This window comes from Salarias fasciatus, chromosome 2 (genome assembly GCF_902148845.1).
Source record: "Salarias fasciatus chromosome 2, fSalaFa1.1, whole genome shotgun sequence".
Lineage (NCBI taxonomy): Eukaryota > Metazoa > Chordata > Actinopteri > Blenniiformes > Blenniidae > Salarias > Salarias fasciatus.
Genome location: NC_043746.1, coordinates 16,332,000 through 16,474,973, shown reverse-complemented (window position 1 = coordinate 16,474,973; position 142,974 = coordinate 16,332,000). Strand labels below are relative to the sequence as shown.

Sequence of the window (142,974 nt, the reverse complement as noted above, 5' to 3'; positions counted from 1 at the left end):
TGCACGACTGGAGTAAATAATCGACATCAGGATTCATGCGAGCAGCTCCAGTCAGGAGAATATTTCACTTTGCACACCAGTACGGATGTATGCGAGTTCCTCCGGGGCCATTTTTCGTCTGTTAAATCTTTGAGAGCAGAAATCTCCACCGAGGTTTGTGCGTCTCTTCTTAGTGGTCTGTGAAATCTCCTGAAGTGTGAAGCTGTCTCTGACTTCCCTGTTAAGTTTCAGGTGAGACAAGGTTACGTTCTCCTCCTCTCCTCGCCATCGATTGGATCGGGTCCCAAAACCACAGCGCATAAACTTTGTCTTTCACTCTTTTTAGCAGTTGAAAAAAATAAAAAAATAAATTCAAATAGACTGGCAGCCTTGACGCAGTGGTTTGGTGAACAGTCGCCAATCTGGACACCTCCAAAACTCAAGTGTTTCTAACCACAACAATCCCTTTTGAATATGAAGCTTAAACCTGCACAAGTGGCTTTATCAGTGTGGACAGCAGGAAAGTAACTAAATCCCAAATCCCTGTGTTGAGATTGACTTCTCCGAGGAAGCCGATAGAAGCAGGGATGATGGGTTAGCAGAGATGAATTTATCAGGTTCAGAAATGATGGTGGAAGCTCAGTGTGAGGTTTTTTTTTTTTCCTGAAGAAATGAATCAGACTAAATAAGTGCACAGACTCTAGGTTTGTGTTCAGGACTGTTTCCTGAGTCAGAATAACGACGCTCCTGTGAGCTGATGTGGGTTTACATAGAAATAGTTCAGTGTGTAGAAAGCATTTGGCGTTGCAGGCGCTGTGACCAGCAGGGAGGCCTGACCTCAGCTGCATTTCACTTCTTTTCGAGCGTGCTCCACATCAGCGATGCTCCTGGAACAGAAGGAGAGAAACTCTGCAGGCCGACCGATCGGTCCTGCAGAACAAAACACAGATATAGATGTGCATATACTTTCATTCGTTCATTGTTTGCTTAATAAATTGTATCAATTCAAATTCAAAAATCGCAAAATTGTAAGAACTCAATAAGACTCCCCAGGAGGGATTGAGTATGTTTTCAGCATAGTGAATCCACTCATATTGTTGACACTCTCTGCCTCTGTCAGTCGCACACTCTTTTCGGAGACGCATCCAATTTGTCCCGTCAACGCCACTCCTCGTGCACATGCTCCACGACGCGCCATCCAGCACTCCGTCTCTCCTCCAAACATAAATCCCTCACACATCCTAACATGCTCCGCTGGCTTCCCATCTCCCCGCAGAGCTCTCTCCGCCGCTCTCCTCCTTCCCTTCCACTCGCTCTGTGTTTCAGGGTAATGTGAGGCAGCAGCCGTAACAACACGGTGGGGAGGAGGAGGAGGAGGGGGGTTGGGTGGGGGGGGTGGTGGGGGTTGTTGTTGATGTATGGAGGAACTAAAGCAACCCTGCCGATCGATAATGTAAACAGGAGCGAAGAGAGGCGGTAAATAAGGCCGACTCCTGACAGAACTGTCTACCTCAGGTGACAGAGAGAGAGCAAAGGAGGGAGACGGAAAGGGAGGAGTGGGCCGAGGGGGGTGAGGAGAATATTTAGCAGAGGGGAGGGACAGGGATGTGGAGGTAAAGAGGATAATGGAGGGATGAGCAGGACAGGGGAGGAAAGGATGGAACAAATGGGGCAGAAAAGAGGAAGCTGAGTGAGGAAAGGAGGAGAGGATGGATGGAGGTGATGGAGGCGTGTGCGGGAGGAAAGGTGGGGGGGGGGACAGGATGAGGTAATGTTGAGGGAGGGGGTGACGGCAAAGGACGCGGCGAGTGAGGAGGAAGGATGGATGGACGGAAGGAACCGGAGAAAAACAGAATGAGAGACAGTGGAGAGGATGAATGAAGCGGGCGAGGAGGAGGAATCACCATGGCGATTAGAGATTACAATTCAGTTTTAGTAGCAGCGGTACTCGTGCTGTGTGTGTATTCTGTGTGTGTGTGTGTGTGTGTGTGTGTGTGGACTTTTAGAGTGTGTAATGGTGGCATTTCGCAGATGACATGCAGGATGAATGACCACCATGTGACCCACTGTTGAACCAAACACTGCTGCGCATACAGTAGTGCGAACACACATACACACACACACACACACACACACACACACAAACAGGTGCACACGGCGTACTTGTGAAGCTCGTCACTGCCGAGTGCCGCGTCGATGCATTGGCATGACTGAACGATTTCTTTGAGAGCGGACTCACTCGGGGCGGCCCGACCGCTTCAGGCTGAGTGGCGAGAAAAGCCATAAACAGCCGTGCGGCGTGCGCACACGCGCGGGCCACACTGTTTCGTAACATTCACTTTGTTCAAGTGTGTGTTTTCTCCTGCTCCCATCACGGCACGGCGGCGTGTTTATAACCACAGGAGTGGAAATCATACGTCGGTCAGTGAACGTCCCGATCAGGCTCTCCGCCGCCTGTTTGAAGAATCCGCAGCTGCGTTCTCATGCGCTATAAATTGCCCGGAAAGTGGTGAATCACAATAGTGATTCATCATGAACCCTCGGACGCTCTTACATTTGCAGTTTTAAGCTGCTGTGCTTTTTTTCCCTCTGTTGAAGCAGCGTTTCTGACGCACCGGTTGCTTTATTAGATTTCAACGTTGTGCTGTCATAATAGCAGTTCGACAGTTTCAAAGTAAAACAAGAAAGTGATTAAAAAACAAAAGCACCAATTCCAGTTATATCAGAGACGGGTCCAGAGTGTGAGCTCGCTGTCACTTTTAGTTTTTCAGCTGAGCTTCTGAAATCGACGAGGCCTCCAGGAGCTTTAAAAGTGATCAATAAGTAATCTCCAAATCGATTCTGAAACATATTGAGAGCCGGTGAAAGGAGGCTAACACAGGCACATTGTTGAGAATTCAGGCAAATATTTTTGTCCCATGTTTTTCAGTATTTTGAAAACACGAAACAAAGGGCCTGAAATGAAGTGATGAATATGAAATAGAACTAAAGAACACTGAACATTTTACACCATTATGCCGTCATGTTTTGATCTTATTTTCTTATTCTTCTACAAATATCTCCTTGTTTGAAGAGCTGAAATAATTACCTGGGTGCTTTTTCAGAATTACCTTGTCAACAACAGCAACTGTAAAAGTGGATTTATCCTTATATTTAAAGCCACCGGCCTCTGCGAGCGGAATTTGTTGGTTTTATTTCCTTTTTGTTATAGTAATGTGAATATATTTGGATTGTCTGTTAGATGAATTAAAAAAAAAAAAACAGATCAAAGATGCTACCATGATCTTTGGGTAATTTTATTGAGCGAATGAATAATGAAAGTGAGCCGTGGGTTTCATTTGCTTAAGAAGACTTGTCAGGGCTTTTGTTGTTCATCTGTTGGATTTTTATTTTGGTGTGAATTTCCTTGCATGAGCCGCTGTGAAAATATCTTATTAATAGCCGAATGAATACTTAAAGTGCTCCATCTCATCTCTCAGCGTGATTAAACGCCTCTCTTTTTTTATCCTTCCTTTCTTTAACTCCGTCAAATAAACTGTAGAGCAGCTAAATGAAGCTGTTGGCTGAAGCTTTCGCCCGGCTGGCTCACAGACCAGCGAAGTCGTAATGCAGAGGGACTAAAGTAGTGTCAGAGTCGACGGAGCACATTGTCACTGCCGGCTGATATTGTGGCACTTAACGGCTAATAGGCCTGCAGCCGGAGCTCGTTGAGAGGACCGCAAACAGAATCTGGTGGAGGATTAGCGCCGGGGAAGGAGCTCCGGCACACACTCGCGGAGCGGAGAATTGGACTCGGCGCAGAGCGATGTGGGCGGGAGTGTTGGAGTCGTCCGGGTTATCAAGTGTGATCCTCCCATTACAGATTATAGATATTAGTCTGAATTAGCCCCACGGCACCTCCAGGAGGATCATTACTGCCGAGAAGCTGCAGTAATGATTTGTCACTCACACAGACAAACAAAACATTAACACTCACACCCCTGTTCATAAACAGGAGCCTCCTGTTGCATTGATAGAGGTTTTTCTTTTTTTTTTGCATCATGGCACAGCTGAGGTTTGGATGGTGCTGCTGGAGTGTCAGGAAGTCTTTATTAAGCCTCTCCGCCCTCAGAGGAAAACCACCCCAGATTCCGTGCTGCTGGAAGGAAGTGGCGCGGCATAAATCTTTGATAATATATGCAATAAGAGAATATTAGTGTCTAATAGCAGTGTCAATATATAAACAGGCTTTGATTGAAGCACTTAGTATTCTTTCTGTGTGGGTTTGTGCACTCAAGCTAAGTGATTTCTCAGGGACCACACTCCCCTTCATCAGCGAGCAGCCCGACGGAGGACTGTCACGTTATTCAGACGAGCTCCTTTCAATCTACATCTGTGGACTCCACTGAAGACAGGACTTTCTAATAGCGGTGTGTGGCGCACGCTTTCATCCGCACGCTTGCGGAGTCTGTGCGGGGAGGATGCAGAGGCATCACAGGAGATAGGTTTTTTTTTTTTTTTTTCATAAGTTGCGGCAGCAGTAAAGCTCCGTGTCTCCTGTTTAATGATCGCAGGAGGAGTGAAGTGTGCTGAAACAGCTGCTTGATTCAGAGGAGACTGACAAAGACACCCAACCCACGTTTGAAACGCGAGAGACCAGTCATGAACAAAAAAGAAAAACTTCACAGGGGCGCGCAGCACATTTTTTTGTTCTGCCTGCCAAACACAATGAAGCAGAATCAAACAGCAGCCTTTGAAGCCGCTGTTACCAGTAATTGTATATGTGCAAAACACTGGATGAGATTAAATTCATGTAATATAAAAGAGGGACTACAGCGTCACGATATCAGTCCGGTCGCTGGCGACGGTCTGTTTCATGACGTCACTTCAGCGTTTCTGGAGGAGTCAAAGTCGCATCGGCCCTGATTAATGGACACAGCTACACATTTTGGAGAATGACTTTGCATCTGACAGTTTTAGACTACTGTTTTATGTTGACACGTTGACTGTATCAGCACTTTCGAGGCACTGCTGTGTTTACAAGTTACACTAAATTCACAAGAATCTTTAATAATCAAATAAATTAAGTGCAACTTTTCAAAAGTCAGCTTGCATTTTATCGCATAATGATTTTGCAGAAGGAATTTTACTTAACTCGACTTGATCTTGGTTGTTTCAATGACTTATTTCTATTGTGAATCTGCAGAAAACCGATGAGTTAAGTGTAAAACATTTAAGCACACTAATAGTTTATGATGTTGGCTGTGAGAGCCCCGTCAACTTTGAGTCTCTGCTGTGGTTTTTTTTATTTTTTTATTAATAAAATGCATTAAACAATCCCTAGAAAAACATCTGTTGATGACAGTAATCTAATTGTAGTTTGGTTGCGCCAAACACCATTTATTTATTTATATATTTATTGAGATCCATTCATGTTATTGTTGTGCCTTCTTCTATTATTACTATCTACTACATACTATCTATGAACATAAAATTGTCAACACTGAGATGGCAGCGTGTGATTTTAAGAAAAAGAGGGTATTGTGGTAAATCATACAGCACCAGCATGTTGAGTCCGAGCTCAGTTTAGTGTTGAGTCTGACCTCATGAAAAAACAGGTTAAAATGACTGAATACTGCTGACTCTCTGAATCTATAGTGGTCGAGATTGATCTCATCATCTGTATTGATGAAGGCTGCTGCTTTGAATCAAACACTGAGCCAAATCTAATCAGAGGCTGAAGTAATGTGTTAAACCTGTCTGGGTTCAGATGTGCCGCTGAGATTTTGACTGAGGCGGATCAGGTTTTTGTCACCTTGCGTTCCTTCCTTCAGATTTATATTTCAAACACCTGATTGAAGAGAAACCTGTGCAGTAGGTTTTAGCATACTGAGCTCCGTTCCGCCTCGTGAGCCTAATGAGCAGATCCTGCCTCGCCGACCAAATATCCTCCATCGATTGCGGTTATCTGGCAGAATTCGCCCGTCGATGAACACAAGAGCAACAGCTTTTAATGACAGAAAACCCTGTAGAAGAAATCAGGAAAATGGATGGATGAGCCCATTTCTTGTTTCTCTTCTGAATTTGGGAAACCGAAAAAGGATTAGCAGATCATATTTCAAGAAGTCCCGAACACTGAGCTAAATCTTTCAGCCTAATGGCCTCCGATCCTTGGAGGGTTGGATTAAAAGACTTCTTCTGGGCTTCCTCTGGGCTCTGCAGTCTGAGGCTTGTTAGTGTGTGTGTGTGTGTGTGTGTGTGTGTGTGTGTGACTGACAGACACACACTGCTGCATTAGTGCCCATGTTAATATGATTGTTTATTGGACGGGTATTGCTTTGAATTTTGAGATAAGAGATTTGCAGAAATCTATTTTCCAGTGAAGGGAAATGCTGATCAGTATTATTATATATGCATAAAAATCTTTGAGCAATTACTTGGAAGTGTTCAAATGAAGCAACATGTGGATTAAGTGTGTCTGCGGACGACGAACGATGTGGATGACCTGAAGGGACGCCACTTATATTAGTGTCCTAACTTTCTCTGCCTCCCACCACCACCGCGAGAGACTAGTAAAAGAGGAATTTGTTGTGAAGAAAACAGTTTTGACGTCGATGAATCAGGGCCCAGCTTTAATGGCCGAGGGTGGAGGGCAGGGCTGCTTTCGCTTCTTTTAATAGATTATGTGCAGAAAAAGTCTGTCTAGGGTGCGGTTTAAATGGACTGTACGTATCCTCCTCGATCGCTCGTCGATTTGTTTTAAACATATCTTCACATTAAAACCAATTGAAATTTAGTCTCCAGTTTCCTTTTCAGGTTTGGATGGAATTTCACTTTGTGGTCACCTACGTTTGTTAAATTTGTGGACAGTTATAGTAATTCCAATTAGTAATACTGAAATTGACGCAATTCCACATTTGTGTACAAAGCAGCAGTGAAAGTGACAGTTGGAAATGCAGACTCGCATGACTGATGAAGTGCGACGGAGTGGCAGCTCACTGCTTTGAAATGAAATCGAATGTTGACAGCAGAGTCGGCTGGTAACCTGAGTATTTCATTTTCACTGCTTGCATTTGAGCTCAAATATCAATATTTTTTACTCTTTACAATCTTAAAACTAAAACAGTCATTTCTTCTTTCAACATCTACAAAGAATCATTAATTCACTGTTTGATTGATCCTTATTTATTCAAATCGACCTGTTTAAACAGGGTTTTTTTTTTTCCCAATTCTGAAAAACTGTTGTTTCAGATGGAAAATGATAATAATAAACCATGATAAAGATGAGTCATGATCCGTGCGTGCGTTAAATAGTTTGAGCGAAAACAATAACAGATGCTGAAAAAAAAACAGAAAACCTATCAATATATAATGTGTTTTTTCCAGCATCAGAACAATCCAGTGATGTTTTTTAAACATTGTGAACATTAATTCATCACCAAAAACCCCAGTTGTGCAAAAATGAACTCGGTAGAAGCAAAACTCAGCAGCACTGCTCGGTGGACGGCCCGATAAGAGACAGCTGTGTGAAGGTGATTTTGTTGGTTGGTATCGCTGTGAAGTCTTGCAGAAACTGTTGCTTCCTCTCAGCTCCGGCGAAGCAGTTTAATGAAACACTGCCCCACAGATCTGACAGATGAGGGTTTTCATGCAAGGTTCTGCTTTTCCTCATGAACTTTGAGGAGTTAAAGTCAACGGATGGCCAGACTGCAAATAGGACGTGTTTGACTGAGATGATGATGATGATGATGATGATGATGATGATGATGATGATGATGATGATGGTACATCGTTCTGATCAACAGGGCAGTAAGATTTTTGCCATTTTTGTTTGTTTTCACCTGTTTTTCAGTTTAGGAATATGTGAAATTTATTTTGGCAACATGGTTCTATCACTTTGCATTTCTAATAATTATGTAATCATGTATAATAGTCATGTTACAAGTTACTGATTTATTGCTCAGATATAGTTACCGACGTGCTGTATTCTTATTATAGCACAATTTATTCTATAATAATTTATGCTCTTCTCTTCAACTTTTCCTAATAGATATAATTGCCGTAAAGATGTAGGCGACTTTGTGTTCGACACTTAAAAATCTGAAGCAATCTAAGCTGTCAGAATGACGGATCGCCTCTCCCTTTTCTTTAACTGTTAAGACATATGGATCTATAGTGGAAAATATTCAATTAACTCTCCTTCTGGAAGTAGAAACATCCTCTAAATGTCGGGGAAAAATCCGTCCCTGCCAGACTGGCCTGGCAGGAGGCTCTGGCTGTGCTGTTGGTTTGGACTCAACCCTTTCAGTCCAGCAGTTGCACGGACCTCGTGCTGAATGGAAATGTGACAATGGATTTCTACTAAAGTCAAATTGAAATTATTTTACCCGCGAGCAATTTGTGATTTTGCAAAATGTGACCGAGGCTCAGTACAAGATCACACGTGTTGTTATGGTGTGAAATTGATTTTTTTTTAAAGTGTGTGTGTGCGTGCGCGTGTGCAGAGATGTTGGTCCAGCTTGGATTCACGCTGAGCCTCATCGCACACTGTGCCGTTGGAGGCTTGTGAAGGCCGGCTGACGCTCAGCTCCTCTCCGCTCAGCCACAGCCTGTGATGTTTGTTTTTCATCCACCCTTCCTTCTTCTGCCTCCAGTTCAATACACTTCAATTAATTTGCTCTTTATTCAATCAATTAATCCAAATGAAACATTTTTCATAGGCATAATCGGGGTGAGAAAGAACGCCATCCAATTAGTCAGGCTACATTAACATGACAGGAAAACACAAAAAGTATATTGTACAAAACAATTAAGGAGAGTGAAAGGCAGCGCTGCTCTACATTTCTCAGTGACTGAGGAAGCAGTTCGCTGAAAACTCAGTATGTCGACTGCATATTCTCAAAGTCTGCACACAACTCGGATGACTTTTAGTGACAGCGAATGACGGTGTGGGGGCGTGACAGCGGTGCAGCGTTTGTGTTTTACATATGAGATGAAAAAAAGATGGTCCGCTTCCATCAGATGTGCTGATGACTCCAGATTCCTGCGGCGAGTGTGTTGTTCCTCTCCACTGGTGTTTTCTGTTTGAACTCAACAGTCAATGCAAACAAGAGTTTGGTTACTCGGCAGGAAGTGACAGATCCCCCCCCCCGGCTCCGGTCTGCAGCTTTCCGTCTCACTGCAGTTCAGCTGAAGCTGTTTGGAGTCAGGAAGTAGCAGCTAATTGGTATCGGCTGATTGCATTAATCAGGCAAACAGTGTTACAGGTATGCGTGTTCACGCCAACCGAACAGGCGCTCAGCTATTTGTAGCTGCACGATTCACCTGTGAGGCTGCTGGTGAGAGTTGAAATGAGCTTTTAATCCTCACATTCAGATCAGGTTTTTTTTTTTATTGTTGTCAAATTCTGATATTAATCTTTTAAAATCGACTGATTTGAAATGACTGTGCCATAAAACGTGCAGGTCAGAAGTTCAGTCTAGAGACCAGTAACTCGCAGCATTTGACAATACCTTCTGCACAACGATGGAAGTGTGATAATATGCATCTTCAACAGACTGAGGAAATAAACTGTCCACAGTCTTCAGATCTCACGCTGACAGTTCACTCCTTCAGCAGCCAGTAAGTCTGCAGAACGCAGCATTCATCTCCGACATTATCTGCCACTTTTCCCTCTTTTACTCACCTAATGTGACACTCTGTCCACTAATGCTCTCCTGGCTTGCTGCTTCATTTCATAGCTTCGTCCCTCATGCATAAATCCGTCACGTCTCGTTGATAGGAAGATTCCTTTGATTGCAGCCTTCATAGCCGTGTCACTCCTCAACTGTAGGTAAGAGTTAAAATCAGCAGTGAAATGCTGCAGTGTTGATGAAATGTGTGGTAAGCTTGAAATAGGGGAATTGACTGTTAAGTTCTGTGTTTTGAATTATTTGTTTGATATAACAAGTGTAGAACTTTTCTCATTAGTTTTGCCAATCATTACTTTTGCTGAAAAAAAAACGAGTAAATCATTACAGAACATTAAACAATGGAGCATAAATTGTCAATTTTTCGCATATAAGCACAGATCTCTCTCCTAATCAGGATGACTCAGCCAATCTTTAATTATACTTTTTAAAATTAAACAAAAGTTTACTGTGAAGCTGTGAAAGGCATCTTGAAGAGCAGAGAAAACGGCACAGCAGCAGTGAGGTACAGTTCACTCTTGTGGTTTTAGTAGATATTAACAAAGGAAATGTCTGCATGGCTCCACATCTGCAGCAGCTGCGGACCAGTCTGCCCTCCTCCTCCTCCTCCTCCTCCTCCTCCTCCTCCTCCTCCTCCTCCTGCATCAACTCCTGCCAGAGTGGTGTGTTGAGGGGTCAAGTGTGTGTTGCCCAGACAACAACGTGCTTCATGTGAGCGCAGCGTGAAGGACAAGTCTGAGCTGCTTATTGACAAATTATCTTTTTTTTTAAACTACAATGTGATAGTTACATTTGCAGCCTTAATGTGCCACACACACACACACACACACACACACACACACACACACACACACACACACACACACACACACACACACACACACACACACACACACACTTTACAGCAACTGACCCTCAGCCCTGCCTGTAACTGCTCTGCCTCCATGAAAGCTACTTTTACACTTCAGACAGGAACTCAACAATGATGCACCAGATCTGTCTTTTGTCAGTACAGGACTTCAAAATAAAATTACATGCGAGCAAATATTTTCAGCATCACTTTGATCATGTCATTGATTTCAGCTCACTGCAGCGACTTCAATCCGTTATGATCCCTGAAATGTTCCTGTTCGCAAAGCGCTGATTTGTCCTCCACCCGGTGCAGGCTCTTAGTTTCTCATTGGGGCCGTCAGTTTATTTTGATGGTAAATGTTCCTCTCCACCAGCTGGAGTCTGAGCTTGAAGAACTTTCCACGTGGAGTTTGCATTTTCTCCCCATGTGTGCGTTAGATTTTTTTTTTCTTTGTATCTAGTTTCTTCTCACAGTGCAAAAACACACATTTGAGGTGTGTTATTGTGTCTCTAAGCTGTCCCAGTGTGACAGACGGACGGACGGATGGATGGATGGACTTTATTTTATCCATTGCCAATACTGTACATCATGAATTTGAATTACTAATGATTTTTACCACCAGGCTCTGCCATGAAGGAAACCTGTGACCTCCAGTTGACCTTCAGGATGACTTCCACATTATTTCCTCTATGGGAATCGTACTACAATAGATCTTTTAGTCTTGCTACGGGGGAATTTTTATTCCATTTTTTTTTTCCCACATTCAAAAGAGACGCCATTAAAGTAAATGTTCAGTTTCACGACAGTGTTTACTCGTAGTTTAATGCTGTTTATGTTGGATGAATGCTCATTCCTGTCTCCCTGCAGATGTGATCCACACTGTGGGGCCGATCGCATATGAAGGCGTCGGCGAGACGGAGAGGACGGCGCTCAGATCGTGCTACAGGAACAGCCTGGAGACGGCCGCCAAACACTCTGCGCGCTCAGTGGTGAGAGCCGATGGAGGGATGAGATGGAAATATGAAGACCGGGACGAATGTGGAGGGAGAAAGGGAGGAGGAGCAGGTTAAAAGGGGGAGACCTACTACTAAATCACCCGCGCAAAGGGAGGAGAGCTCCATAGATACACAGAAAAGAGGCGAGGGTAGAAGGAAAGGAGGAGAGAGGCAGAGCATTCGTGACTGCAAGACGAGATTCTATAGCTACAAAAGGGACCTGAGCTAAAGAGAGAAGATTGATCACATGTGGAGTTTTTTCAAAGGGAACTACATTCAAGCTGAGATAGATGGAGGAAGAGGGCAAAAGAGGTAGGAGTGCAGAGTTGTAAAAGGGTTTTATGAAACACACCAGGCAGGAGGTTTCACAGAGAACGACGTGTTAAAGGCAAAGAAAAGAACCGAAATCTGTAAGAAAATAAAGTCAGCAGCGCAGCTGAAGAAAATACAGTTCATGTGAGAAAGTGTTCATATAGACCGTTTCACCAAACGGAAACCGGAATCTGAGATGTAAAACTACCTCAGCTGCATCAATTAGCGTGTTTTGCATTTCTGCAAGCAGCTGCAGTTTTTCATCATCCCGCCGTGTGTTGCTGGCATTTTAAACATCTGCAGTCTGCAGGAATTTTGTGGTTCACATCTGCCTTCACACCTAGTTTTAAGATCTTCAGTCAGGATGAACTGACAGATCTGCAGACAGAGGGAGCGCCGGGGCGGCTGCTCGCAGATCAGTTGTTGACTGCTCGACTCAAACGGCGCTGTTTGTTTTTTTTAATTTTCTTTCTGAAATTCTCAACCTTTCAGATAGTTTTCATTGGCGTTGACTGCGTGAGATCAGCTGAGCATGCAGGATCATGTTCTTCACTATTATGATAGATAATGTACTGTAACTAGGTGTTTTTAATCCTTTTTTTTTCATCACACATGAGTCTGACATGTTTGTTTTTGGTCTTTTTCTTTTCTGGATTGTGGTCCTGATTTCTGTCCTGTAACCAAGGCATGAAACAGGCCAGTCAGTCCATTACACAACTTTCAAATTCATTGTTTATAATAGCACTTTTCATTTGTATTTAGAGCCGTATCATTTGCGTGAATGCACAGTGCATGGAGGTATGATTCATCACCGTTCAGTCACTCATCTGTCAATTACACAGGTTGATGTGAAGATCCTGATAAATCAGTGATATATTTTCCAGCCCTAGCCGACGGTCTGCTCTTGCTGAGCAGGTTTTTTTTTTTTTTTTAAGACGCACACAGTAATCCCTCACGAGAAATTCATAGGTAACTTAACACGCACCACCTAATTGTTACTGTATGTAAATTATCGCGCTACATAGAATCTGCTGCTTTACTGCTGGCTCTCCTTCATCCATATGAGAGGCGTCTGATTTTACTGCCAGTGCAGAAATAAAGCGTCTCCCTGCTGCTGCTGCTGCTGCTGCTGCTTTCGTCTGAGGCAGAGATTCTCCCTCTGTGCAAGGTCTCTCCCTTAAATCAGCTGTGGTGTGAATGATGAGGAACAAAAAAACCAAGTTCATACCATGTAAAGATGATTTACAAAGCTCCTAATATGCTGAGTTTGAGGAATCGCAGTTACTTTCTTTTATTACCAGACGAGCCCCTTTCTGTTCCGTCACTCTGCTCCTGTGATGAGACGCGTCTGAAGGACAGCAGCAGGATGAGAAGATTGGATGTTAGAGCGGCTGCAGATTCCTGCGTTTGATTGTGATGATTTTGGCAGCTGAAACGTCACATGAGCTGCAGGTGGATATCATAAAACTGTTTTAACAGCTGATCTATGTGCAGCCATTATGAACGGGAATGAATCACTTAGGTTGCCAACATATGGGCAGATGAAAACTATAAATACCTTCTCTGCAGGAGGGGCAGAGAGCTGACAAGTGGGAGAGAAGTAAAAGGATGATTCAGATTGGGGACATTGTGGTTAATGGTGCACATCTTAACCCCTAAGAGAACAGTTTTAAGACATACTTGGAGAGGGGGGAAAAAAAAACTCTGTCTTTTAAAAGCATCCAGCTGCCACAACACAAGTTACTTTTATTGTTGAATAGCCGCCGCGAGCAGCGAGATGAGGAGCTGCAGGCGACAGGCTCTCACCGCTGTTCTCCAGATTCAGCAATCCTCCAACATGTTGTCATCTTAAACAACTCTCTTCATCCCTCTGCTTTTACCTGTGTGTCCTGTGGCCGGGGGAGCGCGTCACTGTCGCTCAGAGCGTCATGAAAAAAAGAAAAAAAAAAAAACGTCAAATTATTTACTGTTATCTTCATGAAATCAGCACGATCCCGTTAATCTTCTCAGCTCAGTTTGTCTGTAAACACTCCTGTAGGTTTTTTATGCTTATGCATCATATTTAACACTGTTTTTGTTTTTTTTAACTCTTTCCTTGAATGTCGACCGTCTCCAGCGTCACCTCTGCTTTGATGAAGCTCGTTTGGAGCCACGAGCTCGGCCGAAAGCTGACAATGGAAGCATTTCTGCTCACGGCCTCGTCGGCAAAGGATGATCAACAATTTGGTCTTTAAATAGATGTGAAAGTCAGAGAGCGAAGAAAGGCTGCCATGAAAAACAATCAGGAGAAAGACTTCAATCGAGATCCAGCAGAGAGCGTGATTTCTGTTCAGCGGCGTGTGTTTGAGAGCTCTGGAATCACTATCTCTGTGAGGACCAGAAGGACTGTAAAGCCTTCAGGAAGAGGAAGTCGGCGAGTCCAAGTCTGTTCTAAGCCTCAGTAAACACGGCCAACTACCAGTGTTACTTTCAGTTATTGAGGAGTTTTTTGCTTCTTCCTTTCAAATTGTGATGTGAAGGGCTTTGGACATCAGTGTAACTACTCTTTTGTCTTGTTTTCACCCTGCAGGCCTTCCCGTGCATCTCCACTGGTGTTTACGGTCAGTATCTGTTTGCCTGTGTGAGTTTTTAATTCCTCAAACTGTCTGATTCATTTGAATGTTGATAAATTCATCGTTAACTTGGAATCCGATCTGCACTGGCGTCTGGAAGCCGTGGAGGGACGAGCAGCCTGGACCTCGGTGCATCTCCTCTGCACCGCTAACTCTCACATTCACTACTCATTTATGAGTTGAATGCCAGATTTTCTGATCTTTTTCACAGCGCTGAGATCCATCGGCACTAAAAAGCTCAGCTCTTCTGCTTGTTAAGGGATTTAAGTGTTAAATCTGGTCTTTTTATAGCCTGGCTTATTGCGTCTTTTTAATTAATCTGTATTGCACTTAAAACAAGTTCAGTAATGGTGATGTGTATTTTACCAAAAAATAATTAATAAATGAAGATCACTAAAAATGAAACATAAGCCTGAACCCCGAGGAAGGCTTTAACAACCACTGGCTGAAAATGATCCCTCACAAAAAGGTGCAATATTCAATTTCCTTATTTTACACACCCCATAAACATTCACAGTGCTGCGAGAAAAAAAGTAAACACCTCATATTAATGATCCAAATAAGACCTAATTAAAAGCGTGTTCCCACTGTCCTTCATCCCAGGAGGACTTTTTAAAGAGAGTAGAAGCTGAATGGTTGAAGGAATTCCCAGAAAAACAAGGCAAACTGTGTGCTACTGAAGTGGAGTGAAAAAAAAAACTGTTATAATTGTTAGTTTTTGGTAAAAGGTGCATCCCTACAAAATTCATAGTATTTAAAAAAATGAAGGGCTTTATCAGCGTTAGGAGTGCAGAAAAAATGACAAAAACATATATTTCTTGGTAACACTTTATTTGAAGCCCCCCTGTATAACACATTATAAGTACATTTATAAAGCATTATAATGCCATTATAGCACGTGTAGCTGTAGTTATAAACATTCATAAATGATCACAATGCCAGGATCTAACCCTAACCCTAACCCTAACCCTATGCTGTATAGTGAGTTATAAAGCATTGTGATCATGTATGAGTGTTCATAACTACTTATAATGTGTTATACCGGGTGCTTATAGTAAAGTGATACTTATATTTTTAATTATGCGATATAAAAATAGAGATGCTCTTGTGCATCATCCTCTTGGTTGAAGCACGGCGGAGGCAGCATTGTGGTCAGGGGCTGCTGTCATGTCTCAGTGCATGGAAGAGACTCTTCCAGGTTCGGTAAAGTATCGTTACAGGAAGAGAAAATCTCTCTGTTCAAACAGCTCTGGTGTTTTTTCCTCTTTATTTATGACAGATGCAGATCAGATCGCGTTCACTGATCAGTCGTGCGTAAACTGGAGATTGAATTATTCTTTTCCTGTTGTATTTCATTTATTTGATCTCACAACAACAATGTGCTTTTTAATGTGGCGGCGTTCTTCATCACGTTCTCGCTTCCGCCATCGTGATGAAGAGTGTCGAGCGCGTCGGCGCCACTTTATCTCTGCCCAGAGGTGGTTCTCAGATTAACGCCTTAGATTAAGAACGGCAGATTAAGATAGATTAGGCTGCAGATTGTGTCAGATTGACTGTAATCCCCTCCACAGTGGCAGGAGGGAGCGTTACGGATAGTGCTTAAACGCACCCCGGGGTGACTCTGGTGCGAGGGCCGGCTGTCGACACTCCTCTCCTGCTGCTAGAGAGAGGAGAGCGCCGTCCCGGCAGACTCGGGTTTTTTTTTCCTCCCCTCAGTTGCACCTGTTTCTCAGCATCGCTCGATGCCTGTCCTCCTGGGCGTTGTGGAGGTCGGGGCGAATAAGAAGAGGTTATGCAATTTGACCGCAGATAAGCAGCTTTTATCCTCCGCTGCTGAATGGAAAGTGTTTTCCTTCAAAGAATCGTTGGGAGTAAAACATGTGAGAAGGCGGCTTGCAGAAGCCTTTTTAGATTTCAGCTCATCCCATTTCTAGAGAGAAAAGAAAAGCACCTTCAGTCTTGTGGTTTCTCATTTGAAGTGATCCAGTTGCAGTGGAATGATGAAGCGGTGTGTTCACGGTTTCACTGCCTTCTCCATGTGATCAGTGTGAACCTCTGGAGGAGCAGAGCCGTTCTAAATGCACGGCCGTCGCAGCGGCGGGTTTTGACTAATGTCAGGATGTATAGTTATTCACACGCGTGTGATAATCCTGCTCAGAGCAGGATTTACTGAGAGGCATGTGAGGAGTGAAGGAGGGATTTACACCGAGCAGCAGTTTTTGGTTGAAATCTTGGTTTGTACTTTTTTTCTTCCTCGTTTTTTTTGTACATGAGAAGATATGAGTAGCAGCTTTTGGGATTCATTGGCTAACAATTGTAATTATCTCACACGCTGTCGCATATGTACATCTCACACTGACACCTCTTCTATTGCAATTTGAACTCAAACAAGAACTTCTAAAGCTTTGTTATATAATAGAAATGAATTCATTTTATGCTGAAGTCCATGGTGGTGCAGTGGTTATCCCTCTAACTTAGCAACCAGAATATTCCTTGTTTGAGTCAGGTAATATTTCACCCTTTCTGTTATGAAAAGGTCGTTATTCTGCAAAAAGAAAGCATCCGAGGTTCACTTGTGTCTTTAAAATCTCTTTAAATCAGAGCAGGATCAGAGAGATTCCGCTGGTTTCAGCTCAGTTATCAGTTTACTTACATGATTGGCTGTGAGGTGATAATCGATTACCTACATCTGTTGTCAAATTGTTTCTCCTAAACAGTGCTTTCACTGTGAAACATGAACTAATAAAAAATGGCCGAGAACGGTTTGCTGATGCAGTCAGTATTAGCATTTTGCAGCATAATTTTATTTATGATTGTAATTTTTATTTGGCTGCATTGAAAAAGAAAAACCCAGTAAAAAGCTGCAGCAGTCGTCAGCCACCCTGCACACGCTCGCAGTGAGGAGACTCGCTCCTCTGTAGGTAGCTGTGATATAAATTAAGACCACTTAGATTAAATATTTCAAACAATTAATTTTTCTGTGCTAATTTGCACCCTCGTGTCCCCTCTTATGTTCGCATGCTGAACCTTGTCCTGACGTATGGAATAATTAGCACGTTACCGCACAGTCTGTGTTTGTTTGGCTGCGTGATGGATTTTGATTACCTTTTGTTGCCTCTCCAGCAGCGGGATAATTTTCCAGCAGCGAAAGGTCTCGGCTACGGAACGAATATAGAAGAAGCTCTGTAGTCTCTCTCTCTCCAGCCGTCTGCTCCCAACCAACAAGTGTGTTGTGTCTGCGGCTCGGCGGAACGGGCGAGTCGGGCCGAGACGGCGTGCGAAAACACGGAACATGGTGTTAGAGAGAAAAACAGATACCTGTCTTGAAAAGAAAAAAAAAAAACTACTGCAAACAGCATCCTGACACAGACGCACAGATCTGCCACCGCGCTGCTCTGGAGAGAGTGTGTGTCTGTTTTTGATGTTGTGCATGTGTTTCTGTGCAGGATATCCACCTGAACAGGCTGTGCACCAGGCGCTGACTGCTGTTAGGGAGTATCTGGATGTGCACCATGACAAGGTGAGTATGGGTGTGTGTGTGTGTGTGTGTGTGTGTGTGTGTGTGTGTGTGTGTTTGTCGTGTCTGCATGATTGCCAATTTTTTTTTTTTTTTTTTTACCCATCCCTTTCCTCCAGGTATTATTTCTTTCACAGCTGTTGTTTTTGTTTTCTGGTGAGAGGGAGGAATAGGGCGCAGTGAGAAAACACACACACACACACACACACACACATATATACATTCAAACACACACACTCCCAAGTTCTGGCTCTCGTGCTCACGGCCAAGTCTGTGTTTTAATTGGCTCCTTGCGGGACCAGGCTCCACTATCACAAACACACACACGCTCGTTTCTCTGGAGAAACCACGAGCAGAGAGAAAAAAAAAAAAGACAAAATGATGGAATAGATGACTGGAAGGGAGGGACGGAGGGAGAGAAGGGGACGATCGGCGAGGGGAAGAAAGCGGAAACTTTCCAATCAGTGGTTGACTTGCTCCAGTCTCTCCTCCCTTCACCTCTCAGGTCTCCTCCCACTCCCCCCGTTTTATTTTTTGTCTCAGTCGTTCTCCCTCGCCTGAACCGTGGTGCCTCCCAGAGAGGCTGTTGACGAAGTTATTGTTAGCTCGCCGTCTCCAGAGTCTCTGCAGCAACACCGGCCGCCCGATTCCGTCAGCCACTCCGAGCACGGCGAGCGAGCGTGAAACATGACGCGTCTCGCCGCCGAGCGCCGCAGTAAACAAGCCCCGAACGTCTGTCAATAGGAGCAGAAAGCCAAATCAACAAGGTGCCCATTCACATTCTGACCACAAGTCGTCCCGCTGTGTGTTTTTAAGAGAAAGAATTATTTCTTGTAAACAGTCGAGATGGTGAGACCGACTCCATTTGCATACATATAAAGCAAGACTGCTCACTGGAGGAAATTGAGTTTATTCTTTAATTGGACGTCCTCCTTTTTGCATTTTTACAGCATGTTTTTTTTTTTGTTTTTGCGAGGCTCGCTCTGACTTGGACTGTTGTAACACGGAAAATGAAATTGAAAATTGCAGACACGGTGAGACGCCGAGTGGACTCGGGACGCGGGGCAGAATGCCAACGCCGTCAACCAGCTGTAATGAAAACAATGAATATTTTATTTGTGAAAATGCAACAGAAGCCTAAAGAAACTCTGGAGGCAGCTCCTGAGCTTTATTGTTGTGATTTCCTACAAATTACAGACGTTTTCAACACAACTATCTGTTGTGGATCTTCAGGGAGGATTTCTGTCAGATTTATCATGTTCGTCAGCAGCTGCAGCGTCTCTGCTGTCTCACTGATGTTGGACATGCTAGATTTTTGTTTTATTTCCAGATGTGCAATAATTCCTAAAGCTGGGTTAGCCTAAACTCTCACAGCATCCAGGTCAAACTTCAGTATGCGTGATGATGTTCATTGCATATCTAATTTTAAGGCACAGAAGTGCGGTTCACATCTGGAGAAGGGATAATATTAAACTTGCATCAGTTCAAGAGAAACAGCCAAATGTGCTGCACCTTTGTTTCTGCTTCTTTTGAAGAGAAACGGCGCAATAAGCATCAACCTGTGTGCTCAGTGCAGGATTATGCAGAAAGAGAGCAGCCAAATAAACACTTTTTCCTAAACTTGTTCATTTAAGTCTGAGTTCTGCATCAAATTCTACTGAAGCCATAAATTCACTCATTTTTAAACATAAAAAGAAACATCATTCAAGCAGATTTTTACAAAACCACTATAATGCTTGTTGTTTATAAACCAGCGTGTGGCAGGTTTTGCTGTATAGGTTCCCATTTCTGCTATATTTACGGTTTTGGTCACAACCTCTGTTTGAAGCTGTTTGAAATGTCGACGACGTTCGCTGGAGCACCGCGAGGCCTTTTGTCTCAGTGGTGTTAAAATTAACCCCCTGCTGCCATCCTTCTTTCTGTTGCTGGCGTTCGCACCGGTTACAGATTCCAGACTTCGCCAAAGGGCTGGACTTGCTTATCACACATTTCCATATCTTTCCTTTTTAGCCTCCAAATCCACGGTGAGAGATGGTAATTGTACGGCGAGCAGGGAATGAGAAACACGAGCTGCAGGCTACCCAAACCTCTGAAATGTGCGTCTTTGAAAGCATTGAGACTCGAACTCCCACACCAAGCGCCAACTGATGGAAGCAGGCCGGCTATAAATTGCACCACCTCGCCCAGAACAGAGAAATCAAACTCTTTGTAGAGACATTAGGGTGGTCGTAATGTTTGTCAGTGTCAGAATACGGTGGCGCTCACATCCCTGCAAGCGCCTGGTTGCTGTAGCTACTGTAACTTTAATGATTAGGCCAAGTCCAGAGTTGTGTACGGTACTATATGTCCAGATATACAGAGCGTAATGTAAATATTATAGACTGCAGAGCCAGGAACAGCACAGTAGTGCGGAACATAAAGCTTCTTTGCAGTCGTAAAATAGCTGCACTCTCTCAGACACTGTCCTAATATTGTTTGAACGCTGTTATGTTTATAGCTTTGCATGCTTTCTGTGTGTGTGTGTGTGTGTGTGTGTGTGTGTGTGTGTGTGTGTGTGTGAGGACGGCGGGCGTTTTATACCATGAGGCTGCTTCCAGTGGGAGAGTGCTTCTATTCTCGCACAGCCATGAAAGAAACTCAGAGCCTAAATGTAACAATCAGGGGCATGCACATCAACGCACAAAGCCCCGCATCGCACCTGTATACATCTACACACACACACACACACACACACACACACACGCACAGGCTTTTTTCTCTTTGTGAGACTCTCGCCTGTCCTTTCTCGCCGCACGCTGCAGCTCCACTCTGTCCCTGGCATCCAGAGTAATAAGTGCTCCGTCGCCGCATGATCATAATGGGGCGCTAATAGTGGAGTAATGGACTGATGCATTAGCTGCATTCTCATGATATTGCCAGCTCGCTGTGTCACACATTTGTACCCCCACCCCCCCGGCTCTACCCCCCACCGATGAATTCACTTATTGCATATGTTTGTCATTGTGTGTGTGTGTGTGTGTGTGTGTGTGTGTGTGCGTGTGTGTGTGTGTGTGTGTGTGTCACAGCTGGACAGAGTCATCTTCTGCGTGTTCTTGCCCACGGATAAGGAGCTGTATCTGCAGAACCTCCCTCTCTACTTTCCAGCTGGTGAGCAGTCTTTCCGTGTCTCACACACACACACACACACACACACAAACATACGCACGTGCACACTTGCCCATACACAGCGACAACAGATCCACTAAGCTCAATTTAGTCTCGTACACAAATTGAGAAACGCACATTGGTGTGACAGATGCGCCGCATCTTTCACTTCCAGGAAATTCACACACGCAGGAGGTCATTAGACACATTGTTCTGTGTAAACAGAGCATGCTCAGATCTGTTTAAGTATATAAATACACTCATTTAATTCAGCGTCCTCACACACACACACATGCATGGAGGTCTGAAAAACGGGCCTTTTAATGGATGTTTTTATGTTATATTTTAACACGTTTCAGCACATGCAATGACAACGTGAGACTTCTTATTATAGACTGGGCTGTAAATTCAGAATCATGTGACCCTGTAGGCATTTTTGAGGAAAAGTGGGCAACCAGCATTTTTTGAAAGTTCAAGGTGTCCCAAACAAGAATCCACCGGTTGCCCTTCAAATAAGGCCCCTGATTTTCTATATTTCCTCCTCCAAGTTATCCCCCTTCCATGGTAATTTAGATGTTAGACACTGTTGCCTATCCTGGCTTAGGCTCATAGTTAGGGCACTTCCCAATGTTCAATAATGTTGTGTTTGGTGTTATTTTAAAGAGGACATTTTTAGCTTTCATTTAAATCCAATTATCAACCTTTCTGGCACACATGGTGGTCACTCGAGCTCCTCAAACCACAAAGAACATATTTGTTTTCACAAATTCCGCCTAAGTTATTTTCATTGTTTTAGCCCTGTGGTACCTAGGAATACCAGAGACACAAAAAACAGATACTGAAATACTGACTTGCCTATGGAGTTTCAGAAAATGTATAACATCACCATATTATTACAATCTGGGGGATTACTGTGAGCCTGGAACCCGACTAGGGAGTTACTGCAGACAAGAGGCCAACACGCATGCTGACAGCTTTCATTACTTTGTTGGTATCCATCTTAGGTAACTAACACTTGTTTTTTATTTGATGAATGTGTTTATGTAAATCAATGAAGTTATTTGAAATCAGTGAATTCTATTGATTAAAGATAGCTAGCGAGGTGAATTCACCTCCCATGCAAATTGGGAGCGACATCGTAGAGCCTGTCAAGAACTTTGTGTACCTGGGGTCCATGGTGACAGACAGCGGGGATCTAAAACCAGAGACTGACCGCAGACGAGCCCTGGCAGCACCTGCTCTGCAGTCCCTCTGGAAACCACTCTGGCAGCACCAGATCATCTCACGCACGACGAAGCTCCGGATTTACAAATTAGCCGTACTCTCCATCCTGCTGCCATCCTTTCTGAGTCATATGGCTCAGAAACGTGGCCCCTGAATGACAGTCTGGCCTAAGAATCGATGGCTTTGATAGCAGGGCTCTTAGAACCATGGAGAACATCAGGTGGCCCCAGCGAGTTTCTGCTTAGAGCCCGCACAGGCCAGCCCCGAGCATCTTCCTTGGTTGCACAACACCGAACCCGCTGGCTCGGCCATGTCCTTCGTCTACTCCCAGAACATCCGACACGAGCCATTCTCCAGTTTGACCCAGAGGCCTCAGGCTGGAGATGACCACAAGGGAAACCTCGCACCCGATGGCTCAATGTCGTTGCGGGCGACCTCCAACAACACAGAGCTGCTGTGGAGGATGCAGAGCAGCTGGCACAAGATTGCCAGCAATGGAAAAACCTGGTTCATCTGGTCGACTCAATGCACTGAGACGGGATACCCTGACTCTTGCTGGAGTACTAAGAAGAAGAAGACATTAACAAGCTGGCTAAATAAGCACTTTAATTTCTGTTTCAGCGTGATCATGGAGCTGCTGGCACTCTGAAGGAGACTGGCCACTCTCTAGCTCTAGAAGAATGTCTCATCTGTCAGGAGACAAAAACAAAAAGTTATCAAAAGGAGGACAGCAGGGGTTTGACACAATAAAAGGTGCTGCACAGGCACGAGACAAACTTTGTGATAGAGACAACCATCCAGCAATTGATCGTATAAAGAAACTGTCTATAACAGATGTGGAAAAACTCCAACCCCAATGCTGAGAAGTTCAACTCCAATTGTGAGAGAGACACCGATGTCTTGATTCTGCTGATCGCCTACTTCCACAGAATGCCATGCCAACAAATCTGGATGAAAGCAGGGACAGCAAAGGACAGAAAGTACATCCCCATCCGTGCAGTTGTAGAAAAGCTGCAGATGGATGAAGAGGTTCTTGAGCCACTTCCAGGTTTCCATGCAGTCACTGGGAGTGACTCGACATCATACATTTCAGGACACACGAAGAAGACCTGCTGGAATGTATTTAGACAGCACAGCCATCTACTCAAGGGGCTTGGTGAAGGTCCTGAGCTTAGTGACTCCACCATCATGGATGCAGAAATGTTTTTCTGTAAATTATACGGTGCAAACAACACAAACAACATCAGTGAAGTCCGTTTGGGCCTGTTTGTTAAAGGCATGACCACAGAGAGACCCACCCACCAGAGATGCTCTGAAATTTCACATCCATCATGTTCACCTCCAGACTTTGGCTTGGCGGCAGGCCCACCTGCAGTACCCGGTGCTGCCACCCCCTGAAAATATGGGATGGAAGATGGAGAACAACGTGCTTGTTCCTGAACTCATGTCGTTGCCTGCAGTTCCAGATGCTGTGAGGAGCTAGTGACCTGTGGCTGCACAACTGGATGGAAGACAGCCCGGTGCGGCTGTAAGCCAAACCCATGCACTGCATCCTGTCAGTGCCGAAAGTCAAGTGACACTTGCATGAATATGTAATGCACTGAAGGAAAAAAAAATATGATCACAAAGAACCTGTAATGTCATTTTGATTTAATCATTGCTATTTATATTTGTAATTTGTTGCCATCTTCAGTGAATTTTACTGATTACAAGGATGGAAAATGTCTACTTGGCCTTTGATTGTCATTGCATTAATATTACTAATAGTACCATTACATCTAAACAATTGGTGTGGGTTTTTTTGTTTACATAATACTGGTGCAAAGAATGAATGGAGGTGAATGGGCCTGAACTGGTTACTGCTATTTTAAGGCTCACAATAGCCTCTCACAAAGAAATATCATACATTTCCTGTATTTAGTATTGAGATTGTTGGCTTTTGGGCCCTTGATCCCACAGGGATAAAATAAACTATGTAGTTTATGCGAAAATTGTGGGAAAATGTGTGTAATTTATAGTTTAAAGAGGTCATGTGACCTCTGTGTTTGTCAAAAAAATGCAAATATGGGCTTAAATTAAAGGCTAGAAGGTCCCCTTTACAATGATACCAAGCAATCATATGTATGATATTAACAAATAGGAAATTAATAGCAATTTCTAACTTTGGGCGATTAATATATTAATTATGCTAATGAATCAATTATGACTAAACGGTAACTTTTACAGCTGGGCAACCGGCAGAAATGGATTCAGCACTAAAAAATCATATAGAAACAATGCTTAAAATGTTTTTCCTCAAAAATGCCTACCATGTTGTTTTCTAAGGGGCTTTTTCAATTTTCGGTCCTGACTATTATGGCTGTGACCAGGCAGGCCTGACAATGTGAGAACAGACGTGTGTTTATTCTATGTGTGGGTGTTTAGGGAGATCGACAAATGACACTTACTGCCACACATACCGGATACTTTATTTATACTTAGCTACTTGTGCATCTTGCGTTTTAATCATCTCATAAGTTTGAAAGACGCCAAGAGCAAATTATAAGAAATTGCATTAACTTACCGTACATTGGTTTCAATACAGTAATAAAATCCTATGTCTTTGTGCATGAACACCCGATGTACTCCTCACAATGTGAGTGGAAGACTAAAGTCTCTATATATGACGTGCAGCAGCAGAAAGTCGACAAAAAGCCACTTCTGGACCGAAGACAAAAGGAATATCATGCTGAATGAAATTCACACCCTCGATACAGCTCACACTCGCTGTCACAGCGCCTGGCAGGACAAGGCTTCGTGTTTTATAAATAACAAGAATTTTAAATCACAATCAAATCCAATAATAGACTGAAACTTGTCAAGTGCCATTTTTGATCACTGCATTGCTGAAGGGCATGTAAACACACCCAATCCGGTAAATATAACTCAGTGATCTTTAGGAAGAGGAGGGTACAGCATGAGCACAGCGGCTGCGAAGGCTGGAAAATCATCTTCTGCTTTGTTTTTTTAGGTAGATTTTGTAGATTTCAAGCTGAAACAGCGTTGAGATGAACCTTGAATTGCAATAAGATCACACTTGAGTTTTATGTAGCGATCGATGTTCAGTCAGAAGCTGTGGCTCAGTGTAAATCTGTCTATTTTGAGTTTGTGTCATTTTACGATGCAGCTGAAGCAAGAAAAGGACTGAAGAAAGACACGAACATCGCACTCAGCCGTTGTGATCATCTCTTTCCCAGAAGCGTGTTCCTGCAGAAAAATTTTAACTTCTTTGAGCATTTCAGCCTCGAGTGAGAAGAAAGTGTGTTTGTACATGTGTATTTCTTCAAATATAGAATTTAACTCTGTGTACTTAGCCTTCATTTCCATCTCTACCCCTTCAGCCTGACCACTGAAGGAGGCGTTTGGTCTCAGGTAACCTGCACGGTGTGTGTCGGCGTGTGGTTTCTGCTCCTCACTGAGATAACTGCACTTAATCTGCGCAGTCCGTGACTCATTTAGATATTTGAAATCGTCTGGCGACTGATCTCTGCTCCCTTCAGCACTCAGACGCTCACTGTTGAATCAAAAACTCCAACAAAGAAGTTTTAAAGAAGTGGATCTCTTTCAAACCGCTGGGCGCTTCTGTGTGGAGTTTGCATGTTCTCCCTGAGTGTGCATGGGTTTCCTTCCCGCAGTCCAAAAACATGCATGTGACCCTAGCTGTGTGAATGTGAGTGTGTGTGGTTGTAACACCAACAGGTTAGTGACATTTCAGTTGATCCCTTCGTTTAGGAGTTTAGGAGAGAGGAGGTTCTGTCATCTGCATATCCTCGAATGTGAGAATGTGACGACCAGCGGAAACTTCACCTCTCATTTGTAGAAACGAGTACGTTCCAGAATACACACTGAAAGGAGATATTTGTGGAGTTTGGGGAAAAGTGAAACCTGTACCTTTAACCCCTGTAAAAATGTATTTTATATGTCATGGAAACGCCGACGTTTCTCCACCCAGAAGTAAATTGCCCGTTTTCAGACCTTGGTTGAAAGAAAGTGTCGTACTGTGCATTCCTGAATGCGCCGGCTGGCCTAAAGCTACAGAATGAACAAGGAAAAAAAAAATTAAAGACATTTCCTCCGAAGGTGAGAAAACTGATTTAAATGAAGAAAAAAAAAAAACATTTCAACATTCAAGGTTTGTCTTCTCGTGGTTGCGAGCCGCGTCCCGCCCGACTCCCGAACCCACTGAAGAGAACGTATCGTTCTATCACTGCAGATTGAACCCAACAGTTAAATGAAGTTTAGTAAATATGTAAATTTTATTTAATTTCTCGTTGGCTGGAGCTGTGACATGATGACTTCTCCCATTTGTTTTGATTATGCTGGTGATTTATGGTGTCATAATGCCAAGAAGTCTGGCTCCCAAGCATGATCAGTCATTCACTCAATTATTCAAATTAGCATTGGAATTACAACTACAGCCTTAACCCCTCGTGTCTCGCTTTACTGCCGCAATAAATCTTAACTCGCCTCCAAATTATCTGAAAAGGAAGGCCTCGACAACTTCAGATGTTTTGCTTTTCTAACACTATTTTTCTCATGTGACTTGACATTTTATTTGCTGAGGAGGAATCCTTCTCACTTCCACCCACACAGGGCTCAATACGGCTGCCCAGCCCTCCTCCGATTCCTAATAAATCATGCGTTTACCCGAGTTATTAAACAGGCGTTTGAAACAATCAGACCTGTGGACATGTTTATAATGCTGCTTTCCGCATCTGTGTGACAGAAACAGGGACATTTTCCGAGGGAGGAAAAGGTTAACGCTGGCTAATCCGCACACTTTTCTGCTCCCACAAAACATCCGGAGCAGAGCCGCTGTGGCTGATTTTACAGGAAATTCGCAGCGCCAGCGGCCGTAAAGTCAAAAACTGAGAAAATGCTTCCGATGTTTTGAATATATCGCCGTGTGTCACATTAAAATGCACGCCGCCTAACAGTTCAAGGACACACATATGCTACATTTATCATATTTAACATGATTTTTTTTCCCTCGGATCTTTACAATTGGCTATGTTTTAAGATGTGCTGGCAGCGGCAGGGTTTCGCATAGAAAAATAAGATGAAAGCATCACAAAGTCAGAATTTGCATTACATTTCTACAATGTACATATAAATTTGTAGCCTTTATGCCTCCAACAGATGAAGAGTTAAACAGGAGCGCAGGGGAAAAGGAAAGCAGTTTGTTTAGCATGAGAGTCTAATCCAATCAACTTTACAGCCCTATCTCTCTTCCAAACTCTCTGCACAGCCTTAATGGTCTTGTTTTTTTTTTTTGTTTTTTTTTTTTATTATTCCTCTTTTGTGGACAGGTTCAACCAGTAGCAGCAGAAAACCAGGAGGGATTTCTCTTTTATTTCAATTTTGGCCTCGGGGAAGATCAGAGACTAAAAATAATGAGACGTCAGACCGTGGCGCGCTTGTACTCTTTACTCCTAACAAACAGTGTTTTGTAGATAAAAATGTTAGCAGTGACTAAGCAGCAGTGGCCAACGCTCACTAACTCGGGGTGTAATGTGCAGCGGTGGGGTTATTTTTTGAGTCAGCCGCCACGTACGGAACACTGTATTGCTGACTAATAGTCAGTGGAGCACTGGGTATGAAATAATCCCCCGCTGCAAGACGCTTCTATTAAATGCACCATTTACTCTTTATTTGTTGCTAAAACTTGCTTCTTTGCTCAGCCCTCTGTGAATTAAATCATGTTGTTCGTAGGCTGTAGGCGCGCATTTGTTTGAGTGAAGGTCTCACTGAAGATGCACAGGAGTCTATATGAGATCTGCAGTATACAAGGTGTGACATGAGTTTCAGTCGTCAATGCCGGCAGGTCGTGGCTCTCATTTAATACCACCATAAAAAGATAAAGAGCCTGTTTACTTCAAAACACTCCTCAATGAAAATGATCAGACATCAGGCATCAAGTTTAAGCAAACTTTTTAAAGTTTTGAACACGATGGATTCACCAAATGAAATAAACAGTTGAATCATGAAAAAAGGATAACATTCTTCCTGATCTTTTACTGTTATTCATACAGCTTTTCACTGTGGCAAGATCAGAAAAAAATAGACTCAAACAGCCCCACATACGCACAGGGAGAACATGCAAACTTCACGAAGCACGTAACAGCAACACCACTGAGCAGCGTCTGTCTCTGACTGAGAACATTTGAAAATACATTTCATAAGCGACGTGAAACTGAAAGTCATTTACCTTGACTTCTATAGAAGACAGCCGGCGGTCTTTCACGCGCTTCGCCAGGACTCAAGTGCTTCTTCCTCTTATGCGGAAACTTTTCAAAGTGCTGTTTGCGAACCGGCTTTACGCAGATCTATAATTAATCTGTTAACGTCCAGCTCCGGAGTGAAGGACGTCCGCACACGCCTCCCACTGCGACTGTTCCCTGAGCTTGAGGGGCACGCTTCTACTCTTTAATGCGATTCAGTACAACAACTGTGCCATAATTATTGTGTTTAATAGAAGTCATAATGTTCAATTGTGCTTGAGATCGCCTGAGTGGTTTTAATTTACCTTTATGTTCAGCGCAGAGGTGCGAGTTTGCAGTGGTGTTGAGGGGAAGTGCTTTATGTGAGAAAGCCGTACTAATATTTGGTCACAATTTAAAAAGAACATATAAATATAATTATTTATCAGTCAAGCTAAAGAAAGCTTAAATTTTAAACATAAAAAGAACTGCACAAAAATAAAAGTTACTAAAATGAAAGCTGCTTTAATATGCTTTGTATTAATTTAGTATCTATAAACAAAGGCATTTTTATTATCTCCAAGTACCAACCTGTTTCACAGCCAGCAACAAAAACAGTAACAACCGCCATAAACAAGCAAAACCATCATTACAAACCTCAAAGGAGCAGGTTCAGATAGGCTGATCTGTCCAGCCGCGGCGCGAATCAAAGGCTTTTTCAGCCTGTTAGTGACAAAACATATCTGTGGCCTTCAGGAAGCAACTTAAACTATTTAAGAAATGGACGGCAGCCAAGACAGCACATTTTCTTTAACCATGTATAAATGATGGAGGGCATCGAAATACTTGAAATATATTGACATTTTTAACGTCAGTGGCGTTATTTTCTGTATGTGCTTTGTGACCTTTCCAGCCCCGCATCGTCCCTGAACTACATTCGTACGTTACGTAAGTCAAAGTTTGGGGCGGTCACGCTTCTCCCACACAATGAGACTCGGTTCACAATTCAAGGCTTCTGTGACTGTCATCAATTTCTTTTTTTTAATCATTGTTTTAGGACAGAAAGAGGGAAAGATTCTTTGCAACTGATTACGATCAATAGATGGAATGTGAAGAAGGGTATTGAGGTTATGAGTTTTTATTTTTGTTCTTTTTTTCAAACTTCGTTTTAAATGAAACGTCACAGAGCACCTTGCGGAAACCACTAATGGAATCACTTTGGCCTCAGTGTAATAAAGACTGAAGCGCCATCAGAGCTTTGAACCATTATCATACTAACATTTTGCCAATAAGGCCGTGCGTTATTGAAGTAGTACAGTGGTATGAAAAAGTTTGGGCACCCCTGATCTTTTTCAAGATTTTCCTTTATAAATCACTGGTTGTTCGGATCAGCAATTTCAGTTAAAAACATCATATAGCAAAAAAACACAGTGATGTTTGGGAAGTGAAATGAACTTTATAGGATTAACAGACAGTGTGCAATAATTACTTAAACAAAAGTAGGCAGGTGCATAGATTTGGGCACCGTTGTTGTTTTATTGATTTGAGTACCTTTAGCACTAATTATTGGAACACAAAGTTTGTTTGGTAAGCTCATTGACCCTTGACCTACATACACAGGTGAAGCCAATCATGAGAACGGGTATTTCAGGTGGCCAGTTGGAAGCTGTCCTCCTTGTTGCATCTCCTCTGTAGAGCAGCAACATGGGAGCCTCGAAACAACTCTAAAATGAGCTGAAAACAAAGATTGTTATTTTCATCTAGCTTCATTTTGGAATAAGGTGCTGTGGATTGATGAATGTAAAACCGAGTTATTTGGACATAACAAGGGGCGATATGCATGGCGGAAGAAGAACACAGCATTCCAAGATAAACACTTGCTACCCACAGTAAAGTTTGGTGGCGGTCCCATCGTGCTGTGGAGCCGTGTGGCCAGTGCAGGGACTGGCAATCTTTGTTAAAGTTGAAGGTCGCACAGATTCCAATCAGTATCAGCAAATTCTTGGGAACAATATTCAAGACTCGGTGACAAAGTTGAAGTTGCGCCGGGGCTGGTTACTTCTTACTACTACTTAAAGCGGGCAGTCCATGCTCGGATACCATCAAACCTGACTGAACTGGAGATGTTTTGTAAAGAAGAGTGGTCAAAAATGCCTTCAACCAGAATCCAGACCCTCATTGGAAGCTACAGGAAGCGTTTAGAGGCTGTTATTTCTGCAAAAGGAGGATCTGCTAAACATTGATGACATTTTTCTGTTGTGTTGCCCAAATTTATGCACCTGCCTACTTTTGTTTAAGTTATTATTGCACACTTTCTGTTAATCCTATAAACTTCATTTCACTTCTCAAACATCACTGTGTTTGTTTGCTATATATGATGTATTTACTGGAACCAATGATTTATAAAGGAAAATCTTGAAAAGGATCAGGGGTGCCCAAACTTTTTCATACCCATGTATGTGAAATCCTAAATAAGTCTGAAACTGTTGGAAATTAGAATCTTCTTTTTTTGCAGGTTATCTGCAGTTTTCTTAAGACAGATCGGTGTAGTGGGATGGGACAGTCCTCGCCTCCATTCACTGAGAATATTCTGCAACACTCTCTCAATCACGGCTGTGCCATTTTATAGATATTATTGGCAGGTTATTACATTAATGGCTTCATTACATTCTGGATGGCCAAACTTATTACCCTGTTGGCAGTTATGCTATTATCCATTTTTACATTATTGGTTGTTCCACACCTGAAATATAGGAATTAAGATTTATTGAAAAAGAATTCAGGGTGAAGTTCAACAGGACTGAAAAAACATTTTGTCATTTGCTTTATACCGACATACCCGTTTCTCTGGTGGTCCGTATCTTGCAGAATATAAAGTTTTTAATCATTTTTGTATTTTTAAATTAAAATGCTGGCGCTGTGGAAGAACAGTGAAGGTATCAAAGAGTTCGGTTACAAGAACAGCTGTCTGTTTTTCCAGTCAGTCATTTTGCTTCATGTTTGGCTCTTTTACCTGCAAAACTCCCAATTCCAAAAAACTTTGGATCACTGTATCAAGTTTAAATAATGACATGCAATGGTTCATGTCAAACACTTGACTGTTTTAATGACAATATTAGGTCATTTTGAAGTTGATGGCAGCGGCATATTTCCAAAAGGTTGGCACAGGGCGGTGTTCACCATTGGATTAGTGTTGAAATACCTTCGAAAAACGAAAAAAATTCTGCATAATTCTCTAGTTTTGAGTAACACTAATCAGCTCAGTCTTGTCTGAGCACTCTGAGAAACAATCCAGTGGCTTTTTTTTTTCTCTCATGCTCTGAAAAGAAATGCTTCAAATCAAAAGTGGATGGAAAGTTTTCCCCAGTATATGGCTGGCTGTCATTACTCACAGCCACTGATGCAGAATCCCTGTATTTCTGACCAGCCTTCACACTGATGAATAAAAGAAATGGCTCGACGAGCCTCAGTTGTCCTTGAATACATGAGTTTAATACATATCTGAACAGAGTAGGCTCTGCGGCATGCAGGAATCCAGTCGGGACAGCGGCTATATGTTAGCACGCAAATCATAGAAAAGCTTCCCTGGTCTCAAGGACCATCTCATTTTAGCCTCCTAACACCCAGAATATCAAAACAAACAGGCTTCAGATGATGTGCGAAGCCTCCAGGCTCCCTCATTAACAGTCGCAAACATCCATCTCTTCATGAATATTACCACAACCACCAAACATGTGCTCCTCTGGTGGCTACGCAGCACTCAACTTTTTTTTATATATATATATATATATACACATTTATAAAATGAATACGTTTTAAAGTAGGGGGCTAAAAAAGAAAAGCTGAAGCCTCTGTGCGCTGAGTACTTGGCTCTCAATGTAAGACGGCACAGTTAACAAATGGCTGGTGAGCTTTTGGCAGCTCAAGCACCAGATATTTCCCTCAGGAGTCGACGGAGAGCTAAAAAGAGAGCGGCTCGTCTTCGCCAGGTGTTGCTCCCGGTGAACTGGCAACCGCTCGCCTGCATGTAAGCCATAATGACTTTGTAAGGTCATGATTTATCAATGCTGTGTTTACGGGCTCGTTCCTCTGCTCGCAGCTGCTCAAAGAATCAATCAGTGGTTTTTACAGACTTCTTTACATTCATGCTATGTGTAATATCAGCGTTAATTCCACAGTCACATCGTGAAGGTGTTTTCTCGCAATTCATATTCTGACAAAGTATCAATACTGAGCTGAGAGGATGAAATCAGCACTTCAGAGAGGTTTCCCCCTCCTAAAGTCCAGGTGTGTCTCTTTAAAATCTCTGCCGCCGTCTTTGCGCTGTGGCGGCGGTGAGCGAGCAGCGGCGGTTATTTGGCTGCTAGATGAACCGGAACTGTCTGTGTGTGTGACGGCACAGCTGCAGGCAGGCCTCCAAGTCTCCTCCATAAACCTTATGTGTCTCCAACACCTGGCACCACCTCCACAGCCTGTCTGCCTGCTGTGTGTGTGTGTTTGTGTTTGTGTGTGTGTTTGTGTTTGTGTGTGCGGTTTGAGTGCGTCCTCAGCCATGTCGGACTGAAAGAGACTAATCCTCGCTAACGGATCTCTCTGAAGCGACCAGACGCTCCGAAAGCCCGAATGCTTTTTACCCGCCGCCCAACCAAGGTGAAATGTTCCCGCCACTTGTTTTTACAAGATGCGTTTTTCCCCTCTCAGCTCCCGCGGAGGCCGCCGTCAAGAGCAAACTCTGAGAGTGGATTTGTCGGATTCGGTTGCTGTGGATACATGCGACTGCTCTCAACATCCAGATCCGTCCGTCCGCCTCCTCGTCCTCGTCCTCGCTGTTGATGCTGATCAAGATTTCTTCGGCAGGAAGATAAGTCGTAAATGATTGATTGCTTTTTTTTCTTTGAGTGCTCACTGGCTCCTCGGCAGATGTTGAGGAGCTTCTCTGCCCCCCCCCCCACTTGCGGTCGAGGTTAAGAGAAGTGTTTTCGCTGAAGGTGTGGAATGATTTCAATAATCTGCATCGAAGAATGAACCCGGAGCTGTGATCAGCGCTTATGAGTTGTGTGTGTGTTTTTTCGCCGCAGCATCGGAATATTAGGATTCCAGCGTGTGCGCTTGTGTATGAGACTCACGGCAAAAGCTTATTAAAACAAATCTCACAGGCTCCTCGTGTTGTGCGTGTGTGAAGTGATTACTTTTCTGGATGTGTTGAGTCAGTGAGTTGGGGCACCAGTGGGGAACACTTCACATTCATATTTCCTTCTTCATTTCCCTCCATCTGAATGTGAAGGAGGCCAAACGAGCGGGTTAGTAAACAAGCACATGTAGTCAAGTAGCTTTCGAGGGCCAAGGTGATTTCATTTCACTTGGTTATTTACTTTGCAAATTAATTTTTATTTCTACTTCCCAACTACCTGAGAGAAACTTTAAGATTCTTGCCTCAAAAAGTTCAATCAATAGATTAGAATTTAGTGTCACTGCTTCAGCTGAACCAAGATGCCAGTAAACAGCTATAGAGAACTTTTAAACACAAGATACACAGGTCATGAGGAAATTGTGTGATTGTGAGCTGAAAGTTTCAAAGTCAGTGTTTTATTCCAGTTCACAGCCTCTGAAATCCAGCTGGTCTTGTTGTTTGTCAGAGTAAATGTTTCCAAGGTGAATGGTTTTCACTTATATCTCAATTTCGTATCACAAGCTGCTCATTTCATCCTGTCTGGGTTCAGTAATCTTGCTCAACGACACTTCAGTTTATAGTCAAGTGGAGACCTGGAATTGAACCTGCGACCCTAAGAGAGGACCCGCTGATGATGCATTCTGCCGCCCTCCGCCGCCTGCTGTAGGTTCTTCCTGTTCTGCGTCGAGCCGCACGGTGCAGCAACATGTCTGGAGGCTCCATGTGACCGACGGATAAAACGCTTCTCCTGTTTCGTCCTGAATTATTAACCATGTAAATCTCCGGAGAACTGACTTCATCCGTCTTCCCATTCTTCGTCTCGGGGGGGTTGGAAGGTAAGGTAGACCCTGGAAAGGGCATCGGTTCATCACTTTCACACCGACAGGCAATTTCAGAGCCACCGGTTTAACCAAAATTCACGTCACTGAACTGTGGGGGAAAACACACACACGGGAAGAACATGCAGGCCTGGAGGTATAAATTAGTACATTTGTTATACAGATGTTAAAAATCAGTATAAAATCATATAATCAGCAAACAAATTTTGAATTAGTTTGAAATAAACCAGTTGTAGGACTGAAAGAATCAAATTCCTGTTAGAAAATAACTTTTAAGTGAGGATAATGAGTGATAGTAAGGAGTGATAATCAAACAGTTGTGATTCACTCCTAATAATGTAACAGAAGAGTTACTTTGCTAATTAAGGAATCACTGTTTTGCTGCTGTTAATGGGTAACGCTGAATATGTGTAGCAGTTATAAGTCTGTGTGTGTTTGAATTGGATAAAGCTGCATCTAAGGCGGACGGTTTTTCATTTACATTGTTTGTTATCTTCCAAAGCCCAACATTTACTTTCCTTTAGCTCTTTTTTTTTTTCAGAAGACATACATCTGGATCGTTACCGGTTGTGCACTTCGCCGGCTCCTCTTTAACTGCGATGCCAAGCAGCTTGTGTACACTTGGTTTTTAGAGCCTTTTCCCTGCAGACAGATTACTCCTAAACCCCGGAGCAATGCTGTAAGAGTGAACGGAAACAGTAAATTTACAGACCGAGTGGTTTAACCAAGAGCCAGACGGGGGCTGTAGATTAACACATCTCCTCCAGTTCATCAAGACTCACTCGTTTGTCCATCGTCCTTCAATATTTCACTCTGGTGATTTTGCTGAAACTGGGAACATGTTGACTGTTTTTTTTTTTTTTTTTTTCCTTTCATTGTCTCTTTTCTTTGGGTTGACTGCAGCACCTGCTCATCACAACAATCATCCCTCTGTTTTTCCTGAATTTGCTTCCAGTCTGGAAGCCGTCCAGATCCCGTCCGGCCTGTCAGAACGCGCCATATGTGTATTTATTCACGCCTCTCCCCGCAGCGCATCTGTATGGCTTTTTAATTGTTGCAGAATGCGGCCGTCACGTGCGCGCCCGGCTGCACGAGGTGATTTGTGTGAGGCGAAATGAGCGTTTAAGCGAGCCACCGTCCCGCCCCGCGACTTTCATCTGCCAGAAACGATCTTTATTGATTCCCAACAATCTGCCTCGGCAGCGCAGACGCACAGAGGGAAGGGGAGGCGGCGGAGAGCCGGGCCCGGGGAGGGGCAGGGGGCGCGGGGGGGGGGGGGGGGGGGGGGGGGGGGTGGAAATAAACTACAAAGAATATCAACAGGAAATTAGGAGAAGGCCCCTTCTTTCAATAAAAGCTTCATCTGTCACAAAGGGAACCGTCTTTTCCTCTCCTGAGCGCTTTGATTCTCTGGCTGTCTGGGCCCTGGTGTCTTCCTCCTCCTCCTCCTCCTCCTCCTCCTCCTCCTCATCTCTCGTTCTGCTTCACTCTACAGGATGGTGGAAAAAACAAACAGATGGAAGAGGGAGGGATAAAGCGACGGAGAGAGGAAGGATGCAGGAGTTCAAACTGAGTGAGGGGGAGGAAAAATAGTGAGGATGAGGGGGATGAGAGGATGCAGAGCCAGCGGGAGGATGAAGGGATGAGGGGGAAAGAGAGATGGAGAGCCTGATGAACTCATCTAAAGGCGCTCTGGGTTTTTTAATAAGCAGCAGACTGTGAAGCTCCTCTCCGACCAGTCACTCTGAATAATGAGAGCGAGGGAGAGACACCGGATGGGAGAATAAGAAGACAACGAGACTCATTATCCTGCGACCAATTTTCATCACTGTCCCGTCAGTAATCCCTCTTTCTTTCTTTCTTTCTGTCTCTCTTTTCTCAGATGGTCTTCATCTCTGCTTGAGATGACAGATGAAGACCAATTACACTAACTGTTTCGGTAACTTGAAGGCCGATTCCCTGCCATCTCCCAGAACATACACTGATCGTCCTGTTGGCCCTGAAAATTACTCACTGCTCACCTCTACACCAACACACCTCAGTGTGTGTGCGTGTGTGTGTGTGTGTGTTTGAGAGAGCGTTTAAAGCCTCCAGTAGTGGACAGTGTGTGTTCGGGGCTGTGGACGCGTCGGCGTGCTGAAAAATGTCGACTGCCTGTTCAGCTGACGGTATCCAGCAGCACTGGTCCCCGACGCCTCATAAAGAATCATTTCCAGCTCCTGCTCACTGGGTTTGCTTCAGACCAGTAGGTTATTGCGTTTCAACATTTTCCTGGCACTTTAAACAAGCTTTCATTGCTTTTCTGCTTCCTCCAGCAGGGAGACACAAGATAAACTACATGCAGTGTTTCTGATTGTTTTATCGTTTCAATCCGAGCAGCTCTCCACAATTTGTGTTTCTGGTTCTGCTGAAAAGCTTTTTTGTTTGTACAATGACACAAATTTGCGCTTTTTCAATTCTGCTGAATGGTTTTTATTGCGGCGGGCTCCCTTGATGTGGCTCCGTCACGCTGTGTTTCAGCTGTTCGCTGTGTTGTTGCTCGCCCGGGCAGTCCAGTTAATCACACTGCGAGCAGATTATTCATTTTTTTTAATGCAGATTTAGTTGGATAATGGCACAAAAATGTCACTTGTCACATAAAGGTGAAGCATGGCCCTCTCTCGGCGGATGCGGCGGACCTCGGAGTAAGTCTGGATCTATTTGGGACGCACTTTTGATAAGAAAAGTTTAGAAAACATTAGTCAGCAGCATTGTTTTAATCAGCCACCGTAGGAGGGGCGTTACTTTTTAATAACTGCTGCTCGTAAAATAAATTTACAAGTCCTTTGGCTGAGACCCCACTAGCTGGACTCACCATGTTGCTGTTTTTTTTTTTTTCTTCCCATCCATACCAAGTCCCAATTAAAATCCAGATAAATGCATGTTTGGACTGTGTGTGCATGTGGCAGTGAAGATTCAGGTACTCTGCGTTTTGCCCCGTGTCAGCTGGGATTACCACCCGGTCTGGATGAAGCTGGAATACAGGATGAATCAATCGGCGGATGGATCGGTGGATGGACGGGTGTTTGCAGGCGACTTAACCGACGTCTCTCCGACATTAGCTTTGCTGCACCCCTAATGGTGGGATTTAGCAGGACTGTTGTTATCTGTATCAGCGTGTCAGAGTCCAGCGTGCAGGTGTTAGTCAGAGCTCTAATGAGACAGTGATTGAAAATGTGTGTGTGTGTGTCTGCGGTACTTTTAAAGGCATACACACCCAAGAATTTAAAACAGGGAAATGCTTCATTATAGCCATTTCTAGAGAGATTGTGCCAATCAGGAAAACAGCTCCAGGGCTAAAAAGATGTGCGTCGTTCAACAATAACAAACGGTCTCAACGAAGACCGGGGAAAAAAAAAGAAACTTCCTCTATGAGCTGCATTATTTGCTGTTATCGAGGCTTGTCTGAGTAACTTTCACAAAAAAAAGCAAGAATTTGTTGACAGCCACGCAGCGCAAGTCAGATGTAAAAATCTCTCTAATAAGCTGGAAATAACCCAAAGTGTTGGTTTGTATTTCTTCATGAACAAATGAGATGAGCAAATGAGGAAAAACACTGGCAATCAGGCGCAGTAAAGCGCAGAGATCCACTTCAAAACTCTGAAATCATTGCGATCACGTTCGCGGTACTTTTTTGTGAAACTGCATTCATATAAACTCTAAGGTTAAAACAATTACGGTTGATCCGGCTAATTGAACAAAAGCTGTTACATACAAGGCTACAGGGCTGCTTCGCCGCATAAATATTAGAAATACGAAGGAAAGGAAGAAAACAGCGGCCGAGAGCGGCGCTCCTGTCATCCTTCACCGCTCGTTTCTGAGGGAGGCTTTTTTCTTAATACAGGCACCTCTCGTCTTGACACCTCTGGCCTACAAGCCTCTGAATCTGCTGGCGGGAGGATGTAATGTCCCTGAAGGGCCTCGCAAACAGGCCCGCTGCCGCCGGGCGGCGGGCGGAGGGAGGGGGGGGGTTATGGCTCCTGATGTTGAGATTCAGGTCGACACGCATTAAAGAGCCCAGCTTTGGATCGACTTCACCGACGTGACGACGTGAAGCATCACTCCAGCTGGGTCTTGTTAGATTAAAAGAAGGCTCCAAACAACACAGTTAATAGTGGTTTAGGGGACTTTCAAGCAGTTATTTAATCACACTTAATCACAGCCATAAACACTGCTACAGGTGGCTCATATTAGACAAAATACCAATTAGCAGCAACCAGGCCACTGTGGCATATATAAGGGTTTATTTTTTTCAGTCGATACAATAAAACCGAGAAAGCTCCGTAGCTTAACTTGTTGGAGAAAAAAAGAGGCATAAATGTGTGCAAGTTGATAAATGTACTGTGCAAAACAATGATTGTCCAATGCTCTATGTAATTTGTTGCATCTGAAAACACTTTTGTTATGATTGCATCTGTTTTTATTGGCGCATACCGTCCGAGCCTTCGTTACTGTGATCGGAGGCATTTCCTCAGCCGGCCCCCCACAACTTTTATTTATGGACTATTCTCTTAAAAGATATTTTCTGTGTTGTAACTCAAACTCACAATTTTTGATGCCAAATTTAGAATTTTTAATACGTTCTATCAACATGTCCAGTTCCGCCGTGGCTGATCGCTCTCGTGTTTTCAGTCTCTTCATTCAGATGCACCTGCTGCTGCATCTTTTCCCTCACTGTGCTATTCTTGGTAAATCACCTGAATAGTAGCACACAAAGAGAAAGCACAATCTATCTGTGTGAGCAAACAACTTGGCATGCTTCAGGATCTTCGTAAACGAGGCCCAAAAGTTTCCTCAGCAACAGTTTCACCCTCCAGCTTTGTGAATGTTAGCAACGGCATTGTTCGACTCGGGTTCATTGATCTCAGCTCTGTGAAAACACGGCATAAAAGTGCAGCTACACCGACTGAAAAAGGAATTTCAGTGTTATGATGACCTTGAATGGTCAGAGAATAACTAAAAGCAAGAAATTCACTCAGGGTATCTTTGTTTGATGCTGCGAGAAACCAAGGAAAAGGTAATTAAAGCCAAACATCCCTCTGCCAAACTTGTATTTTACATTATGTATTAAAAAAAACAAAACATAGTTTCGTAAATGACTTCAGGTAAATAAAAATGTGAAGTTATTTTCTGTGCAAAGTGAACGTTTAAGACCAGGACAATGAAGGATTAAGGTGTATTTTCTTTGTTTCAGCTGCTCTGAAAGCCGTTGATCACATCAGTACGCTCACTTATTCACTCACTTCAGAAGTCATGGAAGCTCCTCATTGTCCATCGGGTTTGGTCTCTCACCCAAGGAGATTCAACATATGGATAAGGCTAGACGGGTTGCTGAACTACCCACCTTGGGATTAGAAATTGAACCATAGTTGACCACAAATCTGTAAAACTCAATTATGTTGTCAGAAAAAGCCAACTCAGCTGACCGGGAGGACGGAGTGGGCTCCTCTCCCCACGCTGTATCTATCAGACTGATAAAAAGCGGTCGGAGAGCAATAAAAATACGTTTTCCACATGATTCATTCACAAGCAGATCTGTGGCTTTCAGCTCCATCACATGAGCCGCCTCAGCAGGTGGCGTTTGCCCAATTTGTCACCAAACGGTCGAAGCTTGTTGAAAAACTGCAACGCAACGAAACTGAAAAAGTTTCTGCGGAAAGTTCACCCCCTGCTTCCCGGAAGACTCCGACTTGACATTCGTCGGCGTGCAGGAAGCTAAGCTTCAATATAAACAGGCCGATCTGTTCTTACACAGACGACTGTACGCTCTCAAAACAGAGTGTGATCTCTGGCGGCGCTGCCTTGCTGCGCCACGGCTCTGGATCTGAAATGAAACAATGTCGATTTATTTTGGAAAGTTTGCTTCCGTTTTTGTTGGAATAGCAAATTTAATGTGAAAATCAGGCGCCAATGAAGCATCGGCTCATCCTTTCTGGTATTTCTATGTAGTTTCTGCAGGAAGAACACAAGACTGAATATTTGTGGTGCTTTATGCAGCTTACAGGAAGAGTTGTAAAGAAAAAAAAAAAAAGATACTCAATCTCAGTGAGTAACTAAGAAGATAAAAATGGGAGAAGAGTTTCTTATCACATTTAAACCTACATACCTCATTATTTCAGCGTAATTAAGAGAATGAATACTTATGAGACTTCTCTTTAAGATTTAAACATGAGCTACTGTATGTTTTATCCATTTGCGTTCGTTAGAAAGCCATGGCAGCAGTGCATCAGAAAGAGGGAATACTTATTTTTCTCTCTGAGCAGACCTGCTGTAAGCCGCTGCTGCAGTGGCCTGCTCACAGCACATTTTTAAAAGTGTACTCATATATCTTGACTTGCCTCTCTTTGTTCTCGGTGAGGGTGTAGCTGTCTGCCGAAAACACATTTATAAGCTTAACACACTTTTTTTAATTATGTATTTTCTCCTACATAACACAGCCATATTTCCTAATGAGTTAAACAACAGCAGTTTACAGTATAATAGTCTGTGGGTGTTTTTATCATCTTCATTCTTTAATTAAACAATAATAATAATGTATTTCAACCCAGACCAGTTTTATTTCTGCTCTGCCTGCGAGATGGAAACAGCCGGGCTAACACTCATTTCCGTTTTCCTCTAAAATGGCTCTTTTTTTTTATTCATTTATTCGCCCGAGCTTCACAGAAGCATCACATTTAGGTGCCAGTACGATTCAGCAAGTATTGATTGGTACCTGATTCATAACAAAATTGCGCTATAAATCATCGCCAGTGTTACCAGAAGTTGTAACCCTGCGCTGTTTTACAATCCAAAAAATGGGTGGGACTTCACCTAACACACACACACACACACACACACACACACATGAAAACAAACACTGCTGTACTAATATGTGAACAGTCCCGTTACTTGTTTCTACAAAACGTCTGTCCAAACACTTACAGACTGCTCTGTTTACGTACAAACAGAATCAAACAGCAGCACATGCTCGCATGCAAACAGCAAGAAATCCTCCATAAAATACTTATCAGAACCAAGTTACATTGAAATGCAAACACACTGTTCCTCCAGAGTCTGGAGATAAATGTCAGCTCTCTGATGTTTCTATGATATGTATCCGTCTCGGAGCGCTACGGCAGCTCTGGGCTGCTGTTCTCTCCTCACACTCTTCCTCGTCATGAATAAAAAACGACCTCATGGAACAGCAGAGCGGCCGCGTTTGAGGAAAAAGGAAAAACCTGTTGACCGAGGAGTGGCGCCCAGCTCCTCGCTGCGCTGACGTCAAACAAATCATATCAGGAGGTTAAATTAATCCTGATGCAGGAAACCCTGCCTTGCAGGACTGATGGTACGCTATTGTACGGAGTGTGTGCCGGGTGTGTGTGTGTGTGTCCATTCAGTATGAATTAGCCAAGTGTCTCAAGCCTTTAAAGGTATTTGTCTCCTAAGAAAATTGTGAATCGGCAGCTGAAAGTAGGAAGGAAACAACGGACAGCACTCAGGGACGATGAGGATCCGGCAGTTAGGCGAGCTGGGTGATGTGTATGGATGAGGCCGTGATGGAGAGAGCGAGAGAAGAGGGAGGAGAGCGATGTTTACGGGTGTGGGGGGGGGGGGGGGGGGGGGGGGGGGGGGGGGGGGTAGCGAGGCCAGTAAACTGCTTGTGAAATGAAAATGGCTCTTTAGCAGAATCCAGGACACTTGGGCGCTGTGCTGGATCAATGTCTCTGATTTACTGTCTGAAAGCCTGTCAGAGGGAAAGAGAGGCAGGAGGAGGAGGGGGGGGAGGGGAGGAGGGGAGGCCGGACCGAGAGAAGTTGGAGCTTAGAGGTAGAAGAGTCCTTTAATGGAAGGAGAAAGGGGAGAGACGGGGGGAAAGGTAAGGATGGAGAGGGAAATTGTCCGTCAGAGTGACAGTGCGAGGAGGACCTGAATCAGAGGGATTGCTCCTCAAGCCCTCGTGGATACAAAATCAATCTGTCAAGACAATGGGGAAGGGCAATCTTGTTTCGTGCAGGGAATTGGTGAGGCTATTTGGGGTAAAATCAATAGGGGACACATGGTGCTTTTTAAAATCCTGACTATTCCATGGAGGCCCAGTTATTGACAAACAAGGGAATGAAAGACGGTACACAAATCCTTAGGTTGGCCTCTCTATCTGTCTATTTGTCCGTCAGTCAGTCAGTCAGTCAGTCAGTCAGTCATGCTGGAATCAGTTTTTTAAAGTTCATTATTACAGGCTGTTGTCAAACATAGCAGCCATTTAAAACATATTACTTCCATGTTATTTTGAACTTGCTTTTTCTAGTTCTGGAGGATTTTTAAAACATTATCAATATTTATGTCTTGGAGATTTAAATAACATTGAAGAACTGGAATGTTTGCAACTTTTTTTTTTTTTTTGTAATAAGCATGAAGTGTCATTATTAATCCACTCAAGTGGCTGCATTTCTCATTTTAAGGAGGTAGTAGTATTTTCATTGATTATGTTGTTACTCCCTGAAATTCAATGCAAAAGAATCCCATAAAAAATGTGACTAATCTTGTCACCGCTTTGATGAAACTGCCCACAAAATCTAAATTTTTCATCCGAGCGATCACAAACAAACACTGCAGGATCACAGACGCATCGATTGGCCGCGTTATAGAACCGTTTTTATGAAGCACAGCGCCATTCCTCTTCTCTAAAAGGACGCATATGTCAAATTTCAAGCAATAGCTGCTGAAATTCAGTAATCTTCGGATCAGTTGTTTCTTCCAAAGAACCCAGCTTGAAACCTGGGAGTGTCAATAACAGACAAAGTTTTGAATAATTTGCGATGACTCTTTTAATTTGCTCTCAATGTAAAAAGTACATTATATCTTCAAGGTTTGCAGTTTGCTTGTTTTTTTTGTTTTTTTTTTGTCCTAACAGACTCTTTAATAGGTTCAGATTTGGGGTTTTTAGTATGAAATTGTGTCCTCAATGGATTTCACTATGTGCTGATTATACCGAATGAGCTCCAGTTCAGTTTTAAGCATTGCTTCATATCTGAAAGGTCGAGGCAGGAACAGAGAAAAAGACGACTTTGACCATAAAGACATTCTCAAGGCTTCAATTTGGCTTCGAGGCAAAACTGTGGGTGATCTCATCTCCGGCCGTCTCCGTCTTTATATGCAGTTGATGGTATTTCCTGATGACGGAGCTAAGTGAAAGAACTGAGTGATCCTGAGGGGAGTATAAATGTCTGCGTGTAATGACATGCCAATCTGCCCAAAAACCTTTTTGAATTATTTGATTTGGAGCCAAAAAAGCCTGCCGGCGACACTCAAGTCACAGGCAATAACAAAACTATCAAAGAAGAGCCACCAGTGACCGTACGATGGCCCTTTAGTGAATGCAGACTCATTTTTACCGGATGTAGAAAAATCTAAAGAGGAAGGTTGATGCTGATCCTCCCAGATGTCTGAGTTTGACTCGTCGAGTGTTTTCACCTGCGTAAAACAATTAAAGAATGAATCAATTCTCTGAGTAATTGCTGATTAATTTTCTGAATGGGTTCGCTGCCGCAGCTCTATCTATCATATCTGCTGTTCGCCGTTTCGACCCCTGCTGTCAGTGATTTGTTGTGTTGTTCTAACAAGGTGTTCGCCTTTGTGTAGTCAGCCTCGCCAGTGTGTGTTTGAAAGGAGTGTAGCTGTCTGAGTGATCAGCACACACACACACACACAGGTGGGACCCAGGACGACAGAGCGGACGTCTCGACAAGAGTGTTTTCCCGCACCCTCGGGACACGGCGAGTCTGGAGGGGGTGGGCGGTCTTTTATTTTTATTTTGAGTGTTTAATGTATTAAAAGGGGCCGGGGTAATGAATTATAATCTTTAATGCAGAAACCGATCGATACCACCCAGAGAATAAATCAGCTTTTACTGAGAGCGTCAAAGCCCCTTAATACACTAGGGGAGAGAAAGGGAGTGCAGCGGGAGGGAGGGGGCGAGCGGGGACGAACCGTTAGCAGAGGAGGAAGGATCCCGAGTGAAATAACAGAGGTGGAGGGGGGGGAGGGAGAAATGGACGGATGCAGACAGAGGGAAGTTATAGATGAACGCGCTCACCTTTGGGCTCACCTCATTGAGTAAAAGCCTGCTGAAAGCACACAGAATCTGACAGGTTTGTGAGGCGGCGAGGTCTCCGGGTCAGTCGCCGGGTGTGTGCGAGCGCACGCACACACTCCACCTACTTGTTATTTCGCCACCAAGTTGCATTGTGTTCCCTCTCGGCGATCCCCCTACCTGACTCCTGCTGCCTGGAGCAAATTAGAATTAATTGAATTACACCACCGCTTCTCGATCAAAGATCACCTCGCTGCTCTCTTGTCTCGGTGCCGGCCCGCCGGGTGTGGAGGGGCGGGGGGGGGGGGGGGGGGGGGAAGTCCAACAACAATCAATGAATTATAACTTTTTATTAACTCAAGCCAAAGTTTCTGAGCTGTGTGCTGTTTCTAAAACAGCCTGATGGCAGAAATGGCTTCGGGAGGATGAAAAACAAGAGAAGGAAAAAGAAAAAAAAAGAAGAGCTTGATTTGGATTCAGCTGATCGTTGCAGGGAGACGTCTCGCAGCCGAACGTTAAGACCAAACAAAAACCTAATGCGCCTCAAAGTATTTAGGATGCCCAGCCTGTTGAGTCAGTGGACTAAGTGGTTTAAGTGAGGTTTTCGGTCGCTGGAGACTCTTTAGTAAGACACAGTCATTAAAGTTTGATAGCTCGGGCCAGGCTGGAGGTAAACGGGCAGGGGGGGTGATGAGGAGAGACACATGCGAACCACAGAGGTGGAGAGAGAGTCCACTTAGCTCCAGAAAAAAAAAAGGGGGGGGGAGGGGTTCATCGAGAAGGAGGAAATAAAGAGAGAGAGGCCTTAAGAGAGAAAGAGAGGTCTTCACAAATGGAGGAAGGCCAAAAACAGTGAAGAGCAAGGTTAAAGAGTGATTTTCAGGGGTGGTGCTGCACCCTTCAGGTGCTCAATAATTAAGCAGCCGAGCAGAGTCTGGAGTTCCAGCTGGGATGTCAGGAGAGGCAGCCATCCATCACTGAGGCTGAGATGGCACTTAATCAGTCATTTTGTGGCAAAGTCTTTTCTCCAACTGTTTTTGCCTTTAGGGCTTTTATTTATTTATTTTTTTATTTTTTGCCTTGTTTTTTTCACCGCACCGACACTTTCCATCAAATACCTCGTTTATTTCTGTGATCTGATGCCTAATAAACAAAATTCATGCGAGAGCCCTTTTCTTAGTCTTTCCCTTCTTTAAGCGCGCCTCTTTAGACGTTTTCAGACAGCATATGGAGGGTGGAGAAAACACACTAACCGGTGAACACGCAGGCCTCTGCTGTGTGGGAGCGTGAAGCCTTTCCCTTCACTTTTGTCTGTGGGCGCTGTCTGTCTGTGCGCCTGAGGGCGTGTGATTGTTGCATTGCACTCATAATAAGGCTCTGAGTGACTGGCAGAACCAATATCGTGCTATCGCTTTGCCCCGCGCTCATTCAGGCGGCTCGGCGGGCAGCCCCCGTCATGCATCTCAATTCCACAAACACAATGTTCGGGGCTGAGAGAAGGGCCCTGCTTTTTTTGATTAATGTCGCCATGACAACTACATAATTCATGAATTGTATTAGCGATCCATTTGTCATTTGCAAATCATAATTCAGGATGTGCCTTTGGGGAGGGCCGACCGGAGAGGAGAGGCGGCTGTGGCGGCTGTGGCGGCGGCGGCGGCGGCCGCTCCGGCCCGCCATTATCCTCGGTTTTTCGACACGTATATGCAACACCTCGCCCTGGAAACGCGGCGCCGAGCAGAAACGCTGACGTGTCCCCTCGTCTTAATCTGGGAGGCTGAGGCTCGTTTTGGAAGCCGCTCGTCTTCTAAGAGGGCCCTTTTAGCTTCACGATGAACTCTCAGGTCTGCTCATTTGGAAAGCCGCATGCTAATTCCCCCCCTTCATCCGTCCGTCTGTCTGTCTGTTGACAGAAGCCTGGCGGCTCTACACTGACACCATTTGGTGCAACAGTGAAAGGGGATGAAGAGGACTCTCATTAAAGCGCCAGCGCAGATCATTTACCATCATATCAGCGACTGGATTTATGCAGAGACCCTAAAATGAAACGGGATTTTCGACCATATGTGAGCCAGATGGCGGGCTCCTTCACATTCGTCCTGCTGAACACAGATCCGATCCCAGGGTTAGAGGGAGGTTTGTTAGATTTATGTATTTATTTTGCTGCTTGACCCTCGGAGTGCACCTGCACTAAAGAAAGCTTAATCAGGTTTTCTTCCATCTTAACTTAAATCTCACTTTTTCGGGGCACTTTTATGAGGTCGTTTCCAGAGATTTCTGTTTTTCATTCACCTTGTTTCGCTGCAAATATTTAGAAATTTACGGGCACGCCGCAGCCAACTGCTTTTCCATTTTACCTTGAAGCACACCTCACAAAAAAATATGTGATCAGCTTCCTAAAATCTTCCTTTTTTTTTTCTTTTCCTTTTTTTTTTTTTTTAACTTTGAAAGAGCCAACTCAAAAGAAGAGGCGATCAGAAAGAACAGCAGGTACACCGAACATTTTTAGTTAATCCTGTAAAGGTTTTTGGAAAACGAGATGAGGCGCTCGGAGCAATAAACATTAATGCTCCGGAGAAATTAGCATATGACTGCTTTTTGCTTTCAGCGGCTCTGCTCCACTTTCTCTCCCAGCCGAGGAGCTCGCTGGATGTGTTATGTATGAAACCTGCTCTAATAGCCTGGATGTTCTCTGCAGCCACGTTCAGGAACAACTGCAGAGCTGCTGTTGGAGCAGCGGCTGAAATTCTGACTGAAATCGCCCTTTTAATCTCAGCCTTGGATGAGTCAGTGCTTAATGAAGGGAAGACACTTGTTTTAGTGCTTTATAAGATGACGGTGGCGCAGAATGAAGTCTTGGTGTCACATCGAAGCAGACCTCTTCGCCCCCAGCTTAGATAATTTTTCAATTTCTTTAATAATAATTTAAGGATCAGGATTTCAGTGTCCTTGGTATATAAAAAAAAAATCAGTGTTCAGCCAAAAAAATCCAAACCAAAGCTACAAAAACTGCAACTGCCCAGACAGAAACCGAGGTGAAGCAGTAGGATTATTTCCAATGTCATAACAGCGAGAATCCGTCTTCTCCGCTCTTCCTCGGGCCTCCGGCCTCCGTTGAGCCAACAGACATTTAGCCTCAACATGTTGAGAGCTTCAGCCGGGATTGTACTCTCAATTTTTGCAAACACACAGGAGCTGGCAAAAGTCTGTGTGGCTCATTATGCCTCAGACCGTAATCTCAGGGCCTTGTTGTGGACATTCATGGACCTGCAGACTGCTGGGAGCTCAACACAGAGCTGCTTTACTACAACTGTGTCTGTGAATAGAGGACGAGAACAACAGCGGGTTTGAAGAAAAAAAGAATGAGCTTGTTGCTTGAAAATTTCCACTATTTGTTATTATAACTAACTGCGATATTGGGTGTAACGTGCTGTATTTAATTGCCATGCCGAATTACGTTGGTATAAACATCTAGCATATGGCTAATGAAACGTGACTGACAGTTTTCTGTTTGTGGACAGTCCTACATGAGGTGGAAAAAAAACCTGGAACAGATAAATGTTTTTATTTGTATCGGATCCAGGAATATCGGCACTCTGGTGGAGCTATTCCTCCATTTAGAGAGTTTGGTAAATCATTTATATCAGCAACCACAGATCACTAATTCAGGAAATTTATTCATATATTCAAAAATACTGACATACACGAAGATGCATTTTAAACAGCTTGCTGGAAGCAGCCAATAGAGAAGCCCTTCTACTGGATTCAGCTGGAGTGAGTCTGTAGATCTTTGTCGGACGTTTCGTCGCTGGAGTGTTGAGTGTCTGGAGGCGGAGGAGATCACAGTGTTAAAGACCCGGGCATGTTTTATTAAAAAAACATATAGATGAGCTGCGTTTTTGAATTACTGCAGTTGTTAGAATCACTTTAAGTTCACTTTACTCAGCTTGACATGTAACTTATTAAGCCACTGATCTTGTTCTATGTGAGTGTAACTCGTGCTCCTTCACGTAAGATTTTACATGGTTTGTGCTTCTACTTGTGAGAAAAAAAGTTGTTTTTGTGATTTAATCTGGAGGACATTTCTAACAGTGTCCAGACGTGGAGACAGTCGTCCTCACTGCACTTCCTCCTCCTCTTCCTCACCTTTTGCTTCGTCCTCCTCGACGCTCTGCTGACGGGCCGTCGGGGCGTCGGCCTCCTGAGGCGTCTTCGCGTCGCCCTTGTCCCCCTCCCAGAGGACCGAGGACGAGTTCTGGCTGGAGCGGAGGCGCAGGCGGGGATGTGTCTTATTGTCTCCCGGGCTGAAGGACTGGGACACCCCCGAGCCCTGCCTGGCCAAACCCAACCCCCAGCCGTGCCTGGACCCCAGCTTACGGCGGCCCCCCGAGCCGGAGCGGGCGGTGGGCGTGCCCGGGACTGGGCTCTCCGGGTCGGTCTGGGATCGGGTTTTCCTCAGAGGAGAGGGAGAGACGGGCGCGCTGCGGGGGTCTGAAACAGAGGGGAGGGGATTCATGGTTATTATCACCAAAATCCCTTCTTCATTCAGTCACAGGTGACATCGCCTCATCGTCTGTAAATCACCGGCTCCCTCATTCTGAGTTATGAGAATAATCAGTGTGCATCGCCCTGCGCATTATAGTTTTCAGCATTTGTCTTTCTGCGAGCCACACTTTTCACCTGACGGGACAAATCAGCCCGGTTGATTAACGGCACAAACATGGAGGCTGCGGCTCTTCCTGCGGCGCTCCGGCGTGGCGGGGACCGCCACGGAGGCAGGGATAAATTAAGGACACGTGACGACCGGGGCTCAGCTGGTTGAGCCGAGCCGCAGTTAATCGCCGGGTTATTGGTTTGATTCCTGTCCTTGAGCAAAAAACGTTAAAAACCCCGGAGAAACTCCTGACGGCCGCGTGGCTCCGCCAGCCTCTGATCCCAGAGAAGCGCTGATGTTTGGCACAAGAAAGGGAAAAACACTAAAAATAAAGCCGTTGCTTTATACCCCCTTTTTAGTGATTACTTAGTGAGGACTTGAAGTGCATAAACAAATAAATGTAAATGCTTTGTAATAGACATTAATGTGGTTTCGTTAGGAACATAATTTTGAGTTCCTCTGCTGGCCTTTTAAGGCTGTAATTCCTCCTGGGAAGCATCAATAACTGTGTATGAACTGCGGGATAAATGCATTATGCAAAGTGGAAATGATGCAACCGCTTTTCATGATTTTAATTTGATTAATTTTCTTTTTAACCATGGCGGCACTAAAGAAAAAGAGAAATCTTGAGCATTATTAACCTCCTTGCAGGACAGGCTGGAGAACAGAAGGGAATGAATTGACTTTATTTCTTCATATTTAATATTTACAATCAGTATAATAAAAAAATGTAATGAATGTTTCGTTGTAAACTGCAGTGTCTTGGCGATCGGTACATAAAAGTAATGTGTCCACTACTGATTATTTAATTGATTTGTTACTTTAAAATGCATTTATTGGAAATCAGTCATAATGAAACAGTTATGCACAAATAAACATGCACTAATCCTATTATATGTACTAAAGCTACATTTATGTCTATTGCAAATAGTTTATCATGATGCTTTATATGAGCTGCAGCAGTGGACTCATGCACAGCATCGGCAGTGACGTTATTTAAACAGTATGTATTCAGTTAAATGTGAGAAGCATTTCCAGTGAATTCAGGGCGTCTTCATTAAATTTATAACAAGAGAAAATCCTAAAATGCTCATTCAAAATATCCCCAGGACATAGTCAGAAATTATTCGGATTGGTGTTTCTAACTTTGTCTGAATGAGTGAATAACTTATGTGTTGCAAAGATGAATTTGTAAAATTTCAAATGCAAATTAGTGAAGTAAAAACTTTAACAGGGATAAAGTTTGGAAAGGTGGCATGAAGAGATTTAACACGTGACCCAGCTCCGAAGCAGTTCAGGATCAGGGCGGAGGTTTGGTGGGAAATGTCACAGCGTACGTATAAAAGGGGGTTTGGAGGAGATGTCTTCGCTGGCTCTTAATAGAGAAGAGATTTTCTGCTTCTTCCACTTGCAGCATAGATGAGAGCTGAAATCACACTCTGGGATCCCGGCTCAACAAAAAAATCAGCAGTGTTTTTGTCGAGAAGGGAAAAAAAAAAAAAGATCCTTCCTTCAAGTCTGAGAACTCTGGGTTTAAGGTGGATAACAGAAAACACAATGCGAGGGGAAAATAAATTAAACAGCAGACGATATTAGAGCGCCAGAAAGCAAGAGAACATACCGAGAATGCAGGCCGGGGCTGAAATCCCAGCTTAGAAAACATCTGCACCGGTTTTTATTTCTGCCTCTCAGTCAGTAAAAGCATGAAACAGAAAGCGAAGTGTCTGGCTTTCAACATGTGGTTAGCAGAGGGAGCCAGCCTCGGTGAGCCCCGGCGCTCTGCGGGGAGGGATCCCAGGCGAGGAGAGCGGCATCAATGCCGACCACACTTGGTAGTCATGAGATGATTTGTATGCGCGCCCGTAGCCCCGCTTGATGGGGTGAGCATGCGAGCAGATCTCGGTGAAAACCAGCCGGCCGGTGTTTGCATGTTTGTCGACGTGAGGAGGAGGAGAGGGGCTGTGCTGGGCTGTCAGTGTGTGTGTGTGTTTGTGTGCGTGCACATTTGTGTTCTCACCAGACTGCGCCGTGTGCGTGTCTGATGTGAATTCGGAGCTGTCGGCCAGGTTTTCCACGCTCCCCGCGGCAGTGAAGAGGGCGCGTCCCTCTCTTCCTCCTCCCCGGGGTTTGATTAGCTTCTTCATCCTGTCTGCAATCCAGTTAGATTTCCTATGAGGACACAGAGGACAGGAACCATTTACAAAGAGCGATGAGCCCTGGGAGTGTGTGTCTGCATACGCACAGACACACCTTTATTTTCCAGGAAACGGCGGCAGGATGCCAAGTGTCACAGACTGCATCTTCCTCACAAAATGCATCCTTTGTTTCACATATTGTGCTCCCCCCCCCCCCCACCCCCCCACCCCACCCCCCTCTCATAGGGAAAAAAACTCAAAATAAAGAACAAAGTGTTCTTCCAGGTGCCAAATGTCACTTAGTATGCCAGGAGTGCTCTGGCTGGAAATACATTTGGAAAAGCTATAATTAAAATGTCATGACCATAATAAGCCGTAGCACCGGGGGCAAAATGCACTTTTAAATGTTACGTTTATTATATGAAAAGCTTGTCAGCTGTCCAGTGCATGACAAGTACACTCTGAGTGAGTGAACGCAGAGATGTGCACTCCAAAAACACAGGAGCAAACTTTTGACCTGCTGAGAGTTCATACTTGAATTAGATAACAGAATTGACAGAATAAAATCACGTTCACATAAAGATCACAGACAGCATGAAATATAATCTATCAAATAACATGAGAGATCTCCTGATGATGCAGTTTGTTCCACAACCTAATATCCCACTGAGTGTGTAATGCAGAACAAATTCTTTTGAACAAAGGACAACCGCAGAGGCCAATTAGACTTGACCTATAAACGTGGTTGTGTTCAGTGTGTAGATTTAGTTTCTAATAAGATAAAACAATGAAACAAAACCAAAAGAGAGGGAGTCATAATAATGTAATTCATATCTCTCAAGCAGTTTGGGAGAAAAGCCAAGAACAAACATAATAAAACTGGGTTGAGTGAAATATCCTGATTCAATTAAAATGCTGTTTAGTATTCATTTGGCCACTTCAAACATCAGAGATGAGATTTACTGCAGTTACAGAAAAAGAAGGGAATTAAAGAGAAAATATTAAAAGCAGGGAGTCCCAAACGCTTCCACCATTTATCTGACCAAATACTATTTAGCTTTCAGTCTCGGTCCCCGTTTTGCCTCCGATAACTCGCAACACTGCAGCAAACCCACTTTTGTTTCAAGTCACACGAACATCTGCAAAGATTTAAAAGGCGGCGCAGGTTCAGCTTCATGTTTGTTGCATTAGAGCGTTTGTCTGCCGAGCTGCTGGTCCAGGTTTTATCATTTTTATCCTTTTGTAAAAACTATTAATTGCTATTTTAATGTTGGCTAACTCGTGCTAGGAATGAAGAAAACTTCTGCAGGCATGCACCTCCAACAGCTTCACACTGAAAGTATTTTTTGGGGAATATTTCAACTTGCAGGAAGTCAGAAGAGTCAGATCCATGAGGGGGAGCCAGCAGGCCCCTCTGGCTCCTCCTGGAGGAGCCCATGGGGCCCAGGGAGGCCTCTTTAAAAAACAGGGTGCTGAAGAACAAACATTTCCACTGGATTGCTTGGTGTCTCTGTGGAGTTGAGCTGTGTGGCTCAGACGTGCTTTAACAGCAGACAGTCACAAATACCTGAGATTTCAACAAAAACCAGAGCAACTGAAATGTTTTTGTGGATTTGTTGACTGAATAAACCCGACGACATAGTACCAATATATTTGTATTGGATTCAGTCCACTTCTCTGCTCCTTGAGAGTATTATTTGTCTAATTTACTCCAAAGAGATATTATTGCAATCCCATAATAGGCTGTGCTTGTTTTTTTTATAAAGGAAGCTCTTTCCACCTGAAATGGGATTCAAACTTGGGACTCCCACACTCAAGCGTGGTCTGCACCAACAGCAAGGAAATAAAAAGAGCAAAATTTGTGTCAAGCTATCGCCTCAGTAAGTATGCCATTCTCGCACAACTTATCCGTTCTGACAACACCGTGAACTCTGAAGGTACATTTTGGAGTAAAATCCCTGAACTGAATGGAGAAAGATTACACAAGTGAATGTATTGGAATTGAAATGATATTCCTGCTTGTTTCAAGGATATAAACTGTTTGAATGATCCTCAATTTTTTTTTGCAATTTATGTGGTGTTTCTGGTTCTACGTGCCACATTCATGATGGATTTCCTACCTCTGGTGTAGCTATACAGTCACCTAAAACAGCAGACGATGACACCCTTCTTGTTTTTTAAAACATCACTTGTATTCTTAAAAATTGTGTTTCTGCTGAACCAATTTTTGCAGCTGCTGTACTTAAATTAGTCCCTTTCTCTATTTTATCTCTATATTCGGTCTCTATTAATTGGTGATGCAAATATTTGGCTCCTTCCCTGCTGAACGCTTCAAACACCAGCTGGTGATTATGTATTTCTGACTGTGGCGAGCGTAGGGAACATAATCAGACATTATCTTTTAAAAAACAGCACTATCATTTATGAATATAATGCAAGCGTTTTACTACCCACTGCTGAGGTTTTCTATCAGATAATGAATGTATGTGCAGCCCCGTGTTCGGCACAGGTAAACGTCATCGATACGGTACTTGGCCTTGTTGGGCGGAAGTGGCATGCTGGGCTCCAGGATTCTGTACTGATCCATTATCTTCTCCACCAACTTCTGCTTCTCCCGACGGAGCTCGCTCAGTTTCTCCCTGCAGGAAAACACACAAAGCGTGAGAGAAACGCAGCACAGGAGGAGGACGAGTAAGAAAAAAAGGAACAGGAAGGTTTTCGTGAGGGCGTTATCAGGATTGTTCTGCGCCGGTACGTAATGTGTCCAGAGCTGTGTGATCCAGGCAGGTCCTGTAGCGTGTCCCCGCTGATAAACAGAGCCTGCTGCGATGCTTCAGCTGGATTGTTTTATAACTGATGAATCAGAAACGAGGCAACGTGTGAATGTTAACGCACTGGTTATAGCATTCAGTCTGCAGTATCCCAAAATAATAAAACACAAGGCTGAGCAGCATCATGCCGGCAGCTTTGTACTTTTGTTGCAGCGTCTCAACATTAATGTTTTAAGCCAACAGAGACATCACTCTGGTTTAAGTCAAGGCAATATTTGTTGTTGATGGGATGAAAGAATCAAGATCATTTCAATACGGTGTTGATTTTTTTTCCTCTTCTAAAGATGTGTTTTCATCAATAGATCAGCTTTAACGACAAATCAAGAGAGGAAGCTCAGGGATGATCCTTGAACTGAGTTCAAATTTTCTTTTGGAGTCTGATTGTGTCACATATTCATGCTCATCATTACACAATTTCCTGCTTCATCTTTTTGTTTAGAAGTTATATGAAAAGAAAATAATGCGAAAGATATTTTTGATTTTATTGTCCATCATCATTTACAGGTGTCTTCTTCATTTCAGGTTAATTCCTTGTTTTTCTCTTCCGCTGCACTTCTGAATCCACGTCCACCACAAACTCCTGCACATCAGGATCCAGATCATGAAAAAAGATGGACTGTGGAGTTTGATGAAGCCCTCCCTCTCCAGGGCCACAGTTCGATTCATCTTATGAAAGCTTATGAGGCAACTTTCCATGTTCACTCACTGGATTCACAAATCTGTGTGTTAGGTTGGCAGAAAAAAAAAAAAAAAAACTGTTGTGTCTTTTTTCAGTGCCACTCATATTTTTAATTGCAATTTATCTGAACTGAGCGTCGCTTCTTCTGAACTACACTGAACATGTGATTTTTCCACTGGATGCCATCTTTCCCTTTTGGCCAAATCTTTGTTTTTCCAATGTTCTTCAATCCAACTGTGAATTTGTTCCATTTTTAATGCTTGTTTATCTAAGTAAGAGAAACCGCTGGCTGTGAGATGAAAACATCCGCCTCCTCCCACCCCGGACACTCTGTTTGGACTGGGGTCCTGGTGTTAGTTTGGATTAGATTTGCTCTCCTAATGAACCATACTACAGTTTGTTTGGCTCGGCCAGAATCCTGCACAAATAACCTCAACACCAGGAGTAAGAAAAACTCAAGAGGAGAATTTATTTCGACATTCGAATTTATTTAGACTTTAGACTAAAATAAAAATAAAAACCAAATAATTTAGATTGAAAAACATGCGGAATTGAAAATGTGGGCTTTTGGAAATAAACTCAAACAAACTGCCTGCATTGAGGTTTTTTTTTTTTTTTTTTTGGCTATAAATCTGCCAATTTCCACTTTAAATCTTTGCATTCAGCAGCGGCGGCAGGCGGTGATACTGGTTCACGTCAGCTTTGATCAGGGCTCAAGTCAAACTGTCAGCACGCAAACTTGGCAGGGTCTGAAGGTCACCGCCTCGCTTCCAGAGCGACGCCCAGCATCTTTAAAGAGTCACGTCTGCAAACGAGAGCGTGATATGATGATCTGTCATCAGCCGGCACGTATCCACGACCTGAGGGGCTTCTCTCATTCATCCAATCAGCCGCGGTAGAAAGAGGCTGGTCGTATTACAGCATCAAACACCAACTCTCATTTTAAATTGTATTTCTGACCAACTGGTCAATAAACATTTAATATTTATTCTTTTTTTTTGTTTCAGTGTTTGAGGCTTGGACTGTATTTTGAGAGGGAATATCCTTCAATGTGTTTTTCACCAGCTAAAAGTTTTTTCGTTTGTTTTTTTTAATCTTCTTCAGCCTTCCTCTATTCCCAGACTTTTCTCATTTCCTCCTGACCTTCGAATTTCTTAAAAACGTTCCAGATCCGCCGTTCTCCAGATCTCCGCAGACTTCCCCCCCGCCTCATTCCCATTCATGAGTCCCGCTCCCGTCTGCTGATCGAGCCGCTCTTCATTCATCCCGCCAGCCGACTCCCGGCTCCTTCCCAGATCACGAGTGCTGCTGTGGGCTTTTTCTTTTTACGATCTCCGTCTGATCCTACCCTTATTCTGACCTGCTGCCAGGAGCTGACCTGCTGCTTCACTTTCCTGTCTGGACTTGTTTACTCTTCTGGCAGGCCGATCTGCTGGCGAATTGTTAAAAAAAAAAAAAAAAAAAAAAAACTGTTTGAGTTAAAATCCCAGCAAGAAATGGATTGGAAAGGGAACTGTGCCACTATAGACTATGCTTATGGGTACAAGCCGCTGTTGATTTGGCTATCGATTCCTGATCAGTTATGTATAGACAAATATGCGGCATTATACACGACTTTGCAGGATCGTTGCAGCTGCGGCTCAGTGGGTCGTCGTCCGATATCTGCACTCGATCGTCGTCCCCGCCGGGCCGCGAGTCGAACTGAACTGCAAGTTGCTCCAAATAATGATGAAGCTCTCTGAACGCCAGTCCTGGCTGCTGGTGTGAGAGGAAGTGCAGTGAAGTCCATTTAAGATTGTTTTTTTCCTTTTTTTTTTTTTTTTTTAACTGGCAGTGTATTTCTATGAAACTTTAGACGGATGAGACCAAAAATTAATTTTGTTTGAGAACAGTGACAGAAGTCCTGAAGGTGAAACCTGCAGCTTTCATCAACCTGAGGTAGTTTTTCTCTGTGAACTCAGATAACACTCCGGGACATTGTTTTTCTTCTTCACCTTGACTCAGGCGTTGCAAATTTCTGGCAACATTTAACATTATGATGCATCATTTTTTTTTTTTTTTTTTTTTTGCAAAGAACAACGCAAGCAAGGAAATGCTGATATCTGAACATAACAACTCTGACTGGAGCGATCTGAGCTCGTACCCGCTGCATCTGGAGGAAAACTGACGAAACCATCCGACGCAGTTGGCTGAAAGACGATAGATTACAGCATTCAAACAGCATTTGTTGCCTTTTTGCACCTTTTCCTGCTACAGCCGTAAAGATTTTTTGAAGCGTTATCTCCACGAACGCAGGTCAGAGGAGTAGTGTGGAACTGCAGGAATACACATCATGTCCTTATGTGCTGTTTTCAGGGTGAACGGAAAACAAACAAACACTGACCCGCGCTCCGAAGAACAGCTCAAACCCTGCTGGGTGCCTTCAACCTTCAGCAGACGCTGCGTCACCCTGAAAACTTTCCTCTACAACTTTATAAATGGTTTCCAGTTCTTCAACTCCGTATTAATCAGATACGAGCACATTATCTGCCGGTTTCTCCCAAACACAGGCCTGGGCGATGCATACAGCACACATGTAAGAATTTTTAAAAAAAGATTTTCCTCTCATCTCAGATCGTCTGATATCCCGCTAGCATCGAATTTTCTGTGACTCAGTGTGAGCCCTTCTCTTCATGAGAAAAACCAAAGCTGATATGAACCTCTGAATAATGCGTGATCACTCTGACATGCATTTGTTGCAGACATCCAGTGGCGGCGCCGGGACAAGAGGTAAAAGACCTCGCATGGCAGCGCGCCGAACCGAAATACACCGTAAAACAACATGAGACGTTAACAGGGACAAATTTTATCCGCAAATTTCTATCCGCCAAATGGAGCACGCCAGACAAAAGTAATCTTTTTGAGAACCAGGGCTGAAAATGAAGCCACAAAAAGATATAATTTGTGCGAAATTTGGTTCATTACACCTGAAGAGTGAAGTCAGCGCCGCATGCTCACTATTAGTTCTGGATTAATCTGCTACCAGTCTATTAGTCATTCAAAGGGACGACTGCTGAGTGCTGCTGGACTGTGAAATTACTGTCTCATAGTCCCAAACCTTTATACGGGAGCTTTTATGTACTAGATATGAACACAGACTGTTTTACTGCAGACAATCTTATAAATGTTAACAGAACGCATCTCCTGTAACACCCGACATGAAGCCCGCTCCTGCAGCAGCATCCAAATGTTTTGTTCTCCCCTGAATCAACCTCATTTCTTCTTCAATTCACGTCTGCTTTTTTGGCAGTAATCCCCAGCAAAACAAATTACCTGGTATGTTTGTTTGTGCGTGCACGTACGTGCGCATGTGTGTGTGTGTGTGTGTACTGACTGGTACTCCCTCTGCTGTGAATAGTGCTGGTCACGGCGCTCCAGGCTCTGCTCCAGCAAGGCTCGGTTCTCCTTCAGCAGGCTCTGATTCTGCTCGGCGAGGTGTCGGTTCTCCTCCTCCATGTTCCCCTTCAGCTGGGTCAGTAACTAAGCGCCAGGCGGGGAAGGAATCAGAGGGCATCGTTTAGCTGAAATATGTTCCATTTGGCGTCTAACGGCCACCGCCTGTCTCCATCCATCCAGCCACCTTCTATATTGTTTTATCCAGTTCAGGATCGCAGGCGGTGAGGAGAAATTGAAAATCCACACAGAAAGAGCGAACAAAGGGGAGCTGGCAACTACACCAATGTGCAGGCCCTCATTATTTATACAAGACAGAGATTAATTGCTATTTTAATGCCACTGTGATATATATGACTGAATGTAATAAAGCATAATATTCATTCTTAAGCAAAGGCATTAATAAAATTAAGAAAAATAATTTCTGATAAGTCGTATTCATAAAAGATTTTCTATGCTACTTTAAACAACTAAGACTAAAATGATCAAAAAGAGGGAACCAAGAACCTTTTTTGGCCCCTATGAACCCTCTCCCTTCAGGTTTGGACTGTGTGAGGTGATTGGTCAAAAAACTAAAGTCTGATGAACCACTTTCCCGATAAGACTTGAGTCTGCATTATGATCTGAGGTGATTATTAAAATAAGTCACATTGTTCACTGAAGACAACACAGAACTGTGTAAATTATCGCTGATTGAACCATTAAAAAGGAACACGAGTCCAATTACTGTGCTGCACTTTTTCTAACTCAAAATTACATGTAAGCAGTTACACACTTAACCGTTTCTGCAGTGTGTGCATGCAGTTACAATGTACATCTACAAGTTGCTCATTAAACATAACAAAACTCTGCATTTAAAGAAACGTAACTCTCGATTATTACTGTCTTATATGCTTTCAAATGTGTGAAATTGGTATTAAGTATCTAAAAGAAGCATTATGCCACAAAAAAATGTGTGGTCACACTCTCATACCAAAGTCTCCACGCAAAAAAAGTTCTGTGTGATCGTCCCAGGTGTCGCTGAAGCAGCCAAAGCTGAAAACATTCGGCATAATATCCACTAAACTCCCCCACAGTCCTTTCAGCGCCAGCATAAGTGCACAATACTGATTTTATCAATTAACTAGATGTTTTTTTTGTTTTTTTACTTTTCATTAGCCATCAAGACGTGCGCATGCACACACAGTTTCAACACTGTCAATGTTACTGTCAACAATCTGACTAATGAACATCAGCGTACCCGCTGCCACCCTCTTCCTTATTAGGACGACGAGAACAGGCTGCAGCCACAAACTCACTGTGCTGGACTATTGTCCATTACTGTCACTTCTCCAAACACACACGCACGCGCGCAAGCACACACATAAATGTTTTCAAACTACCAATTAGTGAAAAGATATGAATCAACACAACTGACAAACATGTTTATTTCTCCTGATGCTCAAGAGTTTCCACTCGGCAGCACTGTAGCTTTCACAGAACTGAAGAACTCTTTACTGCTGGTAAAGATCTCAACATGAGACACTGATGCACTCTGGGATCTATATCAGGCAGCTAACACACACACTCTATCAGTTCATATTCAGTCATTAGAGCTTGGTGATACTGTGATATACTTTTTCCTTGAGTCTTTCTTTTTCAGGGAAAACGTTAATTAGTCAAAGGTTGAGAAAAGTTTGCTTGAGCGCATAATTCAAGCTGATATGTGGCTGTCATGTGGACGTAATAAAGAACAGCAGCTTTACGTCAATAGTGACGTTCGTACATCTGTCCTTTAACGTGTTTCGTACAAGAAAGCTGCAGTCTATCGAAGCAGACGCTGAGTGAGAGGAAGAACACAGCGCAGCAGTCCATCACCAGATAAACACAGAGACACTCGCTTAGAACACGCACACACGCCCACACACACACACACACACACACACACACACACACACACACACACGCACAAACACAACTCAGAGCCAGGCGCCAACCTAAAAACAATCTCTCTGGATTGTGGGCTGAGATAATTGAGATTCAGACACGTTCCTGCTGTGAAACTACAGAGCGAACCACTGCTCCACTGACTGGAAGATACTCAGCACTTAATCAGGTAATGGTGTTCATGCTACATTTTACATAGATTTAAAGACAAATGATGAATTAATTGTGTAATATGTAGGATCAATTTATTCATCACAAATGATTAGTTATCATTTCTACGGTAGTCTTAAATAATCACGTGGCAACATGAACTTCTAGAAAAGTCTGTAAACATACAGTTGAAGTTACTGTGGTTATGTGAAGGAATTTTTCATTTAGGTTTTTTACAGGGTTTTCCTGATTTTTTTTCCTTAGCACAATGCATTGTGGGTCCAAGAATTGTTGGAAGATATTCAGGAAATTTGCTCCGTTTCAGAAATGTTCAACAGTCAGACAGTGGGGACGGCTATCGTTCACCTTCAAACCAATACGGTACCCAAACCTCGTGATGGCCAGTCAAGCCTTTGTGGAAGATTTAACACCTGATTCAAAAAATGGATTATTACTGGAGGCTTCCATGACATGGTGCTCATGTAGGAACTCCAGTGATCAATAAAATTATGTGAGACTTGTCATTTATTGATTCATAGATTATTTGGGAATTGACTCGCCATGCAAATTCCTGTTCAACTGCACCGCATGGTTTTTAGAAACACCAGAAAAACAAAACAATTGTCCCCTTTTTGAAATGTTTCAATGTTTACTGGCTGCTGTTTCCAATGAATAAATTGATTAAAATGCATAATAACAATTTGAAGTACAGTACAAACCAGAGATCTTCAGACTCCTCAGACCAAGATTAACAGCATGGAGGAGGAGTACAGAGTCACCTCACTGTGGTGCTGTCATTAGCGCTCTTGCCTCACACTTTCAATCTTCCTGTTAACCTATGGCGTCTCGGCTCCGCCCCCTTCCCGGTCTGTTTAGTCTCCTGTCTGTCTCCCTGCTGCCAGATGATCGCAGATCTCACAGCAAGAAGGTCCTGGGTTCAAATAAGGCCCGGGGCCTTCCTTCGTGGAGTTTGCATGTTCTCCCTGTGTGTGCATGGATTCCCTCCTGGTGCTCCAGCTTCCTCTCACATTCCAGAAACATGCATGTCAAGTATATTACCTCTAGGTGTGTGTGTGGCTGTCTATCCCTAAGGGGACCGGTCCGGGGTGGAACCCGCCCTCGGCCATAAGTTGCTGTGATTGTAAGTTGTTCAGAAAATGAATTGAAAATAAATTTCTGTATAATGCAGTGTGTTGTTACTGGGATGACAATTACTGTACTGCGGTTCCAGCTGTAATAACTATCAGAGTATTTTATGGGCTTTGTGTTTTAATGTACAATAAACATGTGCAGAATGTATTACAGTGACTTGCTTGAAAACTACTGCCAGCTAATTTCTGTGCATTTTACGGTTAACTTGTCACAGTGTACGGAAATATCTGCTTTAGTCTGTAGAAAAACGATAAGTCCTGTCAGAAAATGTTTCATTATTTTACAGATTTTTTTCTTGCAGTGTGACATCGCTGAAATGATCAATTACACTACTTGTTTTTCATGAGGAATCAGTGACACACATTACAAAGGCATTTCAAAGCAATTTTTTAAGAGATGGTATTCTTTAGATATCTCAAGGTCAAATGTACTTAAACTTATTATTATTAATGATTACTATAAGAATAGTTGCAATACCATAATACTCCTTTCCAAGTCAAATCTTAAAATCTTCTTTTCCTCCTGATGACTTTTAACACCTGATAAGTGCTGATAAGTGAGCTGCTTATTTTAATGCAGTCTCTTGACATCTTTGCCTTTTGCCTTCGCTGTGTTGTTTAGTTTGAATAGCATTTATGCCGCAACCGTGATTCAAACCAGGGCTCCTCATCATCAAGATTATTAGTAATCAAATGTATTTTGTGCCTTATGGATGTCACTGACTGTTTGTAGTCAGTAAACATGAACCCGGGTCGGCTGCGACCTGCATCCTGCCCACCTGTTGCACGCAGAGGCTCAGGAAGCCCAGCATGGATGTGGAGTGATGTCTCAACAGGTCAATTCAGAGTTAGCTGAAAAGAACTTGGTTGTTTTGAGTGCAAGCTGGAAGAGGTGCAGAGGGAGTGGATACAAAGGCCAGTGCCACCAAACAGAAAACATGCTTAATAAATCCTCACAAAGCTGGGAAATGAAAGGTCGGACCTCTCTAGCACTTCAGTCTGAAAGACAGCGACTGAAAACTTCGCAAATGATAGAATTTTTTTTTTTCTCTCTTATCTCTGTACAATAGCAGAATTTACATCCAAGGCTTAAGCACAACATCACATGGACACAGTAAAAAAGATAGAAACACTGTTATACAAACTCATCTGGATGTCGGATTTAGTGTTTGTCCCTTTAATTGAGAAGTATTTAACACTGATTTAAATAATGAAATCATACTGTTGTCTGTTTGTATTTATTTTATTCTTTGCTGTGATATCTGGATGCTGGCTCTCTTTACCGTCACGACTGCTCCTGATGGGTTCATCGCAAAATGGAGTGAGAGTTTTATGTGTTTCAAACAGTTTAGCTACACACCATATGTATATATATATATGTATATTTGTGGATGCGGTAAATTCAACCTATTCTTTACATTTTGCTCTCAAGTAGCCCTTTTCACTTCCAAAGACCAGCTTACTGGCTGGTGCCACCTTAATGTTCGACTCAGAGGAGCGAGGCCTTGTTCTATTTTACTCTTTTCATTCATTTTGCAGCAAAGCTGCAGCCCCCTCACATTTTTTCAACTTTGTGCACTTTTGAGTTATTTTTCCAGAACTGCTTTGACTTTCTTCAAGTTTAGTAAACATCACATTTAGACTCGAACTTCCGTTCGCACCATCAGGCTGGTTGCAGGACCACAAGGCTTCAAGTTGAACTCTGCTCTCTTTTTCTGCAGAATTACAATTTAATGATAAGCGTAAGTGTCCGAATCCCAAGATTCCAAATCTATCAACCTGCTGTATCTCACTCTGGGACAAAGGACATCACTTCAGTCAACATTAAGAGGATTTAGTTTAGCAAGTAAACTGAAAATGAGCACAGAATACTAAAAAAGTGTGCCAAAGAGGAGGTCTGTCAGAGTTTCGACCTTTGTTTACGTTGCACAATAGTCTTTAATTTAATAAAGGAGTAATGAACTAATCTCTGTCTACACTGTGTGTTAGATAAAGGGTGACCATGCCAGCCTGAAGCAGTTTGTTAGCGCTCATCAGCTGAAAGCAGAGAAACATCCAACCTGCTTCTAATCACAGATAATGAAAGCTGAAGAAGCACGTCTGAAACTCACTCATCAGAAAGCGCTAATTTTTTGTTAAAGCTGATAGTTCATTTTTTTAAGTCAGATATCAACTGTCGAGCTGTCATGTTTGAAGAGAGTCATCTGGTATATTTAACAAAAATCCAACTTTTTTAATTAACTGGATTCAGCTCTAAGAAATGAAGAAGCACATAACTATTTTATTTGGTGGAGAAAACCCAGAAATAAATCCACCGCTTTGCACTTCTGCTTACCTCAGGCCAATGTTAATGCAGCTCTTAGAAAGGGGTTTAAAGTTTATGCGTTTTGTTTTACATTTTATCCTTCTATATAATTAATTAATATTATAATTATTAAAGAAATTATATGATTTTAACATAAAACTTGAGGGGAGCAGAAATGCTAGTCCTGACTTTACACAGACTGACTCAGATCAAAATGATATAACAGGTGGTGTTTAACTTTTATCTTAAATTAACATGCAAATCTCAATCTGAACCAAACATAAACATGTTTTGTGGATTTTAACACCGATTGCCAGCAGGCCTGCACAGTCACAATACAAAACCAAAAGAGAAGTCTGCCTTACTCTTGTCTTGTGCAAACGTATTTCAGCAGATCAAGAGTCCTTTAAAGCTTTTCCTACTGTCAGCCCTTTCCTGAAGCAGCAGGATAAAACATCTGCAGACTGACTTGTTAAATCTTTCGCAGAAGGTCAGTTTCCACCTGTTTCATTCGCTAAAACAACAGCTTTAAAGAAATGTTTTTAATAAATTCGACACTTGTTTGACAAGTTTACTGGGAAGAATAACCCTTCTTTGAAAGGAAGAGACGTGACCGCTGCTCATTAGCTACTTGGTATTCTTATTCTGTTTGCAACCAATAAATCATTTTCTTCTGATGTGTCAAGTTGAAATTGGCTTTATGTCAAGTATTGTGAATCGGCCGAGCTCCAATCCTCACTGATGATACGATAGCTGCCCCTGCACCACCGCATCTATGTAAATCACCCTCTGAAGCGTGCCACGAATCCCTAATAAATTCTGTTTAATTGCCAAATAATGCTCATGTAAATGTGTTTCTATTTTGAGAGGGTTAAGCATGTCGGTGCCTCTGCCACGAAGCATCAAATCCTGTTTTGCGTGCAAATGGCCACCCGGCGGCTGGAATGGAAAACAGCTGCAGTTCCAGGTGTGGGTACCTGGTACTGGCTGGTGAGCCTGGCGCTGTTGAGGTCCAGGCTCTGGTTGGTTTCCCTCAGGGTGCTGAGCTCGCCCTCCAGCCGGGTCCTCTCCAGCTGGGAGGCGCTCAGCTCCGCCCTCAGCACCGAGCCCTGAGCCAGCAGCTCCGCCTGCGACGCCAGCCACTCCCTCTGCTGGGCCTGCAGCCTGCAACACACACACACACACACACACACACACACGCTCACACACACACACACACACACACACACACACACACACACACACACACACACACACACACCGCTGCTGTCACTGTCTGCTCGCCACACAATATGTCAACAAGAACACATAAGGCTGACAGCGTCATTAATAAGTCGCTCAGACTTTATGAAGCGGGAGAAATTACTGTTTGTTTGTTTTCCTCCGTGATGAGAACCGAGTGTGCAAAATGAGATGCAACCGTTAACGATCACTGAGGGGAAAATTGAGTAATACTCAATAATAAACTGGATTTTTTTTTTTTTTTTTTTTAATTTCCCAATATGGATTAAAAAAAATGTTACAATTGAACTTTTTTATGTAAGTTAAAAGTGAAGCGGGCACAGCATGATTCCCTGCCGAAGCAATCAGCCACTGCAACTAATGATTACATTTTTTCCTTCAACGTTTGCATATAGTAGGGGAAAAAAAGGCACGTTTACAGGAGCCCAGAGGGAAGTCTTCCAATATGCAGTTATTTCCAACCAACAGAGAAGAAACGCAGAGATAATTATTCACAAATCATTCAATCATTATCAAAGGGAATAGGAAATTCGTCATTTTAAAGCATGAAAGTGTTTTTTTTTGGCCACTTTTGGGAGCAGTACTGGATGAAATTTATTCTCCAATTATCAAGCCATGTTTCTGTTCAGCAGTTTAATCTGTACTGTCGGTTTCTTTTGCACCTGAGGTGGAAAAAGAAATGAAAATATTCTAATATTGTAATTAGGGACATGTTTAAACTACATGTACTTTAACCGAGTATCTCCATTTTAGTTGGTCTCCTGTGTCTTAATGTGATAACTGCCTCTTTGTCTTAACGTTTCAGAAACAACTCAACATGACTGTGGCTTCTTGCATCACTGCGTGGCAAATCAGCATTTTGATTAATGCAGACCTGAAAGGCGTTCGAACAATAACATCCAGAGAAAACTGATCACTTTATGTGTTCATCAGTGTGTTTTCTGCACAATGGAGATGAAAAGATGAACACTAATGGAAGTAAACAGAACAGAAAACAAAGAATGGCTTGACAATGGAAGAAAGACGTCCATTAAATGTGACGCTATGAGAACTGCTATCCACACGGCAGGAAGTGAATCAGATAATACTGATGATGGAGGAGATTCAGAGCAGCAAAACATTTCCAATTCATGGTCTTCATCTCTTCATTCATCCATCTTTCAGACCAGAGGTGTCAGAATCATTTCAGTTCATGGACGCTGATAGCAGAGGGGGAGACTTGTGAAAAAAAAAAAAAAAAAAAAAATTTTTTATAATAAATAAAGACAGCTTTTCTCGGTGCAAAAACTCAAGTGCATTCTGAAAATGCTCAGATTTGACGAATGTTCAACAAAACATTCAGTTAAAAAAAGCAACAACTAAAAACGCCACAGTGATTCTTTTTTAATACTAACGTTGGCAAATGTTTTTCAATTCTGCATTAACTCACCTTCACAGATTGGATTTTATGATAATTTAGCAAACTAGCAAAGAGCAAGCTTTCATTGCAGCGTTACTGCAGTCGGCTGTTCGGTTCTCGGTTTCGCCGTTGTGCTTCGTCTGCTGATCGTGCAAAAACGGGGCAATGTCACATCAACAAAATTATTAACAGCAGTTATTTTCATTTGAAGACTGCAGGCAGTGTCTCCTTTGTTATTTTTAGAGGATCCCCGCCTCTGGCAGGTTGATTTTGTCCCTCAGGCTGTATGTTTGACACCTCTGTTCAATGCAAAAACCCAGGATTCACTCTGAGACTGAGAATCACTGAACAGCCATGAAACCAGATCAGCCAGAGGAATCTCAGACTGGTGGAACATCAAAACTCAACAGAGAAAGGCTCCAGTACAGAAGGAGCTACTGTAAATGTGGCGAATTGTGTCTGTCATTTTTTTTTTTTTTTTGCATTTGTTTTTGTAGCATGAATTAGTGCGTCTCAGTTTGTGTATATGCAAATTATAATATACAAAGTGTAATGTGTTTGGGATATACATACTAAGCATTTTATCTGTTGTCCTAAACCACTAATTTGCGACTCAGTCTCCTGGATGTTGCTTTTTCTCCTCAGTCTAGATTTGCACTCTCACACCGTAATGTTATGGTTTTTAATCACTGAGATTTACTAAAGTACTACTTTGAAATTATGTACGAAAGAAGACAGTGCAGACCAAAAAGGCACGCAGACTGAGCCTGCCAGTCCTAATGGAGGGAAAACAAAACCCATAAGCCCTTGTGAAGACAGAGATATATGTGCATGTAGTCATGCACACGCTAAACACATTACACACATGCAAGCAGCATTTGACACGCACAAATCTAATTACACGCAACTTTCGATAAGCTGAAATTAAAGCTCACACAAAAAAAATCTCATTGCGGACATAAAATCGTCATGACGCACATACAAGTAGAAATTCACGCACACGTACACACACAAACACACAAAAATCTCCACATCCACTCACAAGAAATGTTTTGCCTCTTAAAGCAGAAACGTCCTTCAGAAGGCTTCATACTTTTATACTTTAAGTGCATTTCAAAGCCAGCGCATGTTTATTTTTTTACGAGTTAAGTTGAATCAATACTTCCGCTTTCACCAGGCCTTCACACAGGACTCGGTGCTTCTGCCACCTGTTCACCAGTCACTGACGACTGTGTTTCGATTTTCACCGCCTGGAGCTTTCATAACCGAAAGAGGTGATTTGAAGAGCCAAACAATGACCTTAAACTCACTACAAAGTGCCATAAAGCTGAAAGAAGTCACAGGTTCAGACAGTAATTCTCTGTGAGTCCACCACACCACTGACGCATCTCTGACTACCTTTTCGTAAACCACTTTTTAATTTATTTAAATAGAGCGCTGTAATCTGTCTTCATTTCAGGTAAAAATTAACATTACTGAAAATATCCCAAACCTTTTTCTAAATATATGCACACACACATGTAAACAGCTCTTTTCAGTCGATATCACTCTGTCTTCGGCTTGGCAGTGCATCATCCCAGCAGACAGTAATCAATTGCATCAATACGAAGACGACGGTTGATTAACTAATTACGGCACATCTTGTGATTATCCTCATTATCATTATGTTGCATAATCAAAGGCTCTCATCACGGTTTGGAACCTCAGATCTAAAGATGGAGCCTCAGGATTAAAGACTCGCAGATGTGATGAATGAAACGGCGGGAAACAATACAGCGTCTGTCACCAAATCACTCTTTAAATGTAGAGAGGGATGCTGACGCCGATCCAGACCCTCAGGCTCATTTGTTGCCTTGCAGCCTTGTTTTTCTCTGCTGAGCCCAAACATCCTAAATCAGGAGCACAAAAAAAAAAAAAGCACTCTGTGCACTATTGAGCGCATTTCCATTCAAGCCTGCAGATCTCGCTGTGCGTTACAGCGGCCTGCGCTGAAATGAACATGAGCGTCGTGACGGGATGATCAGAACGCCATGCTGATGAAGCTGAATGGACGTTTTACCTCTCATTGTTTTCCTTCAGCCTCTCCAGCTCTCGCTCTCTCTCCAGCCTCCTCTGGGCCTCTGCCTCCATCTTCTCTCTCTCCATCCTCATCTCTCGCTCCCTCTCCTCCAGCTGCGCTTTGCCATCCAGCAGCTCCTTGTACCTGGAGATTACAAACACAAAATTCAGCCCAACAAGAAAAGAAAGGCTTCGGATACGAGAGAGAGAGAGCGTATGAGTTAAAAGATTCAGGTCAGGTGTGGCAGCTGGTGTCACTCTTGTGTGTGTTTCAGCTCTGGGAGAACAGGAAGTCGTCTCAGCAGCAGAGAATATGTCACAAATCTCAACAGTGAGTATCTCTTGTTTTTTTGTTTTTTTCTCGTCGACTCGGAGGCAGCTGTTGAGTGTTCGCACCTGCCCTCCAGCTCCCTGTGCTGCGCCTCCAAGCTGCGGTTGTTGCTCCTCAGCTGGGAATGTTTGTCCAGCAGCTCCTCCAGCTCCACCTCCTGCCGCTGCTGCAGCAGCGTCATGCGCTCGTGGTCCCGCCGCAGAGCCTCCGTCCTGGCCAGGGACTCCTCGCGGTCCCGCGCCCACACCTTGGCCTCGGCCTCCAGGGCGGCACAGCGGGCCTCGCTCTCACTGCAGCGCGCCAGAATTCCCGCATGCTGCGAGCTCAGAGAGGCTTGCTCAACCTGAGCGAGAGAGAGCGAGAGAGAGAGACCTCTGTATTGTATGTGTTCTCATATTAAGTGCCATAAAAGATGTAAAAGGACCACTTATGACTGAACCACGAAGCTCAAAGCTTTGTGCATCCTCCACGTCGATCAGTGTTTAAGGACACCTTTTTTTGAAACCATGAAGGACTTCATGGCTTCATTCTTCCTCCTGAGTGAGCTCCGAGGCTGCTCCAGCCCTCAAACCAGCCTTAGTTTCTGTATGGAACTGTATCCCACTTTATGAATTTAATAAGTGCTGCATGACGGCTTTGTCTCTGATACACATTGAGAATTCAACGTGCAAGAAAGAAAGAATCGCTTTGACATTTTGGAAGATTTCATTACCTTGTTGAGAAAAAGACGACAGAGCACATAATCGCAAAGCAACAAGCAGAATAAACAAACAGCACTTTCTCTTTGTTGTCTTAAAGGAGTTAATGAAATAAAATTGACCAAACTGTGAAAGAAATAGCACTGCGCAACAACAATGAATCACAATGAATCAATAAATTCCATTTTAGTTTCGAATAAATGTGTAAAACTGTTTAATGCACATGACGGCGGAGTTGGTCTCTGATCTTTATGCTAAGCTAAGTAAACTAAATATTGACTAAAAAACATGCTGATCCTTTAGAGGCATGAAATGTTTGCTGTTTGTAGTCTTGTAATCTCTTAATGTTCGTGATTAATGTGCATTTAAAGTTGTATTTTTTTTCTAAATCTTGAGTTTCCAACATGTTTGTGGGAATCGGTCACCTGCAGCTGGGTGTTGAGCGTCTGCAGTTGGGTGCAGGAGTCCTGCAGGCTGATGGAGTGTCGGCGCAGAGCCTCCAGCTGCTCCTTAAGGTGCTCGCTCGCCTCCTGGGACTGAGACAGCCGTGTCAGCAGAGCCTCTTGTCCTGCAGCCACCGCCGCTTTCTGCGAGGGAAAAAGAATCTTTTTAAAGTTTCATGCTGTGAGAACGTCCACAGTTGCGTCCAGCGGCAGCTGCGACTGGCGCCGAGTTAACTTCAGAGGTACACACCTCAGAAATCACTCTTATCAGTGAACTTATTGAAAATCTGCAGCTGACCTTTAAAAGAGATTTCAGCCAGAGAGTAGATTTATATGATATTTACATAACTCTATAAATACCGAGATGAGATTCATCCCTTGACAAACCTAAACGTTCCAAATATATTCCAGCATTTTACATCCACTATTTATATATTCAGTGGTGAACAGGAAGAGATCGACTAGATTGTGGCTGGCACTATAAAAAAAATAAATAAATAAATAAAATGGAGCTTGCTAAAGGTGTTTCTTCAAATTGAAATCAACTTGCAGCACAACACCACTCCACTACGCTCCTTCTACGCCGTGAGACTTTATTTGAAGATAGCTGCAAGTACTGGCAGCACGACATCGCATTTCATGTTTGCATCGTCTAGAGAGTCTGCTGCTCACTTCTAGTGTGCTCCGTCTCCTCCTTGGTCTCTTCCACATTTCATACCAGCATATTGCTGACTGAATCACACTGCTGCACTCTGGGGAATTCTACATTTTTTTTTTTTTTTTTTTCATACTGGCATTTTCGATTTCCTTCTTTTTCACGCCAGCAGTCTCCTATCTGATCTCAGTCATGCAGAGTAACTATGTACATTCCCTTCACTGCTGCGTTTATTCTTATGTTTCCATTGGTAGTTTTTTTTTTTTCCCCTCATAAATCCGACAATTTCGGTATCAACAATCGCACCTGTAACTAAGTCGATATGAGTGGAGTGAATAATCGAAGCCTGGAGCTGTTTGTGTCTGGCTGCATGTTTCCTAATCTGAAACTTTAAATCCCGGCAGTGTCAACACGCCGCCACCCTGACAGTGGATAAAATTTCTAACCTCAGTGTCAGTGGAGCCGCTCCTCACAGCTTGATGTGAGAGTTTATAAGTGCGCCGGAGAGGGGGAAACAGTGAGGAGGCGAATCAGGAGAGCGGCAGAGGAGATAAGGAAGATTAACAGTAGCCGAGGTGACATTTTAAAACTGATGAGCAGAGATAAAGCAGTAGTTCTGGAAATAAAGCACTGCAGTCTGGGAAGTGGCCTACTGTGAGCTGATAGTCGTCAAGCATCCCTCGAGCAAGATTTTCAACATAGCATAGATCATTTCCTTCACACAGAAGTTTGCACTGAATCAAACAGACATCCTGCAAATGAGATTCAAAGCCCCCGCACCCCGCACACAAACCCACAAATCTCCCACAGAATTGCCACCGAAGCCAGGCACAGACCTCCTTTTCCAGCTCCGCCACCCTCGCGCTCAGCCACCTCTCTGTCTCTCCCGCTGTGTGCGGAGGAGCCACAGAAAGGTCGCGACCTTCGCCGACTTCAGGACTTTGATCCGGAGGTGACGTCTCCTCTTTTTGTGGCAAATCTGAGTCTGCACTCCGTCGTCTTTTCTCCAGCTGAAGCAGGGACTCGCTTTTCTTGAGGCACTGGGAGAGCGACTCTACGTTCTCCTGGGACTGACTGAGAGAGACCGTTGCCACCTTCAGTTCAGCCTGAGCTCTTTGTAGCTTCTGGCTCAGATGTTCGACCTCGGCAGCCAGTTTGTGAGAATGTGCCTGCTCACTGGACAGATTCTGATGAGAGAGAGAAAGACGGGGCAACGGTTCAACCAGCACCCGCAAGCTCTGACGGCTCAGCACAGAAATCACTGAATATCAGGCATGATGCAGTGAAGAGAGGAGGATTTCATATTCCGCTGTTGTGTAGTGAGAGAAATCACAGCATATTACTACTAATATGATGTATTTCTAACATGTTCTGTACTTGTCTACACAGCAGAGATTTTCCATTTTCACCTGTGGATCCATCTAATACAAGAGTGTGTCAATTCATTTCAATTCTATTGCAGAGTATTCTGCTGACAGACTGTCCACTCCACCATGAATGTTGCATTTAGTATATTTTAAATCATATCTGTTATTCCCCATCCAAAAATGTACATTTAAATTTGCTATATAGCATGAATAATTGGTCTGTGTGTGGGGATAAAATGTTAAAACATAAAACGTCTAACAATCTTGCTGTTGTGTTCCTGGAGTTTTACTAATTTTTCCAACTGTGCAGCAGCGACTCCATTTTCCAGGTGCATAAAAGCCTCCTCAAAATGACGCTCATTATAATGAATGCTTGCATTCAGAACAGATGTGGGTATGAAATGAAGATTCCTGCCGTCTGCATCATGTTAGAAAGCGGAGTTTGGGTGAATTTAACCTCCATCTCTGTCCCCGCAGCGCTGCTTACTGTACGTGATAAACTCCCACACCGTGCACACTCACCTGGGACAGAGAGCTAATCTTGGCCTGGACTTCTACATATTGCTCCTGCAGCTGCTGTTTACCCTCCTCCACGCTGCTTAATCGAGTGCTGAGCTCTTTCTCCAGGTCCTGCAGCTGAGTGCAGCGCTCTTTGGACTCCGACAGCTGCTGACACACACGTCTACATGCCCACACACACACACACACACACACACACAACCAGCAGCAGGAGAAAGTCAGGTCAGATGTAGGTTGAACGAAGAGGAGAGTTTAGAGATAAATGTACGTTGCGGCCGAGTGTTCCGGTCTGACGTCTCGTGAAGTTAATTGAGTGATTGAGGTTAAGTGTGTGCACCGGAGCGGACGGACCTGTGTTCGGCGTCCAGCGCCCGAGCTCTCTGATTGCTGTGCTCCAGGGCCAAGGTGGTGCTCTCCAGCTGCTGCCTTAACCTCGCCACCTCCCTCTCCTTCTGCCTTCCCTCCTTACGTCCGCTGTCGAGCTCCGACTGACACGCCTCCTTCTCCTGCTCTAACCGGGAGGCTTCCAGCAGCGCCTGGTCCCGCGCCCTGGCCAGCGATTCCGCCTCCAGCGCGGCCTCACGGAGCTCAGCCTCCAGTTCCTCCTCCCGGCGGCGCGACGTGTCCAGAGCGCGGCCCTGTCGCTCCAGCTCCGCTCTGAGGGTCTGAGCGGTCAGCTCCAACTGGTCGCCCTGGAAAAAGACAAAGGAGGGATGATTATTCAATTTGTTTCTATATATCTATGTCTGTATTTGTGTTGAAGTACAAATTGGCTGTCTCTTTGTGGTCGCCCTGTGAAGGACTGGCGACCCGTCCAGGGTTTAACCTGCTTTTCAACCATAGTCAGCTATAAGCCTGGCTCCGGAGTCCAGAAGCGCTCAGTTGGATAAAGCGGTTTAAGAAAGAAATGGTCAGTTTGAGAAAACCTAATCTATATACTTTACTTTAGTTCCTTCACACTGTGGCAGAAGAATAAAAGAGACAGAAGTCAGACAGGTCTCAACAGAAGATAAATGGTTACAAAACCAAATCCCTGATCCTGATTCTATGAGAGGTTACTCTGACAAGTCAATAATTTGACAATAAAACATGTGAAAGATGAAAATATCGAATTAACATAAAACCAAAATTCTTAAAAAAAATAAAATCAACAATACAAATCAGTAATTTGATGTGGACAAGCAGCCTCTCTGCACATTTTTTTTTTAACTCAAGAACAACCAACACGGTTTGCCCTTCAGACTGAAGTACGGCTGGGACGCTGCCAAGTTAACTTAAGAGCACCCTGTGGCTGCTCTGACCTCCAGCAGCACAACGGAGCAGGTGCTTTATTGTGTTGTTCCCAGTGATGATGAGCCAGTAAAATAAGCTGCTATTCAAAATATTCAGTGAAAGCCTCATTTTAGATACACTGACCAGCCAGATACCTTGTACGTCTTCTTTTTTATGTCCTATTCACCCAAAAAAGCTGAAAAACTGACACTTTCCTGTCAGACTGATGTTCAACCTATTGTTCATAATTTCAAGTAACAGCAAGGGACTTCACAACATCAAGCATTTAGAGGAGACTCTGTTGTTGAAGTGTGTGGCTTTTCAGTTATATGCTTCTCTTCTGGAGCTCTTTTGATAAGTAAATATAAAATAAAACTTGAGTCAGTTCCTGTGAGGTTCTACAGCGTCAGCATCCAGAGGTTCCTCCATTTCTATTTCAATGACAGAACATTGTCGTTCAGGCACAGTGGTCATTTCTACTGAATTCTAATGGTCCATTATGTAAAGATAAAACACTTTACATGTTGAATTGGTATAAAATATAAGAGCTGTCAATTTTTGATTGGTATCTGTCTTGGAGATACATCCACAAAATTCCAGCATTTACTCTTTTTAAACAGACAGAAAGCAACACAATAGACTGTTACAGAATCTGAGGAAGGATTCCACACAGCTCCTGTTGAGTGGGAGGCATTCATGAATCCCTTTTATAGTATTTCTTTAATGCTGACTTAGCAGTGCTCTTTTCCTTAGCTTGCACTTTCTCTCATGTCCTCAAATTTTTTACTGCAAAACAGCACATTAAACGCGGCATTCAACAAGCTGCAGTGAGGAGTCTGGAAAAAAAGGTGATTTTCAGTCACTTTTTTTTTTTTTTCCTTGAGCCTGCATCCTGAGGAAACGCATTAAATAAGTCGTACCGAAGCCTGAACCTGCTCCTCTCTGCTCAGACTGTTCCTGTCAGAGTGTGCATAAAGCAGTTCACATCAGACTGACTCACTCAGCAGCGGCTGTATAAAAATGTTTTGTTCTCAGACAGCTCCAAACATCCATTTCAGTTCATGCTGTCAAGGCCACTTCCTGCTGAACACTCTCTCCTTGCCATAATATAATTAGTTTTCAGAGTTGTTGAAAGAATTTCATCCTGCAAGTGGGAGCCATGTCTAATACAATTATTTAAACACGTCGCACTCTTATCAGATTGCCTGCTTCTCTCTATTTGGTTTGTACATTTGTTTTTTTGCAGACTTCCCTGAAGTGACAGCTGAAATGTTGGATGTCATCACATCGTGTGTATTCTCCAACCTTGCGCTGGGCGGCGCGCAGGGCGTCCACCGTGCCGCGCAGCGTGTCCCTGTCTCTCTCCAGCGCGGCTCGCTCGCCCTCCAGGGTGGCGATGACCGTCGTCTGCATCCTGTGGAGCTCCGCCTGGCTCCGCAGGCGGCACAGCTCCTCCTCCACGACCAGACCCTCCGACTGCAGGACCTGAGGGGGAGAAGGAAAAAAAACAAAAAAACTACATGAAGTCTGGCTGCATCCATTTCTCAAAGTACTGCGTTAATAATAATTCATCTTCCAGGTTTCACAGCTTTCTCTCAAACTTGACTCATATGTGACGGTAAAAGGAAATAACTTCCAGGCTTTGTATAGATGGAGTGTTAATTTGGTACACTTCCAATTTATTCCACTTAATTCCCGGTGCAGTACAAAGAGTCTGCAGGCAGCGACTCAGATGAATCTGTCTCTAATAAGAGTCTCCAGCTACGCCAGCAGCTCTGTTAAACTCAGGTACGGTGTTTGTTTTCAGCTGAACGCTAACACAGTGCTGACAGGCTCAACACCACGACGTGCTGCCGTTTTACGTTTTTGCATTCCACCATGTTTGCTGACATTACTCAATATAAATCTAAATTGAGGTAGACGTTTGGATACTGCTTTGTCTTTAATCCACAAATTATACGTCACATCAAAGCATCGGCTAAATCAATTTGCAGCCTCAAAGGTAAACTGATATATACAGTATTGATCTGACGTACCACATGATGCAGCAAGAATATTTGTGTGTATTACTGCCTGCACAGTTATGTTAAAATAAGAAATAAAGTAAAACACAGAACCTGTTGATCACTCCTCTGTTCACGTATCTATTCATATGTCTAGCGATCATCTGCTCATTTGTCCATACCTCGATCTGCCTGCGAGCCTCCACCAGGCTCTCGGTGGATTTCCTCAGGCGCTGGAGCTCCGCCTCCAGCAGCACCAGCCTCTGCTCGGCCTCCCAGGTTTTCCTGCTCTGCTCCCCCAGCTGGGAGCGCAGGTCCTGGGCTGCCACCGCCTGCCGGTCGGCCTCCTCCTGAGCCTCCAGGAGGCGCCGTGCCAGATGTTCCACATCAGGACCGCATGAAGAACAGGCGTCCCGGCCTTCAGCGTCAGTCTGTGGTTGATCTTCTGGCGGATTCTGACTGACTGAAGCTGCTGCTGCACTCTGCTCCTCTTCCTTTGGCTCGGCTTCTTTGTCTCGTTTCTCCCGTTCTTTCCAGCCGCCCTCCGCCTCCCCCCTCTTCTTGGTGTGGATTTCCTCACCACACGGTTCACCTCCATGAAGGATCTCTTCACCAACGCCGGCTTCCCGCTGGCTTCCAATGATTTCCCCTCGTTTCTCTCTCTCCTCCGTCACCCTCACCCTTCCTTCCCCCTCGCCCCGACGGGACTCGGAGCCCTGGACTCCTCGCACCACCTTCTCCTCTTCGCTGTTGAGCTTTTTCACCCCTTCCTCCTTCCTCGTGTCTTCTAGGTGCTGAAGTTTGGTCAACAGCTGCTCCAAGCGCTGCTTTAAAGTGGCATTTTCATTCTTCACGTTTTGAACCTGAAAATTATGAAAAATTCATTGTTTGAAAGCTGTGAGTCATTTTTTTTGTTTGTTTTTTCTTCTTGTAAGTCTTTCGTTTTTTCACAATAGATAGATTGCTGAAAAGAAAATTACTTATCGATTTGAATGATTGATAGTGGATTCAAACCGCTACAGCCTTGATACCAGCGCTAATACAAAAGATAACATTTGTCCATTTTAATCATTGATTCAGGACATTTGATTTGTTGCCAAATCTTTGTTTACTGTTATATAAACTCATCATATTTCCATTTAATGGAAACAAAAATACTGAAAGGAAGAGGCCTTCAAAGAGTGGATTTATTATTAAATGTCTGTCTTGCACTGTTCAACATGTCGAGCTTCAACGAACACGTCTGCTTCATAAAACTTTGATAATTTATGGCATGTGAAGTAATTGCACAGAGATACATTAGAATACTGCCTGGGGCTACAAATGCCAGAATAAAGATTTAATTACTATTTTGTCAGACAAACAGGAGATAAATCCCGCAGTCCTTTAAATTGAAAAAAAGATATTATGGAATGAAAAAAGTGCAGAATCTCATGATTAATTTAAATAATTAAAAGGAGCACAGTGTGAATCACACAGATATAATATTGTGGAGCAGTCAAGAGCGTCAGCCTTTTATTCTAAAAGCAAAACAAACAAACCACTCACGATGCTTACATGACAACTAAATTAGTGTCTGAGTCCAACTAAAACTGAATTTTAAAGGATAAAATAAAAACTGATCCTGACTGACACAAGCTTTTTTTTGTTAGACTAACACATTCAACTAATCCACATAAATATGGGTTTACTTTATGTATACAGAATGACAGTTTGAACAGGAGTCATGGAGTTTCTCACCCCCCCCCTGGAAAAAGTTTCTGTGACTCTCCAGTTTCTTTCTGCTTCCTCTTTTTGGTTTCCAAGAACCTATTTTGAAACTGCTGCAGAGCTGCAGCTGATCTGAACTGTTCCACACTTTTGACGAACGTAATAAAATTCATCAAGTGTTCGGCTTTGAAACAAAAGAAATTAGTCCCTGACCTCTAGAGAACATTGAATATAACACCGAGCATAGAAAAACTGATGAAATTCCCTCAAGGCTTTACTGAGATACCGCCATAATGAAAATGGGACGAACAGAAGGACATCCTAACAGGCTCTGTTTAAGCAGTAAATGCTTTCGCCGTCTCGGCTGCTGTTTGGCAGGTAGTGTACAGTGAGGCTTTTACGGCTCTCACACTGCCGCAGCTGATGAAAGCAGCGAGCGAAGACAAAAAAAAAAAAAAAAAACAGAAGATTTCAAGGCTGAAAAATGGAAATGATGAGTTGATGCAATAATAAAAGGGAATTATGGAGTTTGATATTTCTCTGCTGCTTTGTCATTGGCAATCCATTTCACACACAAGCCGCCACTTTTCTCACACTGTCATCCAGTGCAGCCAATTCTCAGTGGACGTCATTTAAAAACTTACTCGGAGAATTAAACTAATGATGACACAAAACGGTGAAACTCCGTCGCCCAGGACCTCAGAAGCTGCGCAGCCCCGTACTTTATCTTCAACATCAAAACGCCGATCGTGTCTCTGTTGTGTAATAATGTCACAGACTTAAAACCCCCTAAAATTCAGGCAACGCCGCGGCTTTGAACTTTCTCCGCTCACCTCTCTGAGTGTGTTTTGATGCGCCATCTCGAGGCAAGCCAGCTCATCCTTCACATCTGGAGGATCCGCCTGCGGCGAGGGGAAATGGATTCTTAACACCTTCATTTGCTGCATCCTGTTTTTTCCTGTTTATTTGCTTCGGTAACAGCTCAGACAGATCTGGATATGCTCGCTCCACCAGGCTTTTCAATTTATCAGTCCTGCTTTACTGAAACGGTTCTTCTCACTGTAACAATAGAGGCTCTATGATATACGGCCTTCTTTGCATAGAGCGGAGTTTTATTGGAAGACGTGAAGCGCAGTGTTTTCTCGTCAGTGTGATCAGTGACCTTTCACCTCTGTTTCAATATTTATATTCCAAAGCGTTTTCACGAGCCACTTTGACCTTCGACCCTCCACTTCGTAGGGACAAGCTGCTATAGATTACTTTCTTTCTGTGTATCAGGGTCTTTGACCTCTGCACCCTGACCTCCTGCTGGGCCTGCAGCTCCTCCAGTCGCCTCCTCAGCTCTGCGTTCTCCTGCTCGGCTCCCAGCAGCCTCAGAGCCGACGCTTCGCCCACTTCCACGCTCAGCGGCTTCTGATCTGCGACGGCAAAGAGAGGGAATAAGGTGTGAAGCCTAAAAAGAACTGGTTATTGTTGATTGATGTCCTCTGGGCCAGTAACACCTCAACATATTTCCCCTTATCAGTTAATTAAAATGTCCTAAATGACAAGCTGCAGAGAGGCAGGGGCTCTGACCAATCAGCTCGCTCGGCTCCTCGTCGGAGTCCAGCTCCGATTGGAGGAAGCGGTGGTGGGCGGAGACGAGCGGCGCGGGAACGCTGCTGCTCCGGAGCCGCAGGTCCGCCTCCAGGCTCATGTTCATCTCCAACAGCTCGTCAACCCGCTGCCTCTCGGTGTCCCGCTCCTACACACACACACACACACACACACACACACACACACACATGCAGTCATAAAAACAGGTCTCAAGAGGTTAAAAAACGTGAATTCAGGAAATTCTCCTCAGACATGCGTGCAGCGAACATATCTGCTGATGGAATCATTTCCTCCTCTTCACACAGTCAAGACAGCCTGATTCTCTGTTTTGATTTTACTGCTGTTTGTGGATTATCTTTCAGCGTGTTCGTCCAGAGACCATCAGCCTCCACTGCCTTCGGTCACTCTGCCTTTTTGGCAGCGTTCATCCCCCTTCTGGAGCCGTACCATCCAGCGTGGTTTCATCTCAGATAGTTACAGTAATAAGGTGAACGTTTGAAGCGCTAAATGAGCCTTCATAATGTCTGACCTGGATTACTGCTAATTCCAAGTTTGTTTGGACATGTTTTTGGAGGGTTTTCTCCCTCCATCCAAAAGCAGCTGTTTATTGTCAATCGGAGACTCTAATTTGCTTGCAGACTAAATGTGTGTGTGTGTGTGTGTGTGTGTGTGTGTGTGTGTGTGTGTGTGTGTGTGTGTTGGATGAAGCAGTATAAAAGACGGACAGACATAAGAGGCAGCGATGCCACACATTCTGGCCTCCCTCCACTGGTTGACTGCACCCAAGTTTATTTTAGGATTCTTATATAATCTGAGTCTTTTGCCCCATTAAGTCTGCAGCAAGTGGATTTATGACAACATGTCTGTTTGTCCTGTCCGAATCTCTCTGTCTATCCTCTAACAGCAGAGCACTCCCGCCTCTGAACCCGGTTCTGTGAAGGTTTCTTCCTGCTCTGAGGAACATCGCCTTCCCCCATCACTTTCGCTTGCCTTCAGATGGCTGTGTCATTTTTGGCGCTATGTAAATAAAACTGAATGGAACTGAATTGAATTATATGTTGTTTTTTTCCTGAAATGGTCTCGCTCCACCCCCCGCCTCCGAGCCGCTTCATCCCTGCCCTCCTGCCCGTCTCGGGTCGTCTGACCGGCTGCTGGAGAAGCTGGAGTCTAAGTGGGAAAGCTCAAACGGAGGAGCCTTTTCTGTAGCCGCTATTGAACTATCAATTGATTGACATTTACACATCAGACAAATCCTTTTTATTTCCAAAACTACTGCTGAAACCATTTATTTAATCCTTGGCCTTAAGCTTACAATCACATTTGTTGAACACTTCTGCTTGTTTCATGTTCGTAGGATTATTCAGCACTTTAAAAGAGCTCTTTAAGTCAAGCTGACTTTCTTTTCACGCATGCTCATCAGACACATCATTTGCCAGACAGACGTGTTTCCCGGCCCCACTCACTGCCTCCACGTCCATGACCCTCTGCCGCAGCAGCAGGTTGTCCCTCTCCAGCTCCCGTAGCGAGGAGCAGCGTCCCCGGGCGTCCGCCAGCTGTTCCTCTAGCAGAGTTTTGGTCTCGTGCAGCGCCGCGCACAGCTGCTGCTGCTCCTGCAGGGGGCGTCAGACATGAGAAACGTGGATGTTTTGACCATGGGGCATCTTTTGTTGCATTTCACAGCCACAGCTTGCTCTCAGCCAATCTCTTTAAGGTTCATTTAATAGCAGCAGATTATCCTAAACAACTTTTTAGTTCATTTTCAAAATAAGAGACATCAAAAAGTGTGGAAAAATCTGTCCTTCATTGGTCATTAGTGCTATTGAAGCCATCATGATTGAAGTCTTGAAATAATTGTAAATGTTCTCTTGATTCCTAATCCTTCCAGATCTTTGAAATTCTTATCTACACATCTTATGCAATAGCGAACTGCCAGCACCAAGGTTCCTAAATTAAAGTGTCTGACATTAGAGAAAATGAGAAGTGAGTCATATTTTATGTGCATGATCCCTGCAAAGTTCAGCCTATAATTAATGAATGAACAAAAAAAGAAGTTGTTAACTTGATCAAAAGCTTAATCACACTAAAATAACTACGTCAAACATGCCTTTTTAGAGAGTGGGTGACAAATGAAATAATTAAAATTATGTGGGAGAAAAAGCTAATTTCACATAAAGACACTGATATATTCCCAGTGAAGACTGTCTGGACTTCACGGATTCAGTGAGATTTCCTGAGTTGTTCTTTGCAGACTTCCTCTAACCTGCAGAACATTTTATGATTATTTCCTATTTTCCTAAAAGCCACACGAACAGGTTCAGTGAATCCCTCTCGTCTCGTTCACATGGATTCTACGCTGTATTAAATGAGTGGTTGTTTCTCAGCTGGAGTGTTGTCGGTTTGATTCCCCGTCTCCCCTGCCCACATGTCTAAGTGTCCTCGAGCAAAACACGGAGCCCTGAATTGCTGTGAACGGACGGTCTGAGTGCCGTGCACGGCGGCCTGCTCCGTCGTGTGGGAGTGTGTGTGTGTCAATGGGTGAAAGAGGTTAAGAGTAGAAAGTGCTTCAGAGGCTGCTCAAGCATTTACCGTGTACTTACTACCGTAGCTTTGGTAATTCATTAGTCTTATCTTTCAAAAGACATTTAAATTTAAACATATCTGTATTTAAAAAAAAAAATCAGAGAAAAGAGATTGGTTTCCTTTTTAATCAGGACAAATCATGTCAGATTTGTGACCCTTGAAAGAAAAACTGATGATTGTTTCTGACAAAAGAGTCTTGAGTTGGATTCTTCGAAAACCCCATGAACTGGACGTGTTAATGTGGCGTCAAGAACAATTTGCTGCTATCATTTAAAACAGACAACTCACTCGATATCGCCACACCGCAACGCAGCGGAGCAACAATTAAAAGCAGTTAATCAATCACAGCTGTTGTAAACAAACCAGCAGTTCAGTCAGAGCTTCCAGGCCTCAATTTACACATCAAAATTAAAGTAATCACATCCAAAATCTCTGCAATAACGCCGCTGATTGAGTTTTTGTTCCCTTGAGTCTCATTCTGAGCGGCATAACCCCATCCACACATCTCTCCCAATACCACTGCATGATTATTACTGATCGCAACGATCACTAAAACTATGAAAATAGTCCCCAAGATGGGGCGAAACAAAAACTACCCGCACAAAGTGTCTTACTGAGGCTGATTTTCTCACACGTGTGCATTTAGCAGTAGCTTTCCTCTCACCAACACCCACACTGCGGTTCAGTGTGAAGTTTATTATAGATGCACACAAATACAAACATCAAAAAAAAGAAGAAGAAAAAGCCTCTGATGGCTAATTTCAGCTGTCACCGGCGCATCGCATGAAGCCAAAATGAATGAACTAACGCTGAGAGGATGATGCTGAGGCGGCTCGCAGGAATATGAGCACATTTTCTACCTCGGAAGAGTTTTACCACCTGGGGAAGAATCTCATTTGGGTATAAAAGTCCCAATAAGTGAAGCTGTACTCCTGTTCTTTGTCAATGAAGCAGCTCCGGGCTGTAAATCCTGGCGACATCGCGCAGTATAATCTCATTCGGCAGCTTTGAGCTCTGAGTTGTTCATACTCACTCGTGATTTAAATGCTCAGGGCTGTGAGAGGCAATATATGGCTTTTGAGATTAAGTGGTACTTCTTTTTTGAAAAAGAAAAAAAAAAAAGCTCCTCAGAAAAAGGTTTACAAAGGGATCTACTTGATGTGACCTTCGTTGGTAATACTGAAGAGACCGACGCGCCTTGGAAAGTTTGTCCGCGTTTCTGTACCTTTAAATTAATGTGTGGCGTTCGACACTTCTCCACAAAGCGCCCTGTAAAAACCAAACTGCTGTGCTATTTGTGGAGTGGGTATCTCTGTTCCTTGTTTTCTTCCTGGTATAAATTACTTATTCAGAAGGGGAACTTCTGTGTTTGTGTATGTGTGTGTTATGCATGTGTGTGTGTGTGTGTGTGTGTGTGTGTGTACCTTCAGCTGAGTGCGCGTGAGCTCCAGGCTGCGCAATCTGTGCTTGCAGCTTTGAAGCTCAGTCTGGAGCTGCTCGGACCGCGCGGCTCGCTCTCGGGCGCAGTCCAGCTCATCCCGCAGTGCACGCATGCCCCTCACCTCACCCTGCAGAGATCGGTTCTACACGCACACACACACACACACACACACACAGACACACAGAAGCATCGATGCGCCAGTAGAGATGGGGTCAAAGGATGTTCAGAGCAGGTCTGCGATGTGAAGTAAAGCAAATATTGACAAATCTGATTCACCAAGAAGAAAAGATGTGCGTGTGTGCGTGCCTGGTGTGCGCATGTGGGCGCATACTGTGCAGAATGTTCTCACAAAAATAGAAAGATAATCACCTTGGTCTTGCAATTTTTATATATGAATTGAAAGACCAAGCTTTAAACAAATAACTGAAAATCAAAATTCAAAGTGACATGCCACATGCATCAAGTAATGTCTTTAGACTTCTAGAATTTGCAATTTGGAAATATTATCCACAAAATTAAACTATTTCTGTCAATAATGGCTTGTCTTGTTGTAAGATTGCTTTATTTGTGCAAGAAAATGAAGCAGATACTACAGTTCAGGAGCTGTATGTGTCAATATATGTATTATAATGATATTCAAATGTGTTAACGTCACTCAGCTCTTCCTGAAGCCACAGGAAAACAAAGCTGCCTGGCTGTGGCATTACTGAAGGAGGGAAAGCAGCAGAAATAATGACTTTAACAATAGCAACTCTCTACAGTGGTTTTGACACACAAAATGTCAAAACATATTATTCATATACAGAACAAAACATCACCTTGTCATTATGAACCTGTGTGTGTCGCCAAAAATATAAAGGATGCAGAGAGAAAATGGCCATGTCTAACTATTGTGTGAGAATATTCCCTGGAGATCATGGAGATGTCCTGGTACATTCCAAATGAAACGGCCTGATGCAGTTCTCCAAAATAAAAAAAAAAAAACATGAAGAATTTCATGAATCCAAGTTCATTTAGTGACAGCTGAAAAACGATTAAATGAGCCATGAGGAAATTGAGCGCCTCTGACTGAATTTCATTATTAGAAGTTTTTATAGAATAAAGTTTGGAAGGCAGGAGATTCTTAAAGCGGCTTTTTTTTTTTTTCTTGCCTTTTACCTCCTACGTCCAATATAAAAGTTTTAGGAACAATTTTTTAGCAACCAAAATTGCAAATACAAAAAAAAAAAAAAAAAAAAAAAAAAGACTCAGTGTGAGGGCGTCATGACGTTACAGCTCTTTTAGCTAGTTGTAATAACCACAAAGATATTAGTGGTGTTTTTCTGTCTAAATTAAGAAGCGATAAGGACTCTGGCTGCTCCTGAATGCATTCCCTGAGAAGAATCAGCTAATTTGCTATTAAAGGTATTCAAGTGTGCTATAGAAAACACAGCAACTGCTGAAGAACGATTTCCATTTTGAGAGTGAAAAAAAAAACAATTTATCAAAAGACAACAACTGAAAACTTGTCTGTGTGTGTGTCGGCCTCTTATCTTGTGTCTGTACCTCTTTCTGGAGCTTCTTGAGCTGCTCCTCCATCATCTGTATCTCCTGCTTGTAATCCAGTATCTGGTCTCCTTTATCTTCTCTAAATACGCACAAAATAAAAGCAATTGCAGTTTTTCAAAACACTGTTTACATGACATTTCCTTCACTCAATTCATCTCACCTGATAAATTGGCAGATAAAACTAAGATTAAAGTGGATTACGTTTGCCAAAAATAGCAAAAGACATTCACAGAAATTGTAAATTCAGCAACTGTGACCTTTATATTGTGGTCTACATGTGATATACTGTGTAAATTGGATTATGGTGGAGAGCACCTGACTTGCTCTCTACTCAGTTTGTGACAAAATCATTTGCACTTTTTTTTTTTTTTTTCAAGATGACCTTTAATACAACTTTTGTAAAGGTTGTCCTGAGCTTTTCCATCACACTCACAAACACACACGCACACACACACACACACTCACAGTTGTTGTTTAAGGCGGCGGAGTTTGGCCTTGCTGTCTGCCAGCTGGAGAGCCAGGCCTTGGGGCGGCTCCTCGCTGTGGGCTCCCAGGGGCGCCGCGGTGGAGTCGGCTTGGGCTTCCCGCTCCCGACAGAGCTCCGCCATCCTCTGGGATTCACAGACAGAGAGGAAGAGACACGAGTGACTGATGTCTGAAGCAGGCAGAGAAAAGACAGAATCGGTGATGAACACCCCAGACGGCGAGCATTTATTTCCATCACACTGTTAAATAAAGAGCAGTAAAAGGTTGGAATGTTTTGTTGGATTTTGGTCGGCGAAGTCTTCCTTCAGCTCGTGTGTCGATTGGCAACGACAGAGGTAAGGAACTATTGTTTTGCTGGGTGTACGTTCATATTTACAGACCGAAGAAAAAACCAATCTCTGCTGCTGCTGTAGTTATTCATATAATGTCAACTAAAGTCAAACGATCTCAATCACGAGACTCTGCGGCCGAATACAGAAACCGACGGCTTTCAAAGTGAAAGAACCGTTAGGAGCAACTGAATAATCTCGTCTGTTTGTTTCGTTATGACTGCAGGTCGACCGTCATTTTATTGTTTTCCAAAGTAAGGCAGAGTGTTTACCATTTTCTCTCTGCATTTTTTGCGAGATATTTTCTATAAGAAAAAAGTAATAATCACACCCCATCTGCTCACACACAAAGCTGAGTGTGTTTCATTAGGGCTCATTTGAGTCGGTGGAATTTTACATCCTCCGCCGCTCTCATCTCACATTAATGTTGCATTTAGAGCTTCTTTTTTTTTTTTTAAACCATTTGTTTCATAATCCCTTTTAATCGCATAAAGGGTAAAACAAAATCTTAATGTGGATATTGGTTGTGCATATTGATTTAAAAATGCAGTCAGTGTCTGAATTATAAAGAAAACAAGAACATGAGGAGCAATCCAAGGGTTGTTTATGGAAGATTTCAGAGTCCATTCGCATTTTGTGTTTTCTCAGTAGAAACAGAAACTACGGGCTAAAAAAATACATTGTCTTTTCCTGTTTTTCATCTGTTTTTGACTCTGACCCTCAATTGCCGATCTACATTTATATTTAACAGTACATTGATTTTTTTTTCTGAATTTTAATCAGGGCCTGTGTGGTGATGACAGCATGAATATCTCCAGCTAAAACTCTGTTTCTCTGCAGTTTGACTGTTTTCAATATATTTGGGATTTCTCCGGGTCACCCTATTTCACAGATCAGAACATATGGATGGATGGTTTGATTCTATCTTTTCTAGCGTACATGCTGCCACCTTCGGAGAGCAGAGTCACCAGAAAAATCTTAAAAATAAGTTTATATAATAGTTGACTCTCTTTTCTTTTTTAGCAATTGGCTGGGTGTTTTATAAGACTGATTTTTAACACTAAACAAAACCAGAAAACAGACTTAATGATGCTTCATGCGAACCTCAGCTCACCGAAAAGTCAATCGAATTCTTCAAAACTTCACATGTGAGGTTGGTGTGATATTCAAGCTCCAGCAGCATCAGGACAAACATGTCAGGCTCATTTTTCTAAATCAAAGCTTCACAGCAGGCATTAAACCTCAGACACTGACATCAAAATCATGCGGCCTGATAAGCATTGACATGATATTAGACTCCAGCAGCGCTGCGCTTCCGCCCACACACATCTGACCCCGTCAGTCTGAGCAGATGTAGGCAGTCGACGTGGATGAGGGGTGACATGACGGCTTTCTCTCCTCGTTAGTTGAAATATTCACAAACGTCTCTTTTAGGCATCTTCCAAATATTTCAGTAAAGATGATCCACACCGTTTTTATATCTGACGGAGGTTTATGACTGACCCTTGACTCAAACATGCTCCATCTCAAGGGACGACCTTTCCAATAATACCTTGCCGGACCACTTTCAGTAGGTGGGGGGCTGCACACTTCCGGTGACTTCTTAAAATTGGTGGATTTTGACCACCGCAGGGCTCTGTTCACACGCCTGTGTCTGTTTGAATGTCCTTAAACCACAATCATTGTTGTGGAATTACATTTCAAAGAGATGCGAAACAAAGGTGTCACTGAAAAAAAAATTTAATTAAATTTCAGAAAGTTATTAACTGTTGGTAAATGAGCGTTATCACCGGGAGCCAATTAGCCTCATTGAAGCACTGATCTGAGAGAGAGAGGTATAACCACCCCCCCAAAAACACTTCCCTTCCATCCTCATTAGGATTGACTGCTTATGCTAATTGACTCCTAAAAATGTAAAAACAATTGGTTGTTATTTTTCAGAGGGTAATGTAATAAGCTATTGTTTTGGTAGCACCGCTGAGCAGCCCCATGTTGACTCCAGGAAGAGGCTGTGCCTGGCTGAGAAATTGTTTTGGAGGTGCCGGGCGGCAGATTTTGTTATTTGGACCCCAGGCACAGCGCTTCAATCTGACTCCAGTCTTACGACTCAGCCAGCCAGGTGCCGGCTGCCTCATATTTACTGCTCAGACACGAGAGCGCCGCTGAGGTTCTCACCGAGCTCTCGGCAAGAGAGCATATTTCTCAAAATGTCAAATTCTTCCCCGAAGTGTGTTCACTCATACCTCCAGATGTGTGTCTCTCTGTGCCAGCAGGCTTTGGATTTGTTTGGCCATGAAGCTAAACACCAGCTGTAAGTCTGCACCCTCGGCCTGCACCAGCTCCTCCCACTGGAGCGGCAGCACCATGCGAGGATCCTGAGTCACCTGCAGCAACGACAAGTCCCTCGGGTCTTAATGCATGCGAGTCTGGGAAACAAGGCACAAGGTCAGGGGGTAAACAATCCAGGCAGCGAGAGAGCCGTGTGAATACTGAGTATCTGTGTAAAACAAGAAAAAAAAATTACAAAATTTGTCTGTGAAATGTATCTAAAATGAGCGATGCGTGCAAAACTCATGATGCTGTTGACGGGTCTGAAATGTCCTCGGGTGGAAGGCATGTGAGCAGCGATGGGAGGGCGCATCCATCCACACACGGAGCGCACCTCTCACCTCCACGATTTGTTAGGCTGAGAAAGCTGGGCCAAAAAAAAAAAAAAAGGTGGCAACATGCTGCTGCTGTAACACAGACACTCTGCTGCTCCTGTAATGCTGGCAATTATTCATGGAGAGTTTTTTTTTTTTTTTTTTTTTTAACTAAACACAGTTTGGCATTTATGCCTTATTGGAGGGGACAGCAGAGAATAACAGAAAAGAAACGGAGGAGAGGCGACAACATGACAGAAGAGGAGGTGGAGAGGTGGACACGAGGGGGTGGAGGATCTATCCTACGGTGGCAGCGCGGGGCACCCGGAGGTCCAGCAGAGGCTGCCAGCGGAATGACAAGTAGCTCATTTTCACACTTACTGGAATCACACATAGGAAGTACGACTCTCTCTGCCCACAGGCCAGGCAGCGGAGTAATCCCTGACAAAATCACATTTAGGAACAAAATCTTCAGAGAGATGTCGCCTCTCGACCAAATCTTCACGGCTGTGGGCCGGCCGCGGCCAACGCTTAAGAGTTCGAGAGACTCTCGAATCGATTTAATCTGCACATACCTGCTGAATGGAGCTGGCGATGGCTGCCTGGGTCTCGATGTCCAGAGACTGGATCTGCTGAATAAACGTTTCCTTCTTCTCACACTGAAAAGTTAGACAAGGTTAGGAGTGTGTGTGTGTGTGTGTCTCAGATGAGAACAAGTGTCATGACCTAGAGAAGACGTTAGTGATCAAGCTAATCAGAAACTGTTTTAATATTGACGTACAGTGACATTTTGAAGCTGTGTTTGTCAAATTGTGTTTTTTGTTTGAAGTAATTCAGTGAAAATCTTATAAAAGGGTTAAAAATAGAAACATTTACTTTGTTACTACATATGGAAAAATGTTATTCCAATTTTATTTTGCTACACAACACATCCAAAGGTATTTGGCTGCATAATAAGACTATATAATAATATAATCTTTCCAAGCCCACATATCAGCAGAAATCCCCTCTTCTAATAAGTGGCATCCAAACACAAGAGCTTTCTATTATGCTTTTCAATAAAATAATACTGCAAAGCCAAAAGCTCAGAAACCCATGTAGTGCACAGTTAATCTATCAATTATAGTCTATGATCCTATGGAAATGTTCACAGTTAAAGTGTCTGTGAGGTTTTTGCAACGGAACTGCCAAATAAACAACAGTAAATCAAAAATTACTACATGCAACTGCAGCATGAAGGGAACTGATGAAGTTCTTGAGGTGAGAAGCTGAATGACTTCAAAAAGTCCATCCATACGTAGATTTAACCTGATTAGTTGCTGTAAAGTCCTGATATACATAATACATTCGCACATTAACAGGTAACGCGGTGAAAGGAATGCACCGATTGGTGATAGAAGATATTGAGCATCACACTGAACAAGTAAAAATACATTTACAAAAAGGGAAAGAAAAAAAAACTAATTGAGTCAGTGAACTTTGTGACAGGTGGGTGGACTCGAAAAAAACTTTAAGCGTTAGCAATTCAGTTAAAGTTATTAGATTTCGATCTTCAGAGCAAAACGCTCCGTCTCACCTTCATGTTCACTCAGCCATTAAATAATTAGCTGAGCACTAAAAAGTGTATATAGTACTGGAAATGTGTATCTGAATAAACCCACTGTGAACTCTACTCAATTAATAGTAAAAGTAAGCATAAAGTTACTCAAGTGAAAGTACAAAGCAAAGAAGTACTTTATGTGGTTTAATCTGTGCTTAATTACAAGTGAAATCAAACACTAGAAAAAAAGCTCATAGAAATACCACCTGTTTACTAGTAATGAGTATTTGTTATTCATTATTTCTCCTGTTAGTTCCTCCCTAAAATATTTTTTAAATACATGTGATGATGATATTTACTATTGGCGATATAAGAGCGGTGGTTGTATGCAGATGATGTTGTCCTTCAGACGCCTGATGGCCGTGTGAGTGTGATCACCTGCACTGCGCTCCCCAACAGCAGCAGCAGCAGCCGCCTGAGCTCCTCCACAGCAGCCTCTAAGGACACAGAAATAACTGTCATCATCATCATTATCATCATCATCATCATCATCAGCAGCAGCAGCAGCACTACCCCCCCAACACTACCAGCCTCCCTATCATTATCACCTTAATGTGCTTCACGGATAGCCGAGATGTGGACTCCTATATAAAGAATAATTACTTTCTTGCAGCTGGGCGATATGTGGCGCTGATAGGGTCACGCTGTTATCTCACCTGTTAGGGGGTCCTGCCCCAGAATGGCAACATTGGGGAGAGGCATCAGTATCAACTGCTGCAGGTCTTCCTGAACAAAGAGATACATGGAAAAAGTTAAGTGTGGAAAAAAAAAAAAAAAAAAAAAAAACTGTGTGGCGACTGGCTGGCAAATGCAATGGGAGCCATTAGTGTGCCCACAGTGAGGATGGAATAACATCAACAGAACATTTCCAACAGGCTGCTGCGATTTGTGATGTAAATACAGGCGTCATGATGGAGGCACAACCTTCATTCATGAATGTCAAGAAGCTTTAGCACATTCAGTACCTATATAATTCACATTTCACTGTATCTAACTGTCTTCACCAAGGATGTTAAACAAACAGCCTGCAGGCCAAAACCAACATCTCGCGTCGTGAAAAAATTACAAACACAACATTAACTTTAATGTTTCAATAAAATCCAGTGTAGCGCGTTCTAATTTATTCACTGGGTACTGCGCTGCGAGGGTGGCCGAGACCTGAGTCGAGAGATCAGCGACGCAGTGGTGAAAGATAGCAGGCGCATCACCGGCGAGGTGCCATTAGCGTCAGAGGCAAACGGTGAAGGTGAAAACACGCACACCCAAAGCTTTGGAAATCTGAGAGGCACTGTGGCAGACAGGGTTTCAGATCTTTCGGCAGATTTGGAAAGACAAGTAAAGCAGAAATACATTTTTGAATGATGCAATGTTTGAGAAGAAAACATGCTGCACAAACGGAGGACTGGTTTTCTTTTCCACATTTTATATTCTGAAGCAGTTGGGACATTAAACAGAATGATGTTGAAATTGCATATAATATTTCAACCTTTTCAAGTTTTGAAAGAAGATGAATTAAAAATTAAAAATGTAAACATTTTATACAATACTCAATCCCATTTTCATTAAAACAAAGAGAAATAGTTGGAGTTTGCATTATTTTATTTGTAAATACTACTTTATTGGTGAAGGCCATCAGAGATCAGATTGAGCTTTATGGACCGACGCATTAAAATGACTTTAACACCCCGAGTCTCGACCAACAGTGACAAACTTACAAAAACAAAGCAATAATAAACCACTCGTAAAAGTAAAGAATGTGTTAAGCACTTCTGTTGTTTCACCTTGTGGTCAAAACACAGGAATCATGTGGGCCGAGTGCAGACGGGTTGAAAGAGTCACAGCTGAGATCCTAGAAGACGAAAAGCCTCAACACTAAACCGTCAGGGTCTTTATTACCCACAAAGATCACTTCATCACAAATACGATAAATCTGGTTGTCTGATATAAAAATAAAGAACATTAATAATGAGACTATCTTCTTTTCTTGCTCTCCATACAAATACAGTGTCACCTTCGCTTCACCACCTGTATGTCTCTCTCCTCTCTGTTCTCCTGTAAAACCTCCAGGATCTTTGACTCTGGAACTGGAAGTCTGCCTCCTGCTCCACCACGTCTGCAGACTGTCTGACGAGGCATTTGTCTCGCTTCAGCGTGTCGGCCGCTCTCTGTCTCTGTTCTGTCCTTTTCTCTCTCTGACACCACGATCTCCCAGCTGGTCTCAGCAGAACAAGTCTGGTTGAGCTGGAGATCTCCTCTTGGTGAGGAGTTTGTCCTTCCCACTGCTGCCGATGCCTGTTCATGATGAGCAATCTGTTTGTTTTAAATATGAAGTGACTCTAAATTACTGATAGGTGAGGCATGTTGGGAGTGTTAGCGGCCTCTTACAGTTTAATCCTGCCTTTTGCCTCCAGGATCGCCCCTGACTTCTCATAATCCTGACTTGTATAAAATTGCCATAGAAACAGGGAATTGACACAATATCCTTGTTATTTTGAACAATTCTTTCCTGACCCTCCATGATTTCTCATCTAAAACTCTTCTTTTTGTTTTGTTTTGTTGTGTTTTTCCAGAAATAGCAGAATTCCCTCACTGTGATCAGCGAGTTTCAGCAAGCTGCAGTTTGAGTTCGAAGCTCTTGAACAAATCCGCTGGCAGACTCAATTGACTCCGACTCAAGCTGGACTGCTGACGCCTCCAGCAGTCCCCCCGTCCAGAAACCTGGCTTCTCTGGCAGAGAAATCAAGTGTCGATCTTTTGGCTCGGCAGCGCCGTGCTCTTCCGACACCGCCATCTAGTGCAACGCGAGCGTAGCAAGCGGTCGTCCAGTTACTTTACTTCTTTATTTACTCTGTGTTTTATTCTGAAACTATCAGCACATTCTACTTATTAATTAAAAGAAGGAGGAAAAAAAAACACAATCCTGTCGAAGAGCCGCTTGCTGCTGTTGGCCGGCTCCTCACCCAACTGCTCTGAAAGCCTGTTCACATCCTCCTGCAATCCATCAGCGCAAAAATCACCCCAGTACAGAAGCGAGCCACAATTACAGCTCTCTCTGCTGCTTACTGTAATTTATAAACTGTACAGCGACAACAGCAGCACACCAAGAGACGGGGCCTCCCCCTCAGCGACTGGCCTGTGCAGCCAACCTTTGGTTTCTGCCCCTTCGGGGTGTGCAGGGTATTGCTGAGCCGGTCATCATGCAGCTCGTGTTTTTTTTTTGTCTTATGCCAAACAGACGACTGCAGGAGATTAGCCAGACTGAAAATTATATAGGAGCTCTGCTTGCTGTTGTTGTTGGCATGCTAATATCCTTGCGTTGACAATTCCCCGCCTGACAGCCCAGCCAAGATACACAGCGGCTCGTACTTTCTCAAATCCCTCTTGCACTGTATTTTTTTTACTTCATCAGTTGATACAGTAATATCAGCCTGGCAAAGTAAGAGATTACCAATATGAGTCGGCGCAATTATCTGATCTCTGTGGCTTCTGCAACAGTTACACTTGAGGTTAATTTCCAGGGGAGGCGCAGATTTATCTTAAGACGTCACTGCAAAAAATATAAGCCTTTCCCCTTCTGTGGGCCTGAATCCGAATATGATATAATGCTAAATACAGCAGTGTGAAATTTGGACGAAACGTCTTCATCAAGCTGCTGGCTTCAGCTGAGGAGAGAATTAATATCCATCTGCAACATTGTCTTTTCCAAATTCTGTCTTCCTACATTATGTTGTTTGGACTGGTGCTGGCTTCATTTTTATTCAGAGACCTGCTTTTCACTGATTTTTTTTTTTTTTAATTTTGTTGAATTATTTATTTGATTTTTGGCTCCTGAGCGTCATGCAAAGCAGATTAGTGGAAACAAAATTTATTGGATGTTCAGCGGCCCTAAAAATGTCACTGATTGAGAATGTGAATCTTTTAACGGAGAGGGTCACGAAATTATGAGTTAAGAGAAACGAACATTTAAAATCCCACTAATAGAGGGTTGGAAAGTGAGAGCTTCATACCGTGGTATTAAAGGCAGAATAGAACATATTCGAGTACGACTGAGTAGAGCAAAACGGACAAGAATATAATAGTTAAACAGAATAACTCACAGTAAAGTAGAACAGAATTCTGTTTTTACTAAAGGGCAAAAACTGACAGTGCTCTGCTGTGCTTATGAAGCCATTATCTTTAAAGGAAGAGGCTAAATATTGCGAATACCTCCGAATATAAAGCTTTCCAGCTCGGCTCAACAGCAATTTACAAACTCAAATATTAATGAAAACCACAATTCAAACATCTCTGATGATCTAAAGCAAAACTGAGCTCTTTTATTTCACATAAAAGCAGAATTTATGAGTGTTTGGTCTGGGTTACATCAGAATAAGTGGCTGTGCAAAGCAGGTGAAAGGTTAATTAATTTACAGTTTTTTTCTGTTGGAAGGAAAATTACACTTGGAATGAACAAACAACAAAATCCTGCCACTAGGTCCCCTACAAGCTACTGCCTCTATACACACTGATTAGTGACAGAGTAAGTATTAAGTGTATATCCAACATTTAATTCTACACGGCAGTGAGGATTTTGCAGAAAGCAGAATTGGCCCGTCTTCTCGACTGAACCGTCACCACAAACAGCTGAGTTGCGTTCTTAGAAAAGGTAAGGTCACAGCGGAGGGAAATCAAGTCTCTCCAGGCCGCTCCTTCCCTCGCCGGCTGAAACCCGACACACTCTCGTCATTGTACCGCACACATTTCCTCACACAAACACAGTGGCGGCATTAAAAAAGCCACGGCGAGAGGCAAAGCTGTGACTGATGTGGAACTAAACGTCCTCGGCGACGGCGGCAAGCACCTGGCGAATTTCGAGTGTCGACGCTGACTGATATGAGCTTCCCAATTATCGCCACCCTCTTGTGTGGCTCTGAGCGTTCAGGGGACATTAGTGACTCACTGAAAATTAGGAAGTGAAACCTTGTAGGCTCGTGTTCCTGTGTTGTGTGACAAGCGAGGCGGTGCGTGTTCGGTCCACCTGACGGCTGCTCGGGGACGCTCTCTCTGCTGAGAACAGAAGCTTTGTGAATCATCCTCCGGGGAAAGAATTGTGTCATTTCCTCAAATGCCACGGGCGCCTACGACGCGCATTATGAAACGCATGATCCTGAGGGCTGCGTGATAGACTCCCATTCTCATTTCTTCCTCAGGCTCGAACCACAGCCGCGGCTAAAACGTTCCGTTTGCCGATCCTGCGCAGTCTTTCACCCCGTTCGCCCGACGATAAGAAGGGACACGTCGACAGAGGACGGAAACGTTCTGTTTCATTCAACCTTTCACTCGAACGCCGTGTCGCCTCGGGCGCACACTTCACAATATTCATGGGTGAACGCCGATGGTTGAATTTCATCACATCCTGTTTTCACTACCTCACAGCGACACAGCTCTCCAGCCCTCCATCTCCACCGCCCCGCACCCTTTTGTGCCGTTTAGTGGCCCTAACTCACACCGCAGAGGAATATTTCACTGTTTTTACAGGCACGTTGCGCTGAGAGTCATTTCAGTTTATCCGTTGGAAAGAAAAAGTAATACACGGGTGTTTTTGAAAACTTTGTCGCAAGAAACGATTGAGAGAGTGAATGAAGATTATTCACTACAGCAGATGGAGCTCGAAGCAGAGTTAGACTGCTTCCAAATGATGATTCTGCAGTCTGTATCATTGTGCCAGAGGTTCGTATCAGTATTTCTATGTAATGACTTGCCTTTCTGCTGAAATGTTAATTCCAGAGTAAGAAAAGCTATAAAAAATACCCAATTAGGCTTTGGTGATGCCGATATAGCAGCACAACTTCCATAAAAACAGCTCAAACTGGGATTTTGACATTTCGCAGAATGCATCAAGTTGTATTTTCTTGACAATCAGATGAGATGATCAGTACTGCTTCATTAGGTACTGAAAATAAAACAATGTGCCATCCATCCTTTGATTTGATACTTCAACAAGACAGAAAATGTTTTTGCAAATGTCAATCCATCCATCCGTCTTCTACGCCGCTTGATCCCATGTGGGCTCGCAGGGCGAACACAAATGTATGCTGATAAAGCATTTTACAAGAATTTAAGGCTTAAATCTTCTGAAAGTGTGTTTGAGGCTGATGTTTTTATGCTAATTCAAAAGATTTCTTTCGCTGACAGTTATAAATGTGTTCATATTTGCTGAGTTTCTACAACAGACTGCTTATGAAGACAAATAACACCTCAACCCACCAATTAAAACGTCATTCCAGGTTATTTTTTGCCAGCGGATGTTTAAAAACTCCCCGCTGGTGTCAAAACCACAAACTTTGTTGGCCACTTTTGGCTTGAACCACCCCCCAGCAACTTGCATGACTCGTGACTTTATTAGTGACGATTCGAGCTTCTGTGTCCTGCTCCCCCAAACATTAAGCAGCCATAACTTCACATATTTCAGAAACCGCCATCTTAACTTCCTCAGAGACATTTTCTGCTTGCTTATTACTTTTTGAGATAAAAGGGATTAGTAACTCCTGTCTGATATCTTAGGCAGAGAAACACATCTTCATCCCCTGGTAACTGCTGCATGCACTCTGCTTCCAAATCACATCAGCAGCAGCAGACAGTCCATTCCTGAGACGTGTCACCTCCGCGGTGCAGCTCTATCGTCAGCATTTACATACCGCCTGCATTGTTTCTTCACAAAACGAGGAAATGCTGCATGCGGAGCGGCATCAAGCAATTTGAAGTCCAGTTCCACCTGAAGAGCTTAGGTAAAATATTATTTTCCATTTAGCCCTGTTTGGGTTTCTGCCGCCTCTTATCCATAAATGTTAAATGATCTGACTTTACCCGCCTGCTGTTAGAAGCTGGGCAGGTAGCATACAGGCACTTTATCAAAAGCTTTTTCAGAAGAAATCGGCCGCCTGCTGAATGTAGAAACAGGCTGATGAGAGGAGAGAATGTTAAGAAAAACAGCAGAGCTGCGAGCTGTAAAGTCAAACAATGAGCGAAGAGATGCACTGTGTCGGGCTGCAGAGAACAGCGATAGATAAGAATCCTCTCAGGTCCAAAACCAACACTTTTATTTTTCACACTGCTTGAAGTCATTTGATAGACTTTGTAGCACACTGACAATTACACAAGTGGATATTTAGTAGAGCTAAATAACGTAATTTGGCAAGTATTGAGAATTGATTTTCAAAATAAAATTTCCACATCTTCATCAAGAAGATTGACAGAAGGAAATGTGCAGCCCTTGTTTAACCATATTAGCGAGCAATTGAGAAATTATACTTTTTCTTGTATGGTTGCATGTTATTTTATCAAACACTCGACCAGGCTTACAAGTTGATGCCACTCTAATTTGTCTCCTGAAGATCTGAGCAAAAAAAAAAAAAAAACCTCCCATCTCGCCCTCCTTCACCCCGTGACCCTCCCCTACCTGGTAAAAGGCCCGGAGGTGTCGGTTCAGGATGGAAAAGTTTTGGACCCTCAGCATGTGGTCGTGTCTGTCGCCGCTGTACAGCTGCTCCACCTTCGGGTTCGGGTCTCTGGACAAACACAGAAACAACACAGCTGTGTATTTGCGGCACTGTTCAAACAGTCCACGGCCGTTTCTCTCCAGATGAGAAATTCTTATGCAACAGTGCATTTAGGCAGGGAGTGAATAAAATTTTAATGAGCTCGAGAAGCAGGCGGCGAAGGATCCACATGCGATGATTTGTTGAAATAAAACGACTTCGGTCAGGCCAAATTAATCTGCTGTTCAGCAAATACAACCAACATCTTGTCTTTCAGTTCGAGAACAAAAGCTGTTTTTCTGCCGATATCTGAACATTAAGATAAAGAATGCGGAGGAGACGACCAGCACACCGGCGCATGTGCAGCATCCCCCGTTCATGATTTACAGGAGTTTTGGGGTGATGCATTTATACCGATGTTTCACACAGACTCCAAAACAATGTGAGGCTTTAGTGTGTGAGAGAAACACTCAGTCTGTAACAAGACAGCAGGTCTGCAGAGCTTTACTCAGGCGGTGAAACAGGAAATCTGATTTTTAACTAGAGTCAACATTTAAGTGTTACCTGGGCGACTCTGGCTCATTAGTGAATGCGTAAATCTTATCATGCTGGTTGATCGTTTCTACTGTGAATCTGATGGTTCTTCGTACATTGATTCTGAATACATTTCTCACTTGATCATTTTGTTTCTTTCACACTAATTCACAATAATTACTGTTTTGAAAATCCATCCATCCATCTTCAATCACGCTTCACACTGTTCTAGATCGCTGGAGCTAATGGCAGCTGACTGTGGGCGGGGGGAGGATACACTCTGGACAGATGGTCAAACACAGAGAGAGACACACACACACACACACACACACACACACACACACACACACACACACACACACACACTCAGGGCCAAGGGGCAATTTCGGGTCACCATTTGACCTCACGTGCATGTTTTTGGACAGTGACAGGGGACCAGACCCGGAAGAACCCTACACACACACACACACACACACACACACACACACACACACACACACACACACACACACACACACACACACACACACACACACACACACAGATACGGAGAGAACATGCAAACTCTACACTGAAAGGCCCGGCTGGGATTTGAACCCTCAGCTTTCTCACTGTGAGACAAAAGACTGAACCACTGCAAACGTTCGCTTTAAGAAAATATCTGAACGTTTGATCCTCCACTTAATTCTTTTTTCATTGTCTATTCACAAAAATTCAAGAGAAAACCAAAATTCTGGGAAAAAGCATTCAGCCCCCGGGATGCTCGGTGGCCCCCGGGAGAGGCAGACCCCACACTGTAAAGAGCCCCTGTAGAAAAGAACCAGACATTCAGAAAATCTATAAACATTATTAAATCCAAGACCCCCGTCCACTTTATCTTCCCAGTGATCTCATGTTTAGTGTCAAAGTCACCAGATTGTCCTGCTGCTAATTTTTTCAGATTGGTTAAAAACTACTGCAAACAAATGTCGTTCATCATCTCAAAGATGGGAACAACTGCCGAGAAAGCTGTTTTTTCAATTGTTAATCGAATCCTGTGTTCTAAACATTTAAGGTTTTATGCCACATACATCACATACATTTTCGTGTATGCAAAATTATATTTTTTATGTTGTCATTTGATTAAACTAATGCACCAGGCAAACATTTTTGTATTTTTTGTAAATACTAACTTCTTTGAATTTGATTTCTGATTTCCAATATGGAAGTACAACACCAGACAGCAAATTCAGGCAGTTACAATACCCATCTGAACAACCAGATTGCACAAAAAAAAACCTTTAAATTGGTTTTTAAATAGAAATGTATCTTTCCCACAGTTCATGTCTTCATCTTGTCGCTTATTTTCTTCATTGAAAATACAACTGTTGATTCAAAGTTCGACTTAACTGATTCTACATTTTCAATTTCTCTCACCAAATCAGTTCCGCTGAATTGCACATTGATGAGGAACAGTTAACAAGTCAAGTCACACAATTAGTTTTGTTTGTTTAGCAGCATGAATGCAAATCTGAAAGGCAATGAAGCAAGGAAATGTTGATCAATCTTACATGATCCTCATGACCTCATTGAGGAAAATCCCATTGGTCAGCCTGAGGTAGCGGTCTCGGGCGCTCTTGACGCTTGAGTTGACTTCCATGTACTGACTGTCGAGCGCGACCCCGTCTTCACTCCCCACCATACCCTCGAACAGCTCGGCCTGCAGGACACACACAGAGGGGTGGTGTTGAGCGTGTGCGGCTGTACGCTGTGTCAACCAAAAAGATGGACACAGACAAGGAAGACAGAGACAGAAACGGAAAAAAAGGGAACGTGGAGGGAGCGAGAGACGAGCGGGGAGGTGCAGAGGGGCGAGCATTTTCACACAGGAAGCCACTTGAGTGGGTGCACCTGTCTGAACAGGTGGGATCTGTGCTCGCGCACTGGGAAGCACTTCACAGTGACAGGCAGCCGAGCAGGACCGCAGCCAAGGCCTCTCCCCTCTCTCTCTCCTCTAAGACGAGCCGCTGCCAGCGCAAACTGCAATATAATGAGGTTTATTCCCACCTGCACCTTCTAAAAGCTGCACTGTTGGTAAACAGAGTAACAAGCTGGAGTGGAATCAGCCGGCGAGGTGAGAGAGGAGCAGCCGAAGACCCGGCGTGACAGGATGCGCTGGGCGGCACGGCGGTGGCTGTGGTCAGCTCGCGCCCGTGTCAGTTAATAACCGACCAGCTGAAGTGGTGCTGAGCAGAAAACGGGCTGTGTCAGCTCCAGGCGTCCTGTTGAACCGTAACCTCTGACCTCCTTTTCGCCCAGACCGTGCCCAGGAGGGTCTGCAGCATCCTTCAGCACCCCATTAACACTGCTCACTGACCAGAAGGGGGGGTAGAGGGGGGGTCACCCAGGGGCTGACTGGCGGTGTGGAACTCAGCCAGAAATCCAGAAACTTACAAATTCAACAGATCCTCAACTGACTCTCAGCCAGACTGCGGAGTTTCTTAAAGAGTGGAGGTAACTCAGTGTTATGTTCAGATCAGAAACAGCCCCAAGGACGCGGAAGGGGGAAGAGCTGGTCATTCACAGGCGAGGGAAGCTGCCAAAAGGAGAAGTGAAGTGTTTGCTTTTCTCTTCACAAAAGGCAGAATCAAGGCTGTGTTTTTTTATTATTATTGTTAAGTCAACGACTATTTTCAAATTTATTTGTGTGAACAGAAGAGGAATGCCGAAGGCTCCAGAGGATATAAGTAAAATATTTCTGACTGGAAATAATGTGGAGTTTACAACAGAGCCGGGCTTTTCTTTCTTTCTTTCTTTTTAACAATATTTCTACATTACTCTCCAGTTTTATTTTCCTCTCTCTCCTTCTGAAGATGACCTTTTTTTTTTTTTTATCTTTTTACTAACTCGAAGTGATAAATGGCAGATGACATACCCATTGCGCCAACGCACTCCCCATGAATTCCTCTATTATCTCCTTAATGTTGGACTCCATTGTTGTGTTTCGAGGGCTGCGACACGCGACAGCATCGAGCTAATTAAACGAATATTATCGAATGTGTGTCTGACAGACAGTCCGCCTCGGAGTGAAGCCGCGCTGCTGCGGCCTCTCGGGCTCTTCCTCCTCCTCCTCTTCCTCCTCTCACTGTGTGACAGTTTCATTGCAAAACCGCAGCGGATTTTTTTTTTTTTTAACACACGTGTTGCGTCGTTTCGTATAAACACACCCTCCGCACGTCACATGCACGAACATCCTCTTCAAACCTTTTCAGTTTAGAGACATTAAAGAAGCAGCCACGGTTTTTTGGTTTTTTTTTTTTTTTTTTTTTTTTTTTGCAGAAATGTGTCCTGTGGATTTTAACAGTTCCTCCTGCATACATTAAATTTAGCAAACACAATATTGTGTTTTATTATCAGGATCTTTTTGTGTGAAACTCTGGTTGATGATTTATGTTACTGTCACCAAAGTAGTCAGAGGTGCAGTTTCTTGTGTCAGGACATTCTGGGTTTCAGGGCTTTGCGAGAGTGACCTCTGCTGGTTGAGAAGAGAAGTTTTCTATTTTCCAGCCATCCATCCATCTTCCGAACTAATTTAGGGCCACGTGATGCTGGAGCCGGTCCCAGATGCAGGGTGCGCCCTGGACAGGTGGCCAGTCCATCACAGGCCAAACACAGAGAGACAGACAGTCACTCAGCCTCACATTCACACCTACCAGCTCTCTGAAGCGACCACTCGGGCTCAGACGTGTTCTGGAGCGTGCCACTGAACCACGGGGGTAACCATGGAGTAACCATGGGAAACATGCATGAAGTGGGAAAACATGCAAACCCCATGCAGCTGAACTGGGAATGATTTTCTCAACACCACCTGTGCAGGATCCTGTTTTCAATCAATGAGGGAAACCATGCAATCCCTGATCTATTGTAATATTTAAGAAACACGTACATGTGAAGAAGATTTTTAATTTCTTTTTTAATCAATATTCAAAGACATACATGTGTATAGACTGAGCAATACTTTGCGTAGCATATTAGGATCCTTGTTGTGGAGTTGATTAATTCTGTATATGCACAGGCACTGATATGAAACTCATTTAAAAAAAGTTGGCAAATTTGACACTTTTTGATATGCAACTACAAATTTATTCATTTTTCTTTTGCACTGTACATTCATTTTTCTTTGTTTTCATATTTTCAATTACAGTGTTATAGATGGAGCTTCTGGTACGGCCTCATAATTAAATCAGGCTCTCAAGCTCTCACCTTCATTGTTCTCATACAAGAGGGATTTTCAGTTTGTTTAGGAATCAAATGACACATTCATTGAGTTATTCTGTGATAGAGTTTTATTTAAGAAGAAAATGCACACATTTGGATATAATCTGTCGCTAGGACACATCACCACGTATAGATTGCGTGGAAAGAAAAAAAAATAGCATTTAATAGCTATTGTGCTTCATGAGATTCTTTCTTGCGTGTGTGTGTCAGTGCGCTGGTTCTGCTCCCGTGTGCCACAGTGCATTCCTGAGGGGCCGATACTGCTTGTGCAGCAGTGCTGGGATTAACCACACCAGGATTATCAGATTGTTTCAGAGCTGCCAGAATAGACACGATGACAGCTTCATATAGGGCAGCACACTCACACAAGCGCGTATACACACTGACACACACTCTTAATCCAACGCCTGTGCTGAACCTAGATAACCCATTGTACAAAAAGGAAGCCGACACTACAAAGCAGTTAAAAACTTCTACTTTTAATATATAATTCTTGTGCATTGCCAGTTTAACAGGTTTTCTGAAGCATTCCATTGCAGTTTAGGACAAACTCTACAGCTCCCAGATGAATGATACAGTGTGTATGGGATCGACTTCAGCATCATGTAATTAACACATTGCCAAAAAATAATACAAATGTCAAAAAAGTGGTGAGTATGATATTATGGGTTGAAGCTACCCCTGTTTAAACTGAGTGTTCTTTCTCCTAAATACAACAAACAGTACTACACATCTCCTGAACAGATTTTCTGATGGTTACATGTTCGTGACGTCCTGCACAGAGGAGATGTTGGTGTTTGTGTCTGTGCAGGGCTCTCGGTACGATTCCTCATGTGTTGCCCTGTTTTGGCCATGTACAAAGGGAGCTGCGGCTGCTGCGTTGGTGGAGTATAAATCAAGCCTAACTTGTCAAAAACCCAACAGGCCTCCTAGCTGCCACCCCTCGACTCACACATCCAAGAAGAACACCTCAGACACATCTCCTCCCCCCCGCATCCCTTCTTCCCCAGCTGATATTTGGATGTCACTTGACTCTAGCTGGCAGGAGCAGGAGTAGCGGCCTTCTCCGCCGCGTTGTCTCCCTTCTCTCCGTCCGCAGCCGCAGTGGACTCCTCGGCGGCGTTGGGGTCGACCTGAGCAAATTTCAGCATGGTGAGGACCGTGACTTTGACGTCCTCGAAGGTTTCCTTCAGTCCCTTCTCCAAGATGTATCCCTCGCTCTCGTCCTCGGGGTTCTCCAGCGCCATGGCGGCTTCCACAGCCGTCTGCAGGTACCGCAGGCTCAGAATCACCGACATCTGGGGAGGAAACAGGCAGCCAGGATAGGGTTATAACTGGGTCTGAAATCTGTGTTCACAGATTGTTTATCGCCCAGTCAGATGGGCGAATGGCTTCATATGCTCACAAAAACTGACGCCTCAAGAGAAACATCAATTTTGTTATATCACCAATTTATAAACTGTGATAAACAAGCCATGAAGTACTGACACAGGCGCAGATTTACTTGTTGGCATCTCCTTTACAGCCTCACCCTTAGTGACTAAAGTGTAAAAATGTATTTTTTTTACCACCTTGTAGATATTTTCATTCTGTGCACGCCCTGTGAATCACACTTAAGCCAAATGTTAATTTCATTGAGATGAATACTGAAACTTTTCTTATGCTTGTTTACGTCAGCAATGAAGAAATGAGCAAGGTCACGGTGGATGGTTTTAAATTTCCACTGTGAGATTGCAATAAAAAAGCTGACGTGGAGACTCATCCTGAGTCACCCAGTATTATTAAAGTATTCACTCTGAAATGAAGCGTACGTGACCATATTTCCAATCCATCCATCATCTTCTATGCCTGCTTGATCCGTTTTAGGGTTTTGAGGGTTTTATTTCTTATTTTTTTTGTCACTACTTTCAATATTTTCTGGTCCCATTTCAAAGATTAAAGTTGAATCTATGAATCCCAAGTCCTCACTTAAAGCTCTAATAACTCTGAAGACTATCAGGTTTGCCTTTTTAAAGTCTGCGGTAAAAATAAGATTCTATTCCCCTCATCAGTTCAATAATATCATCCTTTCATCAGATCGCTTAAACAAAACGAATTAACAATGTGTTTGTTCAAACTTTAATATCCGGATGATGAGGACTAGATATTGCCGGACTCTTAATGAAATGGCAACTTGAGAACAACAACACATTACTGTCAGTGCTGAAACATAATTCTGTCTATTTGCTTGTTATGTTATGCAGCATCATATGAGGTATATTTTGGCAAAGAACTCAGATTGGGAGTTAAAAACTGATTATATATATGTCTGCACTGATGTCCATGAGCACAAACTGCTGCACTGAGAAGTATAGATTGTGTGATTTGCTTCAGGGCTGCACGTAATGATGTTCTGTGAAGCACATGTGCGATCATTCTGTCCCCGCCCGGGGTCGTCTTCGTCATTCGAAGAGAAAGTACTGTCAATACTGTTATTTTTTTTTTTTGCAAACAAGCAAAAGTGCGTGTTTGATTAAAGCATCAAAAATCAATGGAAGTCTGGGAAATTTTCTTTCTCTCTGTTGTCATGGCACGCTGCGCGTCAGCAGACAACCAGCGTTTAAAATTCTGCACTCTTTTTGTACGTGGGCTGACTTCAGGACAACGGTGGAAAAACATCCTCCCACACTGTGACGAGTCCTTGGTGAAGGAGACAGAATGGTTAGAGAACAAATCATTTCAGCTCTTTCGGCGGCGCTGTGTGTAGTAAACATGTAAATAGACGCGTCCGGTGCGTTCAAGTGCTCCACCTGTATCAAGATGACGGACAGCACCCCGGGCCCGGTGGAGTTCATCAGCTCCATGTAGTAGTCGGTCAGAGCCTGCCTGCAGCCGCGGTTGTACAGGTTGAGCTCGTCTGACTGGTAGTCGTAGTTGAAGTGGGCGCTGTTGTCCGTCAGGTGGTACTGGAGGCAGGGCCGGGGCGAGGCGGGGTTACAGCAGCTGTACGGAACGCCGTCCAGCAGGTAGCGGCCGTCCACGTTGCTCCGGATACGGCTGGGAGGGAGAAAAAGGAAGCAAAGGAAAGCATGAAAGCCGGGAATACAAAGCAATGAGAGTCAGAAAGCGGGTGAAGCTTGGTCTTTGGCCTGACCATAGATTTATTGATAAATGACCAGCACCTCAAGACAGGTCATCAAGCCACGGCCTCTCTGTTTACTCATTCCTTTTCACTTTATTCATTTTCAAAAAACCTTTCTATCCATGCCTGTCCTTCTCTTTGAAAGTAAAGGCCAACGCTATTTTTACTAGTCTTCCTCTTGCCTTCACACTATTATTTGCACTGCACACTCTCTTTCTCTCTTCTTTATATAACACACGATTTGACCTTTCTGGATGCAAAGTCTGCTTATTTATCACTCACACAGACGTCTTTCTTTCTCCTTCTTGAACACCATCCATCAGAACACTTCACTTGATTTTCTATCTCACATTTCTACATCCTATTAACCTCTCCACCTCTTGTCATCCTTTACTCACTCCTTGACGTCCTTGGAGGTGAAGTCCAGGAATCTGTTGCTGACCCACTGCACCTCGAACCAGTCCTTGAAGTTGTTGTTCCCGCAGCAGCGGAACTCCATCTGCAGACGATCAATGGTCTCCTTCTGAAAGCAGCGGCCGGGTACGTCCGTGTCCTTGTAGAAGCGGATGCCGTTCCTCAAGCCCACCTTGCGTTGAACAGACACAAAGGAAGAAACGGAGGCAGCTTCACCTGATGTTTTTTGAGAGTGATATTACAGCACGCTGTGTTAAAACTGCAAATGTTCTCTGATTAAACCCGTTCGCAGTGAGTTATGACAGTTTTCGGTGTAATTTGACACAGGTTTTTAATGATGTGTAAATTCCTTCTCCTGTTATATCCATGTTCACTCTCAGAAAATTGTAAAGGAAATTAATTAATTTGAGGAAATGATGAAAGCTTGATTTGCTACCTGTGATGAGAATTTGTAATGTGCTAAAATATGAATTGATTGGGAAGAAAATTGGATTTTCTCTATCCGCACAGGTCAGTTTTCATTCAGGATCTCAGACGGCTGTCTGACTCATTCAGCCTCAGCACCTGAGACTGCCTACATGCTCTGTCTTGTGTTTTCTTCAGAGAGGTCTTCTTAACACTCGTGTCCCGTTTTAGACCCAATCTCACACCGGCTGTATCGCTTGACTTGTGGCCATTGAAATGCTAAGACGGCCCTGCGAGCCGACCTTCAAAGACTCCTCCAGGCGTCCCTGCAGGGCGTAGCTGAGGACCACCACGGAGACCAGCAGGCAGCAGAGCAGGGCGGCGACGGCAAACCAGGCCAGCAGGAGGACTTTCCAGCGGGGGAAGCGGCTGGCGTCCAGGGAGTCCTGACACACTCGACTGGCAATCCAGTTGGTGCCGATGGAGGCCAGACCCACCATCATCAGGATGTTGGGCACTGCGTGGATCTCTGTGTTATCCATCACCTGGAGAGGGAAAGCAGAGACTGTCAAAAGATAATAGTCGCCACAAAAAAGCCGCGGCCAACCGTAGGTCACTTTGTCATTTCCTCTACTCACTTCAGCAGGTAATAATCCCACATTCAATTAGCCTTATCTGTTGAAAAAAAAAAGACTTTGGCAGGCAGGAGATTCAATTAGCTGCTGATATGCTGGACGCAACAACTATATGGCAATAAGATGATAAATTTAATTCACTGCCCCCGTTACAGCAAAAAGTCCATTAAGTACTGAGTTTATTATTGGTTGAACATTTTGCTGCCTGCCAGCCACAGAGCACCTTTGGCCAATTGTTGTTTTAAAATTACGTTTGAAAAACCTACAATTAAGTCCAGCATTAGCATCTGGCACTATGTAATGTCTGTCGGCCTGGAGCAATTCATACAGATAATCTCAGCCTTTGGACGCCACTGAGAAGAAGTAATCTTTTTTGCCATGAAAGAAAATCTGTATTGTCAACAATGAAAGTGCAGTAATGTGGAAAAAGCTGTGTAAATAATGGAGCTGGTCTGCCAAGTGGCAGAGGATTAAGCTTTTGTGAATCATTCTTTAAGGTTCTCGAGCTTCTTCTTCACTGATCACGCAGAGCAAGTGTGACCTCGGTTTCATTATCTGAAGAATTCTTTATCGTCTTTTCAGTACTGCCATGAAAAGCATCTGACTTTTCAATTATCATTCAATAAATATCTGAAAGCTTGTGTCTTCACAGCCTGCAGCTGTCCTGTGTTGACAGCATGCTATCAGTCCTGCCGACTTATCCAAATCAATCACTGATCGATTGAACACCAAAGACCTGCTGCTTCACACAGGAGCTCCAGCCACATCCCGTTATCTACATTCAGTGTCGAGGCAGATATTTGCAGGGTTTCTAAGCAGACTGCACACAGCCGGCTTGACACACTGGATGTGTGTGTGTTTGCATTTGCATTTCCTGTGTGTTTGTATTTGTGGATTAAACTCCTGAGCTAAGTGTGAATAAAAGGCACAGATAAGCTGCAGCGCAGAAGATTCAGTAGACAACCGAAAGAAAGCAAAGGCAAAAGTCTGAGCGCATATTCACATATTTGTTCAGCGCTGAATAAATATGTGCGCTGGCTCTCCGGCTGACGTTCAGTTAATAGCGTGTGTTTGCATCCAGGTCTCTGTCTCTGTACCTCGGACCGTCGGAGCAGCTCTGTCTTGAGGTAGACCCCCAGACAGAAGATGAAGGCCCCACACATGACCGCCAGCCAGGACAGCAGCCACAGGCCTTGCGCCAGACGCACCCGCCTCTGCTGGGTGAACTTCATCTTCAGCAACACCATGGCTCTCTATCACACACCAGTCAGCACAAAGACAGAGGGAGAAGTGTCAGAAGAGGGTGGTGGGAGCTTCGGTCGAAAACTGAGTCTATCCAGATGTGGCCAGCTGCATGCAACGAGAGAAAACCCAACGGAGCTCACAGGATTGGGGTTTCAGTGCTGCAGAACTCGTCCCGCCGGCGTGGTCAGTGGTCGGTTCAGGCCTTGTTGTTTGGTGAGTTATTAGCAGGTTGAGCTCATCTAAGTTGTTCCAGGTGGAGGGGATAAGCAGGTAAGATCCCTGGGATGGTAAAGGACACGGTCGACCTCAGAGGATTAATCCAAACGCTTTCACTTTGATGGTGAAATTGTCCAAAAATGATTCTTTATAATCCAAATCAGTGCAGTGAAACCACAGGAAAATGTGGGGAAGAAAAAAGTGATAATACTGAGGATGATGATATTCCTTTTTCCAGAAATGGTAGGCTTTCCCCTCAAGCAGTTGGCCTCACTGCAGTCGTCTCGCCTTCAAGCTGAAAACCAATGATTTCCTCCTCTTGATCTGATGTTGTCTTTTGATGGCGCCCCTCTGGGTCTCTGCGTGTGCGGCGCCCCCCTAAACCGCTGTACCCATGGTTGGAGGACACAGAGACTGGCCAAAGTCGAGAGTTTGGAACCCTAATCCCCCAACAGAGTACTCGGGATCCTATTAAAGCCCCGGGGCCAATGGGAAAGCAGGCCAGTGTCTGATCAGCAAACTTGTTCTGATGGACATAAAGAGTGGGCGGGCCCATCGGGCTGTTATGACAGGTGAAACCTGTCGGCACAGGCCGGGCAACATGGATGAGAAGCACAGGAAGTGCAGCCCTGATTGTTTAGTGACATTAAAATCCATATTGCGAGGTCGCATTCTGTTGTCGATATGACTCAGTGCTTTACTGACAAACTGAGGGAAAATATGGAACCCAGACAGAGAAGTTTAGGCGATTTGAAACAGCGAACCACAGATTTATAGTTGAGCCTCGTATCTCAGCTCAACTCCAATTTTAAGCTGAAAGAAACAAAGAAAAGAAAAACTGCTGTCAAATATTTGCATGGCTTTACAATCATCTCCCCAACCTGTTATAAATAGTATTGTAATTTTCTGACAATCTCAGCAGGCTGCACGCCCACTCACACATTTCCACTGGTTCAAACTGAAAATTGTCTGCATCCAATTAGTTTGTTGAGTAAACAGTGTTCCTGAGGCCGCCTCGTGCACAGTGAAAGTGAGGCAAGAGTTATGCTTGGGAGGGGATTATGAATACGGTGCAGCAGGCAGGGAGGCTGATGGGGTTTGATCAATTGGATTAAACTGTTGATCATAAGTATTTATGACAGCTTGGATCAGGGCTGAGGATGAAGCAAGCCTCGCGATTGAACCATCTCGCTACAGCTGATAATTCAGTCGTCACGCCTCCAAACTGTCCGATAAAGTTTCTCCACCACAACAGTCATGATTCCAGTTGTGGGGTTTAATTAGTAACCCTGATTGAGGGATTTCCACTTTTCCAATCCAAAACTCAAACTTGTGTCATCTCAGTGTCATTAAAATGTCTCAGTAATCCTTGACATGTGGGCACCACTATTTAACCATCTGAATGTGTAAATAAGTCGTCAGATTGTTCAGCTGCCAACGTTGCCTGCTGACTTTCCATCAACACATTACATGTTAAACAGTGTCGACACCTTAAGTATGTATGTGCAAAACACAAAAAAAGAAACACCACAACTAGTAATGCAGTTATGTATTTAAGCACTGATTTTCACTAACGTGCACAGCAGGGCTTTTGTTTTAGTAACACCAAGACTCGTTAGATTGAAAAGTTAAAGCTCAGCTCTGTTTTAGTTGTCTGAGTTCATCTTTTCACAGATGATCCTTGGTCTCTTTAAACTGTTTTAGAATCGTTTTTAGTTACACTTGTGGAGTTTTATATCATTATTCCAGTCCGATGGGGCCATATGGACTAAGCACCATGAATGCGCTCAGCACTCAGCCACATGAGGATCTTAGTAATTCACTTAATAATGTAAACACTGTGTTTATGTTGTTTGACAAGAGTACAGTCTTTACATTGTTTGAGGTTGACAAGATTGCAGTGAATCATAAGTAATGAGCAGATGTCTGTAATCCGATATGGTGCATTAACATAATTATCTTTATTGGTGGAACAGCTGAATATACACAAAATGTTCTCATATTGGAAAGTATAAGCAGAGACCGAGGCCATAAATATTGAAATGACAAAATTATATTGCTGCAACAGCACTTTCACTCATCAGTCATCATAGTGCTTGTACATGATCACCCTCTACATTTTCTTCATTTAGCTTTATTGAAAACTCCAGACTTTAATCACACATGCGTGTGTGTGTGTGTGTGTGTGTGTGTGTGTATATGCACACACACACATACAATGACAAAATAATTACAGAAAACATCTGTCCAAAAAACAAACCTCTTAGTAAAGACTTAAATGTATTATACTTCTCCTACATGTTAATGTGTTTGTAAAACAGCGTAATTTCTGTGCTATCCGTTAAAAGCCAGGTGGTGTGTTTCTCCAGTACATTGTTGAAGTATTGTGAGAAGTCGTTTCTGAGAAGAAAAACATGCAGAAGTAAGATGAATCATCGTGATTAAAGCAAAAGGTTTAAACTGAAGGAAAAGAGGCAAGGCGTGATGACGGCAAGATGATCGCAAGAAATGTCAAGTTTGAAATAAGTGTATTACAATTTAATCATATACAGAAATACAATGTTCCATTTTTATTAATATTTACATAAAGCATGAGACCTTGTCATCTTGCACTTTTAATAGTGTTAATGGATGTCACTTTTTATCCAATGCTACAATGTTCAGTTCAATTTTTTTCACACTTCATACATTGATTAAAAACGTCAGACAAGCAGACATTTTCTTCTTCTTCTTCTTTTTAACTCTGAAAGTTGTTAAAGTGGCCAGACTAAAACACAGAGTATTAAGTCACAGATAAGACTGTACATAATTAACCTGTCTGCAAATAATATGGGAAAAAAATGTAAAGGTGATCAATAGCCCACAAAAATATATACAGGCACACACAAAAATTGACAAATTTCTAAGGAGTTATTTTAAGTCCAAAATTTACATTTTTTAATTTCCATGTAATATCAACTCCAACAATAACATTGCTTTATTTTATAGTGACCAAAAAAGAAATTTATTTTGTCTGCAGGGAAATCCTGTCACTTCACTGAATCTGATTTTAAATTCCTGCGCCTAATCTAAAAGTGAATTATTATGAATAAATAAATAAATAAATAAATAAATGAATAAATAAATAAATAAATAAATAAATAAATAAATAAATAAATAAATAAGTAATATTTTACCAGAACAAGAGTTTCCATCAAACAAATATTCAGGATACATGTGACTAAACATAGATTTTTAAACTTTCGAGTGGCAGCAGGGCGTACAGTCATCCACTGAGCTGTTTTCAGTCTGTCAGCTTCCCGGTTTGTTCCAGCCCGCCCTCCCACTGCTGCCCCCCCTGCTGCTCCTTCCCTGCACCTGCCTCCTTATGGACCTGCAGCTGCTGCAGGAAATCATCCAAGATCTGCTGAGCCAATGCAGAGTTCACGTCCCCCACTCCCTGCTCCAGAATCATGACCTTCAGGTCCTCGTTCCCACCCCAGCTATCCCCTCCCACCCGGGCCAGCGAGGCGGGGTCGGCGTGGTGGGCGCTCGGGGGGGCCTGCTGCTGGCTTTGGGGGTACGCAGGCGGGGGCCTGGCCGCATAGCTGGCTGCTATCTTTTTATAGATGGCGGTGCTGATGTCCGCCACGGTGAAAGGGGGGCTGTGGCTCCGCTCGTGCTGCTCCGAGAGGCTCTCTCCATTCGCCGGCTGTTTGAATGGCGTGAATGCAGTGACCCTCTCACGAGCTGCGTCTGCGTCCGTCAGCCAGTCGCGTGGGGCTTCCGTTACTTTCACTGGGATGGAGTGGCCGTCTGTCGGTGGGGAGGTTGTGACAAATGTTTGTACAGCCTCAACTGAGTCAAAGTGCTTCTCCAGCAGCTCCTTTATCAAACACGGTACCTACAATAGACAAAAAACAATAATGTTACTCTAAACTGAATTTGAATTACATTTATTTCAGTCAGCAGTGGTACTGTAAACACACCACCTCATTCCCAACTACTTTTTCACAATTTTTGCAATTATATTTGTATTTTTTTCAGCAAAATTTCACATGATAGTATTTTTATTATTATTATTGTTATTTCTTCCATCCATTTTTTGTGCAAGCTTTATTCAAGTTAAGGTTGTGGTTGCTGAAGTCAATCCCAACTGACATTTGAAGAAATGACAGGACGAACAGTGACAGACAATCAGTTCACCTACTCATATAAACAGTCACCTGGGAGGAGGCTGGTGTATCCTGATAGGTCCCACTGGGAGAACTTTTCAAATAAACTAAGCCCTTAGTTTGGATTCAAGCTCAAACCTCAGCATAGGAAAACCTGACTCTCTACAAATAATTAAACTGAGAATATTCAGGAGCTTTGAAATCTACAGTGATATTCATGTCAGTCAGAGATGAGTGTGACTCAGCATAAGCCATTTCAAACAGTGACCTAGCTCCAGTATGCAGAGTACAGGTTTTGAGCAACAAAATTAAAAATCCTAACATCAGTAATCTAATCTTGTAATAGTTTTATTGCAACTGTGAATGAGATTCATGTCCAAAAACACAGAAAACCATAAAATGCTATGACTGATCTACTTTGACTTGACTATCTCCTCTTCGTCGTCTTGACTTTTATGTAACAAAGCTCAAATAAATATAAAAACCTCATATATGTGTGAATTTGTGAAACGCACAAAAAACAACAATAACGACAACAGTCTCAGAACAAAGGAGAAAGTAGTGTGATTACTGTATGTTTTGGAGTTTACTGTGTGATGAAGTGAGCCTGAATGTCCAGTAGGTGGCAGTGTGCTCACGTTGATGTTCTCCAGGGCTGAGATGGTCCTGTTGGCGTCCTCCAGCTCTGAGCTCAGCTGAGAAACGCGGTTCATCAGGTATTTCCTCTCACTGCTCAGGCTCTCCGACTACACAAAAGTCAAATGAAGTCAAATGCATGCAACACGAGACAGTTCTTCGATCATCCTCCTTCCCATCACCGGTTGTCTCACCGCGATGTGCAGATGCTCCCCCAGTAGGTTGTTGGCCTGTTTGGTCCCAGTGTGTGTCTGCAGAAGGCTGCAGATCAAAGAAAACGAAGAGTCATTCAAATAAAGAAGTTCTCTTCAATGACACCACTGATGCAACATATTCTTCAGCTGCACATTGTGCACCCTGCTGTTGGCGTTTGAGCCAGCTGTTCGTGACTTGAACAAACCCTCCAAACGCTTTAAGCAGCAACTGACACCTGACTGCAGCTCACGCCAGCTGCTCCACTCTGCTGATGAGTGTCTGGTGGATAGCAACAGTTGTTTGGAGATAAATACAGCCCTGACAGGACTGAATGAGAGTGAGGCGACGCCACAGATGCATTGAGCCCCTCGTCTTTGTTGGACACAATAAATAAAGCGGCGGCAGAACTGTTCCATGGATCAATTAATCTTTACAAACAGTTATGGAAAGCCATACGTTTAGTGGATGGATTTTATCTGATTTCCAGTATCTTTTGAGTCAATATGTAACACACGCTTTACTTTCCTCCCATCATCACTTGACATGTCCAACGTTCACTGGAGCTGTCAGTATTTGTTTCGGCATGCATGTCACACTGCACAGGCACTGTCGATCAATTGTGCACCAAACCTTTTATATTTGTCCTTGACATGACTGAGCTCATCCCTGGTTCTCTGCAGCTCCGCTTCCAGGCTCTCGATGCAAACCACCGTCTGCAGCAAGTTCTGGTGAAGATCTGCATTCTCCTCGCGCAGAGCCCTGAACACAGCAGGATGACAGGAGATAAATCTCACTGCAAATGCAGCTGCGAGAGAGAATTATAAGAGTTTTGATTTGCTGCATTCTGGAAACATGCCAGTGTTAACAAACCATTTGCTGCGTGCTGATATACACAAGTAGAGTCGGTCTTAAACACATTTTCTTGAACTGACATTGTCAAATATGGCAGTAATGGGCCTGAGTGCAAAGATCTTTGTTAAACAACTCAGGTTAATCGCTAATTTTATTATCGCAGTGTGCATTTCTATAGGAATATCAGTTAACCGAGGCTTTACAACAGGACATGTGGAATGATTTTTTACAAAAAGAACAATGGTGCTTATTTAGTTTAAGAGAAACTCCAAATGTTTATTAGAGTTACTTTTCCTTTCTCACCTCAGTCGCCCTGTTTTACCATGTATCACTGACAGCGTGGTTATATAAATAAGTTCCATAATGGCATCTCTTCCCGTATAAACAGGAGTGGAGGGAGAGAGGAAACTCATTAATGTGATCGATAACCACTGACCCATCATGGGATCAGTACAAGCCGAAATGCATCAACACACGTGCGCTAATGTGAAGAGGATGGACAGAATGGAGGCACTTACTGAAAGTGGTCGACATCATACAGCAAGTCCTAGAATAAGGAGAAGAGAATACACAAAGTCATTTAGAAAATATGAGAAAATATAAATTATAAATCAGCTGGTAGAGATTGTTTTTGTAGTAGAGAAAATCAAATTTAAAGGAAAATGTTTTCTATTTCAATGTGATTTTGCTAATGTAATACAAATATAAAGCCTCACTGAGAATGTTTATTAAACCTCAGCCTCACAGTTGTCTTCAGTGGGTTTGGATGTTTTACGAGAGACGTTTTAAATTTAAAGACAGGAATCCCCAAACCTGCAGACAAATGAATCCTCTTTTAGATATAAGACTTAGCATAAAGAAAAGAGTACACTGATATAACTTAAATATGTAATGTAATAAAAAAAATGTCTGGCCATGATCTTTCTTCTGTTTTTATAGTTTTCCATATTTATATAATGCTATTTGATATAATTTGATGCAACTCTACAGACTAGTTCTTAGCTGAGCTGATGTAGCTGCATTCAGAAGGAAAGATTCACACTTTTGTAAGGAAGTGTGAGACAATAAAGCGCTGTGGCACATATTGCTCTCTTCACACATTACAGCAAGGTCAAAGAGAAGATAAACATTTGCACAACTACACCTTCCAGGTCAAAAACTAAGTGTAAACACAGAACATTGTACAAGTACACGTATTGGGTGTCATGGGATCTGGAGCCCGGCCAAGCAGACACTGCGTCCCCTGCCTGGGTCACCGCTCCATTACCGTGGACGGCACGGATTAGACTATTGAGCAGCGGTGGGATCGGCTCTGCCGGAAACAGAGTCCACCAGAATCGATTGATTCTGTGTTTTAAAACAAAGCCAGCCCTTTTTCCCCTGGGTACACGTGATAGACCGTGTGTCTCTCTGAGGAATCATTATCAAGCAACCAGGCTCATGTTTTACACCTCGACCACGTGTTTCAAAGCAACGTTATGTAACGTTGTGTGTTTATTAATATATAAGAGTGCAAACCCGAGCAGCACCTACCTTGTCTTACATAAGACGCACTATCGCCCATCAAAGCCAATCACTCCTGGTTTTTCACAGTTGTGTTGGCAGGGCAGCAACAGGCCGAATGGAGGCCCAAAACAAAAGGATTTTAATACAGATTTAAATGCTGTTGAAATGGAGTTACTTTCATAGTAATTATAGTAACTTAGAGTACAATCATAGTCACAAGTCACTACAATACATGCTGTTGTAGTGGACTTACTTGACTATTTATAAAAAAATGCACTTGAACATACTGAAAACTAACTCATTTGTAGTCAATTTAATTTAATAATTACGAAGTTAATACTTGATTACAGTTAAAATTACTTGTGACTGCTTTAAACACTGTAGCAAGTGTTTGCTTTACAAGTAACTGATAATGGTAGATAGTGGTCAACACTTTGGCCTGCTTCAAGTTTATCAGAAGATTCTGAACGATCTGTGAAAACTGATGAGACGCATACCAGCTGTTAGTCGTAGATAATGTTCTCAACACACACTCGTCTTTGCAGTTTGAGGCTGCTTGATCTGCTCATGCAAGAGCTTTTGAAGTGCATGTATTTGCTCCACATTTCTTTATAAGATGTGGCCTCTGGTGTGACGTACGCACAGTGCGTATTCTGGGTAGAGGGAATCCTGGCAGGTTGCTGATTTCGTCATAGTATATTCACAAAATGCACGAAAGAAACAACGTTCCGTCTAAACTGATTCATCAGGGACTTTCAAACAGGAGTTTTCCCTTTAAGGCTCGGGTCCATTATCTGCTGCATCTCTGGGAAATGACTCAGCATGCAGTGCGTAGTGTTCGGCACGGCCCACACAGGCTGTGACTCAGTTTCACGGCTTCTGCAAAAAAGAGGAGCGATACTGCAACTGTGACGCTCGTTGTCTCCTTTCTGTACAGAGCTATCGTCTGAGCAGTGCTGCACCTTGCAGAAATGTCGTCATAGCCTGCTTATGCGCTCATGTTTCAGTCATAATCACACTTCTTTTGGTTCAGCATTTCCTCATGATGGTGTCGTTGTAATCTCAGATGAAATATCTTGATCAAAATGTTACATAATATTATCAATATCTCATAATATCAAAAGAAACCACTACTCACTCTGTGTTGTTGAGGGGCGCCCACATGCTGCGATGAGTGTCGCCCACTTTGCTCTGAGCTGTGACTGGTGGCCGTGGAGGCGGTGTCTCTGGCCCTGGAGGAGTCCGATTTGGTGGACGAGGACTCGGATCCGACTCCTTGCCCTGCGCTCTGGGCCGAGGACGGAGGGGAGTTACTGGGCCTCCTGTGCTCGGAGCCTGAGGGCTTCTGCTGAGAGGTGTGCGGCTGACCGTGGAAGGCGCTGGCCTGCTGCTTGCGGTGGTGGCGTTGTTTGGGCTGAACTGGTTCCGGGCTGGTGCTGGTTCCGTCCGTGAGATGAGGGCCGTGCCGACCACGCCTGTCTCCTGACCGAGAGCCTCCGACGGGGGACGGCCTCCTGTCTTTGTGGCCTCCTCCATGGGAGATGCTGTGGCCGGCAGAGCGAGCGTGGTGACGGGGTGGAGGGCTGCCGTGGTGGTTCCTGGCTGCATATGACATCAGCTTGTCGGGATTTGAGCTGTCTGAGAGTTTACGGGAGCCGGCTTTCGCCTGCCTGTTTGGCAGTTTTGGCGGGTGCTCTGTCATATCCGCCGTCCCCTCTCTGTGCTTCTTGGGTGGCAGGTGAGGTTTGACTGGGTCAGCCTTGGGGGAAGGAGCAGGCTTCTTACCAGTGGCTTTGTTGTTATTCACACCTAAGATAGTCAGATCGGATGGGCTTATTACTTGTTTTGTGATTTCATCTAAAAAGGCTGAGAATTGCAACTTTCCTTGCACAAAGTTTGCCCTTGCTCTCTCCAGCTCAGCCGGCGTGATCCCCTGATTCTGCCCACTCTGATTTTGTCCTTTGGCCACTCTTGGGGATAGCACCTCCATCGACCGAGACTTGCGGATGTCAATTTGATTTTCCTTGTTCTTGAGGATCCCTTTGCTGGGCAGCTGGCTGGAGGACACTGCCCTCTTGGGGCCCCTGGAGACCCCTAAAAACACGTCTTCCTCACTGAAAGCCAGGCTTCGATTCAAACTAGACGTCTTGTACAAAGGCCCATTGCTCATGTGCGGGGCCCTCGAACGCTCTTTTCCACTCTCATTACACCGCAGGAAGCCCTCATCACTCCGACTGTGACCTCGGTCAAGGGCAGAGAGCATTTGTTTTCCCCGAGGTTTTGCACTTTCGTGCGACTCGCTGCAAATGCTGTCTTTCTTGCCGTGTTTAATCGTGGCAAATATGATGGGCTCGGCGCTGTCGTCCTCCTGGAGACCCCTGCGCACATCTGGGATGTTGGAGCAGGACAGGGAGTGCTGTGGACGCTCAGCGTGCCGAAGAGAGAAAGGATCGTTTGCGCTTGTTTCTGTGTACCAGGAGGAGGACGAGGAGGAAGAGGAGCAAGAGGAGAGAGAGGAAGAAGATGCCCTGGAGAGAGTTACAGGCGTGTCGTGGTCGTAAAGTATCTCATCCTCCTCACTGTGGGGGAACTGATGAGGGCTGTCGTGGAGATAGTGACCGTGTTGATGGTAGTGACGGTTTCCTCGACTTTCATCAGCGTTTCTGTCACTGTCATCAAACCTTGTGTAACTAAAGAAAGGGCATTCAGATGCACATATAGGATTTCACGTTAAGTACAAGGCATAGCACACAGTTAATTCAAATATTATCCTCCAAAACAAATTGCAATATTGTCTTTATATGAAAAATGTCAAAACAGAAATCCTTTAAAAAGAGAACTAGAAGCTGTCTTACCTGTGTGACCGTGGGTCTCGGTGGTGGTGGTGATGGTGGTTCTTCAGGGGCTTCATTTCATCTGGTGGACAAGCGCTATGAACAGGTCGAAAAAACTTTTCCATCACTTGTTTCTTCCCTGGTGGTATCCTGTCAACGTCGTCCTGGTTAATCTGACAATACTGAAGTTGATCCGTGATGATGCTCTGCTGCTGTATTTTTTTTCCCCCAAAATTCTTATTTTTCCCTGTGAACCAAACACCTGTTGGTCAATATCAATTTAATGGAGCAATAAAATGTTATTTGAAGCCATTCTGACCATAAAAACAGACTCAAAAAAATGAAAACCTCTGAAAATTACTGTCAACAAAGGCTAACGTCATCTAAAAATTTTGGTTCACAATTTTTGTGAAATAAAATACAGTGTATCTCCAAGTGTTGCTGCAAAGTATCCAGCTGTGGGATGGTTTGTGTCTCCCTGGATGAAAATAGCTGTCTCCCTCAGCATCTGCCCTCAGAATAACAGCACCACAGCCCTGGAGCAGCAATGAAATCCTGGATGTTGGTTTGATTTTGCATTATGTGTGATGTAACCACTGTGTTCACCGATCCTGAAATAGATTGACCTTTATCCTCATAGAGGGCACGATTGATCAGAACAGGATGTATAACGGGGCTTAACATTCAGGTATTGAGTAGAACAAACTTTACAAAAATGTTTTTACCCCTTACATTTCAATCTTCTACTTTATAAGCCTGATCTACATGTATGGAGTGAAATTAATGCCAAAACCTCTCCAACACAAAAAACGTGTTTTATTCACAGCCGATGATTCACACACAAACACAGTGTGTTTTGCAAAAGCAAAATGTCATTCACAACTAATGCACTTAGGTTTGTCCATCAAAAAAACGTTCCACAAATTAAAAATATATATATCTGCACTTACATTAGAATATTCTTTAAGTGCAAAATAAAATCTTTCAAGATTAATTTTTTTTTTCCGAGTGCAAAAAACAATTCTGCGGGTTGGAGAAAAAAATCTGCAGGTTGGAGAAAAAATTCCGCGGGTTGGAGAAACTTTTCTGCGGGTTGGAGAAACTATTGGCTCCCCAGCGTCACGTGACTTTTGGCAGCGATTTTGCACCTTCCTGATTCGCATCCGCAGGACTTAGGATTTATTCACAACTGCCAGTGTTGTGTAATTTGCATGCCACAACAGGAGGTGGCGCTGTGCGCGTTCACGTTTACAGTGTTTACAGTAAATGATCATGTACTGTGCTGCAACAAGACAGAATTAAACACAAGGAGAAATGGACCAAAACAGAAAGGCGACGGACTGTACGGAGACCAGCTGGACCCGGTTCAGACCCGGTTGGGCTCACTTACCGCTCCTGTTGTGGAAAAGGCTGCCTGGAAGTGAAATGTCCATCAAAGCATCGCAGCAGCACGGCGCTGTTGGTTGTCAGGGCACAAACTTTTGTCTTGAAGACAGTAATACTACAGCCAGACACAGAAATACTACAGCCAGACAGACTCACATCATTGTGACAGCTGCTAAGTTTTGTGACTTAGTTGTGTGGACGCCTGTGGACTGCAAGGTGCACAATGTTTTCCTTCATTTTATTTGCAGTGTTATTTGTTTATGCACAATCTAATCGTACTTTATACAGTTGCAGTGATATTTGTGTGCACAGACTTTTGCACCTTATTTGAACTGTAACTTTAACAGTGTCGCTGCTACACAAGAAGGTTGGTAATAAACAGAAAAGACTTTGAAACCAGAAATGGTGACATTATTGCAGCATGGGTAAATGGCGCAGTCTCACAGAGGATTTCCCATTAAAATGAAGTTTCATAAATAGCTACTGAGCTACAATATTTAATTTCACCATAGTCTTATTTACTTACTAAAGCAGAGGCTGGTTTTTGTCACCATATGAGCAGTAACAGCTGAGGAGATTTACCTGTCCTGACAGAATGAAATGTTAAGGATAAATATTAGAATGAAGCAGAGGAAGACTGTTAGCCATCAATTTTTATTTACAGAAAAACAGAAGTTGGTCACATATAATCAAGATAAACAAAACAAGCGGTTCATCTCAGCACACATGGACTTCATTTCACCATTCATAAGTTTACAACTGACACACTGCTCATTCTCCACCATGTCGCTCTGTTGTGGAGCTTGATAACCATCAGGTGTGTGAGGTTCAGGTGCAGCAGGTGCAGTAACTGCCGTCACAGTCTCCTGTCTCCTTTCTCTCTGTTGGAATCTTTCCGCAGCTTTCACCTCCGTGTGTTGAGATGTGATGACAGGAGCGCAGTCTGGATGAGGTTCATTCACTTCATCAGCAGCTCTCCTGAAAAACACACACACGCCCATTATGACTTTTAACATGAGGTCAGTTACAATGTACTCTCAAAGTCAATCTCCTATGAGTGAGGACATTTATGATATAAATTCAACAGTAATCTATAAGGAAGTGGAGGAAAGAGTGTTTGCTTTGCCACTACTGCCCTGAGCTAGCGTGGCTAACGCTAGCAACCAGCTAACACCACGGACACCACAACATGGGTTAGCTCCGGCAGTGACAAAAATGACATGTACCCACGAAGATAATTTAATTTTTCATCAACAATGACCACAAACTCACCTGTTGGCTGCTCAGGGCGTGTTGTTTTGGGGCGACTGACTCACTCGGTTGTGGTCCTGGCCATGGTGGATGGTGCTATGCGTTAAACGGCATCAACAGCGCCACCTCCTGTTGTGGCATGCAAATTACACAACACTGGCAGTTGTGAATAAATCCTAAGTCCTGCGGATGCGAATCAGGAAGGTGCAAAATCGCTGCCAAAAGTCACGTGACGCTGGGGAGCCAATAGTTTCTCCAACCCGCAGAAAAGTTTCTCCAACCCGCAGAAAAGTTTCTCCAACCCGCGGAATTTTTTCTCCAACCTGCAGATTTTTTTCTCCAACCCGCAGAATTGTTTTTTGTACTCGTAAAAAAAAAATTAATCTTGAAAGATTTTATTTTGCACTTAAAGAATATTCTAATGTAAGTGCAGATATATATTTTTTTAATTTGTGGAACGTTTTTTTGATGGACAAACCTAAGTGCATTAGTTGTGAATGACATTTTGCTTTTGCAAAACACACTGTGTTTGTGTGTGAATCATCGGCTGTGAATAAAACACGTTTTTTGTGTTGGAGAGGTTTTGGCATTAATTTCACTCCATATACATGCCCCATGTACTTTATTTTCAGCCTCACGATCTTAAACAGCCAAAAAGTGTGTCTAAGTGCTAATCAAAGCTATTGACTTCCTTCTTTTGCCCCACTGATTTTGAAAAGCTTCCTGCTATCATTTAGTTGGGGCCCATGCCATCACACTGAAATGTTGTCATCTTGAAATAATTTCCTTTTTTAACTGGAACCTCTGAGTAGCTAACACATCCAAAAAGACACTTACCAGCAATTAGATTGTGGTCTAGAATCATCCATCAGCAGGAGCCACGGAAGGAATTATTGGCAAAGCATCCCACTTTGTGTTTTCTCACCCACACATCATCTTCAGGAAAGGCCTTGAATAAGTTAGCAAGGCAATGTTACACCACAGACTGCATCCATCACAGTAGAACGGCTACATACTCAATTCAATTTTGCCCAATAGAGAACAGAACAAAAACTTAATAAAACCAGAATTCCTGGAAAAAAGAAGAATCATGTAGACAAGAATGGGCAGACATGGCCAAGTGATTAGGGAAGCAAAATTATAACCAGATGTTTGCATGTTGGAAACTGACCAGGCATCAGGGATCCCCCTCAAGTTGTGTCAGGAAAGGCATTTTATGTAAAAAATGTGCCACACAGAAGCATAGATGATGTGATCACATTTGGCAACTCCAAAATGTAACCTCAACATTCCTCTTCAGAAAGCTCAACAATGATCTTTCTGACCAGATGTTGTCTCAACCAGATGTTGTTTCAAAAGGGGGTGCTGCTTATTGATGGACTTTACCCTGTGGCATCTCATTTGAGATGAGATGTTGATATAAATAATGACAGCTACAACTGTCCATGAAATCTGTAAAATGTTTCACTTTAAAGACTATGCTTTTTGTGTATGTGCTGTACAAATACTATGAGCTTTGAAATTTTCAAAAGCATCCTATTTTATTTACATTTATGCAACATCCCAAGATTTTTGGAAAATAGCCATCTCTGCTTTTATGCTGAATATCACAGTGTTATTCTTTACATACATATGTGCTGTTTATTGTGGATTAAAGACCACCTTCTTTAATTACTGTATTTTCTGAAAGATGATTTTTATTTAGTTATTTATTTCTGTTTATTTTTTATCTTCATGCTGGTGAGGTATTTCGTGAAATACTTTTTCTTGTATAAGAGATTAGTGTACCACATTTTAAAATAACAGAAGCCATCTGGGAATTCAGGTGTCCTCTTGCATCAGGCGACTTTCTGGTCATACTCCACAACCCCTGATCCAATCAATGAGTCTTTCAATGAAAACATGGAGTGTATTGTTTATAAATTACCTTGATTTGCAAGTGAATCAGACAGAGGCCTTGATCAGTCTTTGCTTGGCTGGCTATGGGAGGGGCCGAAACTCAGCCAGGGGAAAACTCATCTCTGTTGTTGATCAGATGTGATCTTCCTTACAGAGAGTTGCGCAAGAGACTCAACATGCCTATACATGCCCACGTTACTGTGATCAATGCTGGAGAGCAGTCCTGCCGATGGCCACAGATGGACAGGGACGCCAACATGAGACGTGACAAATGACACGTACTGTATTTCACCTGCGCCCTCTGCTGGTGAACACCATGTAAATCATGTTTGGGCCTGTACTCACTAGGAATTTTCCACTCCTTAAATATTAACACACTCACTCTGGCCCTGGATGTTTCTGGATGTTTCTAGATTTTACTTCCCAATCACTCCAAACTCCACACTGATGAGAATTCATGTTTAATATGATAGTGGTACAGTGGATATTGCTTAAATTCCTCAGCTTGCAAAGACAGTTGCAATAATACTTTATATGAAGCAATAAATAGATTCAAAACGGCAGGCTCTGGTAAAGTTTACAAGTGAAGTAAGCATTATCACCACTCCCTATATATGTGGAATTGATTAAATGGATGAGTTAGCGGTTTTTTCTTTCTCCATTGTTCTCTCAAAAACAGCATGTCACTGCACCAAGCAGGGAAGTAGATCCGGCGTACCGTCTGCATTCTAGTTTGATCCGGTTTGTTGGGCCGTCCTGCACCAGAGCAGAAATCACTCCGCGTGGCCGTTCATGTGACGTCAGCTGTTAGACCGCTGTTTAAACTAAAAACCGGTTTTAATCGTCTTTTTATCGTCATTTGTCGCATTTTATTATGATTTCATGATTTCCCCGCGGGTATAAGTCGCAGAACACGTTTACATTATCACGATTCCCTCTTTTTTCCCCCATGTTGTGTCGTTTTTGGTCTATCTATTAAAATGAATAAGCATTGTGGCCAAAGTGTTTAGTACGCTGTCACGAATTGAAGCGTTTATGGCATTTTAACGATAAAACACGACATTCCAAAAGGGACTGAAGAGGGACTGCTTTCTCAGCGGATGAATACTGAGCAGCGCTCGCAGCCGACTCACTCTCCCTGTATAAATACTGGACTCGACGCCATTTCAACACACACTGCTGCGCGACTTCTTCTTGTTTTGGGCGATTCAGGTTAACCCGTTCTTGTTTCTCTTTGTTTTAATAATCTCAGCTTCGATGGTTAGGGTTGAAGATATTACCTTTTGTTTTATCCTTTGTGATACTTGAGACGATTTTGACGCGGTGTAGTATAATGGTAGATGAAGGTTGAGAGGCCCTGTCTGAAATGTAGACAACGTCAAGATGCGTAGTTTTTTGCGTTTGCCGCTTTTCTTGACTTTTTTGTAAAGATACCGCCTTATTAGTACATTGTTCCAGTTGCCAGATACCGATGTTTGAGCGTTTTATTATTTTTGATCACTATTCTGCTATACCAGACAAGGCGAGCTGAGCAACATATAGCTTTTGTGATTATTCCAGCTCTGAAAGAGAACTACTCTGACGATTTTTGATGTCATATTTTTTAAAAATCTTTAGTCATAACTGCTTTCAGACGTTGTCCGTCATGTATATGTTTAATATTGCACATAAACGCGAAGTTGTCGTTATTCGACGTTTACCCAATATGGCTGCTGTGACGTAGTCTTAATTCGAGGTTTCTATTGGCTCATTCGAATAATGCCGTGACGAAAACATGTCGAGGGCGTGGTCTTCGTTTTGTTTGCGTTAGACCAGCGTTATAAACAAGGTAACTCCGGGCAGAAACAAGAGCTGTTAAAAACTCCGAAAATAACCTTGATAGTGTTATTCTTCGAGAAATAGCAGTTTCCAAGAGTCCAGAAGAATCAGATGTCTCGGTTCAGAAGCCTTTGGAGAATAGCAAAGTTGATGCGTTTTATAGAGTTGATCTCGGATCAGAAGCTTCTTTTTTTTTTTTAAGACTTGGATGAATTAATGATTCCAACAGAGATTTGAAAGAATCTAGGTTATTGCTATTGTGTGTAGCCATTTTGAGAACATAAGAAGTTATAATAAGAGACATTAGTCTTTAAAAGCAACTCGAAAGGGTCAGTGACGCACCCAGATTAAACAATTATCTCGCTTGAAAACCAAAGAGCAAACGGACAATCAACCATTTTATCAATGGCAAATGATTCAGATCCCTGCTTTTTTTTCGTTTTTCTTCTTGCGCCATTTTCAAGCATTTACCTTTTAATGCTGATAGAATTAAAAAAAAAAAAAAAAAAAAAGCACTTCGTTCAAGCCAGTTTTTAAGTCTCTAAATTCGTCTTGGTATTGAAGCAGCTCAGTTGTAACTAAAATTAAGGAATCTTTTTTTTTTTTTTTTTTTTTTTTTATTCCTTTATTTTTTTGGGAAGCAGCTTGAATTGATATCAAAGCTTTTGCAACCAGAGCTCTAGCAGTAGCTCAAAGGCTTAGATGATTATTTCTTTTGAACTTTTTCAACTGCTTAGAGAAGACAGAAGATTTTTTTTTTTTTCTTTTTCATTTTTGTTGGGGGGGGAATGGACTGTGTTATCGGGGAGGAATGGACTTAGTTATTGTGAGGAAGAATGGACTTAGTTACTAGATGAAGATCACGGGACCAGCGTGGAGCGAGGCCGCGGGACGAGGGGAGGACCAGAGAGGAACCAGGCAGGACAGGACCGGTGGGCGCGTGAGGACCAGGACGGAGCCAGGCAGGACGAGACCAGAGGGCGTGGTGCAAAGAGCAGAGGGAGCCTGACAGAGCAGCAGACAGCGACAGGAGCCATCGTCGGGTGTACACCAGAGGGAGCCAGACGCACAGCAGTAGAGCAGCGCAGCGCAGAGGGCCATGGCTGAAGCAAGTGCAGCAGTTCCAGCTCCAGTTCCAGAGCCAGCCAGCCAGCCAGCCAGTGCCGAGAGGGTGGGACAGGTCGTGCATTCGTCTAGCTTCACCAGTTTAAAGCAGGCAGTGGTTTGTATATTGGGTAGAGGTATCTCTGTAACATTATCGGGCTTTTAAGCTCAAACAATTCCAGAATCAAATGTTGCACAACAAAATGTCTCGCACAGTTTTCTCTTCCTTTTTTCAGGCAAGCCGTGTAAAGCGTTTTGTACCTTGGTCGCCCCTCCTGTTGTGCTGTCGCGAGTGTGGTGATGGCTGCTGTGATGAATGCCTTGGTAGTTGGCTGACAAGCGGAACCTCTTTGTGGACTTCGCTGCCCCTGCGATCAGAAGTAGTTTCCCCAGCTGGAAGGCGCGGATGTCCTTTGTTGTTCGATAGGTCCTCGTCAGAAGTGTTCAGCATTGGAGTTTGAAAGTGGATGGGCCCCCGTGCACCCTATTGATGAGTGTATACAGCAACCCTGCAGTACTCCACCTGCGCCTCATTGGTACAGATCACCTACATCTGCCGCTTAACCTATGCAGTGAGTGAATGCATGAAATGTACATGCGGGTGTAACTATCCTGTACGTTAACTGATCCTTGCTTTTGCTGTACATTTTACAGTAATTTGTGTTACAATAGTGATCCAGCAAGGGAAATGGGATTTTGGGGAGGGGGGTGGGGGCATTTAAAACTTGTGTGGAGTTTTTCTTTTCACAGGCCTGGCCCCCCTAATGCCGATCATCGTCAGAATCCCATGCTAGCCGCTCGGTACAAGTTGAGCTCCTCTTAATTTACTATAGTGGTATGGAGTCGGATCATGTGCATCCACTGCGGTTTAACAAGATGTAGGAAGGTATTTGGTATTCAATTAATCCCTTAGATTAATCAACAAATTCTCTATTTTAAGTACAACATGTATTAAATGAGCTTCCATGCTATTTCTGGGTCATGGGAGGTGGTGGGGGGGTTGTGGGGCGTTAACCAGTCTCTTCCTAGACTTCACAGCTTCACATTGCCCAATGCCAAATCGCGTGAATAGGAAAGGCCCAGACGCACCCTACAAGATTCAAGTGGACACTTTGCCACCCAGGATAGCAACCTCAAAACTAGTCGACAGCTGTAGCAAGACACTCCCTTTTTCTCATTGTGGTAACAAGTCTCTTTACTTGAAATCATTGTATTTTTGTCCTGGTTTCAAGTTGGTTTGTGTGTTTTGGGAGGAGGTTGTATTTCCTTTGATTCTTGCAGATTAAGTTATAAAGGTCACTCTTCAAATCTACATTGGAGTTCACGTCTACAGTTCAGGAAGGAGTCCTCGTGCTCAGGCCTGCGGTATTTAAAAGATTCTTCTGGAAGTTGGCTTCAATCTTTTATGAATTGTATTCATAGTCTTACAGTTTACTACAACAGTTGTACCTCTTATTGCTGTGATGCTAGTGTCTCGTATTGCTTCATTGTATTAGGGGAGGGGTATTGTGGGGAAAGAGGCTTTTTTTCCTTTGCATTTTTCAGTGTGCTGTGTCCTGTGCGCTTTCCAATACCCAAGACCATCAGGAACTCTCCTTAATCATTGTATGTACAAGTTCCCTTGCGCATTGAGCATCACGTAAGGTCACTAAATGTCTTCACATTTACCTAACATTCATTGTTTGGCAAGATGCCTCCATTGCACTTCCTTTGCAATTAGTTACTGTGCCTTGTATTTACAATACAATGAGTGAACTATCTGTAAAGGATTTTCTTACTGCATAATAAATGCATAGCTTGTTGTGATTGAATACAGTTTTGGTATGCATTTGTTCTTTTTTGGGGGCTTGTTGGGGAGCTTTTTCTTGTGCTTTTTCAGGTATGACTAAAGCTTGGAGCTTTGTAGAGCACGGATGTGACCTGGGCTCGATTGACATCCTTTTCAAAGTGGAAATTGAAGGCAGATAAGTTGAATCCATCAAATATGATGTTGGAAAGCTGAATAATCTCAGCCCTACATGGGTCACTTCTCTTGAATGGACTGTACTGTCCACATATTTTCTTGGAATGAAAGCAACTTGCTATACTTGACTTCAAAAAAAAAAATAGCACTGATGTGCTTTCTTAACAAGTCTCTTGTGATAACGGGAAGTTTTGATGGACCTTCATTGATTCTGATGTTATCTGCTGTAAAGCATTTGGGTAAGGATAACAATAGTCAGTTCTACGATACTGTGGGGAGGGGCATAGGGATGTTTCTTCTCTGCCTCTAATCTTACAGAGCAGTCCGAAGGATGAGCGCAAGTCTACTAGGACAACACAGAGATCATCCTGCCATTTCAACTCAACCAACACGCAGTTTGAACAAAAGGAGTCAGGTTCTTTTGGTGCATCTTTTATCGATTGGTACAACTAGGCCTCAGCTACTTCCCCCTTGTGCAACTGTGCAAGCGGCAGGCTGGTATCATTTAACTTCCAATCACGCAACTGTGTGAAGTCTCCAAATTTAAGTAGCTGAGGAACGCTGCGCATGGCGCAGCTGCAATTTGGCATTAAAGGCAGCGCAAATGTGTTGCTTTAGTTTGACGTGCATTGGTATCGGGCGTATCCCTACACTTCTCTTCACAGAAATCAGAGTGCAAGACTGGCTCAAGCACGAGTGAAGTCCGCTAACCTGGATTATGTAGTAAGCTTTTGCTTTACCTTGTCAAAACTTCTGCAATGTTGTAGTTGACAAAATGACATCTTGGAACTGGCTTTATGTTAACCTCAAATCATCAGTAACAATGCTTTACTAGCATATTCCTCTTTGGCCTTGGGGCCCTGTTGCTTTGCATCTTAAGACCATAAGATGAGTAGAACTCGAATCTTTGAGTATTGTGTGGTGGGTGTGTTGTGTAGATCACTCTTTGTTTCAGATCATTTTCGTCTGTCCACTCGATCTCGCCTGCCTCTGAATGCAAAGCCATCTGTGGAAGCTGTCAGCGAATATGAGTGTGGCCCCTGAATGAAGTTCCAACCCTCTGTGCGCTTGAGCTTAAATCTGAAACCCCGACGTCCTCCGCAGAAGCCCCGCTCTCTGTGTTTTTGTGTGTGCCTTTTTTTCTTTCCCCTTTGGTTTCTCAGGTCAGATTGCCTAAAAATTCTCTTTATTTGTCATCTGGGATGGCCTTACCTGTGATGAAACACTGAGAATCCAGTCACATTACAATCAAGAGCTGCAAGCTTGTTTCGCTAATACTGCATCACTTCAGTCTCGTGGGTGCTGAGTTAAGTAATTTTGGTTCCCTTGATTTGATTTTGTTTTCCTTTAACATATCATGGCTTTAATGTGTAACTCGACATGTTGCATGCACATCAGCTCTGCATAACATTTTACCCTTTAATACACAACGTAATGTTCATGAAGTCGTTGTCAAACATTGCAGTAGTGTATGGTCAGGGGTCTTTGGGGGCGGGCAACACTCTTTTCTCTCCCTTTCAGATTTCTTGTTCAGGTTAACTTTCCACTGAGCCAGGCATCTTAAAGGTCTGCAAGGAATCGTGGGATCACTTGGTACATCCAGCCTCTAGGGTTCAGTCTTTTAAGCGTTGAAGGAGTTGAGCGTCATGGAGGAAGAGTAGCTGTGATAAATGCTGCTGCTGCTTCAGGTTGCGGTAAACGGTCAACATATTGACATAATTCCCGATATTTGGATGATTTTTTTTTGGTCTGAATGTGGGGTCTCTGTGGGAGGGGGGGATGGGGAGGCTTAAATTGTCTCTGTTTCTTCCATTACAGCCATTAACTTAAAGCTCCCCACTGTTCATTTGACCCGCGAGCCGTGCCACATTGCAAACGGGTATCACCGGGGATGCTGGTATCGTGGCTTCGATAATGCAGAATTCGTGGCATCAGTCATTACACCAAATGTCGTGTGGGAAATGCCGGGGATCGGGGAAACCAGTTGTCTCTTTCTTCTAGTTTCAGCCTCGTGACCGAGAGAAATCCCCGTGCGGTGACAGGATAAAATAGCATTTCAGGGTTTTCTTTTCCTGGAGGAACAAGCTTCTTGTTCCTCCAGGTTTTGCTTTTTCCCTCTTATAGCTACAACAAAAAAAGCAAAAGACTCCGGTGGTGGCACTCCTGCTTTTGTCGGGACGGGGTTCAATTCCCTGCGGTGTCTTTGCTTTTTGAAATGTGCTGTGAGGGAAGCTCATAAAACTGAACATGAAGTTTAGAAGTGACCGGTCATGTAGACAGGCGAGTTTAGTGGGAGGAGAAAACGCGGGGCAAAACGGTTGTAGAGCATAAGAAAATTAAATGACTGTCTGCTTTTAGATCACCGTTTTCTTAAGTTAAAAAGTGAGTTGCTTAAAAAAAAAAAAAAAAAAAAAAAAAAGGATTTCATTGTAAATTTTGTGAAAGCATGCTGTGACATTCTGTTTCTACCCCAAATGCAGCCTGTCTTCTGTGGTGAAACAAGCTTATGTTGAATATTTTTGCAAAGCTATTAAAAGCCAATTTGTTTATTTGGTGCAAAATAAACATTTTCACTGACAATAAACTGAAGTTCTTTCACTACTACAGAAAATCCAATTGTCAGATCTTTGAGGTTCATCTGTCTTCTGTCCTGTTTGATCCAGCTGAGGGTTTCTGGGTGCAGATGTTGCTTTAGCCAAAGGCAAAGTATGTCCTGTTCAGTCACATCTGCACACAGTGTTCAGCCACCATGAATACATGTATGAAAGAACTGAGTCCTACAGTTGATTAACGGTGTCATCTCATTCTGGCCTTTCTTCCTATGTTCATCTACACCACCAGGAATAAAAATGAACCTGCTTGAGTACTTTTGTTCACAGGACTGCAGATTTGGAACAAGCATCAATGATTCCTGTGAACGCAGCAGCAAGTACAGATGTGGTTTTGTATCTTTGTCTACACCTACCAGCCTAATGTAACCAGAAAGCTGGGAATATTTGCATTTACACTGTGATATAAATATATTTGTGGGGAAATTGGATCCCCAACTTGAAGTTTAAAAACCAGCTTTCTTCGAGTGATATTTTCACACATCCAGCCATATTCTGTGCTGTTACTGTATTGGATGTAATATGGCGTAACTTAAGTGAAGTAGCTTAAAGGACTGGAATCAGCCCCTGAATAACTCTTGTCAGTGTAGATATACAGATGTATTTTACTACGACTCTCATGAGACTGTGCTTTGCTAAAACGTCCTCTCAACCCCTTGACCAAAAATGTTCATGATGTCTCTGGCTCAATAAAATTGCACATAATTGCATAACACAAAGTAAAGCTACATTAATTTGAAAAAAGTTAAAGTATTTTCAGATGAAGGGACCAGGGCACGTAAAAATACCTGGACATCACCATGGCAACAGATAACTCTCATAACGCTTTTTATTTTTACACAGCACAAAAGTGTTTTTCAGAGACTAAACTGACCAGCTGGAAAAAAACCATTCAAAGCCACCGGGAGTTTTGTTTGTTTTTTTTTTGTTTTGTTTTGTTTGCTTATTTTGAAAGTAGTTTACTTGAAAACAAGCATTACAGTTTGATATTACAGTTTTTCACAACATAGCCTCTAAGCCTTTTAGCTTCAGCTAAATGTCAGTTCAATTTTTTTTTATATAGAATCATTAGCAACACTGTCAGCCCAGTCCACCTTTACAGAGAAAAACCCAACAATTCCATATGAGCCCCTGTAGGCCATGGCTGAAAGGAAAAACTCTGCAGGCTCAGGCTCAGATTGGAGATTAGAGTTTCAGCTCTATGCTAGATCTTGAATTGGCATCGTTACCAAAAAAACATTCGCGTCAGGATGGATCTTGACAGTCTTTAGCACATCCAGATAACATCTCGGTGAGATCCATTTTTCTTGGTTTCAAATCAAAATAATTAAAAATCAGAAACGGGTTTGCTGCCATGTACAGTAGCCTATAAGAGGAATTTGTTTTGGTGGTGTGGAAAACAGACAAAAGAAGGAACAGATTTAAAAAGGCAAAAGTACAAAATATAAATATAAGGAATTAGGAGACAAGACAAATAACACAATAACAGTAACAACAAATATATATTTATAGAATCAACATCATTTACAAAAATTACAAAGGTATTTACAGTGATGTTTATGAGGCTGAAGATTGTCTGTAGTGTGTATGTGTGGGACTGGGCATTGTCAGTGGGGGACTGAGGCCTTCTTCATGTGAGCGGTGGCAGAGCAGAAGAAACTATCTTGTGTCATGAGGTTCTGGTTCTGGTGTCCCAGAACCTCTTTCCAGAGGGTGTAAAAGAGTCGATGGCCAGGGTGGGAGGGGTCGGCCACCATCTTGCCTGCACATCTCAGGGTCCTGGAGGAGTACAGGTCGGGAAGGGAAGGCAAAGCAGCCAATGATCTTCTCTGCAGAGCGGATGACTCTCTGCAGTCTGTCCTTGTCTCTGGCCGAGGCTGCAGCGAACCAGACGTGATGGAGAAGGTGAGGATGGATTCCATGATGGAGGAGTAGAAGTGCACCGTCATCTTAACTTCTTCAGCTGCCGCATGAAGTACACCCTCTGCTGGGCTTTTTTGATGAGGGGCTGATGTTCAGCTCCTGGCTGAGGTCCTGAGGAGGGTGAGTGGGGCTGTGCTCCTCCTGAAGTCCACAATCATCTCCACTGTCTTCAGAGCACTGAGCTCCAGGTTGTTCAGCCTGCACCAGGACACCAGCTGGTCTGTCTCCCTACAGATACAACATAATGCAAAGATTAAATAAAGGAAAACTTTTATCAAACTAATTAGTCCTCTTTAAATATGCCGTTTCTGTGTGGAGCTTGCATGTTCTTCTCTTGCATACAGATGCTTGTTTTTGGACTGTGAGCAGAAACCAGATTATGCTTGCAGTCCAAAAACAAGCATCTGCGTCTTTTAAATAAATGCCAGACTGAAAACCTGGGGTGAAGGAATTAAAAGTGAGATTTCCTTAATAAATATTGTTTTTCTTTTGTTTTGCAGAGGACTCTTATTGCTGCTACTTTAATGTCCTTCATAGACCATGGTGATGTAGATGGATGCCTGCTCCATCTCAGCTGCTGGATGCCTCAAGATTCATGACCAGATATAAGTCACTCATCCATCACTGTGCTCTGTAGAGCAGTGTGGGAGGGCTGTCTGCGTTCACTCTTAGCTCCATCTCTGGTACACCCTCATTTCTAAAGCAGACTTTAACTTTATCAACGTTAATGACTTTAAAACTCATATTACAGAATTCTTATGGACAATTGTCAAAGGAGTAGATGTTTCATTGTATGATACTATCATCATGATTGTGTCTGTTGTGTGTTGTGGAATCTTCTTGTTTTTCCTGTTACTTCCTTTTCTGCTCCAGTCAAGCTCTCGCTCTCCTCTAATACTCTTCCATCTCTCATTGGTCTGTCATTCCATCCACAGGACTCTGGGCCTTTGTTTTTTGTTTATTAATGCTTTCTCCTCTATATGTGTTTGTCTATCATGCTTTGTTTTTAATGTAGTCATTTTAGCCAGGCCTGGCTTATAAAAGACATCATCTGATTTCAAGAATCAGAAATAAAAAGGTTGAATACAAATGTGAGGTTAATATTGGCAATTTTTTGTTGTTGTGTTCCGATATGATATCTTTCTCTTGTTACAGTTATACTGTTGAATCATGTTAAATATGAATTCAGATTAAAGAATGAGAAGAGAAGTATATTTTAATTAGAAACTGCTGTTTTCCCAAAGGAAGTACAATGGTGCTGCTTCACTTCACAGCACAATCTTCTGTGTTTTATATGTTATTCTTGTGCCGTTATTTTGTTTTATTTTGTTACTCCAGCTTAAATTCAGTGGTGAATTGGATGAAATGACTCTAAGTTGGCAATAGATGGGCGTAGACGTTTTCCTGTCTGGCCTGTAATGATCCTGACAGTACCTTTTCACCTATCACCTCCAACTACCATACAAGTAGTGTTATATCTCAGTATTTAATTATTTTATCTTTGCTTGTGTTTGTGCTTGAAGGGTGTGGGGGTGGGGTGCTATTTTTGTTTAGGATTGTGTAAAGCACATTGTGTTGTTTTGTTTCATTTGAAAAGTGCTCTAGAAATAAAATGTGTTTGATTGATGTTGATTGTGCAAAGATCCTAGAATAGAATCTTACTATTTAATCAGTTATTATAATATTGTCAAAAGGTGAAAGAGGTAACACTTTTTTAGTCAGTTGTATGAAATATGTAAAGCACAAGTATTTTGTATGTTAGAAGAAAAAATGTGAACTATATTAGTTTGAATATTTTTTCTGTTCTGTATATTTATTATTATTATTATTATTATTATTGTTGTTGTTGTTGTTGTTGTTGTTGTTGTTGTTGTTGTTGTTGTTATTTGTGCCTGCCTTGGCAAGGCACAAAGAGTTCAGCCCAAACCGGAACCAATGTGCTCAAACAAACATTCCCACGGAGCCATTTTCCAGTGGTGCAGTTAGCCTGACTGGCCTGCTGTGTGTTTAGTTCTGCCGCTGTCGCTCTGAGCGGGTGTGTGTGTGTGTTTGATGAGGTGTGAACGTGAGGGAGATGTGGTCCTTTTTCGCCAGGGATCCTGTCAAAGATTTCGCTTATGAAATCGTCCCAGAGAGCCAGGAGAAGTCTGGAATATGGAGCCTCCACCGGGGAAAGCGGAAGGTGAGAGCCCCGCTAACGTTTAGCTCGCTGGGATTTGGAGGCCCGTCGCCTCGCCGATCAATAATGTCTGTTTTCCTCTTTTGCTCCGGTCTTTAAAGTGCGTGTCAGCTCTCTGGGTGGGCTCGGGTAAAGGTTTTCTGCCGTGTCAGTGGCAGCGCGGCTGGTATTTGCTGCAGTTTTCTCAGCCTGGCTGAGCTCCGCTCCGTGTTTACTCCCTCAGGCAGACACGCACTTCTCGCCACGTCACCTCGTTTAAGCCCTGTTAACACCTGGAATATGAGTCTGTTTCAAGACCATTTCTTATAAATATTGATCGATTCGTTCCTCGTGCCTGGCGGGACCAAACCCCAAAACCTGTCCTGATCACTGTGACCCAGAAGGGAAGGCTGTTCTGTCAGTCATCATCTCCCCGGCAGGTTCAGATTATGAGCCGAGCTCCTTCCTGAGTCACTCTCCATTTATTCACTGTACAGATCTAATTCTCACCTCGAAGTGTCTATTCAGTAAAGTGTAAATGTTCGGTGCGAGAAGCCATATTTCACAGCTGTGTAAGATGGACCCACAGTTTGTTTTAGTCAATGCAGCTCCCCAGACACTGAGCGATGTCCAAGAGCGAAATAGAATCTTATTAAGTAAACGATGGGACTTCAAATTTGCATTGAGGCACTAGACATTTTATGAAACACACCTGAACTGAAGCTGAGACATAAAGTGACAGAAAATCCTGGAAGTGACTAGGAGAAATATTGTTCAAACCTTCAGCTAGTAAAATAAGTAGTTAAGCTACTTCTCCTACAGCTATTCTTTGTTCTGATTAAAACTCACAGAAACACGATGTCAAGGCCAAACTTTATCTATATCATAGACATATACAAACCAGTGCCATTCTGTCTTTGGCCATTATTGTGATATAAAGTTGAAATATTTTCTGCAGCCCACAGATACTTTATGTCTGCTCATAGTTGAATCTTTTGCACTGAAATAGTTTGGACTGAAAATGACCATAGATTTTGGTAAAAGCAGCTCTAAAAGCTCCCAGGGTGAATTCAGACTGGCTTTTTGATATTTCTCAAAGTGTTATTACCAAGACATGCACTGACCACAGCCAAGCATTCAATCCTAAAAACAAAATGCTGCCCTGCATTGAAAAGGTAAAACTTTTGACTTATTGCCTTAGAAGAAAAAAGATGTTATAAATGATTATCAAGCATAAATAACAAAAAAAATCATAGGCTTCATATTGTTCCATTGTTCCATTCTCACGTCTCAGCTCTGATTCTTTCCCCAACCTGTCTGCAGACCAATGGCGAACCCGTGTCTGTGTTTGTGTACGAAGTGGCTCAGGGAACAGAGCTGCAGACTCAGCTGGCCAAGGCTGCGTTCAAGCGCATGAAAACCCTGCGTCATCCTAACATCCTGGCTTATGTGGATGGGTTGGAGGTATGTGAGCGACTGCCAGCAGTATAAAAGTGTAATTGAGTTTTGTTGAGCAGCTTGCCCCCTTTGTGACTGTCATGTTATTCATTAGCTGTGTCTCATCTCATTTATCCTCTCTCTCCATGTTCATGGTCAGATGGAGGTGAGTTTGAATAGTTTCCAGGACAGTTTTGATTTTTTTGTACAGCAGTCGTAGAGAGCAGTGGTAGTGGTAGAAAGAGATTTTTTTTAATTGTGATTTTTCAGCGATTTATATCATAGAAGATCAAACCCTGACTGTTATTCTAGTAATTAATCTAATCTTATGTTGTAAATTTATTGTTGAAACTATGTGATTTGAAGATTTGAAATCAAATCTGAAGAAAACAGAGCTGCTGGTAACCATGAAAGTCATGAGTCCATTGACTTTGTTGTCTGTTTGTTGCCTCAGTATACCTAATTTGAAGGTGGATGTGATTCCTTGTGGTTATTTAAAAAAACTTGTAATATTACTCTAACCACTGACACATTTTTTTAATGTTATTGCTCAGACAAGTCTTCTGCTTTTCCTTGCTTGCTATAGTTGAATAAATCTCACTTATTAGTCATTATGTTGTCTTTTGACTTTTCATTGAATATAATTGTAGGGATGTTGTATAAAATGTGAATAGGCCTGAATTAATTCTCAGAAATATGGACCATTAGGTTGTCATCCATCTTGTCGAGCTGCTGTGACGTTGTAGTTTTGTGTGTTGCAGTATGAGCTGTTGTGAATTGAACTGTAATAACGGAGGAACTGTGCTGTGGCTGTTCCAGACAGAGAAGAGCCTGTACCTGGTGACAGAGCAGGTGACGCCCCTGGCCGTCCACCTGAAGGCTCAGGCCGAGAAGGGCGGCTCCGGGGAGCTGGAGGTGTCCTGGGGCCTGCATCAGATCGTGGTAATGATGCGACGCTGCATCGTCTGATCCATTCAGGGTCTCTGGAGGTTCTGCCGTTGACGGCTCCTCTCTCTCTCTCTCTCTCTCCTCCGACAGAAAGCTCTCAGTTTTCTCGTGAATGACTGTCACCTGCTTCATAACAACTTGGGCATTTGGGCCATTTTTGTCGACCGGGCCGGAGAGTGGAAGCTCGGCGCCCTTGACCATGTGTGTCCGGAGCAGGGGGACCCAAGTGGGGTCGCACTCCCCGCCCCTAAAGCCGTTTACCCAGAAATGGAGAAATATGACCCACCAGAGACGCCCAATAGTGGTGGAGACAAATGGTTAGCGAGGGTTGTCTGGCAAAATGAACTCACTTGTTTTCTTTTGGGACTCTGTTAGTAATTGTTGCTCCATGTCCTGCAGGGCAACGGAGGTGTGGCGACTCGGCTGCCTGATCTGGGAGGTGTTCAATGGGCCACTGCCTCGCACGTCCTCCCTCCGCTCACTGGGAAAGGTGTGTATAGTGTGTAGTTCCTGCACGTTGTAAAGAAAATCAGAAGATCGGCCGTGTATTTTCAGTTTGTTGCATGAATATTGACATTGAGAAATAAGTATGTTTCCATGTTTCAAAGAAGAAACTGAACAACACAGAAAACAACAATATTAATGCTGAGTTGCCAATGTGCCGGGAATTGGATGTGCAGTTGCTTCTTGCATTTTCTTTCAGCTAAAATGAATTATTAGGAAGTCTCGAACCCTGTTCCAGACCGTCTCTCTTGTCGCCTCGCCCTCAGATCCCAAAGACGCTGGTCCCTCATTACTGTGAGCTGGTCGGGGCCAACCCCAGAGCTCGGCCCAACCCAGCTCGCTTCCTCCAGAACTGCAGAGCCCCCGGGGGATTCCTCAGCAACAGCTTCGTGGAGAGCAATCTGTTTCTGGAAGAGATCCAGGTAATGGAGAAAAATAAGTATTAGGGCTGCGGTGAAGTCAGAACTTAAAGGTTCAGTCACAAAAATAGAAACTGATCAAGTTCTTGTCTCTCATCCTCGTCTTCGTGTTTTAGTTAAGAAACAGCTGTATTTTATATTAAGGGTTCCTGTATGGTATCTTTATATCAGTAAATGTAATAGATTTTTTTTTACTGTCTGTCAGTGAACCTTCAGTTCAAATGTTCTTATTTGAATTGTTCTGCATTTTCATCATTGATCACAAGCTTTTTAAGTTTTTGTTTATCTCCTGTTCTCGTTTTAGATCAAGGAACCAGCCGAGAAGCAGCAGTTTTTCCAGGATCTGAGTGAAAACCTGGACTCTTTTCCTGAAGACTTCTGTAAACACAAGGTCCTGCCTCAGCTTCTCACCGCATTTGAATTTGGGAACGCGGGCGCGGTGGTTCTCACGCCTCTCTTCAAGGTAAAACTTTTAATCTCTCCAGCAAATTTCTCAGCTTTTTAAAATAAATCACCAGAGAGACCAGACGACCTCAGTCTGTTTCTAAAATAGGAATGTCTCTGCTGCTGTCTGTTCACCAGGTTGGAAAGTTTCTGTCAGCAGAAGAATACCAGCTGAAGATCATTCCTGTTATTGTAAAAATGTTTTCCTCGACGGACCGGGCTATGAGGATACGACTTCTGCAGCAGGTTTGTCTTCTTTTAGCAGCTTTATTTAACCTCTACTTGAATATGAAGCAGGCAGGTGTTTTTTTTTCTCTGTCATATGTTTAATTTGCTGTCTGCTTCAGAAAGTTGCTTTAACTAAAAATTTCCCGTGACCTGAGTTTTAGTTCTCTCAGCTGGTCCTTCTAAATGAATGGCTGTTAGCTGTTGATGTTTCTTCGCTCAGCTATGTGATTTTCTTTGTCTCTCCTGTTTCTCAGATGGAACAGTTCATTCAGTATCTGAACGAAGCGGCGGTCAACTCCCAGATTTTCCCTCACGTCGTTCACGGCTTCACTGACACCAACCCGGCCATCAGAGAGCAGACAGTGAAGGTAGTAAACACTCCACTCTGGCTTCATTGCAGTTTTATGAACCTTTCACATCAACCTTGGTGCCGTTTTAAATTCTCTGCAGTCCGGACTGCTTGTTGTCAAGAGAAAGTTGTTACAGCTGCTCATTTCCTTCTTCGATCTCCCTTCAGTCCATGCTACTTCTGGCGCCAAAGCTGAACGAGACCAACCTGAACCAGGAACTGATGCGTCACTTCGCCAGGCTGCAGGCCAGAGACGAACAAGGCCCGATTCGGTGCAACACCACCGTCTGCCTGGGAAAGATCGCCTCCTACCTCAACGCTGGGGTGAGACACACCTGCTTCACTGTGCTGAGCCTCACTCTGAACCTAACATTTTCTATATTATCTGTCTCTAAGATGGAAAGTTCAGTGACAGGACTGGTTCTCTCTCTCTCTCTCTCTGTCCTCACAGACTCGACAGCGTGTTCTGATTTCTGCCTTTTCGCGAGCCACTAAAGACCCATTTCCCGCTTCGCGCTCCGCTGGCGTTCTGGGCTTCGCCGCCACACACAACTACTACAGCCTAACGGAGATTGCCGCCCGGATCCTGCCCACTCTGTGTGCCGTTACCGTTGATCCAGATAAGAGCGTCAGGGACCAGGTACACGATGGCGTTTCTCATAAAAGCCACAAACGTTTTATTTAAGAATGAATGTCTGGTGCTGAGGAAGCTGCAGCGACCTCATGGTCTAGTTTGAGGAGTTGATTTACAGGTTTATTTGCTCTCTAATCGGGATGCTGTTTTTTCTCTGTCAGGCATTTAAAGCCATCAAAAGTTTTCTTTCCAAGCTGGAGACGGTGTCGGAAGACCCAACCAAGCTGGCTGAGATAGGTACTGAAGCAAGTCTCTGGTTTGATTTCTTTCTGTCCTGTGCAGAATTTATAAGGAAGAAAACAAATCTTCTCCAGAATTTACTTTTTTTTTTTTTCTTTGCAAATCAACAGTTCTTGTTTGTCTTTTGTGGCGGTTCCACTGAAACTTAAAACTGTCCCGTTTGTCCTTCAGAAAAGGACGTGGGGTCATGTGCCCAGCCTGCAGGCGCCTCCTCCAGCTGGACGGGCTGGGCCGTAACCGGCATGTCGTCTCTTACATCCAAGCTGATCCGCAACGCGCCAGGCGCAGAGGGGGGCGGAGCAGCCGAGGGCGGCGGGCCGACCAACCCCACCAGTGCCTCCGATGAAGCTCCTTCGCCTGGTACGGCTCTTATTTGAGGATTTAGAAATTACTTTTAAATCGTCGTCTCTTTACTTTAGTCTCTCATGATTAAATCCAATTATGGGAAGTGATGGAATATTGCATATCAAAGCCTGGACAATTTGTTTCATCTTCAGGTCCTGAAGATAAAACGCCTCAAGCCTCTGCGACTCACCACGCAGCCTCGAGTGGAGCCAGCCAATCACACACTCTTGAAGGGACAGACAACGATGACGAGCCGATCGGGGAGCGCTGGGAGGATGAGGAGGACTGGGGAAGCTTGGAGGTAGATCTGTTTGAAGTTACAAACTTTCACAAACCTTGTGGTATCCCATTTAATACATTTTTGATGTTAATTGTTCCCAGGATCCGGAGAAAACTCAGACTGAGACAGACGACTGGAACACCGACTGGTCGGGAATGACGTCGACTAAAAAGAAGGTCGGTGACTAAAACATGAGTCCTTCAACATTTTCCGAAAAACAACTCTTTGTCTGAGAGGACGCCGCTTGTATTGTCTTTATATTTCACACATTAATTTGTTTTTCTGTAATTCTTTCCAACATGCAGGCAAGCCGGTCGTCTGCTTCCATGGCGGTGAAAAAGCAGAGCTCCGACTGGAGCAGCTCGGGCTGGGACGCCGACGACAGCTGGTCTAACGACAAGGAGGGCCAGGGTCAGAGCTCCGCGGGCGAGGAGGGCTGGGGCAACGACTGGGCGGAGGAAGACCCCGACACGACGGCGGCCAGTACCACCCTCCCTCTGCCCGAAGGGGTGCGCTTAGCCAGCGAGTACAACTGGGACAGCAGCAGCTCGGCCAAGGGGGCCGGCCACAACGATCTGTTCGCCAGCGTGTCGCAGAGGAACACGACCAGCACAGCCGCCTCCATGGTGAGGACCCCCACAGGAAAAAACACAGAAGAAGTGATGGGGATTTGATGTGAACTGAGAAGATAAAGAATCCTGAAAGAGGACTTAGCTTCATCTTGAGTTTGAATTGGTATCATCTTGAGGTGACTATCAAGAAAAGCTGCATGATTACTGGACTTCATGGAGCCGTATTGCAGTGTTGATCCAGAGGTCGTCTTCTTCACATCCTGTTCCAGAGTCCGCTCTGCTTCTTCAGGTTCTGTCAGGAACTGCATTCTGGATACCAAGTCAAACCTCGCATCATCTGCTGTGCTGTCCCCAGAACCTCACAGATGGTGAAACACATGGACTGATGGTGTTTTCTCTGTTTCAGGCTGGAGATGGTTGGAGCGCCGAGGCCACAGCAGACTGGGGAGCTGAGGAGAGCTGGGAGTCAGTCGATGGAAGTCAAAGTAAGTCTGTTGGCTGGTGAGCAGAAACTAGACTCTTTTACCTTTTCAGTTTGTTTTCAAACAACTAGTTCACAGTAGTTTCTTCATATATCTCCTCAGCAGTAACTCTAGATATGGTATGACTGAGTCTTTCTCTTCTGTAACACTCAGGAGACCCAGCAGCTATTGCAGCTGTCTCCTTTTTTTTTTTTTTTGAAATTGTTATTATTGTAAGTGCAAAACTAAATTTGTGAACCACCTGTATGTTTGTCAGACCTCAGCAAGGCAGAGCTGTCCAAGAAGAAGCGGGAGGAGAGGAGGAAAGAGCTCGAAGCAAAACGAGCCGAGCGCAAGGCCGCCAAAGGTCCTCTCAAACTGGGCGCACGCAAGCTGGACTGAGGGTGGACGTGGACGGCGTGAGGCTTGGACCAGACGAGACTGAACAGACCCGCAGGTGGAGGTTCGGCGTACGAGCAAAAAGGACCAAAAAGACCAAAACAGTGAAGGGTGAAGTTCGGTGGCTCAGCAGAGGGCAGTGTTTGTCTTGATCAGAGCGACTCTGACAGCCGGGATCTTTGACATCTTTGGGAGATGAATGCAACGACAGAAAAGGTAAAAGAAGATGTGGAGAGAAGTGAAAGACTGCCGAGCAGCGCACCTTTCAGCTGATCCTGAGCTGGAATGAAGAAAAATCACCTTTTGTTTTTTAATTCATGACTCATAAAGCTGTCGTTGTAAAGTAAATGTATATAACTCATGCATCTCATCTGAAAAGGAGCAACACTTTTTTAAGGAGATTATATATAAATTATAGGATATCCGATGTATTAAGATACTGAGTGTTTTCAGTACAGTATGCAGACACGCGCAGTGGGTACGAATGTTTTAGTTTCGCTCCCACAAAACAAATTCAAGGCTTAAAAAACAACAAATCAGTCCATGCATGCACTCGTGTCGTCATGTGGCTTCATGGGCAGAAAAGACAAATGTGTTGACTTTACTTTGCACAGACATCACTGTATTTTGCAGCGCAGACCTGAAAGGTGACACATTTGACTGAAGATGGAAAGGCACCCAGTCCAGACCCATGAAGGATCAGTGGAAGACAAGAAGTCACAGAAGGGAAACTGGTTTCAAGGAAAATTCTGTTTACAAAGCCTTTTCTGTCCCCTGAGGTCTCGAGGTGGAGGAAATCACACAGCTTTCACACTGAAGTGGTTTAAAGGCTTTGTCATGTATTTCTGTTTATTCAGGCATAGCTCTCTTAAAATTTGGGGTATTTTTAAAAAGATAAGTCGAGCCGTCAATAATTTTAGCCAATATTAGGCGATCAGCCGGTACAGGAAGTGGTTCTTTTATTTGTGCCTTTTCTGAAACGTAGATCAGCTCTGTGGGATCACATCCAAAACTCATCATCCAAACAGAAATGTTCAAAAGTGGACCTGAAATGTCTGAAGCCTGATCAGAGCTGTCGGTGTGACCCCACAACGTGTGTGTGCGTGTGTGTGTGGTGGTTAAAGTGTACTTCTACTACGAGCCAGAGGGCAGTGAGCAGCTCGTGTTGGAGGCGGTCGGGTCGGCTTGTGCAAGAAACTTTGCTGCTTCAGTCTGAAGGCAGCTCGGTGCATTGTTT

General features: G+C 43.4%; 5 protein-coding genes and 1 long non-coding RNA gene across 9 annotated transcripts in view; 2 read left to right on the top strand and 4 right to left on the bottom strand.

Annotated features, from left to right (window-relative positions):
- The window catches only part of macrod1 (mono-ADP ribosylhydrolase 1), a 128,303-nt gene extending 94,600 nt beyond the window's left edge, over positions 1-33,703 (top strand). Inside the window, exons 6-10 of one of the 2 annotated variants that reach the window (XM_030116738.1) lie at positions 11,368-11,489; positions 14,377-14,407; positions 17,866-17,939; positions 21,002-21,083; positions 33,245-33,703. In XM_030116738.1, coding sequence (XP_029972598.1) covers positions 11,368-11,489; positions 14,377-14,407; positions 17,866-17,939; positions 21,002-21,083; positions 33,245-33,279 — 344 coding nt within the window. In that variant the 3' untranslated portion in view covers positions 33,280-33,703. Of the gene's footprint in view, positions 1-11,367; positions 11,490-14,376; positions 14,408-17,865; positions 17,940-21,001; positions 21,084-25,684; positions 25,709-33,244 lie in introns of those variants that run through there. The other variant, XM_030116746.1, reaches the window with a different exon arrangement.
- A 14,037-nt stretch (positions 33,704-47,740) lies between these two features.
- ccdc88b (coiled-coil domain containing 88B) lies at positions 47,741-101,011 on the bottom strand. Of its 2 annotated transcripts, XM_030106093.1 has the most exons (28): positions 100,811-101,011; positions 99,447-99,595; positions 97,284-97,392; positions 90,502-90,571; positions 90,224-90,282; positions 88,821-88,904; positions 87,847-87,987; positions 85,254-85,399; positions 84,786-84,867; positions 83,224-83,382; positions 80,683-80,829; positions 79,199-79,367; positions 78,926-79,041; positions 78,457-78,525; positions 76,096-76,776; positions 75,216-75,395; positions 72,990-73,330; positions 72,642-72,801; positions 71,589-71,939; positions 70,080-70,241; positions 69,022-69,299; positions 68,627-68,770; positions 64,904-65,090; positions 58,336-58,481; positions 53,984-54,091; positions 51,335-51,486; positions 48,810-49,154; positions 47,741-48,487 (listed from the first exon to the last, which is right to left on the bottom strand). In XM_030106093.1, exons 1-28 carry the CDS (start codon positions 100,868-100,870, stop codon positions 48,429-48,431), a joined length of 4,854 nt encoding a protein of 1,617 aa, XP_029961953.1. In that variant the 5' UTR covers positions 100,871-101,011; the 3' UTR covers positions 47,741-48,428. The 2 variants fall into 2 exon arrangements, with proteins under 2 accessions (XP_029961953.1, XP_029961962.1); XM_030106102.1 differs by lacking the exon at positions 78,457-78,525.
- Positions 101,012-102,612: 1,601 nt separating this feature from the next.
- rom1b (retinal outer segment membrane protein 1b) lies at positions 102,613-108,026 on the bottom strand. Its single transcript, XM_030107724.1, has 5 exons — positions 107,826-108,026; positions 106,396-106,638; positions 105,673-105,860; positions 104,943-105,189; positions 102,613-103,451 (listed from the first exon to the last, which is right to left on the bottom strand). The coding sequence occupies exons 1-5, from the start codon at positions 107,973-107,975 to the stop codon at positions 103,188-103,190; spliced, it is 1,092 nt and encodes a 363-aa protein (XP_029963584.1). The 5' UTR covers positions 107,976-108,026; the 3' UTR covers positions 102,613-103,187.
- A 2,101-nt stretch (positions 108,027-110,127) lies between these two features.
- LOC115407354 (uncharacterized) lies at positions 110,128-118,584 on the bottom strand. Its single transcript, XM_030117765.1, has 7 exons — positions 118,388-118,584; positions 116,671-118,222; positions 114,545-114,573; positions 113,805-113,933; positions 113,174-113,240; positions 112,982-113,089; positions 110,128-112,072 (listed from the first exon to the last, which is right to left on the bottom strand). The coding sequence occupies exons 1-7, from the start codon at positions 118,489-118,491 to the stop codon at positions 111,473-111,475; spliced, it is 2,589 nt and encodes an 862-aa protein (XP_029973625.1). The 5' UTR covers positions 118,492-118,584; the 3' UTR covers positions 110,128-111,472.
- Positions 118,585-120,387: 1,803 nt separating this feature from the next.
- Positions 120,388-121,173, bottom strand: LOC115403525 (uncharacterized). Its single transcript, XR_003933219.1, has 2 exons — positions 121,025-121,173; positions 120,388-120,730 (listed from the first exon to the last, which is right to left on the bottom strand). It is a non-coding gene; the product is annotated as an uncharacterized LOC115403525 (long non-coding RNA).
- Positions 121,174-134,305: 13,132 nt separating this feature from the next.
- On the top strand, positions 134,306-142,168 carry scyl1 (SCY1-like, kinase-like 1). 2 transcript variants are annotated; one of them, XM_030111482.1, is made up of 18 exons: positions 134,306-134,501; positions 135,801-135,941; positions 136,734-136,856; positions 136,953-137,179; positions 137,262-137,352; positions 137,633-137,788; positions 138,090-138,248; positions 138,368-138,475; positions 138,712-138,825; positions 138,975-139,130; positions 139,258-139,446; positions 139,602-139,677; positions 139,852-140,040; positions 140,178-140,326; positions 140,407-140,481; positions 140,611-140,919; positions 141,284-141,362; positions 141,616-142,168. In XM_030111482.1, the coding sequence occupies exons 1-18, from the start codon at positions 134,394-134,396 to the stop codon at positions 141,738-141,740; spliced, it is 2,574 nt and encodes an 857-aa protein (XP_029967342.1). In that variant the 5' UTR covers positions 134,306-134,393; the 3' UTR covers positions 141,741-142,168. The 2 variants fall into 2 exon arrangements, with proteins under 2 accessions (XP_029967342.1, XP_029967332.1); XM_030111472.1 differs by having other exon boundaries at positions 140,611-140,931.
- Positions 142,169-142,974: the final 806 nt, after the last annotated feature.

Excerpts from the sequence above, each read along its gene's own strand:
- ccdc88b (XM_030106093.1), bottom strand. The coding sequence starts at position 100,870 with ATGGAGTCCAACATTAAGGAGATAATAGAGGAATTCATGGGGAGTGCG. Across the intron at positions 75,396-76,095 it reads AGGCTCGCAGGCAGATCGAG|GTCCTGCAGTCGGAGGGTCT; the intron begins GTATGGACAAAT and ends TCTCCCCCTCAG. Across the intron at positions 48,488-48,809 it reads CGAGGAGGACGAAGCAAAAG|ACACTCAACACTCCAGCGAC; the intron begins GTGAGGAAGAGG and ends CTCCGCCTCCAG.
- rom1b (XM_030107724.1), bottom strand. The coding sequence starts at position 107,975 with ATGGTGTTGCTGAAGATGAAGTTCACCCAGCAGAGGCGGGTGCGTCTG. Across the intron at positions 106,639-107,825 it reads AGCTGCTCCGACGGTCCGAG|GTGATGGATAACACAGAGAT; the intron begins GTACAGAGACAG and ends TTCCCTCTCCAG. Across the intron at positions 105,861-106,395 it reads GCCTGGAGGAGTCTTTGAAG|GTGGGCTTGAGGAACGGCAT; the intron begins GTCGGCTCGCAG and ends GTTCAACGCAAG.
- LOC115407354 (XM_030117765.1), bottom strand. The coding sequence starts at position 118,491 with ATGGAAAAGTTTTTTCGACCTGTTCATAGCGCTTGTCCACCAGATGAA. Across the intron at positions 113,934-114,544 it reads TATGATGTCGACCACTTTCA|GGCTCTGCGCGAGGAGAATG; the intron begins GTAAGTGCCTCC and ends TGCTGTGTTCAG. Across the intron at positions 112,073-112,981 it reads CAGCCCTGGAGAACATCAAC|GTACCGTGTTTGATAAAGGA; the intron begins GTGAGCACACTG and ends TGTCTATTGTAG.
- scyl1 (XM_030111472.1), top strand. The coding sequence starts at position 134,394 with ATGTGGTCCTTTTTCGCCAGGGATCCTGTCAAAGATTTCGCTTATGAA. Across the intron at positions 137,789-138,089 it reads TGTTTCTGGAAGAGATCCAG|ATCAAGGAACCAGCCGAGAA; the intron begins GTAATGGAGAAA and ends TTCTCGTTTTAG. Across the intron at positions 140,482-140,610 it reads TGACGTCGACTAAAAAGAAG|GCAAGCCGGTCGTCTGCTTC; the intron begins GTCGGTGACTAA and ends TCCAACATGCAG.